Source organism: Budorcas taxicolor, chromosome 5 (genome assembly GCF_023091745.1).
Source record: "Budorcas taxicolor isolate Tak-1 chromosome 5, Takin1.1, whole genome shotgun sequence".
Lineage (NCBI taxonomy): Eukaryota > Metazoa > Chordata > Mammalia > Artiodactyla > Bovidae > Budorcas > Budorcas taxicolor.
This window is the reverse complement of record NC_068914.1, coordinates 16,804,478-16,948,656: the sequence shown is the minus strand read 5'-3', so window position 1 is coordinate 16,948,656 and position 144,179 is coordinate 16,804,478. Positions and strand designations below refer to the sequence as shown.

The 144,179-nt window shown below is 37.0% G+C and overlaps 1 protein-coding gene and 1 non-coding gene across 3 annotated transcripts; one reads left to right on the top strand and one right to left on the bottom strand.

Moving 5' to 3' along the window:
- Positions 1 to 30,987: 30,987 nt before the first annotated feature.
- MCU (mitochondrial calcium uniporter) lies at positions 30,988 to 136,695 on the top strand. Of its 2 annotated transcripts, none has more exons than XM_052639573.1 (8): positions 30,988 to 31,027; positions 91,015 to 91,084; positions 110,316 to 110,486; positions 111,568 to 111,672; positions 121,240 to 121,400; positions 123,057 to 123,260; positions 133,197 to 133,313; positions 134,707 to 136,695. In XM_052639573.1, the coding sequence occupies exons 1-8, from the start codon at positions 31,019 to 31,021 to the stop codon at positions 134,725 to 134,727; spliced, it is 858 nt and encodes a 285-aa protein (XP_052495533.1). In that variant the 5' UTR covers positions 30,988 to 31,018; the 3' UTR covers positions 134,728 to 136,695. The 2 variants fall into 2 exon arrangements, with proteins under 2 accessions (XP_052495533.1, XP_052495532.1); XM_052639572.1 differs by having other exon boundaries at positions 134,703 to 136,695.
- LOC128049079 (U6 spliceosomal RNA) lies at positions 115,196 to 115,302 on the bottom strand. The gene has a single exon (XR_008199451.1). It is a non-coding gene; the product is annotated as a U6 spliceosomal RNA (small nuclear RNA).
- Positions 136,696 to 144,179: the final 7,484 nt, after the last annotated feature.

The following is a 144,179-nucleotide window of genomic DNA, read 5'->3' as shown; positions in this document are numbered from 1 at the left end:
TGATGTTCCTACTTAGTGACAGACCAAGTGCAGACTTGATCAGTGGACTGATTTCATTTTGCCAACTCCTTCCTTAAATCTAGAAGGGTTGGTGAGGAGGAGAAGATACTAGAATTTTTGGCTGACTGGTCACAACTTTGAAACAGAAAGTGAAATGAAACTGCAAAGCTGGTGGTGGTTCAAAAATCACAGGCCCCCTCTTTTTCTTAAAAACATCTCATTCATACCAGATTTCTTTGAGCTACAGGGCAGATTTCTTTCTGCAAGGCCTGTTCCTGAGTTTTATTGGAAGAGTGTTAGAAGAATGTTCAGATAGACCTCTGGGTCAACAGATAGTCCCCAGATCACTAGTTGAGATTTCACTTTATCTTTTAGCCACTGGGCATTTGGTTTATCAGTTTTCTTTCCTTAAAGTGACTTGCCCCTCTTTTGGATTTGCGTAATAAGATCTACGTGCTTCCCTGGTGGCTCAACGGAAAAGAATCCACCTGTCAAGCAGGAGATACAGCCTCAGTTCCTGGATGGGGAAGATCATTCCCTGGAGAAGGAAATGGCAACCCACTCTAGTACTCTTGTCTAGGTAATCCTGTGGACAGAGGAGCCTGGTGGGCTGTAGTCCATGGGGTCTCAAAATAGTTGGATACCACACAGCGACTAAACAACAAGATCTGCAAATAACTATTTCATATTAATATTATAAAATCTTTTATGTGGTTAGTCTACATGAGTTAAAAATATATAAAATTGAAGAGCTTATGGACAACTTTGAACAGTTTAATTCAGCTTTTTAAGCAAGCAAGTTTATATCTAAAGACTCAAATTCCTTTTACCTAGTTTTTCTTCCCATAGAACAAATGTTATTTAGTATTTTATACATAAACAATTACCATAGTATGTTACTTTTTGTCACAAGAATTTAGCAAACACAGATATTTTGTAAAATAGTATCCTCACAGTGAGAGTCTTTTTTCTTATTTTAAAGGTGGTTTTTTTTAACTGTACCATATACCATAATATTTTACATGCCCAGAATTTCTCACCATAGTCTCAGTATTTTCCTGTGAAAGTCTGTAGTCACCCTTGCCTGATTAGCTATTAAATTTTTTTTAAGCTGTGGTACAATGTACATAATTCCCAGGTGACCCCGTGGTAAAGAATCTGCCTTCCAATGCAGGAGCTGCATGACTCGGGTTCCATCCCTCATTCCTCATAGAGGAGATTCTCTGGAAGAAGAAATGGCAACCCTCTCTAGTATTTTTGCCTGGAAAATTCCAGGGACAGAGGAGCCTGGCAGGCTGCAGTCCTTGAGGGCTGCAAAGAGTTGAACATGACTAAGCACACACACACGCACAATACACATATAAAATCTACCATTTTAATAATATTTAAGTGTACAATTCAGTGACATTAAATACATTGACATTGTCGTGAACTATCACCACTATCTATCTACAAAACTCTTTCATCATCCCATGCTGATAGCTATTTTTAATGTTTTTAGTGGAAGGGCATCCCACCTAGTTCTACCTGTATTTTGTTTCCTTGCATCTGTTTTTTCTTTGCATCTGATATTAGTGTGCAGTTGTATTTCTATCTTCTCAGTTATTTTCTCAGCAAATATTTATCGAGCACCTTCTGTGTGCTGGTAGGGCATGGAACCTAGTGGTGTAACCGTTGGCTATAATAGTCAAATACAGGACTGATGCCAACTACACACTAGCATAGGTATAGTTTTTCAAAAATTAGAAGCCTGCATAAAATGCTTGAATATGGCCAGACTTTAAAGGAAAAAATACTTGAGCAGAAGCTCCAAGTTACATCACATATCTGGAGAATCCAATTTTATGTGGTTGTTTAAAAAAAAACAAAACTTTTATACAGTAGATTTTTAGTTAAATTTAAGTATCAGAGGCATAAATGTCCTGTTATCTGTATAGATATTACTTCCCTTTTAAATTGGATAAATCGTTCTCTAGAGAGCTGTATCATTTTGAATTATATTTATTGAAGCTCTGTCCTATAAGTCTAAAGTCCATTATTTTTAGGTCTCCTATTTATTCTAGGATATGTAATAAGATTCAGTGTTTGAAGTATCTGAAATTGCCTCCAGACAGAGATTATACTAGTAACATTGGAGATTTTTATGCTATATTTATAATTCAAGAGCCATCTGAAATTAATACCAGTTTGTTATAATTGCTACCATGTAAGGTAAGCCAGGATACAGGAGAAAGAATTTATTTTGTTCTTTTAATAGCAACTCTGAGATATCAAGACTTGTCAGTGTATAGGGGCTTGGGCGGGGCCTGATTTTTTTTATCATTTATTTAGAAGTTTGGTAAACACCTCGTGGTAGGTTATGAAGCATGAAATTACACTATTTGAAATTTGGAACTATAAAGGGAATTCTGAACCCAACAATGAAAGTGTTTAGGGCTTTTCAGCCTACATCTGGAGATGTGATGTGACCAAAATTAGGTAAAAATATAAACTAAAAGGAGAAGGCAGTGGCACCCCACTCCAGTACTCTTGCCTGGAAAATCCCATGGATGGAGGAGCCTGGTGGGCTGTGGTTCATGGGGTTGCTACAAATTGGGCACGACTGAGCGACTTTACTTTCACTTTTCACTTTCCTGTATTGGGGAAGGAAATGGCAACCCACTCCAGTGTTCTTGCCTGGAGAATCCCAGGGATGGAGGAGCCTGGTGGGGTGCAGTCCATGGGGTCGCACAGAGTTGGACACGACTGAAGCGACTTAGCAGCAGCATAAACTAAAAAAAAAAAAGGAAAGTTGGGGAGCAGATAGGACAAAGTGTTACGGGGTAATAGTTTGAGCTTATTTTTGTTTGAACTCAGATTGCCTCCTATATGCTGTATTTAGTCTATGTACATGACCCAGGTTTTGCTTCCTCATCTGGCATTGCACTCTGCTATGGAGGTAGATTTCCCAAGCTGTTATTGTGGTCTTAAATCTATGGTTGATTGCTTTGATATATTTTAGAGATTGCACAGTGCCTCGACAAATAGTTAAGAATATTCCTTGAACCAGCAATTTTTAAAAAGAAGGAAAGAAAAAACAAAAGAAAAAAAAAAGTGAGGAGTATTACGTTAAGAAATATTACAAGTTTTGCTTTGGTTTTCATTTTCTTCTTTTTTAGAAATCTTTTAAGAAGAGTGTACTGCTTGTTAATGTAGAGTAACAAGGACTGTTCTTGTTACAGATAATTTTGTTGCTTAAGAACTTTCTGTGCCACTGCAAAGACTTTAAAACTATCTCAGTATATACCTGCTATTGTTATTATGAAAACTATTATGGAAACACATCAAAACAGTCTATTATAGGTCTATTCAATAGAAATATGATGCAGCATGTATGTAATTTAAAACTTTTTAGTAGCCACATTAGAAAAGGTAAAAAGAAGCAGGTGAAAAAGCTGAGTTATTGGGGGTACTCAGTCAGTGTTCTTGCCTGGAGAATCCTAGGGACTGGGAAGCCTGGTGGGCTGCCGTCTATGGGGTCGCACAGAGTCAGACACGACTGAAGTGACTTAGCAGCAGCAGCAGCAGCAGCAGTTGTCCTCAAAATCTTACCACACAGCTCAATAATCATGTGACTAATAGCGGTTGTAACACAGCGTAGGTCTGTTATCTTATTCTCTTTAACCCATCAGATTTGTTACCAAGGAATGATAGCAAATATTAACCTTTTCCTATCCAGTGACCTGTCCAAAGGGTGGATGACAAGGAGATATAAGGAGTCTGGGTAGTTCATTCCCTGAGGAAGTAGGTTCATTGCTTTAGGTAGATTTTAAAAGAAAGATATACTTACTAGTCCATGTTTGTTACAGTCTCAAGAAATAATTGTAATTTGAAACCTGGTTTTTCTTTGATAATAAATGATATCACATCAAAGAAATAGGTTAACTACCATCTGGAGATACAACATATTGGAGCCATTTAGTGTCCTTAGAGTTTGGCAAATAGTATCCTCAATTGTAATAAAAAGAACTGGCCTTTGATAAAGAATTTGTAGTATGTATGCATACTACATATGTATGCAATGGAATGTTACTCAACCATACAAAAGAATGAAATTTTGCCATTTGGAACATCATGGATGGACCTGGGGGATATTATGCTTAGAAAAATAAGAGAAAAACAAATACTATATGTTTTCACTTACATGTGGTATCTAAAAACTTAGCAAAACAAAACAGACTCATAGATACAAAGACCAAACTAGTGGTTACCAGAGGAAAGAGGTATAGGGGAGGGGTAAAATAGGTGCTTCCCTCATAGCTCAGTTGTAAAGAATCTGCCTGGAATGCAGGAGAAAAGGGAAAGTGAAGTCGCTCAGTCGATGTCCGACTCTTCGTGACCACATGGACTGTAGCCTACCAGGCTCCTCCATCCATGGGATTTTCCAGGCAAGAGTACTGGAGTGGGTTGCCATTTCCTTCTCCAGGGGATCTTTCCAACCCAGGGATTGAACCTGGGTCTCCCACATTTCAGGCAGATGTTTTACCATCTGAGCCACCAGGGAAGCAATGCAGGAAACCCTGGTTCAATTCCTGGGTCGGGAAGATCCCCTGGAGAAGGGATAGGCTACCCACTCCAGTATTCTGGCCTGGAGAATTCCATGGACTGTATAGTCCATGGGGTCGTGAAGACTCGGATATGACTGAGTGACTTTCACTTTCAAAATAGGTGAAGGGGAGTAAGAGGTTGAAAACTGCTAAGAATAAAATGAGTAAATTACAAGGATGTAATGTACAGAACAAGGAATATGGCCAATATTTTATAATAACTTTGGGGAATATTATCTATAAAAATATCAAATTACTATATTCTACACATGAAACTAACATGAAAGTGTGAGTCAACTATGCTTCAATTTTTTTTTAAAAAAGCAACTGGCCTCTCTACACTATTAAATACCTTTAAAATGAGAATAGAGACATGGGTAGAGATTTTAAATAGGTAATTTGTTTTTGTTTTTTTCAGCATAACTAGAAGTTTTTCCTGTGATATTAAATCTGGGGGTATGGATTCACTAGAGTTTTAGGGTATTTATAGAATCCTAAGAAGAGGATTTTATTGCTAAAATTGACCAAATAAGTAACTACAACACATTAGATTAATTACATTCATTTTTCCTATCTTTAAAAAAATAAACCCAACCTGGTATAAGGCCTTCTCTTTGTAGATCTCCTTTCTATTTCTTGGTAGTAGGTAGGAATTATGAATTAGATTCCTAAAGGAAAATGGGTTAAGGGTAGAATGGCCATATAATTCATTGTCTAAACTCAGCACCTTTAACCTGAAAGTAGGTGGTGTTAATACTTATGTCACTACAGCAGGTTTAAACCAGGGCTGTCCCAGGCAGATTGGGACAGATAGTCACCGGAGTTAAAGGGCAGTGTTATAGCTTTGCCACTGGCTCTTTAGGCAGCCCTAGTAGGCTGTGGAAAGTGAATTCATGGACATTTTCACTGTTGATGTCCTGATCTGTTGGTGGAGTCTCCATCCCAGGATTTAGATAATTTTTAATTCAGAGAACACTGAAATTGAGAAGATGCATGAGAAGGAAAAGATAAAGAATTTTAGTTTAATAGACTGGCAATATCTCCTGTCCCTGCAAGAAAGTTTTGCAAGCATGAAACCATTGTGACAGAAAAAATTTCTTTTAATTACGCAAGTTATTGCCTTTAAATTCTATAAATTAACTTCATAAAGTAAGTACAAAAAATGGGTACTTTCTAAGCAAATTTTGTTATAAGACATTGATTATATATTTGATTTTTATTCTTCAGTGCCCTTATTTAGGCTTTTGCTAACGATTGTTGAGGAAGACGTCAGTATTTATGTGGATGGCCATCTAACTGCATGATCTGGTGGCCTTTTATGTATAAAAGATATATGGTAAATGATGTCATAAATCTCAGATATACAGCTCTCTGGAGGAGATCTTGATTTTTTTTATCAGAAGTTTAAAGATTATGTATAATAAAATTGGGTTTTTGAAGTGTATATTTATTTGAATTTTACACACATGTAGATTTGTATAACCACCTCAGTAATCAGAATACCAGTTTCATCACCTCTAAAATTCTCTTGTGCTTTCTGTTGTACTCAAACCCTCCTCTCATCCCTGATCCCTGGCAACCTTTGATCTGTCTTCTGTTCCTATACTTTTGCCTTTTGCAGATTTTCATATAAATGGAATCAAATAGTTTGTAATGTTTGGAAAGTAGCTTCTTTTACTCAGCATAATGCCTTTGAGATTCATCCATATTGTTCCAGTGGTTCCAGTGACATGTTCCATGTTGTTCCAATGATTTGTTCCTTTTTTTTTTTTTTTTTTTTTTTACTGCTGAATAGTATTCCATTGTTTAATGTACCACAGTTTGTCTTCTGTTTTTGTGTACCATACTCTTTTTCTTCATACTTTTTGGTATTGTCCCACACATTCCTGAGGCTCTGACCTCCTTTGAGAAAATTGTTATTCATCCCTTGGTGTCATTCATTCAGCAAGAAGTTTTTGAACATTGTTATCTATTCTCCTATTGATAGTCATGCAGCTATCCCATTTTTTTCCCTAATAAGAGTATAGCTGTGAACATTGTCGTGCAGGTCTCCTTGGGTACATGTGCTGGGCTTTCTCTGTGGTTTGCCTGTGATTAGGATTATTGGGATATAGGGTTTACATGTTTTTCTTTACAGATGCTCCCCAAAGTGATCACACCAATTTATTTTTCTGCCAGCAGTGTATATAAGAGTTTACATCGGTTTCATATCCTTTTCAACACTTGTTGTTGACAGGTTTTTTATTTAATTTTTAACCTATATGATGGATATGAAATGGAATATCAAAGTCTTTTAAATCATCTTCCTGATTATGAGTGAAGTTGAGTACTTTAAAGTATTTGTTAGCTATTCATGGTTCTCCTACTGTGAATTGCCCATTTATGCCTATAATCCATTTTCTATTTAAAACCAGCTCTCAGGATCAATTTTAAATGTTTTCTATGTAATTGCACTGTTTTAAATGTCATTACATCAGAAAAACCCTTTTTTAATGGCCTCCAATATGAAATCAGTGGTCCTTAGTTGGTCTTTTCAGATCTTCTGCTTCAGAAATCATTGCTTGAAGCTTCATGTTGGTGAACATGTGGAGATGCAGGGGAAATGGTCTACCTGGAGAAGCCCTCCTTCTCATATACCTTGCCCTGTACTTCTCTTCCATCTAATTGTTCCTGAATTTCTCACTCTCTCTCCAGGAGGATGGTGTCAGGTCAGAATTAAGTTGACTTCTTGGACACCTTGCTGGTGTTCAAGAATTGCTTATTGATGGCGCTGGAAAACTCTCCGTGTTCGAATTGAGTACAGGAACCCAAATTGTTATGTGTTAGGAAAGGGAAGATGGCACAGGAGAACAATCCCAGATAAGATCTGGAGCAGTGATTATCTGTGAACCGTCAGAGTCAGCCAGCCAGCACCTCAGAAACCCAAACACAGTTTTCATGAAAGAGAAAAATTAAAGTGAATAGACTACACCTTGAAATTTTTAAAATTTAAATTTGACTTTAAATTGCTTTTAAATACATTTCATATAAATTATGGCCACAGAAGCACAGATCTTCTGTCACATGCAAATCTTCAATAACAACCTCTGTGTCAAAACTACTGTATCTTGGACTTTCCTGGTGATGTGGTGGATAAGAATCTGCCTTTCAGTGCAGGGTACATGGGTTCTATCCCTGGGCCGGGAAGATCCTGCATGCCGTGGGACACAGCTGCTGAGCCCACGCTCTAGAGCCCGTGAGCCACAACTCCTGAAGCCTGTGTGCTGCAGCTGTCGAAGCCCATGTGTGTAAAGCCTGTGCTCCGCAACAAGAGGGGCCATCACGAAGAGAAGCCCGCACACTGCAGCAAGAGTGGCCCCTGCTTGCCATGACTAGAGAAAACCCCATGTTCAGCAACGAAATCCCATTGCAACCTAAAATAAATAATAAAAATAAATTATTAAAAATAACCCACTGTGTATCAACTTGAAATCTAAAGAAAAACAATTATTGCTCATTTTCTGCCTTCTGAAAATTTGCATACTACTTTGTTATATTTTATGGACTGTGTTCTTTGTATAAATTCAAATAGGTAATATATTTCAGCAGCTGAAACATATTTAGTGTGTTAAAACCAAATCAGCATTAACTTCATCTGTAGACCTCAAGTCTAGATGAGCAGCTGTTTTAAACACGTAGTATACCTAAGCAATATTGCCATACATTGTTAGCAAAATATTGTACCAGTGACAGACTGGTTCCAGATAGGAAAAGGAGTACGTCAAGGCTGTATATTGTCACCCTGCTTATTTAACTTATATGCAGAGTACATCATGAGACGCGCTGAGCTGGATGAAGCACAAGCTGCGATCAAGATTGCCGGGAGAAATATCAATAACATTAGATATGCAGATAACACCACCCTTAAGGCAGAAAGCAAAGAATAACTCAAGAGCCTCGTGATGAAACTGAAAGAGGAGAGTGAAAAGGTTGTCTTAAAGCTCAACAATCAGAAAACTAAGATCATGGCACCCGGTCCCATCACTTCATGACAAATAGATGGGAAAACAGTGGAAACAGTGACAGAGTTTATTTTTTTGGGCTCCAAAATCACTGCAGATGGTGATTGCAGCCATGAAATTAAGACACTTACTCCTTGAAAGAAAAGTTATGACCAACCTAGACAACATATTAAAAAGCAGATAATTTTGCCAGCAGAGGTCTGTCTAGTCAAGGCTGTGGTTTCTCCAGTGGTCGTGTATGAATGTGAGAGTTGGACTGTGAAGAAAGCTGAGCACCGAAGAATTGATGCTTTTGAACTGTGGTGTTGGAGAAGACTCTTGAGAGTCTCTTGGACTGCAAGGAGATCCAACCAGTCCATTCTTAAAGAAGTCAGTCCTGGGTGCTCATTGGAAGAACTGATGCTGAAGCTGAAGCTCCAATATTTTGGGCACCTGATGTGAAGAGGTGACTCATTTGAAACAACTCTGATGCTGGGAAAGACTGAGGGCAGGAGGAGAAGGGATCAACAGAGGATGAGATGGTTGGATGGCATCACCGACTCAATGGACATGGGTTTGGGTGGACTCCGGGAGTTGGTGATGGACAGGGAGGCCTGGCATGCTGCAGTCCATGGGGTCGCACGACTGAGTGACTGAACTGAACTTACAGCATGTTTGTACACTGTTTACCAAAGTGAAAGTGAAGTCACTCAGTCGTGTCTGACTCTTTGCGACCCCGTGGACTGTAGCCCACCAGGCTCCTCAGTCCATGGGATTTTCCAGGCAAGAATACTGGAGTGGGTTGCCATTTCCTTCTCCAGGGGATCTTCCCGACCCAGGGATCAAACCCAGGTCTTCTGCATTGTAGACAGACACTTTACCGTCTGAGCTACCAGGGAAGAACTGAACTGACAGCATGTTTGTACACTATATACCAAATGAGGATTTAATTTTGGAATATAGTTTTCGAATTACTCTTATGTATATGGCTTCTAAGCTGTCTTTTAAAGCCATTTGAAGTAGTTGCTTTTCTTTTTTAAAAAATTATATTTATTTTTAAAAATTGCTTGATGATGCTGTACAATATTGGTTTGATTTCTGTCGTACATCAACATGAATTAACCAGAGGTGTACGTATGTCCCCTCCCTCTTGAATGTCCCTGTTTTACTTCTTAGTGGCATGTTTTACGTTGAGCTTAGAGATGTTGTGCTTTAATAATAATTAATGCACATTAAATAAAAAGATAATTCCTTTTAAAATGTGGTAAAGTACATTAGCAATAGCAGTTTAGTATTATGCCTGATGTTTGATAGCCATGTTCATCTGCCTGCTCATGATACAAGGAGACTTGTCCTTTGACAGATTATTTTGCCAGATGCCCAGTGTTTCCTTCCCAAATAGAGAAGCTTGAGTCACATGAGTCTGGCCTTGATCTTAATAGAGATCAGTTTATATATATTGATAGTTTGTAGAGGTGCCAAGTAGCAACCAAAGATTTCAGGAAGTTAATTCCTTGAAATGTTTTATGGGACAAACTTTTTTGCTTCTTCTGCTCTGTTTTCCATAATTCTCAGGTAGTAAAGAAGCCTGGGAGAAAGAACAGGGAGATTTGTTGTTGTTTTCAGCGTGGAGGTTTGTCCTGCCCCAAGGAAGGCAGTATATTCTAGGGAAAGTAACAGTGAATCTAACAGTGACTCTAGCCTATTTACTGCTCCACTTCTGGCTTTATCTTTTATTTCAAGTGTTTAGGTGATTGCCCAGAAATGTCTTATGGGACATTTTTTAAATAGAGGCAATATCGCATGCTCTGAGTAACCCTGAGAGATGTGAGGATAGGCAGACTTGAAACTCTACTTTTACTGCCCTTGTGGGATATAGCATGGGCTATGTGAAATGCTACTAAACAAGCCAAAAGAATATAGCAAGTATTGGCAAACAGATTGTATTGCTGATGAAACTGATTGTCCCAACTGTCAAAACTTCACGCTTCCAGAAGTTCCCATTATGATTACCTTTTGATTGAGCTGTTTGTGTGTAGTACTTTAGCAAGCACTACAATAAAATTCCAAAGAATTAAAAGATGATGTAATTTATAAGGCTTGCATTTATAGAATGCTTCTAGTCTTGAAAAGCACTTTCACAACTTTTCCTTTATTGTACATCGAAATAACTAAAACGGATTTTTATATCTACTTGTGTGACATAGTGGTGGCAGAAATAATTATTTCCATATGTATATCAGTTTATGATAGAAAAAATCTTTTCCATAGATTATTTTGGAGGAAACTCACAGAGGTTAAATGATAAACTGAGGACATAACACTATTCAGTGACAGATTCAGATTTGAATACAGAGCTTTCTGGTGTCTGTCCTATCAGAATGTCTCTTGATGGAGAAAATAAACCACAGGAAATGTTGGATGTGTTTTTTGTTAGAGTGTTTTTTGTTAGAGTGTCGAGAAGATACAAACATAAAGATGAGGAAACATTCTTTTCTTCCTTTAGTACTATATCAGCAAATGTGTAGCTAGCATTCTGGTGGTGTTACTAACCTCGAGTAGCAACAAAATGACAGCAAAACTTGTAAGCACATTTGGGAGATAGAGAGACATGAAAGAAGGATAAGATCTGATGGCAGCCTTAGGTCTTTGTTTTGTTTTTTTCCAACTGTATGGATCACAGTGAACATCATTCATTGCAGATTTGAAGTCCTGTTAAATCCTCTAGTCTGTAGACCTCTGGTTTATTTCCCTTGTAGCTCAATTATGGCTGCTGTGAGACTATACGCTTGGAATTTATGGGAAGTGAATACGCTTGGAATTTATGGGAAGTGAAGCTTTAAATATCCCAAACATTGCAATATGGGTGGAAGGAGCTCTTTTCTTAAGGGAGCAGTATCAAGTATCTATTTTGAAGTTAAATCAACAGGCCGTTTTTATGGCACGCTGTTTTCAAGTTCAGAGAAACTGCAGCTTTGCCACTGTGTGAAAATCTGGTGATCTGTGTGTGTCACATGGATATAAAACACAGCTTTCCTGTTGAGAGGCTCTAATCTTAAGCAGGGCTTCCCTGGTGGCTCAGTGGTAAGAAGTCTGCCCGCCAATGTAGGAGATGCGAGTTTGATCCCTGTGTTGGGAAGATCCCCTGGAGAAGGAAATGGCAACTCACTTCCGTATTCCTGCCTGGAGAATTTTATGGACAGAGAAATGTTGTGGGCTACAGTCCCTGGGTTCACAAAAGAGGTGGACATGACTTAGTGACTAAACAAGAATAACAGATCTTAAGCAAGAAAATTTAGTGTTCCCTGAGATGAATTTTCCTTCTTTTTTTTTTAAGTTCAAACCTGATGGATTGTAAGATTATTTTTTTTTGGAGACTGTATACCTCAGTCTTGGACTCCTTAAATTTGTTTTGTTTAGAGATAACAAATATCTCTAATTAGAGATATTTAGAGAGATATATCTTTAATTAGAGATATTTATCTAATTAATAGATAAATATAGATATCTAATTAGAGATATCTCTGTTGGAGAAGACTCTTGAGAGTCCCTTGCACTGCAAGGAGATCCAACCAGTCCATTCTGAAGGAGATCAACCCTGGGATTTCTTTGGAAGGAATGATGCTAAAGCAGAAACTGCAGTACTTTGGCTACCTCATGGGAAGAGTTGACTCATTGGAAAAGACTCTGATGCTGGGAGTGATTGGGGGCAGGAGGAGAAGGGGACGACCGAGGATGAGATGGCTGGATGGCATCACTGACTCAATGGACGTGAGTCTGAGTGAACTCTGGGACATGGTGATGGACAGGGAGGCCTGGTGTGCTGCGATTCATGGGGTCACAAAGAGTCAGACACGGCTGAGTGACTGAACTGAACTGAACTGAACTAATGAGATAATTTTCCTCTCAAAATTTAAAATGATCCATGAGCATAATTATCCTCCATAAAATAAGTAATACCCAGAACATGAATGTTTGGTACAAAAATGTTAAATAAATTGTTAATTCTTGCAACAATACTGTTTAACACTCATTGTATATTTATTAAGTGCTAAGCACCAAGAACTTTTTGTACTTCCTAATTCTTTAGATGAAAGTTATAAATAAATATGAAATGGCTTTTCGTATTTCAAATATGAATATGGAAATGCTTTCGTATTATCAAAATTCAGCATTCTTGGAAATGGCTTATGAACTATATGATATTCATTTTAACAGGGATAGAATCTGAGGCTCAGAGAAATGTGATATTGCACATGGTTGTTTTTATTTATTGGTTGCAGTTTATTGAGTACTTACTCAGTGCCTGCTACTGTATTAAACACTTTACTTGCATCATTTTGTGTAATCTTCGAAACCACACTGTAAGGGAAGTACTATTTCAAACACTTTTTCCGTACAAGGAAATTGAGGTTTAGAGTGTTTAAGTAACTTGCCCTTAGATTACATAACTAGTAGTAGTAAGTACTGGAGAAGGCAGTGGCACCCCCTCCAGTACTCTTGCCTGGAAAATCCCATGGACGGAGGAGCCTGGTGGGCTGCCATCTACGGGGTCGCACAGAGTCGGACACGACTGAAGTGACTTAGCAGCAGCAGCAGTAATAAGTCCTAGAGTAGGAAGTAGCCACTAGTGTATAGACACCTTTGAAATATAACAAGGCGCCCCCTTGTGGAGAAAGTTAGATAACTGAGACTTCGTCCTGGTTGCCACATCACTCTGATCAGTAGCTTGGGGCTGGGTTAGGTGCCACTTCTTACAGAAAGTGGAGCTCCTGGGTGGATGGCTTGGTGAGCTGAACGTGGGCAGAAGTTCATTCCCATTTTGCTTTTTTGACAAAGAGAAAAAGGTGCCTTTATTCTATGCGTAAACTTATCACCCTACACAATGGTCTCTAAGCCAGGTATTCAGTCTATGTCTGACTTCAGAGCCTGTAGTCTACTTAGTAGCATTTTTTGTTGTTTTAGTTGCTAACTCATGTCTGACTCTGTAACCCCCTGGACTGTAGCCCACCAGGCTTCTCTATCCATTGGATTCCCCAGGCAAGAATACTGGAGTGGGTTGCCATTTCCTGCTCCAGGGGAATCTTCCCGACCCAGGGATCAAACTTGGTGTCTCCTACCTCACAGGTGGAGCCACCGGGGAAGCCCACTGCTAATTAATTGCAAAGTTACTTTCAGCCCCCCTTTTTTTTTCCTGACCACAAACACTTTACTCTTTCTGTTGTGTACCGTGCAGGTTGGCTGACTTACAAATGACACTGGAGTTTCCATACTATGCTATGCCTATTGCCCAGTTTCACTGGCATTGTTTGTTGGTGATAGGAAAGACTTGAGGGGGTTTAGCGGGGAAGAGCTAAAGAGTTATAACTCATATGTCTCATAAATGTTTTTGGTTAAACGTAGCTCAAGACTTGGGTTAAATTCCTGACTTCATCACCTAGTTAGCTGTATGATTTTGATCATGTTAGGGAAAGAATGTAGTATAATGGTTAAGAGCATAGACTTTGGGCTAACTCCCTGGAATCAGATTCTAGATGTTACTTACTGTGTGAACTTGGGAAATTTAGTTTATGTCTTTAGGCCATGCCTGTAATTTTAGAGGTGGAGTGGGAAACAGTAGTTCCTATCCCATTCAGTTGCGAGAATTACTATATGAGTTAAATATATAAAGTTCTTAGACAGCAACCTAGACAGCATATTAAAAAGCAGAGACATTACTTTGCCAACAAAGGTCCGTCTAGTCAAAGCTGTGGTTTTTCCAGTAGTCATGTATGGATGTGAGAGTTGGACTGTAAAGAAAAGTGAGCCCCAAAGAATTGATGTTTTTGAACTGTGGTGTTGGAGAAGAGTCTTGAGAGTCCCTTGGACTGCAGGGAGATCCAACCAGTCAATCCTAAAGGAAATCAGTCCTGGGTGTTCATTGGAAGGACTGATGCTGAAGCTGAAGCTCCAATACTTTGGCCACCTCATGCAAAGCACTGACTCATTTGAAAAGACCCTGATGCTGGGAAAGATTGAAGGTGGAAGGAGAAGGGGATGACAGAGGATGAGATGGTTGGATGGCATCACCAACTCAATGGACATGAGTTTGAGTAAACTCCGGGAGTTGGTGATGGACAGGGAGGCCTGGCGTGATGCCGTCCATGGGGTCGCAAAGAGTTGGACACAACTGAGCAACTGAACTGAATTGAGCTGAACTGTACTTAGAACAGTGTCTGGCACATAAGTATAAGTATTATTTAAGTGCTAGCTTATGTTTTTTTGTTGTTATTAGTATTACATCATTATGAGTTTGTGTAAGTCAAAGCAGTTTGATTTGCTGAAACATCAGTGATCATCTAAATATGGTCTCTTGGGAAACTTCCCTGGCAGTCCAGTGGTTAGGACTCTGTGCTTCCACTGAGTCAATCCCAGGTTCAATCTCTGGTCAGGGAAATAAGATCCCACATGCTGTTCAGTGAAGCCAAAAAAAAAAAGAAGAAGAAAAATATCCTCAAATAAATATGGTCTCTTGGGACTTTTTCCTGCCAGACAGGAGTTTTCAAAGATTGTGTCAAAGTACTTGCTTTAGGGTTACTACCCCAATTCCTAAAACAAGCTTGCACAGTCATACAGCATACTCTGTTTTTTTTTTTTTTTTCTGAAAAAATGATGCCTGTACTACAGTGGTAGACATCTGTTTGGATTGTTACCATTTAGAATTACATTTTAAGTAGATTGCTCTAGGTTATAGCCATCAACAATTAGTCATATATAAAACATTTTTTTTGGATCATTAGGCAATTTGGGAGCGTCTCTAAAGAAACTTTGTAATTCAGTGGAAGTTCTTAGAGATTATAATAGCATTATCATTGCCTGTTGTATTCATTGTCAGTATACTTGTTTTTAATGGGACTTCTTCTGTATTCAAAGAATAGCTCAGTCATAGAGACTCCCTTGTTGACATTGCTTTGGCTCATCTAGCATATTACCTGCATAGCTTTTGCCATATGTTTTGTTCCCTGACCTTCCCTGTCTGCCTTTTCTCCTCTCTCTACTCTCCGTCCTTATTTCAGCATGTGTCCTGAGAAGTTTCGATCAGTTTTAACCTAAGAATCCATAAATTTAAGCTTAAGATTTGTACTTATACTATATTAAAGCACAGAGTATATGAAAAAGCTAATGAGCATTTCAAAAAGCAATAAATGATAGAAATTGCCAATAAACAGTTTTATCAGTCAGAATCTCCCAAGGAAGACAGAAACCATCTCACATATTCTCAAGTGTTTACAACAGAAGGAATTTTATATGGGAAAATTGTAACACAGGTAATGGAGGAGCAGAGAACCAAATAAGAGATGGTGAAATAAGAGATTCGCAACAGGAAGTCACTACTACCACTCTTTGCAGCTGAAGAAACACAGGGAGGTGCAACATTATTGCACAGTTATAAACATTGTTTTGAGGTGGGGGGGGAGTGTTTCATTTGGTTAGTTAAAAGCAAGTACAATGTGATTCAGTTCGGTTTCTTCTTTCTTCTTCCCCTGCCTCTTAAAAGCACAGAAAGCCCCGTAAAAATTGCTATTTTTGAAAGGAAGCTTCTCACGTTTTCTTGGAGGTGCCAGCCTGCACGTCAATGCTAAAGGATAAAAGTATTTTTAAAAAGCCATAAAAATCGGAATAACATCACCTAGTTTTACATTTTTCTTAGTCTCTAAAAAGAGAAGAACTTAAGGTGTAGCCAAAGTGGTCTAAGGAGTAATACCAGTTAAATATAAGCCAGTGTTTTTCCCTACGGAAGAATTCTGACCTCCCTCTCCACGAGAATGTTCTTTGAATGAACCTTTGTCCTATATCATGCCCAAAGAGGAGCCTGACAGGCTACAGTCCATGGGATTGCAAAGAGTCGGACACGACTGAGCAATTTTCACTTTTTTTTAATGCTGTATCTTGCCCAAAGATATAGGCTAGTATTTGAATCTCAAAGAGATGGTATATAAAATCTCTGCCACTCAGAGAAAGTGAATTATAGTTATTAAAGTAATATTCTTCTTTTCTGCAAGCATGAATAGGTAGCTTTCTGCTTCTGGAAATGATTATCTAACTCCAACTTGCCCGTGGGTGGATTAGCCTCATTGATGAGTGTTGGTCAAGAAACAAGCTAATGACTTTGCTGAATTTACCAGTATTTGGATTTTTCTAAAAGAAGAAATCACAAAACCATAAGGTTAAACTGATTATCAAGGCTCTGTTTATTTCCTTGACTTTGAGAACGTCAGTCATTTTTAAAAACTCTTCCCTTTCTTTAATATCACTTAAAATTTCGGTTGAAAGAATTTAAAGGCAGATTTAAGAAGTAATGTCAAAGAGGACAGTGATAAAACATTTAGAAATAGAAGTTTGAAAACTGCAATATTATTTAATAGGATGAGCTTCAAACTTAAAAGGCTAAAATTCTATTTGTAATTCTGCCTCTATTCATGTGTATCATTTGGGTTATATTCCTTAACCTTTCCATGTCTGTCCCTCCAGTCTCCATGTAGGATTGTAGTATTTCTATTTGTTGAAGAAACTTGGCGTGAGGTTTGAATGAGTTCTGTAAAGTTTGCTTTAGCGTAAAAGCCTCTCAGCCCCAAAATACAGTAATACTCTTTGTTATGGTCTGAATGTTTGTGTCCTCCAAAAATTTGTTTGTTTGAGCTCTAATCTTCAGTGTGGCTGTGTTTGGAGTCAGGGTCTGTGGGGAGGCGATTAAGATGAAGTCGTAAGTGTCAGGCCTCAATCCACCAGAGTTGCCACCGTTATAAGAAGTGGGAAGAGCACTGCATAGCACAAGGATGGCTGTCTACAGGAAGAACATTCCCACCCAAAACCAACCCCATCAGACCTTTATCTGGGATGTTTAGCCTCTGGAACTGTTGAAAAATAAGTCTTTTGTTTAAGTTACTCCATCTGTGGTATTTTTGTTATGGCAGCCCGTGTAGATTAAGATACCCCTGACACTGTGATATCTTTAAATCCTACAAAACTTTTAAATCTTAATTCAAGAAATGACTCCCTAAAAAATCTGGTTTTAATACTTGAGTCACACTTGAAGGGTATTAATGCAGCATTGTAAATCAACTATAGTTCAATAAAATATATTTTAAAAAAGAGAAAGGAGTACTTACTTGGCACCAGGCATTGTTTTGGGTGCATTTTGAAAAATGTATTTAATAATTTTATCCTCCCAAGAACTGTAGGTGGTACTTATTTTGTCCTTATTTTACAGATAAGGAAACTAAGACTTGCAGAAGGTTGTATAATTAGTGATGGGAATGAGATTCAAACATAGTCCTTCTAAAGCTTTTAAATCATTCTCTAATTCCCAAAAAGTTAGTGAAGTGACTTACGACTGTAGAGCTATTGAATAATTAGAGAAGTGAAGATCAATATTGCTAACATTTTGCAGTCCATTTTTAATCCTGTGTAAATGCTAACCACTGGCTTCCCTGGTAGCTCAGACAGTAAAGAATCCGCCTGCAATGTGGGAGACTTGGGTTGATCCCTGGGTTGGGAAGATCCCCTGGAGAAGGGCATGGCAATCCATTCCAGTATTCTTGCCTGGAGAATTCCATGGACAGAGGAGCCTGACAGGCTACAGTCTATGGGGTCACAAAAAGTCTGACACGACTGAGTGACTTTCACTTTTCAAAGGCCAACCATTAGTAATGAGAAACATCAAATACTGAACGAAATGAGTTTCATATGGAACCAACCTTAAGCCACAAAACGAGCCTGATATTTAGAATCTCTCTTTTTGTCTCTCACAGAATGGAAGTAACAGCTGATAAGAAAGATGAACAGTACTGACATATGATTTACTGACCTATCCATTCCAGAAAACAAATTCTAAGGTACAAAGAAAATGAAGTTATCTTATGGCCAGTTACTTTTTCTCACTGTCAAATGATGGTACTTTTTGGTATTTTATGATAGCCACTGCCATACCTTTGTGGGTACCTGTTACTTTGAAAACTCTTTGTCAGGTGTGAAGGTTGACTTTTCCCAAATTCCATTTTTGATTAGTAGGATAAACTTATATATAAAGGTGTTAATCTAAAAAGTTTGCTTCCCCCCCCCCCCCCCCCCTTATTGACTTTGGATTTGAATTCTCAGCTCCTTACCTTTGAGCTGTATAGCTAATCTTGGGCAAGGTACTTGATCCTTCTGAGCTCCCACTCCATCCCATTGGGAGTAATAGAATTACCTTCAAAGGGTCATTGTAAAGATTTATAATGCTTGTGAAACACTTAATTATCACAAAGACAGGCACATATAATGGCCTAAAAAATGTTAGCTGATATCATTGTGAACTATGGTTCACAATGCCGCCATGCCTCTGATATGGGGAAAATAACATCAATTTTAGAGGATTATAAAATGGTACTTTTACCTTCTGAATATTTCTAAAACCTTGATTCAAGAAATGAGCTTCTAGTACTAATTTATTTTTTCATATACTCAGGAGACCTAAATTTAAAACCCTGTGGATAAATAAAATACAGTTGACCCTTGAATATGCAGGGGTTAGGGGTACTGATCCTCTATGCAGTGAAAAATCCCCTTATAATCTAGTAGTCAGCCCTCCGTGTGTAGTTCCTCTGTATCCACAGTTCTGAATCCTTGGATAGTGTTGTACTGTAGTCTTTACTGTTAAAAAAACCATGTGTAAGTGCAGTTCAACCTCACATTGTTCTAATTAAGCATCAGTTGTAGTTCTTAATGGTTATTGGGATTGATAAAAATATGTTTCTAATTATAGTATATATGATTTTAAAAATATTGATGTATCTGATATGATACAATAATGTAGATTTAAAAAGCTGCATGCATGAAGTTCCATGGGAAGACTGTGTCATAGTGAGTACTTATCCTATTAATAAAAGGAGACAAGTCAGAAGAAATAAACAAGTATTAATAGATCTCTGTGCCTGAAATGACTAATGAGGAATGAAAGCAGTTCGTGTTGCCAATTAAGATTCTGAATTGAAAAAAAAAGTTTTAATTATAGTAGTAGGATTTTTGAAATTAAATAATGAACACGTACAGTTCTAAAATACTGTTGAGCATCTCTATAGACATGAATTGTGCTAGGTTACTGTGAATACAATTTTAAGTAAGATAGAGTTCCTACCCTCAACCACACACAGACAACAATAGAAAAAACCCCCTAAGTATGTTATTTTTTTATTGCTGCAGTAACAAATTTCCATAAACTTAGTGGCTTAAAAGTGCATAAATTTATTAGCTTCAGTTCTATAGGTCAGAAATCTGATGGATCTTACTGGGTTAAAATAAAGGTGTCAATAATGCTGTGTTCCTTTTAAGCCATCCACATTCCCTTGGCTCATAATCCTTTTCCTCCATCTTCAAAGCCAGCAGCAATAGGGGTCCAGTTCTTTTCACACCGATGTCTCTGAGGCTCCATAGCTGGGAACAGTTTTCTGATTTTAAGGACTCATGTGTTTGGATTGGGCCTACCTGAATAATCCTGGATGGTTATTTTAAATCCTTAACTAAGAAGTCCTTCAGTTCAGTTCAGTCCAGTTGCTCAGTCATGTCCGACTCTTTGCGACCCCATGAATCACGGCACGCCAGGCCTCCCTGTCCATCACCAACACCTGGAGTTCACTCAGACTCATGTCCTTTGAGTCGGTAATGCCATCCAGCCATCTCATCCTCTGTTGTCCCCTTCTCCCCCTGCCCCCAATCCCTCCCAGCATCAGGGTCTTTTCCAATGAGTCAACTCTTCGCATGAGGTGGCCAAAGTACTGGAGTTTCCGTTTTAGCATCATTCCTTCCAAAGAAATCCCAGGGTTGATCTCCTTCAGAATGGACTGGTTGGATCTCCTTGCAGTCCAAGGGACTCTCAAGAGTCTTCTCCAACACCACACTTCAAAAGCATCAATTCTTCGGTGCTCAGCTTTCTTCACAGTCCAACTCTCACATCCATACATGACCACTGGAGAAACCATAGCCTTAGGATACTTTTGTTCAGGTATCTTCATATGTAGTTCAGTTAAGCTTTTGGCTTATATGACTGTGTCATACCATCTGGGCTTCCCTGGTGGCTCAAAGGTTAAAGCATCTGCGTGCAATGCGGGAGACCTGGGTTTGATCCCTGGGTCGGGAAGATCCCCTGAAGAAGGAAATGGCAACCCACTCCAGTATTCTTGCCTGGAGAATCCCATGGATGGAGGGGCCTGGTGGGCTACAGTCCATGGGGTCGCAAAGAGTTGGACACGACTGAGCGACTTCACTTTCACTTTCATACCATCTGAGATAGAAGAAAACAGAAAGGCTTGAGAGATCTAAGATAATAATTGCAGGAGAGCCAGGTTCAATCCTGGGTTGGGAAGATCCCCTGGAGAAGGAAATGGCCACCCACTACAGTATTCTTGCCTGGAAAATCCCATGGACAGAGGAGTCTGGTGGGCTACAGACCATGGGGTTGCAAAGAGTCAGACACGACTGAGCAACTAAGCCCACAAGCACCCCTTCATAAACAAGTACAAAGTAAAAGAAACACCATGTAGAGAACCTAAATTCTTAATTTCCTTCTCTGAAATTAGCCATTTACCAAGAGTAAGTAAGCAAAATAGTTGAGGTTGAATTGTTAGATTTTTCTGTTCTTAAGAGCAATCTTGTTTCCCCTTGGCACCTACCTCACATATACATAATGTTGACTTCCCATATACTTGGCCTTTCCCTGCCCTGTGGCTTTCTCTTCCACTGAATGATTTAAGGAGTCAGGGCATTGTAGAAATCTGTTCCAGTTTACTTTCTCTTTTCTTTGTTATGTTGTGGTCATTGAGCCAGTTTCTGGCTTGCCAGGTAGTCCATTATTCACTTTAATGGACAGTGTATAGTCGTGACCATGGAAGGAGCTGGTTACTTCAAGATATCAAAAAACTTCAGGGGAGACAGTTGCTGATTAAGAGTGGAGTTACATGTAGATGTAGTATTTTTTTTCCTTGTCATAATGTAGCAACTTAATGTTTTAGATAGCTAGGAATTCTAGTTATTTTGGAAACTGAGTCTGTTCTTGGTCTGGTAGCTGAAAGGTAGCCTAACATGTGCTATAGCACATGTGTTCAAATATTTTCTGTTCACCAACTGGAATAATAGTTCTTACATGCACTGCTTTAAGCTGTAAACTGTTTAAGCAGTAAATTATATCTTTCCATGAAGGAAGTATGCAGTAGGGAATCATTGTGATTAGAATGTAAATAATTTGCCTTCCGTTAAATAGATTTTGAGTTATAGTTTTAATATTTTTAATTGAAAAAATGGGGCACAGTCTATCTAGAGTAACTAAGAAGCATAATTGCTATAAAGTTCAAAGTTGATTTATATTACTTTTTGGCTACATGGAGAGAATGATGTTTATCAGGGTAGTCTGAGTTTTTGTATAGCATATGTTCATCGTAAATATTTACTTTGACCAGTAGTCACACTATAGATTCATTGATGACCACAAAGTTGTAGGATGGGATAAAAATTGAGTTATATAGATGTGATTTTGTCTTTAGGAACAATTAGATATTAGGGCACAGAGAACAAAGGTGTTAATGAAAATACTGTGCTTTGCCCAAATAAAATCAGTCTATAAAAATTTCTGTTGTTGACAGCATACTATAGTTAATGAGTTAAATTGTCTCATAGTTTAGAAAGGTGTTAGTTAGAAGTTTTGTCTGTAAAATGTTGCAAAATCTAGAGTTTCATTAGAGCTACTTACAAAAGATGAGTAAGAGGAAAGGGAAAGGAGAAATTTATTAGCTTTTTGTTCTGCTTTATGCCTGCTTCTTCTGGAAGGTTATTTCCTGGAACATGTCTTATGTTTCAAAGATTATTATTTTAATAACCTATTGCAGGTATCAGAGGCAAATATCTTCATCAAAAATAAGTCATCTTTTTTCTCACCAGTGAGTTATAGAAGCTCTTAAACTTCCCAGCATAGAAACAGTCCAGACTGACGTCTTTCATTTCTTGAAGTTTATGTCAACTAGAATAAAATTAGGAGAGGGTTTGAAATTAAAAGTACCTTTTTTTGTAGCTCTTTTCCCTTTAAAAAAATTGATGTTTAATAGGAAAAGTCCAACAAGACTAGGCTTTCTACATTTCATCCAGATTAAATGTAGTCTCAGCTGTTAGTTCAGTTCAGTCATTCAGTTGTGCCCAACTCTTTGCAACCCCATGGACTGCAGCACGCCAGGCCTCCCTGCCCATCACCAACTCCCGGAGTTTATTCAAACTCATGTCCATTGAGTCAGTGATGCCATCCAACCATCTCATCCTCTGTCGTCCCCTTTTCCTGCCTTCAATCTTTCTCAGCATCAGGGTCTTTTCAAATGAGTCAGTTCTTCACGTCAGGTGGCCAACGTATTGGAGCTTCAGCTTTAGCATCAGTCCTTAAAATGAATGTTCAGGACTGATTTCCTTTAGGATTGACTGGATGGATCTCCTTACTGTCCAAGGGACTCTCAAGAATCTTCTCCAATACCACAGTTCAAAATAATCAATTCTTCGGCGCTCAGCTTTCTTTATAGTCCAATTCTCACATCTATATGTGACTACTGGAAAACCATAGCGTTGATTAGATGGACCTTTGTTGGCAAAGTAATGTCTCTGCTTTTTATTATGCTGTCTAGGTTGGTCATAACTTTTCTTCTAAGGAGCAAGTGTCTTTTAATTTCATGGCTGCAGTTACCATCTGCAGTGATTTTGGACATTACTAAGTAATGGTAAAATCAAGGCTTGCCCCAGTCTCTGAAGTTGAAATATGAGCTTTCTTTCTTTCTTTTTTTGATGACCTCTCTGTATTGCTGGGTCCAAAATATGCAAGAAGCAGGAAATCTGCCTTAATCGTTATGTGTAGGTATTTTAAGTCATAAGCTAGCAGTCCGTAGCTTAGAGCTGCTTGGACTTCTGAAACCCTTGAGTACTTTTCAATCTTACCCTTAAATAATTTTAAAAATAATTTTCTTTTCAAATGTGTTTTTAGAAAATTTCAGAGTCTTACAGCTAGGGTATTAAAACTGAATGTTTAAGATCATAGTCCATTTCCAAGTACTTCCAGTTCTCTCTGTAAAATCGGTAAGACACTACTTCATGGCCATTCATCCTGTATTTCTGATACTTATTAATCAATTATGATTGAAACGGAGTTGTCTTACATTCTGTGGTTCTTCAAATGAACTTCTATGAATTAACAATTCTTTATTTCTTATGATTTAAATATGCTTGTCAAACACTTTTCTAAAAACCATCAGATGTTAGACTGGTACTCAAGAGATCGTTGCTTTGTGGAGAACTCTTCTAAAGCAGCTGGCCTTGATGCTGTCTTCTCCGTTCCTTCTTAAATCAATTTTATTGAGATAAAATTTACCACGTGATGAATTAAGCCTAAGTGTACAATTACTGAGTTTTGACAAGCATATAAATCTATGTAGTCACCATCACAATCACACAGAATATTTTCATTGCTCCCAGAGTACCCTTGTGCCTCTTTGCAGTTAAGCTCTTTTCTCCTTCTGGCCACAGACTGTCATTAATCTGTTTCTGACATTACAGATTTGTTTTAAATTCTGTATTAAAAAGTACAGTTTTAAATTCTGATATTTTATGTTTTTAAAAACTATTTGTGTGGATTACTTTGGTCTAGGATTTCAGGGGTTTCGAAATTAAAATAGTTTTCCTTCTGCTATGTATAGTTGTCCTGTCAGCTCTGAGGTTTCCTAAGAAATTTACAGATAATAAAACTGAGACACAGATCCAGAGACCCAGAGATAGTATAGGACAGTGTGGATTCCTGCTTATTGAAAAAAGGAGCTCAGTTGAAAATTTTATGAAGGGAATGAAAATATCTACTTTGATTTGACTGTATCTGTGCATTTTTGTGGGCTTCCCTGGTGACTCAGAGGTTAAAGGGTCTGCCTGGAATGCGGGAGACCTGGGTTCAATCCCTGGGTTGGGAAGATCCCCTGGAGAAGGCAATGGCACCCCACTCCAGTGTTCTTGCCTGGAGAATCCCATGGAGGGAGGAGCCTGGTGGGCTGCAGTCCATGGGGTCGCAAATCTAGCACATTAAGTTGATGAATTTGTGAAGAATGAAAATAAGGGTTTAGGATTTGTTTGAGTGCGGAGTCTCCCCCACACACACTTTTTAAGTGACTAAGTTAATCACAAGGTTTCTGAAGTTCAGCTTTCTTATCTGAAAAATGAAAATTTAAATTGGGAGTTGTCATAGGAATTAAGAGAATTTATGAATGAACAGAAATCTGTCTAATTTGGGGAGCGATTGCACTGGTGGTTTTGCCTTATCTCACTAGGTTCTTAACTTTTAATTGAAGCACACACTAGATGATCAGGTCAACTTTTAAATAAACCTCTTAAGGAAACACAGAAAATGTTAAGACTCTTCAAATGACATGTACTATCTATTAGAGTGAAAATTTTTAAAGGGGAAAAAGAAGATTGAAATAAACAGTAATCAATCTTTGATCCTGAGAAGAAAACTGACTTATAAAAATAAAAAAAATGACTTATAATTTGTTTTTTAAAATTGCATTTATTTCTGCACAAAATAAAAGACTCTTTCATACAGAATCTCTCGATCCTTTTAAATAAAGTCATTTTGGTACTTGTAAAAATTTGCCCCTCTTGTCCAGGTTGCAGGATAGACGTGACCTCTTAAAAAATTTGGTTTATTGCCAGTAATAGTAGGTTCTGAAGAATTTCCCTACTAAGGATTTTGATAATTCATTTCTTGATTTAAACACCTTTTAGTAAATCTAGGATTTAATATTAATTTTAGAACTAGGCAATGGTAACCCACTCCAGTATTCTTGCCTGGAGGATCCTATGGGTGGAGGAGCCTGATAGGCTGCAGACCATAGGGTCGCTAAGAGTCAGACACGACTGAGCGACTTCACTTCACTTTAGAACTAGGCAAATCAACCTTGAACTCTATGCATTATAGGAACTAAGTTATCAAGATGATAACTAATTTTATTTTAGTCATTTTTAATCATTTTAATAATTAATTTTAGGTCCATTTTTATTTAGCATGTGAAAAAAAGTCTTAGTATTGATGAAATGTACTATCTGTATTTATTTATTTGAGTGTTTTTAACAGCTTATTGAGTTATAATAAAAAAAATACAGTCCACTCATTTAGAGTGTATAATTATTTTTTAGTATACCCATAGAGTTGTACAGCCATCACCCTAGTCATCACCACAATCATCAAACCCCATACCCATTTCCCCCTCAATCCGTCCAGTTCTAGGTAACCAATAGTATACTTCCTGAATGGATTTACCTACTCTGGACATTTCTCTAATAGAATCATATACTCTGTAACCTTAAGGGGGAAGGTTAGGTTATTGATTTGAGAGTTTGCATCAGAGCATCACTTTAGCTACATTCTATACGTTTGTTATGTTGTATCTTCATTTTCATTCATCTCAAAGTATCTTCTCATTTCCCTTGTGATTTCTTCTTTGTTCCATTGATTATTTAGAAGTTTATTTAATTTCCATAAATTTGTGAATCCCCAGATTTCCTTCTGTTTCTTATTCCAAATTTTATTTTTTATGGTCAGAAAACACACTTTTTTTTTTTTAACCAAAGGATAATTGCTTTACAATGTTATGTTAGTTTCTGCTGTACAACAACATGAATCAGCTATAAATGTACATATATCCCCACCCCCACCCCAGTCTCACCCCTTTAGGTCGTCACCAAGCTGAACTCTGTCTTATATAGCAGCTTCCCACTAGCTATCTGTTTTACACATGATAGTGTATAATGTCAATGCTACTTTCTCAATTTGCCTCACCCTGTCCTTCCCCTGCTGTGTCCATAAGTCCAGAGAATATATTTTCTGTGGTTTCAATCCTTCTAAATTAATTGATTCTAGTTTTATGGCCTAGTTTGTGATGCCTTATGTTCCTTTTCTTCTGTTTACTCTTTACTGCTTTCTTTTGCATTATGTGAATATTTTCTAGTGTAACCTTTCAATTCCTCTGATGATGATTTTCACTATTTTTTTTTGAATTATTTTCTTACTGGGTGCTCTAGGGCTTACCATAGGTAACTTGCCAAAAGTAGTTAAGTAGTTAAGATTTACACTAAATTTCAGTGAAACATCAAAGTATTCTCAAATTTAGCTATATTTCCTCCTCCTCTTCTGTGCTATTATTATTTGTATTATAGCTATATATGTTAAAAACCTAGTAGTGTGGTAATGATTACTTTATGTAATTTTATGCAGAGAGAAAAATGGAAGCAAGTATATTTTTTATAGAATCTTATATTGAATCTTCTTAATTACCACTTGCTGTCTTCCTTTTTTTAAATTCAAGTAATTTTTGTTATCATTTCCTTACTCCAGTGCAACTTTGCTCCTACTTACTTATTTTATGCTGTTATTGTTGAATATATTACTTTCCTAAACGTTAAAGGCTCCTTCCTAAATATTACTTTCCTAAATGTTAAAATACAACTATGTACATATTATATAACTGCTTTTTAAATAGTTAAGTGAAGAAGTTTGCATTTGTGCTATATAGCCACATAATTACCTTTACTGAAGTCCTTTGATTCTTTAATGTGGATTTGAATTTCTTTTGGGGTCTTATACTTTCAACCTGGATAGTTTCCTTTTTTATTTCTTGTAAGGCAGGTCTGCCAGCAGTGAATTCTTTCAATTTTTGTTTATCTGGGAATGTATTTATCTGTCTTCATTTTGAAAGATGATTTTACTGAATATAAGATTCTTTTTTATTTGGCTGTGCTGCATGGCAAGTGGGATCTTAGTTCCCTGACCAAGAAATTAACCTGTGCCCCCAGAGTGAAAGCTCAATGTCTCAACCATTGAACTACCAGGGAAGTCCTCTGACTGTCAGATTCTTGGTTCACATATTTATTTGGTTTCAGCACTTTGAATATGTCATTCCACTTTCTTTTAGCCTTCATTATTTCTGATGAAAAATCTGCTGTTAACCTTTTTGGGATTTCCTTGTGAGTGAGAAGTTGTTTTTCTCTTGCTGTTTTCAAGATATTTACTGTTGATATGTCTTATATATGTATGATGTCTCTTAGTGCTTTCCTGCATGGAGTATGTTGAGCTTCTTGGAAATGTAGATTGTTATAGCCCAGTTTGGGGAGTTTTTAGCCATTATTTCTTTGATTATATTTTCTGTTCCTTTCTCTACTTCTGTGAAAAAAGTTTTCTTCTTTCTTCTCATGTTGCTGTTTCTTATGGTTTTCCATTTTCTCTGAGACTGTTGATATGTAGTCATTATTTTTTCTCCATGTTCTTCAGATTGTACAATCTCTATCCATCTATATCCAAGTTTCTGATATTTCTGCTAATTTATATTGTATTTACTGTTGAGTCCCTGGGATGAGTTTTTCTGCTTGGTTATCGTACTTCTCAACTCCTAAATTTCCACTATTTAAAATAATTTTTATATCTTATTGCTACTGTATATTTGACAGGATATTCTCCTTGTTTACTTAAAAAAAATTAATGATTTTTGGCCAAGCCTGGTCTTCATTGCTTCATGGCTTTTCTCTAGTTGTGGCACACGGGAGCTACTCTTTGTTGCAGTGTGTTTCTCTTTGTTGTGGAGCATGGGCTCTTGGGTGCTTGGGCTCAGTAGTTGCGGCTCCCAGGCTCCCAAGCGTAGGCTCAGTCCTTACAGTGCATGGGCTTAGTTGCTCCTCTGTGCCATGTGGGATCTTTCCAGATCAGGAGTCGAACCCACGTCTCCTGCTCTGGCAGGTGGATTTTTACCACTGAGCCACCAGGGAAGCCCAGCTTCCTTTACAGTTTAAAGCATTTTTTCCTTTAACTCTGTAGACATATTTATAATAGTTGTTTCAAAGTCTTTACCTGTTAAGTCCAACATCTGAACATCATTCAAAGGCAGTTTCTGTTGCTTGCTCTTTTTTCCTGGGTAGGGAGCATACTTTTCTGTTTCTTTGTATGTCTTATATAATTTTTTGCCAAAAACTGGACATTTTTGAAATTAATTTTTTTGGAGTATAGTTGATTTACAGTGTTGTGTTTCTGCTGAATAGCAAAGTGAATCAATTTTACATATACATATATTCACTCTTTTTTAGATTTCTCCATATAGATCATTACAGAGTACTGAGTAGAGTTCCCTGTGCTCAAGTCCTTGTCAGTTGTCTATTTCATATGTAGTAAAAATTGGACATTTTAGATAACATATTGTAGCAACTGAGGATATAAGTCTGCCCCTAGTTCTGACACATTCATTCAGTTGGCTGTTGTTATTTGCTTGTTTATTTGTGGCTTGATTAGACCACTGTAGTGAAGTCTTGTTTCCCTGTGGGCTTCTGTGGTGGCTCAGCAGTAAAGAATCCTTCTGCAGTGCAGGAGACCCAGGTTCAGTCCCTCGGTTGGAGCATACCCTGGAGAAGGAAATAGCAACCCACTGCAGTGTTCTTGCCTAGGAAATCCCATGGACAGGAAGAGGAGCTTGGTGGGCTGCAATCCATGGGGTCACAAAAGAGTTGGACATGACTTGGAGACTAAACAACAACAAAAACAATTTTCCCTGTAGTGTATAGCTATTGATATTGTTCCTCAGAAGTCAGTCTTTGACATGCACAGAATCATCCTAGGATGATGGTGGTTTTAGCAAGGCTCTTTTGGGCTCTTTCTCTCTCTGTTCTATCAAGCTGTCTCCCTCTATAGGTATCATGTGTTAGCTTCTCCTATTTGCTCTGTTGTTATCAGTAATGCCTGTAGCATAAATTCTTCCATAGGCCAATATGATTAAATTTGGGCCTCACTGCAGGGGTAATTTTGCAGCAGTGTTTGAGGTTGCTTTCTAAACCCAGGACTCTTTTTAGCTGCTTTCCCCCCTGGTTCTCTTGTAAAATTCTAGCTGTTCTGTCGGTTAGCTTGTTACTCTCAAAGATTTACCAGTGCCTTAATTGCTTACTACCAAAATCTCTATTATCTTCTGTAGTTCCCTCACTATTAACTTTCCCACACTGTGTTCCAAATAAAGTCATTTCTCTTGGGGAGCGCTTTGGAGCTTTCAGTCTTCTGTGTCCTGCCTTTACCCCAGGCTAAACCTCTGCCACTGCCCTGGAGCAGAGAGTGAAGATAGTGGTCCCTCTTCTTGTAATGATACTATTACTTGGTCTTCTGGGCTTCTTCTATTGTGGAAACTTTAAATCTGTGAGCAAGCTGGAGCAAGGCTTGCCTGCTGTGGTAGAACTTCGTCCTATGAGTGGGAGTTGGGACTGGCTGGAAGAAGTGAAGCCCAGAGCTCTCAGCTGCTCTTTCTTCTTACAGAGCATCTGCATCACAGAAGTGGAAGTAGGGGAAATGCAGGTGGATTGCCCCACCTGTTAGACAGCATAATCCTCAATTGGGATTTGGGAATAGAGGAACCCCTACATTCTTGATTGCTCTCATCTGGAATAGACTTTCTGTCATGCTGAACACTATTGAGACTGTGGCTTGATAGTATCTAAAGTTTCTTACAACTTATTGACAAATTAAGAAAACAGTACCTATTCGTAGTCTGTATAATGTTAATCCAGTAATTTCTTTATCTAATACTTATACAAAACTGTAATAATATCAGGATACTGTAAAATGGCAAGAGTTGCAATAATTTTTTAAAATAGGGTTTTTATATGTTATATATGTTACAGGCTAGTATAGAACATGCAGCAAACATTGAGCAGATATATTGTTCATTGTTTTTCATTATGCCGATACAGCTGAAAATACTGAAAATATGTAACCATTTGTCCTTGGGCCTTATTGGATGTGGAATGCAGTGAAGTATTTTTCGAATCCAGTGTCTGTGATTGGTTCATAATAGCATTAAACCAGAAGGTTGCCTTATTGCGGTTACATGTTATCAAGTAGAAAAAGCCTTTAGGCATGAACTAGCAGAAGGTGAAACATGTAGTTTCATTAGTTCCAGAGACTTGATTACAGTGTATGATAGTTGCACACCTCACTGCTGAGTCACAAATCCTTGCTACTCTTAAACCTGTTACTCTTAAATTTGGAGGAAGATTGTTTTGGATTATATAGATGGGTTTGCTATAACCACAAGGGTCCTTATAATAAGGGAGCAGGAAGTGAAAGTTAGTGGCAAATGTGATGTGAGAAAGAGGTCATGAGCCAAGGAATGGAGGAGGGGTCTAGAAGTGGAACAGTGTAAGGAAGGATTCTTATCTCAGAGCCTCTATAAGACCAAAACCTTGAGTTTATTTAGCCCAGTGAGACTGATTTTAAATTTCTGACCTCCAGAACGGTAGGAGAATAAGGATGTGTTGTTTAAAAATACTAATTTTATGGTGATTTTTTTACAGAGACAATAGGAAACGAATAAAACAAGGAAGAAGCGACTTAACCGCAACAGTATGGTGAAGGTAGTCTAATGCTAAGAAAATATTTGTAGTCCCTGAGTTATTTGATTTTTGTTTCAGGAACAAGTTGACTGACTTTTTTTAAGTTTTAGGCATCTTCATAGAACTATATCCTAGCAGTTAGACGGCACTGAGATTATCTAATGCGACCTTTCTTCTTTTCTAAAAGTGAAATGAGAAGTAGATCAGAGCAGAAAAGTTTAAATTCATATAAATAATCCCATAGCTTCTTCTTATACATTACCACATCAGTGCTTTCCTTTTGTTCTGTGTTACTAATATGATTGCTTGCATTATCTCCTCAAAAACAAGACTTAAAATTAACTGTTAAAGTCTAATAATTTCTACCATCACAGGCTTATCTAAGGCTCTTCCGTTTTTAAGCAAATACAGGCTTCTTTCAGAAGTAAATGGATTTTAAAAGCACAACAAAAGGAATGTTCCCTTTAAATGATTAGCTAGTAAGTTTCACAAATACAATATTTTTTAAACTGATCAATGTTTAATGCAGTTTTTTTAAATTTCCTGCTTAATTCTCAAATTATGTCTTTGAGAAGTCTTATGATAACTGCCATGTATTAAATAACTATCACATGAAAGATATTCAACATTGATATGAGAAAAAAATTATAAAAAGACTTATGCTTTTTTCTTATTTATAGGTAAATCCTCACTGAGACTACCTAATATAAGAAATAGGGAAAGGAGGGTTTTTTTATTTTTAAGCTGTTCAGAGCATAAGTCATAATTTGTACATAACTCAAATTTGAAAATTTGCTGATCTAGTCCAATACCTTTATTTTACTCAGAAGAAACTAGTTCAGTGGTGTTAGTAACTTGTCCAAAAATCACACACTTAGCCACTGGCAAAGAGAGCATTGTAATATAGGTCATCTCATGCACCAATTGTTATTGTATACCTGGCAACACTTAATTATAAAGTATTCATTGAGATGAACCAAATTTTCCAAAATTATCAGTGGCACAGACTTCCCTGATGGTCCAGTGGCAAAAACTCTGTGTCCCCAATGCAGGGGGCCAGGGTTTAATCCCTGGTCAGGGAACTAGATCCCACACACTGTAACTAAAGATCTTACACGTCACCATGAAGATCCTGTATGCTGCAGCTAAGACCTGGTGCAGCCAAACAAATAAATATTTTTAGAAAGATTATCAGTAGTAAAGGTGGGAGATTTAAAACCTGTCATAGGTAACTCCTGAATTCTTGAATACACAGCCACAGATCTGGGCTGTGGTCCATATGAGAACGTCAGACTAGATCATTAAGATGCTTCTGTGATTTTGTGACTAGGGAGCTGTTCCTGTAAGTAATGATAGTAATATATACACACATTCCTGGGTGTCTCACAGACTTAGATTAGGAAAATGTATTTATGAAGAAGAGAGTATATTTTTAAAATAAGCAACTAAAAGAAATCATATTGCCTAATTGCTACAGGGCAGTGCTTCTCAATAGAAGGTACTTTTGTCCCATCTTTCCCCACCCCAGGAGATATTTGGCAACGTTTGGTGACATTTTCAGTTGTCAAATACTGGTTGGGGGTCAACAGTTATACTAGCATCAGTGAGTAGAGGCCAAAGATGCTTCTATTAGTAAACATACTACAATGCACAGGACAGCCCCTACAACAAAGAATTATCTAGCCCAAATGTCAGTAGTGCTGAAGTTAAGAAATCCTCCTGTAGGGCATTATAACCAACACCAAGGATACTTTTAGAGCTAAAGAGAACAACATGATCATGTTCATGAAAACTTCATTTTTGGAAGTACAAAATGCCCTGTAGCCTATCTTATATCAACCAGGACTACTTAAAATCAAGTATTGGTGAAATAGATACTAACTTTAAGATATACTTTTTTCCAATAATATGTCTAAGAACGAAAGAATGGAAATATGGTTCTGTTCAGGTTTTCTTAAAACAAATGTGGTTTCCTATTTCAGTTGCAGAAGCTATTACCTAAGAAAATCAACTTTGATTTCTCGTACTGTTTCTCTTTAACTTTTGGTATCAATCTTTATGTTACATAATTGAATTTGAAAGAATAACCTTGCTGGTTGTGGTTCAAAATCATATCAACATGATGACTGAAATAGGAAAATCTATCTACCTGTTCTGTAGGAAAGCTTGTTGAATGAAAAAAGCATTGTATTTTAGCACTAGAGTCACTCTTTCTTATAATTTGTTGGTGGGGTTTTGTTTCACTTCTTATCGTAGAAAAATTACAGAACTACACAAGGTGAGGAAAACAATATAATTAACCCATGAACCTCAGTGCACCCATTATTCAGCTTCAGCATATGAACATCTTGCCAGTCTTGTTATATCTTTCCCTCCCTCTACTTGCTTCTTTCTCATAATTATTTTAAATCAAATCACAAGCATCATATCATTCCACCTATAAATACTTCGTTAGTTCTGTTTTTAAATGAAGTCAGAGAAGGTATTATCTTGTGGGTAGGCCATGGGGGATGTGGGATTATAGCAAGTCTTTGGAATGGAGGCTTGTTATAAATAAGTGGATAATCCAAAGCCTTCTAGATAGTAGAAGCTCTATTAAATATATGTTGAATTGAAAAATCTATTGTAATATGAAGTCATATTGTAATTTTAACATGCCACAAAGACAATTTACTCATCTTTTAAAATAGTTTTTATGCCACTTTTTAATTTTAGCACTGGCTTTAGTCACAGCCTGGGTCCCATTGCTGCCCCTCTCTTTCCTACTGGCATTTTACCAATCCATATCTTTTCTTTCGGCCCTTTTTTAAGTATATACTCATGACACTAAACTCTTGGAAATCAGTTACTGCTTTTGTTCCTCTCTTTAATATTTGGACTTTTAAAATTTCTTAAAGCTAGTGAAATGTGTTTTAAGCAAGAGAGTAACATGAAAAGATAAGCATTTTTGAAAGATAATTTTGGTTGTGTTGTGGAGGGTAGATAGGAGGCAGGGAGAATTTGATTGGTGCATTTCATCCTTGGAAATAAAGAGACAGATGGATTTAACAGCTATTTAAGAGTTGGAACCCACAGTCTTTGGTGACTGAAGGAAGGAAGGTGGGAGGAAGGAGTCAAAAATGATGGCCAAGTTTTTAATTTCAACAACTTATGATAGTACCATTTTCTGAGAGAAGCACAAGGGAGAGAGCAGAGTCATGGGGAAAATATTCTTCTGTGTGATTTCCTAATTTGATGAGTGGGGCGGGGGAAGAATCTTCTCTTGATTCTTGTTCCAGTGAAACAAGAAATGTTTTACTTGAGCAGTACTGTGATTTCATTCATAGTTTTAAACTAGTTTATGAGAAGAAAATCCACTGGTCTGCTTGCACTCCCATTTCTTCATGATATAAAAGCTTTGTATAGTCATTATCTAGACCAGCATTTGTTATCTGACAGTCACATACCAGACGTGGTAGACGAGAGAAATAACAATCAAAGTTGTGCACATGATATAAGGGAATCCTTCAGCCCCAACTCATCCTTTACTGTGGTCTGTTATAACTTAGAGGCCACTAGGTGTTTGATTAAATTTGGTGATAGAGCCCAAGTCCTTAGGAAAAGTGACCCCAGATTACCCTTGTTACATGTACCCCTAAGGTTACTTTCTTAGAAACAATACTGCTCCATTGTAGAATTTTCTTAGGTGATCAGTGCAAAGATAGCCTTCCTAAGTGGTCAATGCGAAGAAATGAGGAAAACAATAGAATGGGAAAGACTAGAGATCTCTTCAAGAAAATTAGAGATACCAGGGAACATTTCAGGCAAAGATGGGCATAATAAAGGACAGAAACAGTATGGACCTAACAGAAGCAGAAGATTAAGAAGAGGTGGAAAGAATACACAGAAGAACTATATAAAAAAGATCTTCATGACCCAGATAACCGTGATGGTGTGATCACTCACCTAGAGCCAGACATCCTGGAGTGTGAAGTCAAGTGGGCCTTAGGAAGCATCACTACAAACAAAGCTAGTGGAGGTGATGGAATTCCAGCTGAGCTATTTCCAATCCTAAAAGATGATGCTATGAACTTGCTGTACTCAGTATGCCATCAAATTTGGAAAACTCAGCAGTGGCCACAGGACTGGAAAAGGTCAGTTTTCATTCTAGTCCCAAAGAAAGGCAATGCCAAAAAATGTCCAACCTACTGCACAATTATAGTCATTTTATGTGCCAGCAAAGTAATGCTCAAAGTTTTCCAAGCTAGGCTTCAACAGTACGTGAACCGAGAACTTTTGGATGTTCAAGCTGGTTTTAGAAAAGGCAGAGGAACCAGAGATCAAATTGCCAACATCTGTTGGATCCTAGAAAAAGCAAGAGAATTCCAGAAAAACCTTTAACTGTGTGGATCACAACAAACTGTGGAAAGTTCTTAAAGAGATGAAATACCAGACCACCTTACCTGCCTTCTGAGAAATCTGTATGCAGGTCAGGAAGCAACAGTTAGAACTGGACATGGAACAACAAACTAGTTCCAAATAGGGAAAGGAGTACATCAAGGCTGTGTATTGTCACCCTGCTTATTTAATTTATATGCAGAGTACATCATGCAGAATGCTGGATTGGATGAAGAACAAGGTGGGACCAAGATTGCCAGGAAAAATATCAGCTACCTTAGATATGCAGATGATGCCACCCTTATGGCAGAAAGTGAAGAGGACCTAAAGAGCCTCTTGATGAGGGTAAAAGAAAAGAGTGAAAAAGTTGGCTTAAAACTCAATATTCAAAAAATGAAGTTCATGGGATCCAGACCCATCATAGATGAGGAAAAAATGGGAACAGTGACAGTTTGCTTATTGGAAAGTCTTGAACTCCAAAATCACTGCAGAAGGTGACTGCAGCCATGAAATTAAACGACACATGCTCCTTGGGAGAAAATCTATGACAAACCTAGACAGCATGTTAAAAAGCAGAGACATCATTTGCTGACACAGGTCCATATAATCAAGCTATGGTTTTTCCAGATGTGAGAGCTGGACTATAAAGAAGGCTGAGTGCCAAAGAATTGATGCTTTTGAACTGTGGTGTTGGAGAACACTCTTGGAAGTCCCGTGGACAGCAAGGAGATCAAACCAGTCAATTCTAAAGGAAATCAATCCGAATATTCATTGAAAGGACTGATGCTGAAGCTGAAGCTCCAGTACTGGCACCTGATGGAAAGAGCCAAGTCATTGGAAAAGACGCTGATGCTGGGAAAGATTAAGGGTGGGAGGAAAAGAGGGTGACAGAGGATGCGATGGTTGGATGGCATCATCAACTCAATGGACATGAGTTTGAGCAAACTCTGGGATATAGTGAAGGATAGGGAAGCCTGGCATGCTACAGTCCATGGGGTTGCAAAGGGTTGGACACGACTTAGTGAGTGAATAGCAAATAGGCCGCAAAAAGGGAAAACTCCTTTTAACTCTCATCAGATTTTGGGAGTCACTTCCATGAGGGAAACAGGTGAATGTTACCAGGACTCCAGACTCCTTTCTGTAGTCCTTGGATCATGATTCTCTGTACTGTGTCCTGGAACCCTTCTTCACCACAGAATATACCCTAACCACACATTCACTGGGAGAAACTCAAAAATTGGCAATATGAAAGAATGCCATATCCCTTCTCAGTTCACCCAAAAAATGCCACTGTGAAGTGGTTGTAGAAGTGTAGCAGTGCTTGAAATAGTTTCCCTTTGTAGAGCGCCTGGTCCCTTGTCACCTTCACACCATAAAATAATAGTGCTCAGTTGTGTCCGACTCTTAGCAACACCGTGGACTGTAGCCCACCAGGCTCCTCTGTCCATGGTGTTATCCTGGCAAGAATACTGCAGTGGATTGCCATTTCCTCCTCAAAACCACCACTCTTGTGTCTTCTGCATTGGCTGGCAGATTCTTTTATCACTGAGCCACCTGGGAAGCCAAATAAATGCCATTGTGTTAGTAGTAGTAGTCATATCATACTTCCTCCTTTATTCATGTACTCCCAGATGTTCCTTTTTTTAAAAAAAACTTCTATTTATAAAAGTCTTAACTGAATTTCTACCTCTTCTGAGGAACCCAGTTTTACTTTTGTTTTCTTATTTAACTTTGCAAGGATGTGTGTCTAGTTTCCCTTATTAGTTTTTAAGTCCCTTATATGTAGGACTCATGCTTTATTCGTATCTTGACTGGTAGTTAGCAAGACCAGGAACACCAGAGATGATTATTCTGTTGTAGCTGTCTAACCATGAGCCAGCATCCTTTGGTAGCACATATGGGACTAGTCCTTGAACTTTAAAGAGAAAAGGATAAATAATCAAAAATCCAGTGAACTTAGAAATGTTTGTGACTGGGGGTGTCTCTCGTGGACCTTCCTTCCACTAAGGCAAACCTGAGTAGTTTGTAGCTTATAGTTCTACAGAAAAGTGTGAAGGGAATTCCCAGACATAAAAAAAGAAACAGTAATTCAATTGGTTTGGGTTTTTTTGCTGAATGCACTTTAAGCATAATCAATATCCACCCTAAGTACTTCATTGACTAGTTTAAATGAAACCAATGCATTGCATGTATTCCACCTTGGCTAGAGGATGTCAGTGTGTAAATTGTTTTCAAGTTGGATTTTATTACCTGACAGAGGTACCCCATCTGGGTGCATCTTATGTGGAACTTTCAGATATTTTGAAGAATCAAGTTATGGTCTTTAATTCCCTCCCCTTCCCTCACCCCTACCCTCATGTCCAGGACAAGTGTGATTTGCTATTTATTTTAGAATATTATTTAAGACACAAGGTATGATAAAACCAAAACCAAAACCTAGTGGCTCCTTGGATTGTGCTTTGGACTCAGATATGAAATTGCCACATGCCACTTGTTTGGGTCAGTCTTTGGCATCTGAGAGGTTTTTCTACGTACTTTATGAACACTCTCTTCCTAGGAGAGTTTGGTCAGTTGGAACAGTGTCGGGATTTCCAGCTTATTTTCTGCTGAGGGAAAAATATGTCAAATTAAACACTGCAGGATAAATAGAGGCTTTGGGGGCGGGACAGCTGTTGTATCCAAAGTGTTACTCTGCTTCCTCAAAGTAAAGGAGAGAGCAGAGATCATAGCAAGAAAACACAAGAGTGGAGTGAGGTGGAGAACAAAATATAAGTACCTAAAATCAGATGCATATGGGAAAGACCTTCTTCATGATGAACTGGAAAAAAAAATTTTTTTTAAGTAATATTGCTTCTTTCTTTTCTTTCCTAAAAAAATACTTTGCCTTTTTGGTTTCAAAAGCAGGTTAAATAGAAGTTTATTATAAAGTCTAGAACCATAGGCATTGTTGAAATTTACCAGCCCCCAAGAGTCAATAGCTAATTACTCTACATTTTTGGCCGTTCCACATAATTAACCCTGCTGCTTGATCTAAGGGAAGCGGGGGAAGACCAGGCACTGTTGGATGTTGTTAGCTCCTTGCTTAACCGTTCATGTTGTGTTGCAAGACTCAAGAACCCATCTACTTGGATCTGTGAGGGGGTTTACATTTTATAAGGCATTTTTTTCTACTCCCTCTTAAGAACCAATGAAAAGAGCATGCCTAATTCAGGCGTAGGGTGGGGGTGGCGAGTTGGGAGGAAAGGGGATTGCTTGCTTTGAATATGACTAAAAAGAAAGTACATAGGCTTTTGTTCACTTGTTTTTTCAGATCTTATCAAATTAATACTGTCAAATTTGAAAAAATGTGGCTCTGTTTTCTTAATAGATCTCTTAGAAGCAGGTGTCTTATGCAGATAATAATTGTGGTTTTTAAAAGCTAATGTGTAATTTATTTACTTAAAATCAGGCTGTCTTGTAGCATAATTTTCCTAGCAATTTATTGAAGGTAAGTGCACTTTTTAACTGGCTAATTTTAGGAGAGGTTAAAGAATAGATTTAAATAAGCTGGCTGCCTACTCGCAAGTCCGAGAAGGGCAGAAAGTCCTACAAAGCAGTTGTTGAGGGGATTTGATCTCTGGATGTCTTTGTCTGTCCGGAAAAGCCCTCTGCACACCCAACAGCTCCCATAAATGTTAATGTGGTGCTGTGCAGGGAACAAGTGCTGGGGAAAGCCTGTGTCTGAGTAGGCGTGGGTGTATATGAGAGGCTGCTGGGCAATCTGTCTCTGGCTGAAGTAGACTGCAGAGAGGCTTTGCCTTTCCTGAGCACTGGTGTGGGGAATTCCTGCTACCCAGTGGATTTGGGGAAATTCTAAACCCTGATATATTTTCAGCTCTAAAGTGATAATGGCCTTGTCGGAGTGAGGAGCAAAAAGCACATAGGGAATGATTTTAAAACATGAATCAGCCAGTTCCTGGTGTATGTCTTTTACTTGCTTGGAAGAGCTCTTCAAGCTGACAGTCTTGCTATTGTCAAGGGAGTTGGGATTCCACACAGTTCAGGGATTGCCCTTCTTTCCTTTCCCCTGGGCTCCTCCTGCCTGTGGATATTTAGCACGCAGATGCAGCTTATTGATCCAGCAGGAGAATCTCCCCAGTTTCCACGTGTGTCACACAGTCCTGGAAGCAAATGGCACAGTGGCTGCTCCACACAAACCTGGCCGTGCTGCCGCCAGCGGGTTTCCCGTAACCTTGGTGTCTCTGCAGCAAGGTTAGTGGCTGTGTGTTTACTGAAGCTATAGCTTTCTTTTTCTCTTTCTCGGCTTCCACCCATCTCCCTGCCTCCTGCCACCCCCTGCCACTTAGGTTCATAAACTTGCATATGGTTTGCAAGGACTAGATATGTATTTTACAAATACATTTTAGAGTGTTTTTTCAAACAGTGCATTACAGAAATACATCCCAGTGTCCAAAAACATTCTCTGATTGTCACAATTAGTAGAAGGTTAAGGAAACAGAATATAAAATAGATTATATTCTAAGAAGTTACGCTTGTTGAGTAGGCATTTGTCTGACAAATTGAAATGAGCTTCCTCTGTGTATTGGCATATATTCCAGAATTGCAATGATTTTCATGTTTTAATGTTTATGTGATATTCTGTTGGCTCATTTCGTGGAAATAAGTTCTCATTTTATCTCTGACCCTTGTCTTATTTCAAGTAAGATCCTACAAAGGCAGCACTTTTTACCTTAGTTTAATTTGTTTAAAAAAATTTTTTTGCATAGCCACTTATTTTAATTTTAGTGTTAGTTGTCTAATAGTAGAAGTGATTGAAGGAATCTTTTTGGAAAGGAGATTTTTTTTTGGATAGAAATTAAAAGATTGTTGGGCTTCCCAGTGACTCAGACAGTAAAGAATCCACCTGCAATGTGGGAGACCTGGGCTCAGTCCCTGAGTTGGGAAGATCCCCTGGAGAAGAAAATGGCAACCCACTTCAGTATTCTTGCCTGGAGAATCCCCATGGATAGAAGAGCCTGGTGGGCTGCAGTCCATGGGGTCGCAAAGAATCAGACACAACTGAGCATCTAATCACACACAAAGCACAAAGGATTGTTGCTCAGCAACTCTTAATTAATAGATGTTTATTGAATATATACTATGGGAACATATTGAGCACTTTATAGATTCTAAGGAAGAATAATATGTCCTTGGCTGCAAGGTGTTTCTTACCAACTCAAGGCAATGAAAGTTGCCTATGGAACAGTAAGTGAACAAGACTGTTTTAAATAAGATATTAAGCTATGCAGTAGAAGTTCAAGAATAGAATGGTACCTAATGAACTGATTGGCCATAGAAATACTTTCATTAGACATGAGATTAGTGTTCAGAGATGTGCCTAAATAGTTAATATAGTTAGTAGTTAATATAGTTCAGGATAGCTGTTGGTGGAATTCTGGCTAGGTTTACACACACACATATATAAACCTATTTTGTGTTGTGTTTGAACACTCCAGCATTGAGTGAGCAGTCATTCTTTTTGCTACCTTAAAACAAGTCACATATAGTAGAAAGAGAGGAGTTTTTAGAATCACATGCACCTGATTTCAAATCCTAGCTGTGCTGCTTCTTAGCTGTATAACTTACCTACACCTCTGTTTTCTCATTGGAAGAATTAGGATAATGGTTACTGATTCACAGATTTGTTGGGATTAAATTATTTTGAAATACATAAACATTGTTTCTCCAGTTTTCTTGCTAAATTCAGTCCTCCTGGAAACATGCAAACATTGGTAGAAAATGTGAGTTTGAGGTTTTAGGCACTTGTCCCTGTCCAAACCATTGAATCAGTGATCTCCTACCCTCTACTGTACATTCTGAACTTCAAATAGCAAAATAACTAAGGAAATTTACATAGAGAGAGGGAAAGATTTTTCAAAGACCACATTTTAATCTCAAACTTAAAAGGATAATCTTTCCATCAGCTTAATAATGTAATATAAAATGATTTTAATATTAAGCCAAACAAAGCATAATTTGAAAGACAAACCTGCTGCCCCTGGCACCTTGTAAAATAATATATCTTGCTGGATCCAGCTGAAGTCCCACCTCCAAGAAGCCTTCTTTGATCACTCCTGCCTACAATAATCTTGATGTACGGAAAATTCAACTTCTCTTGGTTATTTAAATTGCATTGAGTTTCCTCTCATTTGGCACCTAAGCATTGTTATAAATCAGTCTGTTTTATGATTGTATCGAGCCTTGGTAGTTAGAGTGTTACCTCTTAGACATCACAGACCTTTTCTTATTGTTTATTTTCTTCACAGTATGTCTGTACATAATAAGTACTGACCTGATAGCTTTTACTGAAGGAAAATGGTAACAGTTGTCAGGAAACAAGGACATAGTCTCTCCTCTATTCTAGTCTGTGGAAGGAATTCTGGCCTGTTCATTTAGTAGATATTGAAGCCATTACCTAAACAAGTAGTTGTTGACTCTGAGTATATGACTCCAGCTGGTTAAACAACTCAGTGATAATGTAGTATCAAAATGATGGGCTTATAGTGAAAACACAAAGGTAGTAGGCTGTATAAGTAGTTGCACATACAAACTACTGATGAGTAAATTTCATCTGCTGCTGCTGCTGCTAAGTCGCTTCAGTTGTGTCTGACTCTGGCGACCCCATAGATGGCAGCCCACCAGGCTCCCCCGTCCAATCTATTTAGAAATATTACACCATACCATATTGCTAAAGGATAGGTAGAGAAATGTGTTTTAAAAAAATCATTTAAAAAATTTTTCATTGTCACCTAGTTGTACATCATGAGTAATTGACTCAGCAGAGTGTTGGCCTGCTAGTTTATAACATCCTCTGTTTTAAAAGCTGCAACAGTGGACCAGGTGCTTTGTTGGAATAAACCTCACCTATTAAGTAAGGATGACTCAACAGAGTAAGCATTGGGTATGTCTGAATTTCTTCCTCTGACTACAGTCTAGAATGGGATTTGATGTCTTGGAGCCAGTTTTGCTGTTTTCCTGAATCTTTTCTGTCCTTTATCTATCTCTCTTAAGTGGGAAAATAAGACCGTGCTTAGAGTCCTTGAGTGCTGTAACTGATTCATTTGTGCCTGTCTAGAATGATGACTGTGTCTACTCCTTGAGGCATATAGTGAGTGAGTTGGGGTATTAAATCAGTAAAAATTAGAAGTCAGGCTTGTAACTTCTCACATCTTTCTTTGGGTCCTCCCATTGACTATCTCTGTGTTCACTAATGGTCAGATACACTTTCGGGACCTTGAAACCTACCACCGTCAAGTGAGCAGAATTGATACACGGAGTAACTTGACCATTTCCCAAAATGAGATTGAATGGCTGGAAATTTTGGAAACAGGGTTCTTAAGAGTATAATCTTAGCACAATAGGTAGTAAGATGTTTTAGATTTAAGTGATACTATGTAATTCACATTCTATTGTTGGTAGTATGAGTACCAGTTAATATGTAGCAAAGTCAAATGGCTGGAATTTGAGTTATTGCTGGTACAGTTTGTTATAATATGACCTTTCTCAAATGTCTATAACTTCTGTGGTGTTTGAACTGCATTCATTTTAGCTTGATGTCAAGTAAGTGTTGCAGCTATAAGAATTTATAGTGCTAGTTTTATATTAGAGTCTAATCATCTTACTGAGCATCTGTCTCTGATTTTGTTTTATGGGGAAATTCCATTCCATAAAGTTCTTCCCCTCATCCCTTCATTCAGATAAAAGATTGGTGCAGTTCATCTCCAGGGCTTCCAGCTTTCCCTGTCTCTTCCCATTAACCCCTGTTGAGTCCTGTTCTTTCAAATTCTCCATCAAATATGCATCTAAGAAAAAGATAGACCATCAATACATTAATCTTTATGACCCTCCTGAGCTTTGGAAATTATATTCATGTTTCAAATCATGGCACTAAAGCAATTACCCTCTTTTAAGAGCATTTCAGACTTCATTAAGCCATCTAAGTCACACAAGTATGGAGTACTTGAAAAGAAATTTGAAGACCAGCTAGCATCCCTGATCAGAGATCCTCAAAAGGATGTTGGTTCCTCTTCTCACTACATGACCCACCAGCCACTTCTGATATAATTACTGGCTTTGGTTCTGGTTTGAACTGTAGCACCATTCAGGAGACTTTTAAGGAACATGTTCTGTAGCATGCATTGTCATAGGCCACTTAAACTGTAGACATGTACATCAGAATTCTGAATTCTGTAGATCTTTCTTACTCTTTATAGCATTGCAGTTCAGCATTTTGGTCTGGTTCTAGTGTATGTCTTCCACGTTGCAAAATTCAGCGAAGGAGAAAGAGGAAAAGACGTTCCCTGAGTTTGTATCAATAGAATGAGATGGGCAATAATTTTTAGGCTAATTTTAGACTTTCCTATTTTCATTTCTTTCTATCCACCCTCTTCACCCAGTGGGAGTAAGAAATACAGGAAGTTGTATGTGTTATATACTTCCCAGCACCCTGAAACAAACATATAAAGATTGTTAACTGAATGAGATCTGAGGTGACTTGTATGTACTCTTCTTAGAAATTGTGATATTGAAAAGAAGCTCTGCAAGATGATTCTGATATGTTTTATTTTTGAATCCTGTTATTTTATAAGTGGATGGAGATGAAGTGTGGAGTTGAAATATCTCCTGTTAATATTGAATCTCTTTTTGCTTAATAAAATAATAACCCTGGTTGTTCCTGGGATTCCCTGGTCCTTATTAAATAAGTTTGTATCTAAGGAAGCCTGTGGCTATACAATAAAAGCTATTGTGCTCAGAAAGCTTTGATTGCAGAAGTACTTTTGTGAATAATGGTACTTCAGTTGAAATGTAATCTCTTGGGATCTCATATCCAGTATATAATTTAAATCATAATAGTGCTTTCATTTTGATTATAGAGAAATAAGAAACAAAGAAATATATTGTTATTTGACAAAGATACATCAGATATTTTGGAAGCATTTCAAAATCGTGAGAGCCTTCCTGATTGGTATGTCCTTAGTAGATATTCTTCAGAATGATTCATTCTCTCCAGAAGGAATCGAGTTCATATGATATACTACGGTATATCATCTGTCTTTGTATATGTATGTATGTCTTTGTAGATGGGAGGAGGAGGTTGAAATAATATTTTAAGAGAAATAATCTTTTTGTTGTTGAGGGGTAAGGAGTGATAGGGTGGCACTTTTTTGTTTTTGTTGCCCTGCTTATTCCCAACAATTTAAAATTAGTGATGGGTCTTAGGTCTTAAATTTCTTTATGTTATTAAATAACTGTAATGTTTTAAAGTCAGATTTCAGTCTGTAAAGCTTAGCTTCTGGCTAGCTATATCTGAAAGCGGTGCAAAAAGAGAATTTCCCTTTAATGTCATATATGGACTGCAAACTGTAACCATTGGTATTTATTATTTTTACTCCCTTTTGTTTTATTATTCTCCTCACCATATCATCTATATGCCTAGTCTAGGAGAAAAGGTATCAAAAGTTTCTTATGCTAATCCTTAGATGGATTCTCTTTAGAGGATGTCTTTCTATTTAAAACAATGCTAAAAACTATACCTTTTCTTTCTGTCTCTCTCTTTGTTTGAAGTTTCTGCCTAATTATATTGCCTATTAAGATAGGGGGAAAATTACTTTTGTTTTTATCCAGAAGCCTTTCAGCCAGTTTGCTTTCCTATAGTTATTGACGTGCCGTGAATCACCAAGTACGACTTACCTGAATAATTACTGTTCGAGTGCAGATGATCTCTGCACGTTTATGTAAGAATATGAGATTATATTAATTTATTTAAAAATTTCCCCTTCTGAACATGTTCTCTTCTATGTGGGAATTTTTTTCTGTGCTGAAAAGCGACAATCATTTTTAAATGACTTTATCCAGAAGAGATTGCTACCTCAGTTCCCTTTATCAAAAGGAACCATATTATGTAGTAAAGAATGAAGCCTTTGAAGTCAAGTTTGAATCCTGGTTCTGCCACTTCTTAGCTGTGTGACCTTGGATAAAGTCATTTAGTGTTTCCATGTAAATATGGGAATAATGATAGTACCACCTCAGGAGTTTCTTTTGAAGATTAAATGACATCAATACATGTAAGATATAATGTGTATCTGCTGCTTTTAAGGCTTACTGCAATTATATGGCTAGGATCAACAGATTTTGAAACCACTCAAAAAGAAAATAACCAGCAAAAGGAACACCTATAAGAAAATATTTTATAGAAGCTCAGTAGTCTTGGGCCACACGTTATATAGGTAAACAGTCCTACATCCTTTTGTAGCCATGAGGGTTTACCTTATTAAAGAGAGATATACTGTTTTTGTGTTATCTATTGCTTTAAAAAAAAGTCACCTTAAAATTTAGTGACCTAAGACAACAACAGTTATTGTATTATTATCGCTCATGGTTTGGTGAGTTGATTGGGTGTAGCAAGATGATAACTTGCTTGAGGTGTCTCATGTGGCCATAGTCAAATGATGATGGGGTCTTCTTCACACATGTCTGGCTGAGGCTGGCTGTTAGGTTGTACCTCAACTGGGGCTGTAATATGGAATATTTACATATGGCCTCTCTCTTTATATGACCTAGAATTCCTCAGCACATGGTGGCTGGCTTTTGAGAGTGAATATCTCAAAGGGCCAGGTGGAAGCTCTGTTGCCTTTTATGACTTAGTTTCAGAAGTCATATATTATTACTTCTTCCATACTCACTGGTCCACCCAGATTGGAAGAATCACAGACCCTCCTCTTGATGAAAAGAATGATGGCTTCATCATTTTGTGAGACAAACCTGCAGGATAGGGTATATTGTGGTCATCTTTAGTAAACACAATTTGCCAGTCTGCCCTCTGTCTGTAAGAATTCATATCCCGCATGCAAAATACATTCAACTCCTCTATCAAGATCTCGATTCACATTCTATTATAGCAGCAATTCCAAGCCTGGGATCTTATCAAGTCCAGGTGTGAATGAAGTGCCTCAGGTACAATTACCTATATTCATCTCCTTGAGAACCATTCCTTCTTGATTTGAAGACCTGTGACTAAAGAGAAAAGTTGTCTGCCCCACATAGTGAGTGGGCCAAAAAGTTCATTCAGGTTTTTCCATTGAATTTTATGGAAAAACTTGAACGAACTTTTTGGCCCACCCAATACATTGCAACATATAATGGCAGGACAAGTATAGGATAACCATGATAGATCCTCCCATTGGAAAAGAGGGAAAAACAAGCCATACATAGCAGTTACTGATTTGTAGCAGTTCTGGAGTCTGGCCAAACATGTATTGCCAATTCCTTGATTAGGCTCAATTTTTCTGTCTGTGGGATTGTTTGCTATAAATTCTTGGCCCTGCCCTCTGGGCTCTTGATTCTGCTGAGTCATCCTTGCTTTTGCATAAAAATTAGTCTCTCTTTCTTTTTTGTTTGCTGTTGAGTTGCCTTATAGAAGTTTGGGAGGTCCAAAGCCTTCCTCCATTTCGTTTGTAACCTTTTCTATCCAAGTTGATAGAGTTTCTCCAAGCCAGCGTTTGTGGGCTTCTCATTAAATCAGTTTATAAATTCAGTTCATTAGTCAAACTCTCACCAAAAATTTCTTCAAGATAAACCCTTTTCAACCTTGAGCTCCCTATGAGACGAGACCCTTAAGATTCTTAGAAACCCTGTTGTTTAAAGGATAGTATCCAAGAGGTATGCCCTTATTGATAGCCTTTCTGTTTCTGTTTGAAAGGATCTGTAAGGCACTGAAGTGGGACTTTGGTTCCTGACCAGAGATTGAGGTCGGGTTGCAGTGGTGAGAGAACCGAATCCTAACCACTACACCAGTGGTCAGTGACAAGGCCCAGGCTCTTCAGCTTTGCAGAGAAGAATTCCCACAAAGATAGAAAGTAATCAAGTAAAGTGTTTATTGGGAGAAGAAAGAGTACAGTACGTGTGGATAGACACATGGGCAGACTCAGAGAGAGAGTCACACCCTCAGAGTGATTTGAATCACTTTTATGGGGCATTTTTTCTGGGTTTCCTTTGGCTAATCATTTTGATTTGCCTTGTTCTGAGTCCCTATTTGGTATACCTCAGTGTTCTCCCATGTGTGCGTGCGCATCTCTTAGTCAAGATGGATTCTAGTGAAGAGACTTATGGGTAGTTGATATCACTTATTATTAGGTGGCGCCCCCTACCTTTTTGATTCCAGGGAGCCTTTCTGTGCATGTGTAGTTGGGGATGTCTTTTTGCCTCCAAGAATGAGAAACACGTGGTCTTTCATCTCTTAGCTAGGCAGGGCCCAGCCTCCTCCATCATCCTCCTTTAATGGAGTTTCTACTATTACCATCTGCCTGCAATGCAGGGAGACCTGGGTTCAATCCCTGGTTGGGAAGATTCCCTGGAGGAGAGCATGGCAACCCACTCCAGTATTCTTGGCTGGAGAATCCCCATGGACAGAGGGGCCTGGTGGGCTACAGCCCATGGGGGTCGCAAAGAGTCGGGTATGACAGAGTGACTAAGCTCAGCACAACACTGCTATTACAGAGTTTCTGTCCGTAGGGGAGAAACTGTTCAGCCTAGGGCCCATCTGTCTCCTGCCTTTGCATCACTTTGAGTCTTGCCAATGTCTTAATGAAGGATCTTAAAGGTTCATTCTCAATTTTGTGTTTGACTAGAATCTGTTTTTTAATTTGAGAATAGTTTGCCTTCTGTAGTTTTGAAATGAGAAAAAGTTTTATTTTCAAACCCAGCAAATCCCGGGTTGTTTGTATTTCTGCTAAATTTTGGGGGGAGATAAAAATATAAATTAAAAAAATAGTTTCTCTTTTCCACTTGTATTTTACTATAGATAGCTGCAAGAAGGTCGGTAGCATTTTAGAACTCTGCCCTAAAATCTTCTTAGGTCGGAAATTGAGTTCATTAGGTATATTGCCTTTTCCCTACATTATTGCAGGTGGCAATAGTGTCAAAATTTCCACTATTACATATATTTCCTCTAGCTTCTGATAAAATTTTCCTCATTTTCCTTTAGGCTTTCATCAGCAGTCTCCTTGAAGCCAGTCTGCCACCCTGTTTCAGAGTTAATGCCACATGTTTTAGATTTTTGATGTAATAGCACCTCACCTCCAGGAATATTGACTTTAGACTGCCAAATAGAAGTTGTTTCATAATCCCTAAGTAAAATGATCAAATTTAGGAAAAATCTTCACTAAAACTGCTTAAAAATTGAAAATGATAAGTAGGGGAATTGAGCTGTGGGGCAGATGAAATAAAATCAACCATAAGTTGACAATTGTTGAATCTGCGTAGTGAATACATGGGGATTCATTATAGAATATAGTTGCATATATTTAAATTTTTCCATAATTAAACCTTAAAGTAAAAATATTTTGGGAGTTCTTCAGAGGTAGGTTAAAACTTAAGAAGATTTTATACTTAAAAAGATAGGTTTTAGTTTCATGGAAAACTCACTTATATGAAATACTCAGTTTTCTGATAGTGCCAAGCAAATGAGACATTATTATTTGGTACTTTTGGTCACCTACAATTGTGCACTGAAATTTTTGTTCTCAATTCTTTTCTTTTTTAAAAATTTTATGATTACATTGTTTATCCACAAAGGCTACCTCATGATCTACTAACTGGATCTTGCCTGGCTTTATAACCAAAAATGTTACTGTGCTAGGTGATTTTCAAGCTTTTTTCCTGAAGTACCCCTCACTACAGAGAGTGAGAAATACACCCCCTCAGGATCCTAGGAGTATCTTTGGCAAATACGAAATTTCTTTGAAATCCCATTTCCAAATTCCCATTTGAAGCTTACATACATTTTTTTATGCTATTGTGTACTAAATAGGGCTTCTCATTTACGCTAGTGGTAAAGAATCCGCCTGCCAATGCAGGCATAACAGACGCAGGTTCGATCCCTGGGTCAGGAAGATCCCCTGGAGGAGGGCATGGCAACCTACTCTAGTATTATTGCCTGAAGAATCCCACGAACAGAGGAGACTAGCAAGCTGCAGTCCATAGGGTCGCACGGAGTTGGACATGACTAAAGCCACTTAGCACACTTAGCACTTACGTACTAGAAGTATGTATATCTTTATATATATAAGGTTCTTTGGTATCCCGAAGTAGAGCACTCCTATGAAACTTTGTAAGTAGAAATGGCATTAAATGAAGAAGCATTACCTTAGGACAGCTTATGCTAATGGATGCATAAAATAAATGAGATAAAGTGCAGATGCTCACAGACACAATTCAAAGCTCTGGTGGCTTTATGCTGAGATGCTAAGTGTGGTTCCCAGGAAGGAGTTTAATGGTACTACTTTCGTCGCTCAGGTTCTACACTGCCCCTAACATGGCAAAACAAACACTGAACACTATTTTCATTTTTTGCCTTTTTTCATAAAAAGAAAAATCATCAGGTTTCTTTTAGTTAGTGAAAGCAGGTACTAATGTAGGTTTTTCATAAAAGTGAAGTGAATAAAGTGAACTTGCAAAAAGTAGGGGAATGTAACAATGTTTTCTGTCATAACTCCAAGAAAAATAAGCTCCAGGTAGTTGTGCCAAATTTTCCTGTAAAACTAAGTAATACCTGGGCACACTGTTACTCATTCACCCCTCAGTCTGATCACAGATTCTGATGACTGGTTTTAAAAATATTGTAGTAAACGAAACTAACTTTGGAGCCTTCAGGAATCTGTTCTCCAGAGAACACTCATATCTTTGAATACAAATTTTAGGTGTTGGATTATTTTTAAAACTGTTTCAGTAAAGGGAGAAACCAAAGTTTAGCATGTTATCCTTAACCTGGGAGGTAGGAGTAGGTAGGGACCATATCTATAGGGCTTCCCTGGTGGCCAGATGGTGAAAAATTCACCTGCAGTGCAGAAGACCCAGGTTTCGTACCTGAGTTGTAAAGATCCCCTGGAGAATGGAATGGCTACCCACTCCCAGTATTCTTGCCTGGAGAATTCCATGAACAGAGGAGCCTGGCGGGCTACAGTCCATGGGGTCGCAAAGAGTCGGACACAACTGAGTGACTAACCCTTTCATTTTCACTTTGAAAGCTATCCTTCACAAAATTTATAGTACTTTTAGTGTTATGATACAGTACCATCTGTTAAACGAGATAACTGTTAATGTGTGATAGAAATTTAAAATGCTTTAAAAATATAGGTGATGAGGGGTTCAAATTAATTAAATAATTTTCTAGATTATTAACTCAGTGCTTTTAGTTTTTGTTGAAAGTATTTTTAAAAGATCTATGTTGTTGATTTTATAGGTATATAATGTGTTAAGATGACTCTTCTTGAATGATTTAATGCCAGGTAACTTCAGTGACATTTTGATGTAAATTTATTTTTCATCTTCTAGGATTATGTTATAGAAGCTGTAGGATCAAAACGATTTCATGGAATTTTATAGTTAGGACCTTAAAACTCATCTCATCCAGTCCTCATGTCACAGATGGAGAAACTGAAGTTCAGAGAGAGGTGAGGGACTTGAGAGAGGTCATGATCTTAGCTCTGGAGCTGCCATCAGAACTCTGGCCTTCTGACTTGCCCCCACAGGCTCAACTTCCTTTTGAGAGGCTTGGGACTGACTCTGATCCACTGATTTCTTAGAAGATTATCTTTGGTAATTCTTTGCCAGTTTGTTTTCTTAAAAATGGCTACTTTACTCTAAAAGAAAATAGAAAACATACCTTGTTCCCTGAGCGCTCTAGGTAGTTAGTTCAAAACGTTAGTTAAGCATGTTTTCCACATTCATACAAGGTTTCCTTTAAGAATACATATGTGGCCTTTGAGGAAATGTTCCGCTCAAAAATGGAAACTTCCACAGTTGAGAGGTCAGCCCATTCTATCCTGAGGGCCATAAAGCATTTACTGATACAAGCAGTTCTAGAGTCAGGCTCCTAGTGTATCCTGAAGACTTTCCTTGCCTCCTTTGAGACAACCATCTATCCTTGCATCAGTAACTTCAGCATTTTCAGTGAGTCTAGCAAGCATACAGGATAAACAAGACAAAGGCATTTTGTTAACCCCATTTCCATTTAAAAATATTTTTGTGTTTAATTGGAATACAAATCAAGCTTGAGTCTTCTTTAAAAGAAAGGTTTTATGAGTGACTCAAAGCTAATAGCTCTGGTCAGGGCTTCTGAATGATGTCTTAAAAGTCCTTTAGTGAAACTGTCAGGTACGTGTAAATGAGTCCTACACATTTGTAGTTTCATCAGAAACTGAGTGAAAAAGGAAAATTATGGTAACGGCAAATACTTATTAATAACTACGCTACGCTGGTGGCTAGTCAGTGCTCTAAGAGTCTGCCCTGCTCCACTGTATTCAGTCTGTATATATCTTCAAAATATTCAGCCTTTGTTTTTAAAAGCAAATAGAACATTGATTTCTTTGCATAATCTTTAAAGCTTTACCTTCTGTTTGTGTTTTATGCCTTTATTTGAACATTAAAATAATATTTATTTATATGTTTCTTCTAATTCTATAAATACCTATTAAAAGTGAGCTGGTAAATCTGTACAATCCTTTACAAAAACATCATCACTCAAACTTACTTTGAAATATTTATACCTCTCGTGTAATTGCATTGAGTACTTTTTCAGTACAGCTTAATCAACATGGTTTCATCCCTGTACATCCTTCAGTTGATGTACCAAAAGGATTATGTCTTATTTCACTTGTATTATTCATGACTCACTGTTTCTGTATTCTTTTATAATAATATCCTCCCCCCATTCTTCTTTGTGAGTTTTATTGTCAGAGAAGATAGACTCAAAATAGAATACTTTTCAGGAGCAAAATTAGGTGGGTTTTTCCATCTGGATAAACTGTTTTGTGTTATTGTGGAGGAGACTATAGATCATAAAGTAGATGGTTTGTTATTTTTTTCCCCTCTTGTATGTTTGTTTTAGAAACCATTTCTTCACAGAATCAGCAGCAGTTCTGATTTTTCCTGTGTTTTTTATCCATTTGGCTCTCATTTTCCCCTTCTGCTTGCCTGTTGTAATACTCAATGAGCCTAAGGAAACTGCAGAACTTTCATTTAATAATGCAGTAGTGGAAAGAATGAGCAAGTACTTACCACAGAGAAACAAAAATCCAAACCCACGAATCAGGATTGTTCAGTTTGTTCCTGAGTAGCATCCTCTACTATTCATTTATCTCTGCTTACTGGAAACTGTAAAGGGGGCTTGTGTTTGAAGACATTTTTTTGGAGAATCTTAATATATATTCAATTCCTATCCTCCTAAATTTTTATAATAAATAACTTCAAACTTATTTTGTATACTTAGTATGTTATTATGAAAATTTTGAACTTTTACAAAAGTTGGCAGAATAGCTTTATGAATCCCATGTGTACATTACCTAATGTCATCAGTTATAAGCCATATGGCCACTATTTCATCTTTACTGTCACTTGTTCCCTTCCACACACATATGAATATTAGATTGTTTTATGCAAATCATCTATCATATTATTTTTTCAAAAATACTTTAATATAGTTCTCTGAGATGTAAGTATAGCCACGATACCATCATCACATCTAAAAATAGCAACATATTTCCTTAATATCATCAGCGTGAAAATGGAAGTGTTAGTCACTCATTTGTGTCTGACTCTTTGTGACCCCATGGACTGTACCCTGCCAGACTCCTCTGTCCATGGGATTTTCCAGGCAAGAATACTGGAGTGGGTTGCCATTCCTTTTTCCAGGGGATCTTCCTAACCCAGGGATCAAACCAGGGTCTCCCACATTGGAGGTAGATTCTTTACTGTCTGAGCCACCAGGGAAGCCCTGAATCAAGTAACTAGTAATTATTCGAATTGTCCTAATTGTCCCATACATGTTTTATTATAGTTGGTTCATTCGCAGCAGAATCCAAACCAGGACCATACATTATATTCTCTTTTAATCTGTAGGGTCCGATTCTCTTACCTTTTTGTTTTAAGGAGTACAAATGAATATTTATTTAGAATGTGAAAAAAGCTCTTACTACTTATACATTTCAAAAGCCAACAAACACATATTCCAGGATAGTAACAAAAATTCTTATTAACTACCTGAAACGCTTCTTTGGTACTTTTGGCACTGTGGTACTTTATTCTTGCAGCTTTTTGTCTTCATACTCTTTGATCATTTCTTCATATAATAAAAGTTTTTTAAGGTAATTTTCTGTAAAAGGCAATAGTTAATTCAGGCTTTTCTCTAGTATGGTTAATTAAAATTTGTTTTTTATTGTTGAAAGTTTGGGTGCCAAAAAAGAACAAATTGACAAACAGATGCACTCTTGTTTATAATAAAGAGTACAGTTAATTCTGTTTTGTGCTGTTTTCAACAAAAATGATAAAAAGGTGTGGTGGATTATAATTGTATGCATGTGTTATCAAATATATTTCTGACAAATGAGTTTCATTTTGGCTAGGTGTGAATGAGCACTGAATCTTTCACTAAAATTTTTCCCCTTTGTTAGTTATTTGTTGAGATGAATCAGATCATTTGTGCTATAGAAATTCCCTATAAAATTTACTAATCCTTGTGACATCTTTTAATATCTTTGAACATACTTTCCTCTCTCCTGTATTCCTACATATTGTTAATTAAGTGTAGAAGTTTAAGCAGATTCTAGTTCAATTTTTTTGGCAAGAATACATTGCAAGTGATTCTGTATACTTCCTGTTGCATTACATCAGAGGGTACAATGTTTATTTATCTTTCCTTTTGTTAAGATATAGTACCACAACTCCCAGTTTTCATTTCAATATTTTTAAGCAGTCTAAAAGCTTGATGTTGAAACCTTGCTTTAAATAAATCAATTTGGAACTTTTAAACATCGCAAAACAAATTGTTTTTCTTTTGTAACTTTAGTATGTAATGTTTTCTTTAAAAAAAGGATTCTGCTCAATTCTAATTCCCAGAATAGACTTCCTTAAATGAGAACCATAGGGTAAAAAAGCTACTTAATTAAACGAAGAGTCTCTTAAGTTTTGTTTTGCATTTTCATTCCACATATATTTATATATCTAATAGATACTGAGACCCTGTAATGTGCCAGGCACTATAAAGGTGGCATGCTTCCTGCTTCCATGGAGTTTACAGACTAATAAAGGAACGGATAGTAATTAAATAATCTCACAATTTAATATAAATTATAATTTTTCAGTGCTTAGAATAGAGATATGAAGAACTCTAAGAGAATTTATTAAGGGGATTTGATCTAGTCTGGTTTTCAAGGAGGTGGTGGCTGAAGGAGAGCTGCAGAAATGATCAGCTGAAGGAATACATTGGGATCTTTCTTTAAACAGAATAAACTGGGGTCTTTCTGTAAATGGACTGAATGAGAAAAGACCCTTTGCCCAAAGAGGAGAATGTGGAATTTAAGTAAGTGCAAAAGCAGTGTATGCTGACTTACAGAAAATGAGGAGGTCTGGTATGAAATCAAGCCAGAGATATAGGTCAGCAATACGTCATTAAAGGCTTTGCAGACAGCTGTGTGGAGGTCTTGAGATCCTTAATTCATTCATATTTACAGATATTATTTGAATGAGCATGTTTATTATGTATTAGGTACATTTGTCTTATTGCCAGGAACGTATAGTTGAACCAGTCATGAAGCTTGTGCTCCAGCAGTGGTGTAGGCAGAAGGGAACGGGACAGAAACAAATCAATAAGATCATATAGTGAGAAGCACCAAGAATAAAATAAATCCAACTCTTGTGTTCATGGGGACTATTGAGCTACTTTAAACTGAACAGAAAGAGAGGACCCATCTGAGTAGGGTATTTTAATGAAACCTGAATGACAAAAAGGAACCAATCCATGAAAATCTGTGGAAGGAACATTCTAGGCAGAGAAAAGAAATTGTGTAAGGCCATAAGAGCAGAACATGTTTGGCGAGTTCAGGCAACTGTAAGAAATCACTGGGCTGGGATCTATGGAATAAAGATAACAGAGGTACAAAATAAGATCAAAGAGGCATATAGCTCCTATATAGCTGTAAAACCATATTACCAAACTAGTAAAATTCAAGTGGCCTTAGTTTTATGTGATAATGTTTTGCTAACATTAAATTAAATGGCTAACACAACCTGTGCCAGGGAGTTTCAGGGAGAATGGATATCTGTATATGTAGAGCTGAATCCCTTTGCTGTTCACCAGAAACTATCACAACATTATTGATTGGCTATGTCCCAATGCAAAATAAAAAGTTTAAAAAAATTAAATGACCAACATAAAAGATGATTATGGTACTCATTTTCACTGCTTGGATCCTTTTGAGTCTGTCATACATACACTATTATGTGTGCTGTGATGTCTCAATTCTCTTACCATTTTTTCCTTCTTTTCAAAATTTTACAGGAGCTTTGTATAATCTATTATGGTCTCACTTACCTGCATAGAACTTTTCACTAATACAGTGTAAAACACAAATGTGGAAGTGAATTTCATAGCATCATTCTAGTTTATCTAGTCTGTATAGCACAGCTCTAGCGAGTGACATTTCTTTAGTAATTCATGTGGTTTCTTAAGTCCTTGAGAGACAGTAGTTATGGTACTGCTTTTCAAACATGGAAGCAGCATTTTCATACATTATTTGGATACCTAGGTAAGTTTAAAAACCTGACTTTAGCCATAAATAAATATTACAAGGTGATTCATCTTGGAGTCAGCATGGGGTAGAGGGGAGACTCTGACAAAATTTAATAATTCCTCGTTCACAACACAGTCAGCTGAAGTAAAACCTAAAAGACAATCTTGAGGAAGGTATTACCTAATGTTAATATGTTAATAACTTTTCATTAGGCCAAATGTGCTTTTACTGAAAAAAAAAATTAATATATACAACTAAGGTGCTTCTCCTTGGAGCCAGTAACTGTTAATGTAGCAGAAGTCAAGAAAACTAATAAAATTTACTCAAATTAAATTAGTTTTTTTTTTCTTTTTTTGCTCATTTTTATTAGAAAGGGAGGCTAGTCATCATGAAACGGTCAAAGCCCAAATTTTAACTAAATTCTAAATTGTTTATTGGAACAGTGAATCTAATGCTGTGATTTTTCTGCCTCCTTTTCCTTCTCCATATTTATACTATCTTTCTCCTCCCCATCTTTACCCCCCATCCACCCCCACACCACACACAAACTTTCCTTAGAGAATTGACCTGGTACTGGATTTTTAACGTAAGTATTGACTGGCTGTCCTAAGGGATGGCCAACAGAAGATAGGATGCAGAGTCTTCTCCCTTTTCTCACCCAGGAACATATATTAGTCTTGAAATAACATATAAATACTATTCTGTTAATGTATATTTATACATTATTGGTAAGATAAACTAATAAAATAGGAGAAAAAAAGCAGTCAATCACTGATTTCTGTCCAGATTCTGTTTACTTATTTAAACATCTAATTACTTTTCCAAATAGAAACAGTCACTTGGATACAAACTAGTCAATGAGCAACATGAAACAGGAAATTTTGTAATACTTTTTAGACATTTATTTTATTTTACTTAATGATAAATGATTTCTGTAAGAAATGCTTAGGAAGAGAACAACATTTAAAGAATAGAAACATTTTACAACAACATATTATTATCACTAATGGATATTAGGTTTCTTTTGTCATTATATTTAGCAGTTGGCCAACCTTTTTTTCCACCTGTTATCTCTGAAACTCCGCCAGATTGTCTTCTTTGATTCCTATGCAGAGCTCATTACCAGCCAAGTAAGCAAGGAATTAAGTGTTAGCCCTGAAATCAGATAAGTCTACTGTAGAAATTTTTTGTGAGATAGAAAGTCATGGACATCTGAAATAATAACTTCAAAAGGCTTATAGAATACCAAGAAAATATTTTACAGTTTGACATAAGAGGAAAGTTTCCCGGGAAATTTGTTAAATTTTCAGGTATATTCTTCATGTTCATAGGATAGATAACTGTTAGATAAAGGAAATAATAAGAATCTAATAACACACGTTTTTAAGGTAATTTTTTAGAAGGACGTATCCTTCTAGTACTTTGAGGAAGAGTTGGGATCCATTTATTTTGTGGAAAACGTTGAAAATTATAGAAAGTTTTGGCTTTATCCTTTGAGCAAAGAGAAGTGAATGAAAGTGTGTTGAAGAAGTGATGATACTAATATCATCCAATCTTTATTTATGGGGGAGTGACTAGTACACTCTGATGAATATATTAGAAGGATAGGTTCCATTGCAGGAGTAGTTAACAATAGCAAAAAGTAATTTTAGTGTTTTTGAGTGTCAGTGCTTTTATACATTAGGCCTTTGCTACTTACATCTGGAAATTTATAGATGCAGAAATTAAGGTTTTAGGTAGTTAAAAACAAAAACAAAACTTCTTCAAAATCACGAAGCTAGTAAATTGGGGAGCTGAGATTCAAATTCATTTCTGACTTCAGGGCCTGTGTACTTAACCTCTGAATTATATACCAGTGTTGGTTTAAAACACACACACACACACACACACACACACACACACACACAACTAAAAAGGGGTGAAAATGGTGGTGTTAGATTTAATGATACATGGAATAGACTGGGAGTAGGAAGTGCAGATTCTAAGATGACTGTGAGGTTTTAAGCCTGAAAGAATAACCAGAAGATTGGAGTTAATTAATCAAAATAGGAAACACTGGAGTGGAACAAGTTTGGGAACATATAGTTTAAGAAATTGTAGGTATATTTGACAGAGATATCTAGCAGTTGGAAATTTGGACCTGAAAACCAATACAGAAAGGACTCAAATTATTATTTTCATTGTGATAATAACTTGGAAGTTCTAAAAACAAAGGTTGAGCTCCTCATGCGTAATGAAGTGTGACAAGACAAAGGCAAAGAACAGGCCTTAATGAGTATTTGGGGGACAACTGAAAGAGCAATAGTCAATGAAGGAGATAGAAATAATCGAAGGCACAGCAGGGCAAGAAGTAAATTCAGGAATTCTTAAAATTCAAAGAAAAGAATTTCAAGAGGGACAAGGTAGTCAGCAGTGTCAAGTGTTTCCAAAAGGTATTAATATATGAGAACTGAGAAAAAGGCAATGGGAAATTTGACAGTGAAAAAACTAGTTTGGGTAGAAAGTATTAATAGAATCAGTGAAGGTAAGCGTTTGTGAGGTGGGTGAATGGATGTAGTTCAGAGGAAGACATGTTTCAGTTTTGGGGAAAGAGCCAAAACTGAAGCAGTAAAGAGATTAACCTCGAAAAGGAATACAGATGCTTCTTCTCTGGATATAGAATAAAAGAAAAACTAACACAACATTATAATTCAACTGTACAATAGATAGTTGGGGTGGGGGGAGGAAAGAGAGTGGGAAGGAGATAGAGAGAAAGGAAGGAAGGAACAAGGAAGGAAAAATAAATAGAGAAGCTTTTCTGTACTTCCCTGGTGGCTCAGACAGTAAAGTGTCTGTCTACAATGTGGGAGACCCGGGTTCAGTCCCTGGTTTGGAAAGATCCCCTGGAGAAGGAAATGGCAATCCACTCCAGTACTATTGCCTGGAAAATCCCATGGACAGAGGAGCCTGGTAGGCTACAGTCCATGGGGTCATAAAGAGTTGGACATGACTGAGCGACTTCACTTTCACTTTCTGTGGTAACAAGAGAAATCTTGAAATGAATTTCATAAGATCTTGACCTTGGTAAAGTCACTGAGAGGTATAGGAAGCAATCCTGAAAAGCTCTGTAGGGAAGAAGTCTGAGTATCTACTCGAAATATGTGAAAATATTTATTTACTGAGCAAACTTCATCTGAAGTTGGATAATGTGAATTTGTATCAGTGTCAGTTAAGACAGCTGTATTACCTTTTTAAATAGTCCTCGCCTCCTCTTATGATAGGAGTTGGTGAAGTGGATTTATCAGCAGCAGGGGTTGACAGAATGGCTCTAGGAGGTCAAGGAACCTGAGACACTAGAGAAGATAATTAAGACAAGGCTAATCCTAAGAAGGGAAAAGAGCAAGGAGGGTAGGCCTGAATATGCCAAGGGAGAATACTGAAAAAGACTGTAACTTCTTTTGGTCACACTCACTCATTAAGAGATCTCAAAGCTGTTCAGCACATGCTTTTAGTAACGGATTTAGTGTACACTCTGTTGGTCTCCTTTGTGAAGTCACACTTTGAATGACCCAAGAGAGTTTAAACTCAAATCTTTTACTGCCAGCTTACTTAAATGAAAATGTGTAATTTATAATGCTGCCTTTCAGTTTTGTGGTGGTGGTGGTGGTTTCTAGAAAAAGATTGTTGATGTTAAAGGAAGCTCCCACTGTAGCATCGATGAGCCAAAATAACATTTGTTAATATCTTGTTGATGTGTTCATGTATGTTTTTTGTTGAACTGGATTGGCATTGTTATGAGATAAACATTTTCTTGTGCCTCTGTAGTTATGTAGGAGATGGTGAAGGACAGGGAAGCCTGGCGTTCTGCAATCCATGGGGTTGCAAAGAGTTGGACACGACTGAGCAACTGACCAACAACAAAAAACTATTCACTAGAGTCCATCCCCGAAGTTCCTTTTCCCCTTCACAACCTGTATTAACCCTTTGGGTAATAACCAATAGATTTGATCTTCTGTAAATCTGTTAAATAAGATTTATACCATAAGATCAGTGGGACTTATTCAGATTATTTTTACAATTGGATTTTCTTTTCCTGACTAGGCAGCCACCCAATTCTGGATTGCTTTTCTTTCAACTAATGCATTTTAGAGCAGGAGGAAAGTTATCTTTCAAATTCAGTTTAGTTCGATAGAAAAGGCATACTGTTAATAAAAATGCATAAATTGTCTTTGAGCTTATTGTTTAATGATTTCCTTTTATCTGTATTCAGAGACTGAGTAATGAGACTGTTTAAATATTTGAAAAATAAATTCCACATTAACCAACTTGTCTTGGAAGACAAATGACAATTTCTCAAGATAGCATGATTTTTTGGGGGGAAAGAATGTTACCAACAGACCTAAATTGCTTTTTCAGTCTAATTTTGGTACCTATAGAATTCTGAAAGATGTCTTTGCCATCATTATAGATATAACCTGAAACATTCTTCTGTGTCTTCCTACATTTCAGGACAAAATCAAATTTCACTCAGCCAAGCCAGTGTTCCTTATCATTTATGTTCTAGATACACTTGAAGGCAATGTGTGTATATATATATATGGAAATTATATTATCTCTTCACTTTAGATATGAATAGTGTTTTTTTTAGTGTGGAAAGTATAATGTTTTTAATTTGTAATCTCAGGATTTCTTATACTTCATTATCAATGTGAGGTGGGGGCAGTGGGCAGAGCAAGAGACAAAAGAAAAAAAAAGGAACCTCTGATCCAGTGAGCAGAGAGAACAGAATTCTATAAAGAGATTTAAAGGTCTATACAGGTTGTGAAGGGGGAAAGGAATTTCAGGGATAGACTCTAATGAATAGTTTTCTTGTTGTTGGTCAGTCACTCAGTCGTGTCTGACTCTTTGCAACCCCATGGACTGCAGCATGCCAGGCTTCCCCATCTTTCACCATCTTCTAGAGCTTGCTCAAACTCATGTCCACTGAGTCAGTGATGCCATCCAACCATATTGTCCTCTGTCGTCCCTTTCTCCTCCCACCTTCAATCTTTCCCAGCATCAGGGCCTTTTCCAACGAGTTGGCTCTTCTCATCAGGTGGCCAAAGTGTAGGAGCTTCAGCATCAGTCCTTCCAATGAATATCCAGAATTGATTTCCCTAAGGATTGACCGCTTTGATCTCTTGGCAGTCCAAGGGACTCTTAAGAGTCTTCTCCAACACCACAGTTCAAAAAAATCGATTCTTCATGCTCAGCCTTCTTTATTGCTCAACTCTCACATCCATACTTGACCACTGGAAAAACCATAGCTTTGACTAGATGGACTTTTGTTGGCAAAGTAATGTCTCTGCTTTTTAATACGCTGTCTAGGTTTGTTATAGTTTTTCTTCTAAGGAGCAAGCATCTTTTAGTTTTGTGCCTTTAGTCACCATCTGCAGTGATTTTGGAGCCCAAGAAAATAAAGTCTGTCACTGTTTCCATTGTTTCCCCATCTATTTCCCATGAAGGGATGGGACCAGATGCCATGATCTTCATTTTTTGAATGTTGAGTTTTATGCCAGCTTTTTCACTCTCCTCTTTCACCTTCATCAAGAGGCTCTGTAGTTTCTCTTCACTTTCTTCCATAAAGGTGGTGTCATCTGCATATCTGAGGTTATTGATATTTCTCCCAGCAGTCTTGATTCCAGCTTGTCTTTCATCCAGCCTGGCATTTCTCATGATATACTCTGCATATAAGTTAAATAAGCAGGATAACAGTATACACCCTTGATGTACTCCTGTCCCAATTTTGAACCAGGCTGTTATTCCATGTCTGATTCTAATTACTGCTTCTTGACCTACATACAGGTTTCTCACGAGGCAGGTCAGGTGGTCTGGTATTCTTGTCTCTTTAAGAATTTTCCATAGTTTGTTGTGATCCACACAGTCAAAGGCTTTAGCATAGTCGATGAAGCAGAAGTAGTTGTTTTTCTGGAATTTTCTTGCTTTTTCTGTGATCCATTGGATGTTGGCAGTTTAATGTTAGCATTCATTATTGAGGATATGCTCTAAAATAGCATTTGAGGTGAAGGACTGTTTTCTGACAATACCTAACATAAACATATTGTTGCAATATGAAGGAAATTTTTGCAAAGCAATATAAAGAGGAAGTAACCTTTCTTCCCATTACTGCTTTAAATAAGGTTTTATCAAATACTTAGGTTTTATGTTGTCTGTTTATTAGTGTCCTGTTGGAAATTGGTGCAGCGGGACATCCAGCCTTTGAATAAACATAAGACCTACACCTCTACAATGTAGTCATCTCTGTGGCTTGAAGATTAAAAATGTGTTTTAACACATCTTATTCCTGGATCACTTTCATCAGTGTCATTTCTAAGCTGTACTAAACATTAAATAGTGCTGCCAGCACTTGGAACACAGCCTAGTTGTTAGTCCAGTCACCCAGCCCAGTGTTCTGGATTTTCATATATTGAGGATGACTCATGTCATCCAAACAGATGCCCACAAGGAAACCAAAATGAGACAAGCTTTTAGTAAGATGAATAGAACCCATTGGAACACAAATTCAAATGATATAGCCAGCCATAGACCTCTAGTGAGAGCTACTGACCAGCCAATTTGGAAATTAACACTTAGACACAGAAGATCTTTTTATGAGCAATGGCATCAGCCAGCAATGTGCTGTAAGACCCAGAGCTGTGAACCGCTCTGAAGACTGCAGAAACTGAAACCTTTAATTATAGAAGCTGATAAAAAATCAGGCAAATTTGGGAAAGAATATAAGAGGGTTTTGTTAATGTAAATACCTTATCTTTTGATATCTGCACTATGGATAGCATATTTTTGTGATTTTTTTTCTGATTGTAAAATAATATGTGATTACTGTAAATAATTTGGAAACTATACAGACATAACCACCTAACATCTGTTTGGCACATGTCCTTCTAACTCAGTTTCATACTGCGCAATGTGTTTTATAACTAACAGCATATTTTAATGCCTAGTCCTAACAAATTTTAAGCATTAAAAATCACTTTAACCTCCTAAAATTGGAGGAGATATTTGAACCAGAGTGGCAGATGATTGAAAAGTAGAAGCATTTACGTACATATATGTCAACAAATGAGAGCTGAATCAAATAAGAATACAATAAGGGATCAGTGATGGTCAGGTGAAACTGCTGATACTAATCCTAAACCTAGTTGTAAGCATCCTATGGAAGTCTTTTATAGTACAGACAGCATTCTGCAACTACTTTTAATCCAAGTGATACAACTGATTTGGCACAGTTGCTTGAACAGATCTCCAAACAAATGTTGTTCCTGGCACAGGCTTCTTCTAAGCAGTTCTTTCACACTGCTGATGTTGGATTTTTATCTTCCATTCCCCTATGCATTAAAACCTATCAAGCCCATAATTTATTGCTTTAGAAGATTAGCTCATCTTAAAGTATAATGCGTGAGGAGGAGACTTCAGTTAGGGTAGCAGAGTGAAGAAAGTTTTACCCTTCCCTTCTCCTTTGAAACTCACTAAAAATAAGAAGACAGGAAAATAGAAAAGAAGGAAAATGAGGCATAAGGCTAAGCCCCAAAATACAGACAGTGAAACAATTAGCTAAATACTGTAAAATCTAGACCACGTGCAGGATGATGCTGAACCCCTCCTGGCAGTTCCAGCCAATATATGATTTCTCTAAAAGTAAGCATTATAATACTTTAAAGGTCTAACCAGTGACCCTATTTTGGAGTTGTGACATGTTGTTGTTCATAGCCTCAAAGAAATTACTGACATGACTGGTTACCGAAAATACAGTAACAATTTTTATAAAACCTCACCAACACAAGTGTTAAGAGATAATAGGACAAAAAAGGAGATGAAGTATCCATGGATGAACTTCGGGAAATAAGTCTAAGAGAAAAGGAAAAGCATTAGAATTATGAAAATTGTATTAGAAATTTTCAATCAGTTCAGTCACTCTGTCGTGTCCGACTCTTTGCGACCTCATGAATCGCAGCACGCCAGGCCTCCTTGTCCATCACAAACTCCCGGAGTTCACTCAAACTCAACGTCCATCGAGTCCATGATGCCATTCAGCCATCTCATCCTCTGTCGTCCCCTTCTCCTCCTGCCCCCAATCCCTCCCAGCATCAGAGTCTTTTCCAATGAGTCAACTCTTGGTTGGCAAAGTAATGTCTCCGCTTTTCAATATGCTGTCTAGGTTGGTCATAACTTTTCTTCTATGGAGTAAGCGTCTTTTAATTTCATGGCTGCAGTCACCATCTGCAGTGATTTTGGAGCCCTCCCAAAATAAAGTCTGACACTGTTTCCACTGTTTCCCCATCTATTTGCCATGAAGTGAAGGGACCAGATGCCATGATCTTCGTTTTCTGAATGTTGAGCTTTAAGCCAACTTTTTCACTCTCCTCTTTCACTTTCATTAAAAGCCTTTTTAGTTCCTCTTCACTTTCTGCCATAAGGGTGATATCATCTGCATATCTGAGGTTATTGATATTTCTCCCAGCAATCTTGATTCCAGCTTGTGCTTCTTCCAGCCCAGTGTTTCTCATGATGTACTCTGCATATAAGTTAAATAAGCAGGGTGACAATGTACAGCCTTGATGTACTCCTTTTCCTATTTGGAACCAGTCTGTTGTTCCATGTCTAGTTCTAACTGTTGCCTCCTAACCAGCATACAGGTTTCTCAAGAGGCAGGTCAGATGGTCTGGTATTTCCATCTCTTTCAGAATTTTCCATAGTTTATTGTGATCCACATAGTCAAAGGCTTTGGCATAGTCAATAAAGCAGAAATAGATGTTTTTCTGGAACTCTCTTGCTTTATCGATGATCCAGCGGATGTTGGCAATTTGATCTCTGGTTCCTCTGCCTTTTCTAAAACCAGCTTGAACATCCTGAAGTTCATGGTTCACATATTGGTGAAGCCTGGCTTGGAGAATTTTGAGCATTACTTTACTAGCATGTGCGATGAGTGCAATTGTTCTGTAGTTTGAGCATTCTTTGGCATTGCCTTTCTTTGGGATTGGAATGAAAACTGACCTTTTCCAGTCCTGTGGCCACTGCTGAGTTTTCCAAATTTGCTGGCATATTGAGTGCAGCACTTTCACAGCATCATCTTTCAGGATTTGAAATAGCTCAACTGGAATTCCATCACCTCCACTAGCTTTGTTCGTAGTGATGCTTTCTAAGGCCCACTTGACTTCACATTCCAGGATGTCTGGCTCTAGGTGAGTGATCATACCATCGTGATTTTCTTGGTCATGAAGCTCTTTTTTGTACAGCTCTTTTGTGTATTCTTGCCACCTCTTCTTAATATCTTCTGCTTCTGTTAGGTCCCTACCATTTCTGTCCTTTATCGAGCCCATCTTTGCATGAAACGTTCCCTTGGTATCTCTAATTTTCTTGAAGAGATCTCTAGTCTTCCCCATTCTGTTGTTTTCCTCTATTTCTTTGCATTGATTGCTGAGGAAGGCTTTCTTATCTCTCCTTGCTATTCTTTGGAACTCTGCATTCAGATGCTTATATCTTTCCTTTCCTCCTTTGCTTTTCGCTTCACTTCTTTTCACAGCTATTTGTAAGGCCTTCCCAGACAGCTGTTTTGCTTTTTGGCATTTCTTTTCCATGGCTATGGTCTTGAACCCTGTCTCCTGTATAATGTCACGAACCTCAGGCCATAGTTCATCAGGCACTTCATCTATCAGATCTAGTCCCTGAAATCTATTTCTCACTTCCACTGTATAATCATAAGGGATTTTATTTAGGTCATACCTGAATGGTCTAGTGGTTTTCCCTACTTTTTCAATTTAAGTCTGAATTTGTTAATAAGGAGTTCATGATCTGAGCCACAGTCAGCTGCTGGTCTTGTTTTTGCTGACTGTATAGAGCTTCTCCATCTTTGGCTGCCAAGAATATAATCAGTCTGATTTTGGTGTTGACCATCTGGTGATGTCCATGTTCATAATCCAAGACGTGGCTGAAAGGCTTGAAGAAATTTAATAACATTAAATATGAAAATATAAGATACAAAAATTATAGGTGATACAGGAAAATAAAGGAGATCTAATATCTATATGGGATCAACACATTTTTTCTGTAAAGGGACAGACAGTAAATATTTTAATCCTTTGTGGTCGGTCAGGACAGTTTCTGTTACAGCCATTCAGCCCTGTTTCTTACAGTGCCAAAGAATATGCTGCCTATGGCTTTGTTCCAGTGAAAAGATATATTCAAAAACAAGTGGTGGGCTGTATCTTGCCTGTTCTGTTTGTCAACCTCTAAATAAAAACAACAAATAATTAAAAAAATATTTAGAGGTATAATAGAAAAAAATTCTTCCTGAAATGATTAAAACCTTGAATGAAAATGACTACCCTTTGGCCTGGAAATAAATAATATAGATGAACTGATATCAAGTCATGTCTTGGTCAAATTATTGAACTTGAAGAATAAAGACAGAAATCTGTAGACATCTAGATAGTGAGGTGAGGGACAGAACTTGGACTTGCTTTAGCTTTTTCCTCAATAGGAAGCAATGTCAGAAAACAACAGGGGAATGTCTACCATGTCCTGAGGTTTACCTCATACCAGCCACATACTTTAAGCAGGAGTACAACACATAAATGTACTTGAGCATGGAAAAGCTCAACAAACATATACCCATGAGAGCTTTTAAAATCAAATTATATCATAATAAAATACACCTAATTAAAAGGTGAATCAGTGTAAAGAATTCAGGAATAAACCATGAAAAAATTGGTGTAATAATGATAAATTAAATTAATTTCATTACAGAACTTATATACCTCAGTAGAAGTTATACTGTTAGAATAGATTATAAATTTATAAAATTTAATATTATAATAATAACAATGGGGTGGGCAAGGGGCATAACAGGAAATATAAATGTGCTCCTTTCTTCATCTTTCATAGCATCAGCTCAGTTCAGTTGCTCAGTCATGTCTGACTCTTTGTGACCCCATGGACTGCAGCACGCCAGGCCTCCCTGTCCATCACCAACTCCCGGAGTTTACTCAAACTCATGTCCATTGAGTTGGTGATGCCATCCAACGGTCTCAGCCTCTGTGGTCCCCTTCTCCTTCTGCCTTCAATCTTTCACAGCATCAGGGTCTTTTCAGATGAGTCAGTTCTTCACATCAGGTGGCTAAAGTATTGGGGTTTCAGTTTCAGCATCAGTCCTTCTAATGAATATTCAAGACTGATTTTCATAGCATGGAATCAATAAATACTCCTTAAAGTTGAACATAGCTAAAAAATTGCTCTGGGCTCTTAATATTTTTCATAATTTTTTTTAATTCTAGAGGGATCTTTTAGGAATGTCATCAGTGTAGCACTTACGAGTAATTCTTCAGCTTTACGTGAGATCCTTTTTCTTCAGATAATTCAATGAAAACTTTCAAGTATTTAAGAATAATATATAAGAGTGTGTTGGAAGGGGCAAAAAATAAGAATTTATTTGGTTGTATAATAGTTTCTAATAGTCATTTAAATAAAAGGAAATTTTCTGTCACTTCCTGCACTTTAATAACTAAAAAGTATTTCAGTTGGTATGTGGTTCCAAGTAGCTAATACAGGCTGTAATTATCGTAAACTAAGGCATGACCTGGTGAAATTATTGAGCTTCATTATAAAATGTCTTCGGAGAAACCAGGCAAATAAGCAAATCCATGAGGAGCTGGTGGCATAATGTCATAATTTAAATAGTTGAATTTAATAATTTGATTAATAGAAGTGTTATATAGCAATATTTTTGCCAATCTTTTTTTCCTACTTCTTTTCATTGCTGTGAATTTATAATTTACTTATTGGAATTGGTTTTTATCATACTGCTCCCTTGGCATACACTCTAAAATCAGTTTAATTCAGAAGGATTCAGAATATAGTTTGTGGATAGTTCTCTCCTTACAAGTTCTGTTAAATCTGATGCCGTGTATATACAGATTTCAAATAAAGTAATTATGTAAGTAAGCTTTTACTTTTGAGGGTAGACTCTCCTCAGATATGTTTGTTTCTTACCCTTCTACCTAGCACTATTTGCATAATACAGCAATAGAACCCTTTCATCCTAGCTGGTTCTGTCTCATCACATATCCTTTCTCTGTGGAGTGCCAGTATTATTTGGTTATTGACTATATCACCTTCTTAAAAATAGCCTGAGATACGCTGGCTTGCTAATACTTTATAAGGAAACCTAATATTATTTTGGGTAAGCATTTGAATCTGTTCTTTAGGTATTGTTTACAGTGGCTACTGGCCTCAGTATTAGAATTATTATTGTCTTTAACATCAAAGTTACTAAGTGGTTATTATAAATTAGTATTAAGAGCACATGATACTTTGTTTTTCAAGGGCTTACAGTTTATTTGGGGAAAGTAATATAAATGCCAGTAAAAGCTGTAAGGATATTACTCTGTATTAGTAAAGTGATAGGGGGAGAGTAGTGGAGACCTCAGGAGACTTGAGTGACCCAGAGGGCTCTGAAATTTTATCCCAAAGGAAATTAACATTTCTTGAGTGCCTGCATGTACTAAGTACTTTAAAAATTCAATCAGGTGAATTGAATTCTAATTAACTCTAATCACTAAAATGTGGATAATATTTTGACTTGTCTTACTCCTTTAGAATTTTGTAAAATGGAAAATAGCTGTGTGAAAGTAGACAAAATCAGGAGTGTTCAACTTCCCTTTTGGAAAGGAATTAGATGATAGGACAGTAATAGAGTGGAAAATATAAAAGACTTTAACAGCTTATAATTGAGTAACTGTTCTGGCTATATTACAAGACTGAAAAAATGTGATTTTGAAAATAAAGTTCCACTCAGTAATCTAGGTCACTGTCCTCTTCTGTGACTTTTCAGATTTTCTGAAAGTCTGAAAATTTGATTTTTTTTTCAAATGTAGAATGATTTCATGGGACAGGTGGACTAAGTGTAAGTAAACCATGCTTGTCTTATTGTGGTAATAATAACACCGTGTTACGCTAACTTTTCAAAGTTGAAAGTGTTAGTCACTCAGTTGTGTCTGGCTCCTTGTGAGTCGGACTCCATGGTGCTTACTCTGTGAAAATAAATCAGAATGTAGTGTTCTGAGAAGCCACTTAAGTTTTCCTTTGGCCTTTTTGACTTCGGTGATAATTTCTACTTTTAGCACCTTAAACTCCTTTTTGTTGTTCAGTCGCTAAGTCGTGTTTGACTCTGCAACCCCACTGCAGTAGTACACCAGGCTCCCATGTGCTTCATTATCTCCCAGAGTTTGCTCAAACTCATGTCCATTGAGTCAGTGAAATCATCCAACCATCTCAACCTCTGTCACCCGCCTCTCCTCCTGTCCTCAGTGTTTCCCAGCATCAGGGTCTTTTCCAATGAGTCAGCTCTTTGCATCAGGTGGTCAAAATATTGGCGCTTCAGCGTCAACCTCAGTCCTTCCAGTGAATATTCAGGATTGGCTGCTTTGATCTCCTTGCTGTCCAAGGGACTCTGAAGAGTCTTCTCCAACACCACAGTTCAAAAGTATCAGTTCTTTGCCACTTACCCTTCTTTATGGTCCAACTCTCACATCCATACATGACTACTGGAAAAACCATAACTTTGACTAGACAGACCTTTGTCCAGCAGAGTAATGTCTCTGCTTTTTAATATGCTATCTAGGTTGGTCATAGCTTTTCTTCTGAGAAGTAAGTGTTTTTTAATTTTATGGCTGCAGTCACTATCTTCAGTGATTTTGGAGCCCAAGAAAAAGTCTGTCACTGTTTCCATTGTTTCCCCATATATTTCCCATGAAGTGATGGGACTGGATGCTATGATCTTAGTGTTTTGAATGTTGAGTTTTAAGCCATCTTTTTCACTCTTCTCTTTCACACTTATCAAGAGACTCTTAGTTCTTCTTCACTTTCTGCCGTTAGAGTGGTATCATCTGCATATCTGAGGTTATTGATATTTCTCCTGGCAAGCCTGACATTTCTCATGATGCACTCTGCATATGAGTTAAATAAGCAGGGTGACCGTATACAGCTTTGAAGTACCCCTTTCCCAATTTTGAACCAGTCTTTTGTTCCATGTCTTGTTCTAACTGTTGCTTCTTCTTGTCCTGCTGAACTCCTTTAACACATCCTAATTATAGAATAGACTAGCTTCTATTTATTGCAATTGTTACTGAAGACCAATTATTGAATTATTTAGTAGTGTTGAATCAGAAGAGGAAGAATGTAATATTGTGGCCATTCTCAAAGAGCTTGTGTTGTTAAAGTATGTAAAGACAGCATTGACTCAGAGCAGTGTTTTAATGATGCTATTCAATGACATTAAACATACTGACTGACTGGCATTGAGTGTTCTTACACACTGGAAATAAAAGTAACTCAATTCTAAATGCTCTTTTTCCTTCTTTTATAAGAACATTAATTCAGTATATAAACAGCTGCCAGTTTTGACTGTTATATCTCTAAAATACTTTTCTGCTGGGCAGGATAGGAAAAGATATTTCTTTGGATGACATTTGAAAATTTGGTGGGGGGACCTTATGGAGATTGGTATCTGGATCCTATACGGCATTTCTAAAAATCAACAGCAGAGAGGGATTTAGGTCAATTTTTATTATTTTGACAAATTGGAGTGAGTCAAGATAGGCCCTGAAACTTGCATAGTTCAGCTGAAAAGCTGCTTTGAGGAAATCGTTTTCAGTGTAAGTCTGACGTTTTGGTGAGAAGGGAGAATGGTAATTGAGAAAGAAAGGAGGGGAGAAAAGCTTTTCTGTGAGGCATAGAAACACTTCTGTCTCTGTATATTTGAAACCTCTGATATCTGTTTGCATATTTATTTAACTAAAGATAGGGCTTTGGGGATTGACATTTCATTTCCTATAGAAGTGCTAAAGGAGCTATTAGTGAGACCCGCCCATTGGAGTGTAGTGGGGACAGGAGTAAACCGGAATCACTGCCAGTCTGTCACTATTAGGCCTTTGGATATTGTTTTTTGATTAACAAAAGAGCCCACCATGACTGTGGCAGCTCCTGTTTGAATTTTATAGTAAAGGAATTTATTACCTTCCCTCTCTTCTGCTTAGATTGGGTTTGGGATATTGAAGATTATCAGCACATTAAGTAAAATATCAAGATAAATATAAAAGGCAGTCAGAAAGGAAAGCTTTTTCATTCAGGGAGCTTAGAATATTCTAAGCATTATATTTAGTACTTGCAGTTCCCTAGTCTGTAGTAGCCTATCAACCATAGCACTTCTGGATTTTTAGTAAATGCTTTCCTTTTTTGTAGAAAAATTTCAAATCTACAGAAAAGTTGAAAGAATAGTACTAGTGTACATTCAAATTTACTGTATATAGATTCACTGATGATTAACATTTTGCCAAAGTATGCTTTTTTCCCCCACGGAACCTTTTGAGATATCATTGACACTTTATCCATAAAAAGTGCAGCATATGTCTTCTAAGAATAAGAACATTTTTCTATATAACCATAATATATTTATTACTCAAGAAATTTAACATTGATCCAGTGCTAATAACTAATACACAGTACATTGAAACATATCATAGTTAGATGGTATTGCTGACTCAAGAAAAAAATTTTTTCTACCCACTTCAAAGATAAATACATTTTTCCCTCTTGAAGATAAGTTTGAAGGGAAAGTGTGCCATTTATTCTGTGAAGTTGAGTGGTATATATCTGTTATAGTGCAGGAAGTAATAATGTGCTTGAGGTAGGCAGCTTTCATCAGTGAAAATCTGTTGAATGACATGGTCTATTTACCTTATTGGTGCTTCAAAGAATATTTCATCTGTGCATGTGTGTAATATGTATTTACATACCTCATGTTTTTGTTCTAATGCTTGCTAACATTTGTAGAGAATTTTATCAGTAAGAAATAAGATGTTGTGTGCCATGTAGCATAAGAACTATTAGATTAGATTCTTAATAATTTTTCTCATCCTCCTCTTAGACAAGCTGTGCTCATGAACTGCCCAGCTTCATTGTTGGAAGGAAATAAATAGTTTTGGTATTTTAGTGTTACTTTTGACTTCATGTTTATATTAGCTGGAGGGCAAACATTTAGGTGGTTTTCACAATTACCCATGCTTTGCTTTGAAATATAACAAGGGATTGTTTGATATTTCACTGGCAAGTGGTCAAGTAGATACCTCTTTTTGGACTTCTTATTCATCCATTTGACTAGGGTTTTTTAAATGGGATAATAATATGAAGTTTCACAGTGTTTCAGTCAATAGTTATTCCCTACCTCATCCTGTTTGTGTTCTGTTTTTTATTTTGTTTTCTTTTTTCTTCCCCAAATGGTGACACTGATGCTAGATTCCACACAGTCATCTGCTTTCAACTCAATATTGAGACCAAGACTTCAACTTTGTACATCAAATTCTGTTCCTTGATTCAGTGCCCATTCTGCCAACTGAAATTGATTTTTGCTTTATCTTTAAAGTGTTGTCCCATTTTTAACTTTCTAACTTCCTTGTGATTATTGCTTCTGTCTAGGAGAAGCGATAGGTTTCTATATTGCAAGAAACAGACTAGAACGCTAACAATGATCTGTGATACAAGTCAAAGAGCGAAGGTTTATAAGGGCTTAAAATACTTTTTAAATCAAAACATTTGGTCCCCAAAGCCTAGAATGCAGTGAAATACAAGATAGATATTTCCTAATGAAATGTTCCTTTCATTGAAAATATAGTGAAGTAATTGGCTAGTTTTAAACTTTATCTGATGTCTAAGAGTTACCAGTTGTATGTGATAAGCTTTTTGAAAAATGTATATTCATTCTAGAAAACTGGTTTAACTATCAATTAGTCATGTAGCTCCAGAGAGTACAACAACCCAGTCCAGTCTTTGAGTCCAGCCTTAATAAGATTAATATGCATGCCTGGGTTCTTTTTTTTTTTTTTATAAAAAATTATAATTTTAGTTCATTTATTTTTAGTTAAAGGATAATTGCTTTACAATATTGTGTTGGTTTCTGCCATACATCAACATGACTCAGCCATAGGTATACATATGTCCCCTCCCTCGTGAACCTCCCTCCCACATCCCACCCATCCCAGCCCTTTAGGTTGTTACAGAGCTCTGGTTTGAGTTCCCTGAGTCCTGGGGTAAATTCTCATTGACTGTCTACTTTACGTATGGGAGTATATATGTTTCCATGTTATTCTCTCCATTTATCTCACCCTGTCCTTCCTCCCCTCCCCTCGTGTCCGTAAGTCTGTTCTCTATGTCTGCATCTCCATCGCTACTCTGTAAGTAGGTTCATCGGTACCATCTTTCTAGATTCCATGTGTATGTGTTACTGTATGATATTTGTTTTTCTCTTTTTGACTGACTTCACTCTATAATAGGCTCTAGGTTCATCCACCTCATTAGCACTGACTCAAATGTGTTCCTTTTTATGGCTGAGTAATATTCCATTGTATATATGTATTACAGCTTCTTTATCCATTCATCTCTCGATGATCATCTAGGTTGCTTCCGTGTCCAGGCTATTATAAATAGTGCTGCAGTGACCTTAGGGTATGTGTCTTTTTCAGTTTTGGTTTCCTCAGGGTGTATGCCTTGTAGTGGGATTGCTGGGTCAAATGGTAGTTTAATTCCTAGTTTTTTAAGGAATCTCCACACTATCTTCCAAAGTGGCTGTCAGTTCAGTTGCTCAGTCGTGTCTGACTCTTTGTGACCCCATGGACTGCAGCACCCCAGGCTTGGCTCAATTTACATTTTCACCAACAGTGTAAGAGGGTTCCCTTTACTGCACACACTCTTCAGCATTTATTGTTTGTAGATTTTTTTTAATGATAGCCATTCTGACTGGTGTAAGGTGATATCTCACAGTAGATTTGATTTGTATTTCTCTGATAATGAACAGTGTTGAGTATCATTTTATGTGTTTATTAGCCATCTGTATGTCTTCTTTGGAGAAATGCCTGTTTAGGTCTTTGCTCACGTTTTCATTGGATTGTTTGTTTTTCTGATATTGAGTTGTATGAACTGCTTGTATATTTTGAAAATTAATCATTTGTAGATTGTTTCATTTGCTATTATTTTCTACCATTCTGAGGGTTGTTTTTTCACCTTGTTTATAGTTTCCTTTCATACCCGGGGTCTGAACATGAAGTCTGTCTTTTTATCAAGAGGAAACAAGCATGGTTTTCTGCTTGACTTTAACTCCACAGAGTTTATGGAAGCAGTTTCTTCTGTTTGGAAAGTTCCTCAGAACAGTTTCTTGAATCAGCATATTCTTTGCAGGAGTAGAAGCATTTTCTTTGCTTCTTTCCAGTCAAACAAGAAACAAAGTTAAGCCCTTTAATTGTCACCAAAAATTGTCAGCTTTAACTCAGTGATATTAAAAGCCTCTGATAACACCATATCCAACAACTGTAGACACTTCGCCATTTTCAAATGCACATTGAACGGTTTCCAAAATTGACTGCAAACTAGACCATAAAACAAGTTTTGGAAGACTCAACACTGTTTAATTATCTCTTCTCCCTAAATTGATCTATATACCCAATGTAAACCTGAGGAAAACTCTGTGTGGGAATTAAACGGATTTTTAAATGTACCAGGAAATGCAAAAGGCTAAAAATAAGATGACCATGAAGAAAAAAACTGAAAGATTTACAATACCAGATGCTAAGACTTAATACAGCTATAGTAATTAAGATAGTGTAGAATGGTACAAGGACAAATAAATAGACAAATGGAACAAAGTGGAAAATACAGAGATACACCTACACATCTGATTTATGACAAATCCTCCCTCTCAATTCAGTTGAGAGAGGATGGTGTTTTCACTACACGCTGGGTCAATTTGATGCCATATATAAAAAATAAGTTTAATCTTGGCTTTACCTCACAGCAGATATAAAAAGCTTCTACTTAAAATATAGATGTAAATATAAAAGTAAAATAATAAAGCTTACTAAAGAACACATAGAGTGTCTTTATGATCTTGGAATAGGAAAAAATTCCTGTAAAGGATATAGAAAGTACTAATTATAAAGGAAACAATCACTAATTGGATTAACATTAAAAATTTTTGTTCATCAATATACCAGTAAGAGAGAAGCAGCAAGCTACAGAGTGAGAAAAGATATTAACAATACATGTATCTGGCAAAGGGTTCATACCCCAACTATATTAAGAAATTTAATAATCAATAAGAAAAGAAAGCTGTCTGACGAGAAAACTAAAGAAGAAAGGAAACTTTGAATGGATACTCATAAGAGGCTATCAAAATGTTCACTAAACATAGGGAAAGGATCTCTACCTCATTAATCATCAAGGAATAAAACTATTAGGAGGTAACATACACATCTACCAGAATGGCCGTAATTTAACAAAACTGACAATACCAGGTATTCACAAGAACGCGGAGCATCTGGAACTCTTAAATGCTGGTTGGTATATAAGTTGTTACCTGCTACTTTGCAAAACTGGGTATATCTGTTAAAACTGAACATACACATACCCTGTGACTGAGCAGTTCTCCTCCTAGCTATATACCCAGACAGAGGATGTGCATACGTAAGTGTACCAAAAGATATAAGGAACTTTCATCCCAGCATAATTACCCAAGTCTGAAAATAGCCCACATGTCCCTTTTGGAATATTCCTACAATGGATTCATGTAATGGATACATAGATACACAGGGATGAAAAAGAACTACCTACTGCTATACTCAACAACATGGGTAAATCTAATATGTATAATGTTGAGCAACAAAAGCCAAATTCAAATTAATACATTCTGTGTGGTTCCGTTAATATAAAGTCCAGGCCTTTTTTGGTATGTATATATTTGTTTCTTTTAAACTTATATGTAGAGTACTGTAATTTGCTTACCCTTATATAATTTTTAAATCTTCAGATTTACCAGTTTATAGATCTATTATGGAAGTGTTAGTGGCTCAGTCGTATCTGACTCTTTGCAACCCCATGGACTGTAGCCCACCAGACTCCTCTGTCCAAGGAATTCTCCAGGCAAGCGTACTGGAGTGAGTAGCCATTCCCTTCTCCAAGGGATCTTCCTGACCTAGGGATCAAACTTGGGTCTCCTCCTTTGCAGGCAGATTCTTTACTGTCTTAGCCACCAGGGAATTCTAAATAAACTATTATTTGAATTATTGTACTTAATTGTCCATAATATGCATGCTGTTCTAAGTTATAATCTTTTAAAATCAAGCTGGCTCTGCCAAAAAAAAAAGCAAAACAAATTTGTATTATTTTACCCCCTCAGATTGACTCTACTCAGTTATATTTTAAGATGATGAAGAGCCTCATCTCTTATCAAAGAGTAATGTAAGAAACAATCTTGTGAAATGCTTTATTTAATCTAATATCCAGAATTTGGGGGGATCCCTGTATCCACTGTTATTACTCAGAGCCTCCTACATAAATCGTTGCATCAGAAATTTCTTTTAGAACTTTGTGCTAGAAAATATTTTGCCTTTTCTGACAAATTGTTATGATTTCTCTCTACCGTTATTGAGAATTATCACTGATTGTGCTGTCTTTTGTCTTGGGGGCGAAGAAGCCATAATAGTTTTTTATTGTTGCCCTAAGAAGTTACAACAAACCTCGTGGCTTAAAACAACATAAATTTATTATATAGTTAAGTAGGTTAGAAGTCCAGTACAAGTCTCAATGGGCTAAAACCAAGGTGTCAGCAAGTCTGCATTTCCTTATGGAGGCTCCAAGGGAGAACCTGTTTCCTTGCCTTTTGCAGCTTCAGAAGCTGCCTGCTTGCCATGACCCTCTTTTCTCTAGTGACATTGGGGAGAGTCCTTCTTGGTCTTTGTCAAACTGGTGTCTCTCTGGTTCTCTATAGCCACATCTTCTTCTAGGATAATCTCCTATTCTAAACTCAGTTTATTGGCAACCTTAATCCCATCGGGAACCTTAATTTCCCTTTGCCAGTAATATGCCCACAAAATCCAGAGATTGGGACATAGACATTGTACATGAGGAGGTTGTTATTCTGGTTACCACAGAGACTTCAAGCTAAATATGGAACTTAATTTAGCATCTGTTTGATGAGCCACGTAAAAACTTCTTTTAATCTCAATTTTTGTTCTCTAATATTTTTATTTTTCTTGGTCTTAGTTTTTTAATTTCAACTTCAGATTTAAAAACAAATTTGCCACCATTTTATGGAGTGATTGTGTTGTTGTTGCCTCAAATTCTTTGTAGAACGGATAAAGAATAAATAAAGTATTTTGAAAACTTAGACCTTGTACATGCCTAGAAGATGGAGAGGATGCTAGTGGGCAGTGGTAAGGGCCTATCTTGTATATAGGTAAGGATCTGCCAGTCTCTCAGTCTCAGTCTTAACTGTGTAAAGTTGTGATCAGAACTGTTAATTAAGATAGCACTATTTACAATAGCCAAGACAGGGAAACAACTTAAATGTCCATCAACAGATGATTGGATAAAGAAGATGTATATATGTATATACACACAATGGAATATTACTCAGGCATTAAACGGAGTGAAATAATGCCGTTTGCAGCAACACGGATAGACCTAGAGATTATCATACTAAGCAAAATAAGTGAGAAAGAGAAAGACAAATACCAAATGATATCACTTATATATGGAATCTAAAATATGACATATAGGAACATATCTGAGAAACAAAACAGATTCACAGACATAGAGAACAGACTTGTGGTTGCAAGGGGGAGGGGTTTGGGAGAGGGAAAGATTGGGAGTTTGAGATTAGGAGACGCGAACTATTATGTGTAGGATGGGTAAATAACAAAGTCCTACTGTAGAGCAGAGGCAACTGTATTCAATATCCTGTAATAAACCATAATGGAAAAAGAATACGAAAACATTATATATATATATGACTGAGTCACTTTGTTATACAGCAGAAATTAAACAGAACATTGTAAATCAACTATACTTCAATTAAAAAAAATGTTTTTAAAGTATTGTTAGCTAAGAGATTGGCCCCCATGTGATCCCTAAACATATGGAGAGATCAGCTGAAGTCAGAGTGGGCTGAGGACTATTCTGGGTTCAGTGTTTTCAGTTTGAATTATATATGAAAACCATCTTAACTTTCATATTAAAATACCTTCAATGACTACTATTCTTTTGTATTAATTTTAAGAAATGTATTTATTATTTGAAGCTACACTCTGGAACAGCTTCGTAAGAATATTTTTAAAAATCAAGAAAACTAAAATAAATCTCCTTCACTAAAGATAATAAAAGGAGGAAAGTTTATCCAAATCTGTGTATCTACATGAGGCCAGAGTGCTAAGAACAAATAAGACTTATGAGTGTTTTGAAATTTCCAATTAGTTGAAGCTGAATTTATTGTTCTTGTTGGATAAAGTCTGGAAGGAATGAAGGGAAAATACTAGTCAGCTAGTCCGTGATTCTTTTGCTCATATTCCAGATTGAGATTGACTATTAAGCAGGACAGCTACATTGGGAATGCAGGCAGCATGTTTATTTTGTTTTCAATTTGGTACAATAACTTAGTATAAATGAAAAAGGAATTCTTAAACAAAATAGCTGTTTTCCTCTTACTTTTTCATTTTATGTTTTGGTCTTCTCATGGTATAAGTATATTATACTTACGTAACACATGGGAGGGTTGAGAGTGATTTTTATAGCAGCTGTTATGTCCCTCTCAGCTGTTATGTCCCTCTCATTGCAGAGGAATAAAAAGGGTCTGTAGTTATTTATATTTGTGAGTGGTTTCTTTTTTATTATTAGCTGAAACTAGAATGAAAATGAAAATCACAGGCAGCTTCTGGTTTGAAATCATTTACTTCATTAATATAAGAAAGACATGACACAACTTCTCACTACTACTTCTTTTCCCCCATTTATTTTATCCTAAGCTAAGGAAAGAATAAAGCAAATCTGTTAACTAAAAGGCAAAGTATAGAATCAATATGGGAGTATAAGTTACTGAAATTTTGTATATAATGATATTTATCCCCTTTCTATCCTAGCTTTTCTCTTGCATTTTAAAAGTTTCAGAAAAATAAAACTGCTATACTTTACTTTTAAAAAGAGAGATGATAACAACAAGGTATTTGGGGGTCAGTACATATTACATTTATGTTAAATATTTTTCTTTCTCCACTTTTATTTGGAAAAATTTCAAACCTACAGAAAACTTGTAGAGATTACAATATTCAATCTTAAACCCTTTACCTAGATTCATCAATTATTATTTTGCCACATTTGCTTTATCTTTCTCTTTACACACACATGTACACACACTCACTATTATTTATTATTTTCTGATTTATTTGACAGTGTCAGGCATCATAATCCTTCACCTCTTAATGTTTCAACCATGTTTTTCCTAAGAATGATATTATTCTCCTGCTCTGGTTCAAAATACAGAATCTGATTTAACTTTTTCATGACTCCTGTCTATTACCTGTGTTTTATCGGCATTTAAGAACAAAGGAAGCAGTGAGAGGAATTATTAATAGTAGCCACCCACTTCCCAAGTTATTCACCACTGTGCATCTTTCAGAAACCAAGTGTGAAAATGAAAAATAGAGATTGATTTTCAAACCTAAACAAAGTAATTGATGGACCACACTCCTGTAGCATTAAAGTAAGCCAGATTTCTTAAGATAGTACATACAGTTGAGTCATTTCCCCAAATACCTATTAGTATTTATTTTCATATATTCATAGACTTTTAGAGTTGAACAAGAGCCCTGCAGTATATGTTGTATAACTCATTCATTTTACAGATAAGAAGAGCTGAAGTTTAAGGTCATATACTAGAGATTAGAATCTGACTTTTCAAGCTCTGAATGCAATATCCTTTCTTTTATGTCATGTTGCCGCCCTTGATGCTTATGCTGGGGTCTTGATAAATAAGAAAGGTAAAATGTCCTAACTAATGTATCGCTTGAATCTCGTCTGAATGAATTGCAGCAGTGCTTCTCTTGCCATCTTGTTATAATGCAAATTATGATTCAGTAAGTCTGAGATGGGGCTTGAGAATGTACATTTCTAACATATTCCTCTGATGCTGATGCTGCAGATTCATGAACTACATGTTGAGTGGCAGTTGTCTAGAACCAGCTCAGAAATCTCATAGCCCCTGGGCATCAGCAAAGTACAAAAAACTAAAAAATACTTCTGTTATATAGAGCATAAAGAATAATATAACTAACACCTTTTTCCTTATCATCAAGCCAAAATAAAATACTTATTTAAAAAAGTTTTTGTTTTCCTAACTTCTGTGCCACGTTAGAGAAGGGAGTTTTATCCCAATACATTAATTTATAGATGTATCTAACTGTTTCCCTAACATTGGTTTATACTGAGACTCTACAGACTTTAATGGTATTTTAGAAGGAAATATTAATTCAGAGGATGAAAAGAACCATAGCCAAATAGAACTGTGAATCAAAAAACACAACCAGTGAAGTTCTATTTTTACTCTCAATACAAAGATCTTTTAAACCATTTATGTTTATTCATTTAACAAATACTTATTGAGAGTTCACACTCCCATGTAGTTTACATGCTAATTTCATTCCTTTATATCTAAGTCTGTATGCTGCTTTGAATTGTCTAAATGATTATCAAGAGGTACAAATGCTAGATTTTATGGGACAGTGAGTTTTCTAAGGGTTTTGCATTTGGATTTTTTGTTGTTGTTTATAAAATACTTAGTGGCCATCTCAATACAACATGGAATACATTTGTACTTACAGCAGCTAAAAATAAAATAGACATTTCATATATATGAAGAAACTGGCACTCTGAGTATCTCCCAAAATTCTTATGGAAATAATAATTACTTATTACTTGGATTAGTTTAGCAGTAATATAACAAGGCAAAGTCATAAAAAATGTGAAGGAAACTGAAATATAATGAAGAAAACAACTCAATTAGATAAATATTTATTAAGCTTCTGCTTTCTCCTCATGTAGAGGGGTAGAGTACCAACATATAAAGAAAGAAAGGCAGTCTTCAGGGTGATCATTACTTTGAAAGGGAGGCAGGCATCTAAACAGATAATTAGAATACAGTGTGACAAATGAAAACAGGTATGGACAAAATCTAGGAACAGTGCAGGAAAGTTGTAGAGGAAATGGAATCAGAGAATGTAATATATTTTTAAAATGATTAAAGAAACAAGAATTCAGAATTTCTGTAAAAGAAAATGGATAGATAACATGATAATGTAGAATCCAGGTGAAAGGTATGAAAGTGTTCACTATAAAACTCAACGTTGCTCTTTGAAGATTCATAATAAAATATTAGATAAAATAATAATTGTAAAAACAGTATGATATAGTGGAGCCACGGTTTTTACTTTTCTTATGAGTGTAGGTTCTTAATAAATAGAAGGAAAGGAACCAAATAGAAAAGAACTTCCCAATTCTCTGTGGGAAAGGCAGATTGTCACTTAAGAAAAGCAGAAATGCCTGCATATCATTAACGTGTCTGTCTTGAGATCCAAGAGAGTAAAGCTGCATCCATTAAGGAAAATGTAGCAACCATTAGGGTGTAAGCACATTCTGAGTGTAGGTGTAGAATTGCCTTAGATACTAAGGGTTTTGACTACACAGTGAAATTTTAGCAGATATTAGATTCTAGTTCTTACACAGTATAAACTATAGGTTGTAGTTTTGAGGTGATACCAAAATCTTAACTAGAAACATTGTTTATCAATTAATTTAATTCATACTCAATTAACAATAAGTAGTGATATACTAGAAATTCTGGTAATATTTTCAAGTTTAGAACCTAGATATATATTTCAAAAGCTAATTTAAGATAATTTAATGAGTGTTTTTTAATTGAATTTCTTTAAAACTGTTTTTTTTTTTTTTTTTTGCTTGCACTGTGAGGCATGTGGGATATTAGTTCCCTAACCAGGAATCAAACCCATGCCCCTTGCATTGGAAATGTGGTCTTAACCATTGGACCACCAGGGAAGACTGAACATTTCTTGATACCATTAAAAAATGTGGTGTGTGTTAGTCACTCAGTCATGTCCAACTCTTTGTGACCACATGGACTGTAGCCTGCCCGGCTCCTCTGTCCATGGAGTTCTCCAGGCAAGAATACTGGAGTGGGTTGATATTTGTATTTACTTGGATTTAAAAGTGACCTTTATGTCAGTTCATATTATGTTGAATGATATGATATATAATTAATTATGTTTAAGGTTTGAATGCTCTGATTATTTTAGTCTGTTGTTAGATCAGCAGTGAAGATTTTGTGACTAAGTGCGTTTATATACATGTATGCTTTTATACCACAGGGTCGCTGAGGGTTGGACACGACTGAGCGACTTCCCTTTCACTTTTCACTTTCATGCACTGGAGAAGGAAATGGCAACCCACTCCAGTGTTCTTGCCTGGAGAATCCCAGGGACGGGGGAGCCTGGTGGGCTGCCATCTATGGGGCCGCACAGAGTCTGACACGACTGAAGGGACTTAGCAGCAGTAGCAGCATGCTATTACATGGGCTTCCAAGGTGGCGCTAGTATAAAGAACCTGCCTGCAGTGCAGGAGACCTAGGCGATACAAGTTCGATCCCTGGGTCAGAAAGATCTCCTGGAGGAGGGCATGGCAACCCACTTCAGTTTTCTTGTCTGGAGAACCCCATGAACTGAGGACCCCAGCAGGCTACAGTCCATAGGATCACAAAGAGTTGGACATGACTGAGGCAACTTAGCACACGTGCACACTTGTTATTCTATAAGTGTATCTTTATATACATTCGATCCCCAAAGCACTGTGAGTTGTTGAACAAGTATTACTTTTTAAATACCTTATTGATAATTTGGAAGCTAGATTTGATTTCCTAATTAGAAAACTGATGTTGAAAGATACAACGAAAGCCTTTCATATTGCCTTGTTTTATAGATGTGAAATTCTCTTGAAGGTCAAAGGTATATAAATTGAATCATGACTTTCAATATGAAGAACAATATATTCTAATGGGGAAAATATTGTCAACGTTATAATAAAATGTAGGAACTATTTAAAATAACATTCAAGGACAAAATAATTTTCTAATATTAAACTATATTATGTAATTTAGCTTACAGAATATAATTACCACTTTCACTTAAACTGTATCAGAAACTTTGTTTCCTTGGTGAGTTATTGAGAGAAGAATAAAATATGCCCTGTAACCCTTTAAATGTTTTTAATAGTGCTTTCTGAAGAGGTTCTCTTTAAACCTTCAGATTTCTAGCTTTAACATCACAAGGTGTTATATTGTATGGTATGCGTCTCCTAGAAAAGGAGATGGCAACCCACTCCAGTATTGTTGCTTAGGAAATCCCATTGACAGAGGAGCCTGGCAGGCTACAGTCCGTGGTGTTGCAGAAGAGTCAGACATGACTTAGAGGTTGAACAACAACAATCTCTTTGTTTAGTGATAGTTCTGACTTTTGAAAGGTGTTAAATTAATTAAATTCTTGTAAATAAGGCATTTAAAGAGATTGATTCGTTTTGAGATTTTTTTTTTTTTGATGGGGGAGGGGGTTGTCCTTTGTTCTTTTGGCCACACCACATGGTATGTGCAATCTTAGTTCCCAAACAAGGGATTGAACCCAGCCTCTCCTCGCGCCCCCACCCCCCACCCCCACCACTCGCGCGCGCGCACACACACACACTAGAAGCATAGAATCTTAACTGTTAGGCCTCCAGGGAGGTCCCTGTTCAGAATTTATATTTCTGAATGTCTTAAAATTTTCATAGAAGGTTAGTCATTCAAACATGGTCATATTTATACTTTTATTTATCCTTAAGTGAAATCAGCCTTGTGAAATAGTTTTATTGTCATTGCTGTTTTTCTTTTAACAACTGGGGAAACTGAGACTTTGGGGTCGAATCAAGATTTCAGCTGGCCCCAACTCTTTAACTGCAGCATTTCCTCCCATATCAGATCTTGAGGATTTGAGGTCTTATTTTAGTATATATATTAAAATAGTGAGAAATTATTGGTGATGCAATGCTTCAACAGTTTTATTATATCAAGGATATGGATAAAAACTGATGCCAAATCGTAGACACTGTATAGGTGTGCCTTGCTTGCTGTTGTTGTTTAGTCCCTAAGTCGTGTCTGACTTTTTGTGACCCCTGGACTATGGCCCACCAGGCTCCTCTGTCCGTGGGATTTCCCAGGCAAGAATATTGGAGTGAGTTGCCATTTCCTTCTCCAAGGGATCTTCCCAACTCAGGGGTGTCTTGCTTTAGAACAACTAAAATACTTTTACACTGTTAATCCTAGTATACGTGTAAGCACTGGATTTTAAAGGTATGGAAAAGTTGTTGAAACCTGGGTACTCTGGTCTTAAAGAAAAGAGACGTTTTTTAAGAAGAGAGACTTTTGAAGCATGTATTGAAAGAGTTCATTCTTTTAAGCTTCCCTGTTACAAGGGGAAATGTAAAAGGGGAATATCATTGGACATATCTAAACTAATGATAATAGTGAGGCTATTTATAAGTTGGTTTTAGCCATGGATAAGTGTATATATATATATGTATATGTGTGTATATATATAGTATATATATATATTTAGTATTTGACACAGGTAACAAATATTTACTTCCTAATAAAATTAGGTCCCAAGATTTTTGTAAACAAAGGGAACTGGGTTAATATGGAAGTACCTTTTTCCTCTTTCTTTTTTTCTCTCTTTCTCTCTTTATTTTTTCTGTTTCCCAGCTTCTGCTTTAATGTCCAACTGACTGAATATTTATCGGTTATTGACAGGATATTTAGATTTGACAGTCTTCCCAAGTTGCTGGCAGGAATATGTTGCTAAGTTTGCTCTTCTGAACAATGAATGGTACATGTAGGAGAATCGCATAAATCATAGAACTAAAGGATTCGAAAGTTAGTTTTGACTTAAATTTAGTAATTTGTTCTAGGGCCATGAGATATATTTTTATAATTCAAAAGTTTGATTTTTAAAATTATCTTAAATCTTATGACTTGGGAAAATAAAGTTATAGTATTTTGTAGTCAGACTCTAACTTAATAATGCTAGCATTTTTCTTTTCCTGGGGTTAGGATTTAAGGGTGATGGTTATAATACCAGGGCAGATGTTATGCCTTCGTTTAGTTTCACTAGAAGCCCCAATTTTTCCTAAAGGTTCTCAAAATACTTATCAAAGGTACAGACTATTTCATGCCAAAGATATAAACTTGTGTTTTCTTTTCAAGGGACCATGTTGGCACCACATCACTGTGTTTATTTGGCATTGATTGCCTAGAGGTTTACTTTTTCTCTGATGATTTCTGCTCATTCTGAATATTTACTTTCTTAACCTTAATCTTGTTCTCTGCCTATGAAATTTAAATATGTGAATAATGCATGCTATTTACCTGAATGTTTTTCTTTTTTTAACTTTTTGACATATTTTTAAAACATTCAGCACAAATCAAGTATTTATTAAACTCTTCCTATTTTCTTGTGATTTATTAAGAATATACAGTTTAAACAGCAACATATATTCAATCTAGGAGACACATGGAATACAGTTTAGAATACCAATGCCTCTTTGGTCTTGAATACTTACATTCCTTTTATTTATTTTTTTTGTCTTTGTTTTGCTTTTGTTTGTTGTTCTTATTGTTGCCATATTTCAAAGAAAAAAGGCAAGAACAAAATATGTTTTGTCCCAGTGTCCTTATTAGACTATAGGCTATCAAAAGGTTTAAAGGAAAAAAAGGACTTATGTGTGTGTGTGAACACTTAAGAAGTAATGCTGTGTAATTGTCAATGTCATTATAGAAGTGACTGGGAAGGACTTTGGGAAAGTGACCTCTCTCAGAACAGTGGAGGTAGGCTTCTACAGCAAAGGTCAGCAAACATTTTCTTAAAGGGCCATATGACAAGTATTTGGGGCTTTGTGGGTCATATGGTCTCTGTTGCAACTACCCAACTCTGCTGCAACTGCACAGCCACTCAGTTCTTCTGTTGTTGTGTCAAAGTGGGTCAGTGAGCTCTAGATAGTAAGTAAATAAATGAGTTTGGTTGTGTTCTAGTAAAACTTCATTTACAAAAGCAGGTGGATAAACAGCCATGCTTTTATTTAGTTCTCTGCCTCACAAACACATTATTTATTATTGTTGATAATCTTTAAAATAGAGGACTTCCTGTTTTAAAATGGCCTAGAAGATGTATACTGAAATATTTTCAGGTAAAGGAGTATGATGTTTGGAATTTCCTTAAAGACACTCTGTGGAAAAAACTGGGTGGATATAGATGAACCAGGTTTGACAAAATTTTGGTAAATACAGAAGCAGGTGATGGGTGAATGGAAGAAATTCACCATACTATGTTTTCTACTTCTGTGTAAGTTTGAAAAAGTTCATATTAAAAAGTTACCTCTTGAATAAATGATAGCCCAATAAAGGGCAGCAGTTTCTCCCTCTCTTGGGGGAAGGAGAATACGAAACTCCATCTTCAGTACAACCAGCGAGATCTCTGCAATCCCAAAGCACAATATATGAAGAACGACTGCAGATCTGCTGCTGCTGCTGCTGCTGCTAAGTTGCTTCAGTCGTGTCTGACTCTCTGCGACCCCATAGACGGCAGCCCACCAGGCTCCCCCATCCCTGGGGTTCTCCAGGCAAGAACACTGGAGCGGGTTGCCATTTCCTTCTCCAATGCATGGAAGTGAAAAGTGAAAGTGAAGTCGCTCAGTCATGTCTGACTCTTAGCAACCCTGTGGACTGTAGCCCACCAGGCTCCTCCGTCCATGGGATTTTCCAGGCAAGAGTACTGGAGTAGGGTACCATTGCCTTCTCTGACTTCAGATCTAGGGAAGGTCAAATAAATGTGTGAGAAGACTTCAAGAGAAGATGCCTGTAGGATGGTTGCAGATCTCCAACAAAGCTGAAAGAGCTTGATTCTCCAAAATAATGGCTGCCCTCAGACTTCTCCAAAGTAGCAGTGAACACTCACACTTTACCAATGAAGTCCTCAAAGAAAGATTAATTTAGGAATCTTGTGCCAGTCCAAATAATCATTCAGTATAAAGGCAAAGACAAACATTTTTTAACATGCCAACATTTAGAGTTTAGCTCTCATGAGTCCTGCCTCTAGAAGATGAAGTTCAGCCAACCAAGAAATGAAAGGGAAAATAACATCTAAAGTACTGGTAGTATACATAGAGTCCACTGATGTATAAAATTAAGACTAAAACAAATGTGAAGATTAGATTTTGCACAGCAGAGTATGAATATTTAAAACTTTGACAATGTAGTAATGATATAACTAACAAAAGCTGGAAGGGTGCAGGACAGAAATGATGTAAAGTAGTGAAACTCCAGTTTTTTAACAAGCTGTCCAAATACGTCATTTAAAATAAACAAATCCAAGATGAATTGAGAGAGTAAGATTGACATATATACACTACCATGTGTAAAATAGATAGCTATTGGAAACCTGCTGTATAGCACAGGGAACTCAGCTTGGTACTTTGTGATGTCCTGGAGGTGTGAAATAGTGGGGTGGGAGGGAGGTTCAAGACAGAGGGGATACATATATACATACAGCTGATTCACTTCATTGTACTACAGAAACTAACACAACAGTGTAAAGCAGTTACACTCCAGTAAAAAAAAAAAAAAAAGTCAATAAAAGAAAAACGTGGAGTTGGGGGGAGTTATCTGGAGAAACAGTATGCTAAGTAGAGATCTAGCTATTACAAAGGTCCTAGAACAAAAGTATAGCTGGTGCATACAAAGTATAGTTGGTACAATAGTCATTCAGTATAAAGGCAAAGACAAACACTTTTTAACATGCCAACATGTAGGGAATTCAGCTCTCATGAGTCCTACCCTATAAGATGAAGTTCAGCCAATCAAGAAATGAAAGGGAAAATGACAGTTTTCATTAGAGGTGAGTTGGATTGCTACTTCTTAACTGACTAAAATTAATTCCTAATGAATCAAAGATTTAAACCTGAGAAAATAGAGGCCATGGAAGAATTTTATAATATTCTCAAAGTAGGGAAACCTGGTAAGATACATGACACAGGCCCCTTAAACCACACAGAAAAGATTGAAAAGTTTGACTCTTAAAACATGAAAATTGTGTTCTTACAAAAACACCATTAACAAAGTAAAAATAAAAACAAGGAAATTTTTATAACCAAGGGGTTTTTGGTTGACCAAGAGGTAATTTTCTTAATACTTAAAGACTTTCTACAAAATAATATTTGAGACCAAGATTGAGATTCAAAAACTGGGAAAAGATGTAAATACTTTGTGCATAGGAAAACAAATTCAACTAACTCTTAGATTAAAATATGTATAAATTATCACTCAATACAAAAAAATGTAAATTACAGTTGTGGTGAAATACTGTTCACCTGCAATATTGGCAACATAACAAAGTTTGATAATAGTCCATTGTTTAGGAGGGCATAGAGACCACATACTCATTTAGTGAATTAGAGTATATTTGATAGGTATGTGAATTCATATAACCCCCTTGAAAAACAATTTGATAATAGCTTTCAAAAGTTGAAGAGCATGTATCTTTAACCTAGCACTCTCTCTTGAAGTATTTTGTTCTCAGATGTCTGTGCCCACATGTAAGGATATTCATTCAAGTATCATGCTCATGTTTAGTTGCTTCGGTTGTGTCTGACTCCATGGGATTCTCCAGGCAAGAATACTAGAGTGGGTTGCCATGCCTCCTCCAGGGGATCTTCTGACCCAGGGATTGACCCGGGTCTCCTGCATTGCAGTCAGGTTCTTTCCCATCTGAGTCACCAGGGAGAATCAAGTATCACGTGTCTATTGACAGACAACATTATTATTATTATAATGTATTGAAGGGACAAATGACTAATGGGACTATAGCATGCTACCATTTGCATTTTTAAAAATCTCCACAAATGCTTAGACATATATGCACACACTTACGTATATATATAATAGTGTCTGATAGACTCTCCGGATTTAACAAAATTAATTCCTAATGAATCAAAGATTTAAACCTGAGAAAATAGAGGCCATGGACGAGTTCTCTGGAGAGGAGAACTGAGCAGCTGGACCACAAAGATGGGAGGAAGACCAATATTTTGTGTAAAATAATTAATTTTTTACTTAATAGACTTTTGAATTTTATATCATAGGCTTGCTTTTTCTGGTCTAACTAAATAAGTTAACCAACATTTTAAATAAAAGCATCTTGTTAAACCATAGCTAAGCATCATAAGAATTGATACTTTCGAATTGTGGTGCTGGAGAAGACTCTTGAGTCCCTTGGACAGCAAGGAGATCAAATCTGTCAATGCTAAAGGAAATCAATCCTGAATATTCATTGGAAGGACTGATGCTGAAGCCGAAGCTCCAATATCTTGGCCCCCTGATGCAAAGAGCCGACTCATTGGAAAAGACCCTGATGCTAGGAGAGAGTGAGGGCAGGAGGAGAGAAGAGCTGCAGCAGAGGATGAAATGGATCACCGACTCAATGGACATGAACTTGAGCAAACTCCAGGAGAGAGTGAAGGACAGGGAAGCCTGGCGTGCTGCAGTCCATGGGGTCACAAAGTTGGATACAACTTAGATACTGCACAACAACAAAGCATCCTAAAGCTACAGTTGAGCCAGTTGAGACCTACAGAGGACGAGATCCAGGCCCTCTGTATTTTTTGTAAAAGATGGTTAGCAGTATTGAGGCCTGGGTTCTAATCCTGATTCTGATATGTGGCTCTTTGTAAGTCCCTTTCCCTCTCTGAGTCTCAGTTTTCTCATTTGTAGAATGAGTTTGGACTCATCTTCTTTTTCAAAACATCTTTATGGAGCTAAGGATTCTTTGGTCCCCATTAAAAGTGTTGAAGCAAAGGATTAGGATTGTAGGATTTCCCAGCACACCTGTATTTAACCAGTGCCTTCTTGGATCTCTGAGTATAATTGAGTTTAACTAAATATTTTGAGACCAAAAAAAATCTGAAAGTGGCAGTCTACACTAAAGTTGTTATGTATATTAACTTAAAGATTCTCAATGACGGCATCAAAACATTAATGTGTAATGATCAGCCGTAAAGTCTCAAGTGATTTAAGTGGTTTTTTTCATTTTTAGAAAACAGTCTTGCATTCTGCATGCTTTCTTAAGCTGGTAAGAGGTAGGAATTTATGATACTAACTTGAAAGATGTCTGTTATACACCATAGTCTTGTTAGGTATGCATTGACTTAGAGTCCTAAATTATTTTTGTTTGGATTCTTGGAGTGGAATATAATATCTGGCTCTGAGGCTAATATGTTGGGTTTTAGTCCGTTAATGTGTTCTTTTCTTCCTCCTTTAATACTTTTTGAGGCTAGGAAATTAAAAGGTACAAGGGAATAAATTAAGCATTTAGCAAGTCAGAAACGTATTCAATAATCTTTCTGAAACTTAGTTTAATTGTGAGAGCCTAAATTCTAAACCTAAATCTACAGTGACACTACTCTTTGAGGAAGTAGTAAAGGTGGATATTAGTGTGAGTTCCCTCTAATATTCAGAAGATGATAACGATTAAAGATTCCAGAAGTGAAGTTGCCTGACCAAATTAAAATGAAGAAAGGAGAGTAAACAGAAAGACTAGATGTCTACCCAATAACAGTAGAGTAGTGATATAGCTGTTTAATAACTGTCTTAGACCTAGTAAAAGACATAAAGGAAATCCAGGTCTAAAAACTAGTAAGAGGAATAAGAAACAAAGTTTTGTTTAGACTTGACAGTGCTTAAAACCAGTACTAAGTGTTTAAAAAACTAGATGAAAAAAAACAGTTTGTATGGGGGTGTGTGTGTGTATAAATGTGTTTGTATGAAATCTGGAAATAGACCAAAATGTATCACTAACATCTTAAGATGAAAAGAGTTTGAGAGACTTTTCCTTTATCTGGATTTTTAAACTCTTCCACTAAAGGATACATATTATTTAAATGATTTTAAAGCTAGTATTTATTATATTCATACCCATATGCATATAACATCTGTTGTGTGCCCTGACAATGGATGTGTCTTTTTGTGTTTTCTAGGTACACCAGAGGCTCTCTTCTTGGCCTAATTTGGGAGCTGTTTATTGCAGTACCGTTGTGCCCTCTGATGGTGAGTTATGGCACATTTTTTTAATGTCCAGTGCTTTTTTTTAATTTTCCTTTCTCACTGTTTCCCACTCTCAGATCGACATACAAATTTATTTTTCTTAAAAAATAGGCCAGAATCAAAACAATTGGAGAGTTTCAATAAAGAGAGAATTTCTCCAGTATAAACATATTGTTCATAGTGATGAATCCTCTCAGCTTTTGCTGAAGCATTTCACTTAGAAACTTCTTGTTTTAATAACATTGTCTAAAATTGTTAAATATTTGGTGTCAGTATCAATAAATATATATTCATTAAGTTATATATATTCAGTGATAACTAAGTCACATTCCAGCAGGACTCTTGTACCAGTTTTATTATGATATTCAGTGGCAAATAATTTGAACTAGTGATTTTATATTGAAATTTTTATTATTAATTATATCATGTAATACAGTTATCATTATCCTGTGTGCCAATCTGTATGTGCTACGTGCTGTGCTTAGTTGCGCAGTCATGTCTGACTTTGCAGTCCCTGGACTGTAGCCCACCAGGCTCCTCTATCCATGGGGATTCTCCAGGCAAGAACACTGGGGTCAGTTTCCATGTCTTTCAATGATTTAACAATAGGAAAGTTGTACTGGTGTGTCTGGCTGAATGTTATCCCAGGATATAAATGCTAGTATGTTGCCTCTATGTTGTATGAGGGATTGAAGACAATATTTTTACAAAGGTAAAATGATACATACTTTTGGAAAAAAGAGTTGCTCCCAAAATCCCTCCGAATACTATTGTCCTTCTTAAGAAAATCAACTTGTATTACTTATCAAGAAACAGAAGCAGAAAATTATTTGATTTAATGAAATTTGTTGTCCTTTCTACTCTCAATTTATGTACCTTTCTTATTTAGTACTTCTAAATTAATCTTACTTTAGGCTGGTATAGCATATAAGAAAACTCTGTTTAACGCACAGCTACTTCAGCAGAATTTAGCCACCAGTAGTAAGCATCTCTCCCATCATTCATTCTTCACTACTGTCATGGCTACTGGGTCATGTTCTATTAATATATCAAATGAGGGCTTGATCCTCTTTTTTTAAAAAAAAAGTGCAAAATCCAAAATACTACATTATATACCTGGTGGACTATAGTCCAGAGGGTCTCAAAGAGTCGGACAAGACTGAGCACACACACACAAACAATATTATATATATATATATATAAAATATATACTGCCTCTCAGTAATTGCCTATTAATTTTGTTGTTTGACAAAATGTTCTAGTTATGACTATGCTAGCTGTTGTAAAATATAGAGTATCTTAAATGTTTAACCTCCCTACCAAAGCAGTCTAGAAGGTTCTCAATTTTTCTTGTGTCATAAATACTTTTGAGGATCTGGTAAAAGCTTTACATTCTCTCTCTAGAAGAAAATTTTACATACACATAGGCAATGTTACATATAATTTCTTAGTGATACAGGCTCTCTCAACCCTGGTCTCATGAACCTCAGCTCAAGAACTGCTTTGGCCACACTGTGCACACGCGCACGCACATCCCTATACCCAGGCCCACGGTCCCTTTGATGAGAGGCATTATGCTTAGAGGTTGTGTTTAGCTTTGTAATAAAGATTTGCATCCCAATTTTCACTTTTAAGCCATGGTTTAATCTTAGACAAAATAATTGCCTTCTTAACACCTCCTGCCTTATATGTGAAATGGAGATAGTAATAATTACTACCTCCAAGAGAAAAATGTACTTATCCAACAAAAACTCTTATTGTATAAAGAGTGGTGTGTGTGGTAGTGTTAAAACCTTAATCAAAGCAATGTGATTTAGGGCTTCTCATTTTAATTTCTCTATGCCCCAGATCCTCCTTTGTAAAATGACTGTATTTTATGTACCATAAAATTCATGTATCATCATGCAAGCATAATAACAATCCAGCTTTAGACTATTTCCTTACCCCAAAATGTTCTCCTGTTCCTGTTTTGCAACCAGTCCCTGCTCCGACCCTAAGGTTTAGGCAAACACTAATCTGAGGCAAACACTAATTTGCTTTGTCTCTCCTCCTCCTTTGTAAAATTTCATAAAAATGAAATTTTTATGACTGCATGGTTTATAGCCTATTTAAAGGCTTTCAAAACTTTCAGGGGTTCCCCTTCATAGTAATGAAAAAACTCCAGTACTTTGGCCACCTCATGCAAAGAGTTGACTCATTGGAAAAGACTCTGATGCTGGGAGGGATTGGGGGCAGGAGAAGAAGGGGACGACTGAGGATGAGATGGCTGGATGGCATCACTGACTCGATGGACGCGAGTCTGAGTGAACTCTGGGAGTTGGTGATGGACAGGGAGGCCTGGCGTGCTGTGATTCATGGGGTCGCAAAGAGTCGGACACGACTGAGCGACTGAACTGAATTGAACTGAACTGAACTGAAGGATGAGAACAATTCTGCTATAGACAGGTTGACTATATAATTTATCACCCAACCCAGGATACTTTTGAGAATACATCGAGGACAACCAGAGTTGTCCTGACAGTTTTAAATGCAGTAAGCCAGGACATGTCTTCACTGTAGGTAAGTTGAATAAGAGCAAGAAAAATAGTCTTCCCTAGCTGCCTTCATTTCTCTATCCAGAAATGTAATGCTACTTAATTAGCCTTGTATTGAGAGCTGTGATAGAAAGAAATGTTGTTTTGTAGTTAATAAAAAATATAAAATTTCCTTACAAAAATTGTTTGAGGGCAATTAATTTTAGCAATGAACAGTTATCAAAATTCTTGGTTAATAATAAACAATCATCTGTTTAATCCAAATATAGATAATATATATAAATTCTTAACCTAAGTAACTAGATATATGCCCTAGTTTTTTTGTTTTTTGTCCCATTACTTTTGAAAAAGCTTTATTTATATGTATTTTATGTACCATAAAATTCATGTAACATCATGCAAGCATAATAACAATCCAGCTTTAGACTATTTCCTTACCCCAAAATGTTCTCCTGTTCCTGTTTTGCAACCAGTCCCTGCTCCGACCCTAAGGTTTAGGCAAACACTAATCTGAGGCAAACGCTAATCTGCTTTGTCTCTCTGTAGTTAAACCTTTTTTTAAATGTCATATAAATGGACTCATTCAATATGTAGTCTTTTACATCTAACCTCTTTTACATATCCTAATGCTTTTGCAGTTTACCCATATTGTAGCATGGTTTGAAGTTCTTTGTTTTTATTGTTGAGTAGAATTCTAATATATGGAAATAAACGAAATGCACATTTAGTTTTTCATTCACCAAATGAAAAACATTTGGATTGTTTTCCATTTTGGACTATTACGAGTAATACTGCTATCAACATTTGCTTATGTCTTTATATCTCTTGAGTAGATATTAGGAGTGGGATGTCTGGGTCATATGGTAAGTATATGCTTAATTTCTCTATTGAAGTATAGTTGATTTATACTGTTCCATGTGTACAGCAAAGTGATTCAGTTATACATACATATGTATATTATTTTCAGATTTTGCTATTATTTGTTATTATAGATATTGAATATAGTTCCCTGTGCTATTCAATAGGTCCTAGGTTTTTTATGTGTTTTATATATGGTAGTTTGTATCTCTTAATTGCAAATTCCCAATTTATCCTTCCCCCTCTTTCCCCTTGGGTGCAAGTGTGTTTTCTATGTCTGTGAGTTCATTTCTATTGTGTAAATAAGTTCATTTGCATTTTTTAGACTCCACATATAAATGGTATCATACAGTATTTGTCTTGGTCTGACTTAGTTCACTTAGTACAATAATCTCTAGACCCATCCATGTTACTACAAATGGCATTGTTTAAACTTTTTATGGCTGAGTAACATTCCATTATGTGTGTATGTGTATATATACATATACACCACGTCTTTATCGACTCATCTGTTGATGAATATTTAGGTTGCTTCCACGTCTTGGCTACTGTGAACAGTGCTGCAGTGAACGTTGGGGTGCATGTATCTTTTCAAATTAGAGTTTTCATTTTTCCCTTATATACGCTCAGGAGTAGGATTGCTGGAACTTATGGAAACTCTATTTTACTTTTTTAAGGAACCACCTTAATGTTCTCCATCACCGATGCACCAATTTACATTTGCACTAACAGTATAGGAGTATAGGAGGTTCTCTTCTCTACACCCACTCCAGCATTTATTATTTGTAGCGTGAGGTGGTACCTCATTGTAGTTTTCATTTGCATTTCTCTAATAATTAGTGATGTTGAACATCTTTCTATGTGCGTCTTGGCCATCTGTATGTCTTCTTTGGAGAAATGCCTATTTAGGTCTTCTGCCCATCTTTTTTTATTGCGTGGGGGTTTTTTTTGTATTGAGGTATGCAAGCTGTTTGCATATTATGGAAATTGAGCCCATTTTGGCCAGTTTGTTTGCAGATATTTTCTCCCATTTTGTACATTGTCTTTTTTGTTTTGTTCATGATTTCCTTTGCTGTGCAAAATTTTAAGTTTAATTAGGTCCCATTTGTTTATTTTTGTTTTTAGTACTCCAGGAGGTGGATCCAAAAAAATATTGCTGTGATTTATGTCAAAGAGTATTCTGCCTAAATTTTCCTCCAGGAGTTTTATAGTATCTGATCTTATATTTGGGTCTTTCATCCATTTTGAGTTTAATTTTGTATATCATGTTAGAGAATGTTCTAATTTTACTCTTTTACATGTAGTTGCCCAGTTTTCCCAGCACCACTTATTGAAGAGACTGTCTTTTCTCCATTGTATTCTTGCCTCCTTTGTCATAGATAAATTGACCGTTAAGTATGTGGGTTTATTTCTGTGCCTGCTATCCTGTTCCCTTGATCTATATGTCTCTTTTTGTGCCAGTACTATACTGTTTTGATGACTGTGACTTTGTAGTATAGTCTGAATTCAGGGAGCTTGAGTCTTCTGGCTCCATTCTTCTTTCTCAAGATTGTTTTTGGCTATTCAGAGTTTTTGTATTTCCCTACAAATGAAAAACTTTTTTCTTCCAGTTCTGTGAAAAATGTCACTGGTAATTTGACAGGGATTGCATTGAATTTGTACGTTGCCTTGGGTAATATGGTCATTTTAACAATGTTGATTCTTCCAGTCTAAGAACACAGCTTATCTGTACAACTGCTTGTGTGGTCTTCAGTTTCTTTCATCATGTACTTAACTTTTTAAGAAACTGCAAAATTGTTTTCCAAAGTGGCTGTCCCACTTTGCATTCCTACCAGCAGTATTTAAGTTTTCCAGTCTCCCTGTATCCTCCCCAACACTTGGTATAGTCACACTTCTTGATAATAGACATTCTAGTGGATTTGTAGTATTATTTCATGGAGGTTTTAATTTGCATTTCACTGACAATCAAGATATTCGGCATCTTTTAATGTACTCATTAACCATTAAAATATATTCTTCAATGAAGTGCCAAACTTTTTGCCTGTTTAAAATAATTGACTGTCTTAGTATTGATTTGTATGCATTCTTTATATATTCCAGAAATTTTCACATTACTTTTAAAATAATTTTGTGGGAAAGGGTGGATTTTTTAAAATCATGTTTAATTATTAATGGCTATTCATATACAGTTGGAAATTCTATATTTATTGTCATCATTTATATTGAGGGCATAAACATACCCCACCACTGTCTTTCCTTCTAGCTTTTAAAAACCTAACAACAAAAAGGAAACACAAGTAATAAAATCACAAAAAATGATAGAAACAGAAAACCTCAGTGTTTTAATGTGAGCATATTCCTCACCAACCTAGATGTGAGGTTGGGAAAGCTGAAACACCTTATTTTGCCATTTTAAAAATATATCCTACAGTTTGAACTTTTTTTTGGTAAGTAGGAGTTTCAGTTTGAAGTACCAAAATATGGTTGAACTTGTTGCATCACAAAAGTCTTTTTGAAGGCTTTTATAAAATTGACTTTCACATTGCTAAGAAAAACAACCATATGAACTTGGAAAGATGTTTAAACTTTCTGTGCTGACAGTATTTAAACTGGGTTAGTATGGAGCAGAGTAAATTTATATCACAATTCAGATGATGTCATCCATTCTAGGATTGCTATCATTTATATCAATATTTTGAAGTAAGTTTTGAGGAAATAGGAGACTGTGTTATTTCCCTCCAGAATGTGATGTGGTTAAACTACTGATATTGTTTTAAGGAGTTAGTTTCCAATTGTGTCTGTTAATATACATGTTGATACAAAGAAAAATCCCTTATATGTGATCTCTTATGGAAATTAGAAAAGCAGTTAATGCTAATGGCTATCACCATCTTTGAAACAGTGTTAAATTTCTTTTCCAAAATACCTACCAGGATTTTTTTTTTTTTTTTCTCTAAGAAAGATCTTGGTACTCTGTGAACAGATGGCACATCTTCCAGACTTAGCAACATGCATGCTTTTATGACCTCAGAGAAGAAAGGAGCTTGATCCATTGCAATAATGCATTGGTTTTTTTCATTGGCATTGAAGACTTCCACCGTCCCTAAAAGAGGCCTTGCCTGCTACCACAGAAGTAGTCAGTATTTTGAGAACAGGATTTTGTGAGAAAAAGAATAAAAATATAAATTCTCCTTTGCTAGATTAAACTTTGGATAGGAGTTTTGCTTTTTAAGAGAAGAGAAAGTTTATTACAAGGGAGTGGTTTTAGTTATGTCTTGATTAACTTGGGGGATATTTGGGCCTTTATGAGTGAGCATAATCTTCCAGTTCAAGACCTTACAGTCATTATTTTGTACTTGGTAGAAAACTCATGAACCCTTTTAACCAAGCTGTAGCTCTGAAATAGAAAGAAGTAGACAACCTTGTGATTTTTTCAGCTGCTGGAGAAAGTTTCTCTCTAGGCTAGTCATGAATGGAAAGGTTTATCAGTTTCTCTGTAAGAATTAGAAAAAACTTAGAGCTCTTGAAGATTACTTCCACTCAGAAACCTTAAAATTGGAACTTGGATTTCCAGTCGTTTCACTGTTGATACTGCATCAAAACAGAAAGTGATATAAATTCAATTCTAAGAGTCTTAGAAGAAATCTTAGGTTCCTTACACATGCTTAGCCAAGCATTATCTGGCGAAGTGAACTATGAGAGCTGTGTTACCACATACCTTTCCCAGAGTCGCTGAGTTTTTACAGCTTCTTTTCACCGAAACAGAAAGGCACAACCTTTTTAGATATCAAAGGTAATATTCAAGTTAGCATGTTCCAAAACCAAGCCATTAAGTGACTTTTTATTCAAGCCAAACAATACCAGTCTTATAATTGAAATGTCCTTTTATATAGAATTAAAGTTTATTTTCTGTTTTAATTTGTAAATTTTTATTTCTTAAAAAAATGACTTATTTATTTAAAATGAGGAAAAATGCTTCAATTTTTGTTAACATTTATTTTAAAAATATGGCAGTGTACTAGTCTTTCACTTGTAGTCTACCATAACAAAATACTGTAACTTAAACAACAAAAATTTATTTTCTCACAGTTTTGGAGGCTAGAATTCCCAGATCAGGGTGTCAGCATGGTTAAGTTCTGATCAGAACTCTGATCCTAGCTGGCAGATGGCCACCTTCTCACTGTGTTTCCACCTAGTGAAGGTATGGGGAAAGCTCTTACTCTTCATATATAGCTGTTGTGCTGTCAGATTAGCACAACCGATTATCAGATTAACTTTATCTTTTCCTTTAACCTTAATTACCTCTGAGTGACCCTATCTCCAGATAAGCACATTGGGGAATTAGAGTTTCAAAAGTACAAATTTGGGGAGATCACAATTCAGTCCATAACGGTTAATATGAAGGAAATAATTTTTCAATGCAACAAATGTGTTGTATCTAAAATTTTTATGTAAAAATTGTTTAAATTTTTTCAGGAAATAGGTCTAAGGGGGGAATCCATACCTTCTTCAGATTGTCAAGGAAGTCTGTTATACAGAAATACCTAGGAACAGGAATTGGTTTATATAATTTATGCTCTTTTTCTCCTTGTTGCCCTCAGTGGAACAAGTCATTTTTGTTCTCTTGGGGTTTAAAGTCTTGACTGGAAATTTTCTCATGGAAATTTGTATGACTTTAGACTTTAGTTTTTAAGACTGTAGATTTTAGAAAAAGCAAGAAAAACTACCAAGGAAAGCATTTTTCTATATCTTCATTGAATCTTCTCAGCCTCCTTGTGAGTTATTAGAATCTCTGTATTAAAGGTAAGGTGAATGAGATAAGGGTATATTCAGTAATGTGCCCATACATTCAAGGTGTCTCCTGTGGTAGAATTTGAGATTTGCAGGAACTGTTTTCAAATCTGAGATTCCAACATCTATAATTCTTCTGCTGCACTTTACTCTCTGTACTTTAGGATTATATTTCACTTTACACCATCCAGAAATTAAAGAGGGCCAAAAGTCAAGGATTAATGAAGTTACTTTCAAAGCAGCACCATGAAAAGAATTATTCTTAAAAAAGGAAAAAATGCTAGGGCACTAAATTAGGACAGGATTTTATTTTTACAAAACAACGTAAAATATTTAATTCTCAGAATGAATAGATGAAGGATGTGGATGACTTTTTATTTAGCCCAAATGCTTTTGACATTTATGAGAGTTTAATTATCTTCATAAACAGATTTTAAAAGAACCAGACTCAACAAAAGTTATATAGGTTGTTCTACTATTTGTAGACAAAAAAAGATGCACAACTTGAGAGTTGCAAATTAAGTTTTATTTGAGTCAAAATGAGGACTGCAGCCTGGGAGACAGCGCCTCAGATAACTCTGAGAAACTATTCCAAAGAGTTGAAGAGGGAGTTCATTGCAATCAGCGCTTACTTTACAAAAGATTTCTACTAGTCACGAGGAGCAGATATCGTCATTTAATGATTTAGTGCTTTTCTAGATACGAAGAGATGCAAGAATTGGGATGATGAAATCAGTTCCTGAAAATACCTAACTATCTAAAGCCCTGTTCCACCAGATTCTCTGGCTCACAGAGAGCCTCACTCCACCCTGAACTCCCTCAGTGGGTGTTGAAGGTCAACAGCTGCAGCCTCATAGGCTTCAACCGATGGTGAAAGCCCTTGTTGTTGTTCGTCACTATCAGTGCTCTTTGTTGTTATTGTTATTATTCTTCAATCATTGCTAAGTCATGTCTGACTCTTTTGCAACCCCATGGACTGCAGCATGCCAGGCCTCTTGGCAAGTGCCAATTTGTAGTGGACATATTTAACATAAGACCAATAATGTGTGTCAGGTGCTCAGCCATGTCTGACTCTTTGTGACCCCACGGACTGTGGCCCATCAGGCTTCTCTCTCCATGGGATTTTCCAGGCCAGAATACTGGAGAGGGTTGCCATTTCCTTCTCCAGGGGATTTTCCTGATCCAGGGTTCAAATCCAGGTCTCCCACATTGCAGGCAGATTCTTTACCTTCTGAGCCACCAGGGAAGCCCAAAACCAATAATACCATATATTTTTTAAAAAGTTTATAATTCTAACTGTTTTCACAAATTTTATCATTTAAGCCTAGTAATAACTTCACTTAACTGTTTTTTACATAGTTCTACAGAGAGAGAGAGGTTCAGTTGTACAAACACTAATTCACCTTAGGTTCACAGTGAAATATATAGTTGATTTCACTAAGTTAATTTATATTGCCACTTGGAAGGACCCAACAGCTGGATTTATCAAACTACTAAATTTATGATTCTAGACTTCCCAGGTGTTTCAGTGGTTGAGAGTCTGCCTGTCAGTGCAGGGAACACAGCTTCGATCCCTGGTCTGGGAAGATTCCACATGCCACGGGGCAGCTAAACCCCTGTGCTGCAACCCCTGTGCTGCCAGCCCTCTAGAGCCCAGGAAGCACAGCTTCTGAAGCCCTCACACTCTAGAGTCTGTGCCCCACAGCAAGAGAAGCCACCACAATGAGAAGCCCATGCACCACAAGAGAAGTAGTCCTCACTGGACACAACTAGAGAAACCCTGTGTACAGCACAGCCAAAAATAAATAATTTTTAAAAAAGAACTAATAAATGAATTCAGTAAAGTTTCAGGGTATAAAATTAATATCTAGAAATCTGTTGCAGGAATTCCCTAGCAGTCTAATGGTCAGGACCCTGCACTTCCACTGCAGTGGGGGTGGGGGGGTTGGGGTGGGTTTGATCCTTGGTGGGGAACTAAGATTCCAGAAGTCACATGGTGCAGCCAAAAAAAAAAGCAAACACTATTGTGTTTCTATAAACTAACAATGAACTATCAAGAAGAGAAATAAAGAAAATAATCTCATTTATAATTGTATCAAAAATAATAAAGTACCTAAAAGAAATCTAACCAAGGAGGTAAATACTTAGAAAACTATAAGACTTTAATAAATTCAGGATGACATGAACAAATGGAAAGATACACCATGCTCATGGATTGGAAGAATTAATCTTGTTAAAATGATCATACTCCCCAAGGTAATCTACAAATTCAGTGCAATCCCTATCAAAATACCAGTGGCATTTTTTTTTTTTTAACAGAACTAGAACAAATAATTCTAAACTTCATATGGAAACACAAAAGACCCCAAATAACCAAAAGAAAACATTGGCAGTACACTTTTGACATAGGTCTTACCAATATTTTTTGGATATGTATCCTCAGAGAAGGTAAACAAAAGCAAAATAAACAATGGGACCACTTCAAACTAAAAAGCTTTTGCACAACAAAGGAAACTATCAACAAAATGAAAAGGCACCCTATTGAGTAGGAGAAGATATTTGCAAATGATTTATCTGATAAGAGGTTAATATCCAAATTATTTAAAGAACTCATACAATTCAACATCAAATAAACAAACAACCTGATTAAAAATTGGGCAAAAGACCTAAATAGATGTTTCCCCAAAGAACACATACAGATAGCCAAGGGACACATGAAAAGATGCTCAACATCACTGATCATCAGAAAAATGCAAATCACACTACAATGAGATATCACTTATACTTGTCAGAATGGCTATTACCAAAAAGGAAATAACAGTGTTGCGGAGAATGTGAAGAAAAGGTGGGAATGTAAATTGGTATAGCAACTATGGAAACCAGTATGGAGATTCCTCAAAAAAATTAAAAATAGAACTACTATAATATGATTAAGCAGTCCTACTTCCAGGAATTTTTTTTTGAAGAAAATAGAAACACTAATTTGAGATGATACATGCACCCTTATGTTAATTGTAGCATTATTTACAATAGCCAAGATATCAGAGTAACCTACGTGTCCACAGATAGGTGAATGGATAAAGAGGTGGCATATATGTACAATAGCATATTCCATAAAAAAGAATGACATCTTGCCATTTGGGACAACATGGATGGACCTTAGGAATATCATCTAGCCTTTTTGTTCTTTATTGTTCTTAGCTATAGAAGAAGGGCAGGCTTTCCAACTAGCTCAGTGGTAAAGAATCCGCCTGCCAATGCAGGAGACGGGTTTGATCCCTGGGTCACGAAGATCCCCTGGTGAGGGAAATGGCACCATTTCCCATGGTAAAGGAAATGGGGCTGCAAAAAAGTTGGACACAACTTCATGACGAAGCAACAGCAGCTTAGAAGAATGGCCCTTATAGTCTGTATGATTTCTTTAACCCTTCCAACACTAAAATTATGTTATTGTATCTCATATTCTTAATGCAGAATAGCAGAGAAAAAGAGAAAGAAAAGAAACAGATGATGGCAAAGTCATAAGCCACTGGAATCATCTGTCTATATATAAAGTTCAGTTCTAAGTATCTCTGCAGAGAACACCCTAAATGTGCTTCCTTATTATACCTTTTCCTTTTTCATAATAGATCTTTAAGAGGTATACAGTTTTGTTGAAACCAGGCAAGACCGTGTGGGTCTCCCGTGTACAAATCCTTTCTGGGTCCCCATTTCTTGTTTATGGAAAATAGGCTTCATTCAGCCGTCTATGGTCCAAAGGGCCGATTCAGACAGTTGCTAATCAGGGAGCAGAGGGAATGCAGAAACGAGGGAAGAGCAATCAAAAAACAATAGGGCAGCCTCAGGGCAGTATATACATATCATATGAATTAAGTGTATATCCATTTAATATTTTTGAGCTCTTCTACAGGTACTGAGGCCCTCACCCAGGTGAAAGATGGTAACTTCAGACTGAGCACATGATTCCTGGGTCACCCAGTTACCTCACCATCAACCAGTCAGAAGAAAGTCACAAACCCTGCAGCCCTCACCCCAGACTTTGCCTATAAAAACTTCTCCCCCAGATTCCTTAAAAAACTAGGAATAAAACCACCATATGACCCAGTAATCCCACTCTTATGCATATACCCTGAGTAAGTCAAAATTGAAGACACATGTACCCCAGTGTTCATGGCAGCACTATTTACAATAGCTACAACATGGAAGCAACCTAGCTGTCCATTGACAGATGAATGGATAAAGAAGTTGTGGTACATATGCACAATGGAATATTACTCAGCCATAAAAAGGAATGCACTTGAGTCAATTCTAATGAGGTGGATGAACCTGGAGCCTATAATACAGAGTGAAGGTAAGTCAGAAAGAGAAAGATATACTAACACATATATATGGAATCTAGAAAGATGGTACCAAAGAATTTAATTGCAGGGCAGCAGTGGAGAAACAAACATAGAGAACAGATTTATGGACATGAGGAAAGGGGAGGAGAGGGTGAGATGTATGGAGAGAGTAACATGGAAACTTACATTACCATATGTAAAATAGATAGCCAATGAGAATTTGCTGTATGTCTCAGGGAACTCAAACAGGGGCTCTGTATCAACCTAGAGGGGTGGGAAGGGAGGGAGAAGGGAGGGAGGTTCAAGAGGGAGGGGACATATGTATACCTATGGCTGATTCATGTTGAGGTTTGACAGAAAACTACAAAATTCTATAAAGAAATTATCCTTCAATTAAAAAATAAATTAATAGTATTTAAAAACAAAAACAAAAAACAACTTCTCCCCCTAAACTGTTGGGGAGTTTGGGATTTTTGAGCTACCCATTTTCCTTGATTGGCCCTGCAATAAACTTTTCTCTGTACCAGACTTTGACATTTCAGTTTGTTTGACCTCTCTGTGCATCAGGCACACAAACTTGTGTTCAGTCACAGTGTTCATAAAATTATATATTTTAGAGGAGATTTTGCTAATTATTTTTAACACTGATTAATTTTCCTCCTACGAATTTTAACAACTGGTTAAATAACAAGCATTTTTACTATAGGACTTTTTCTGTAATTCTTTTTCTGTAATTCTCCCAAGCATTTTATTTAATATATTACTTCTTTAACCCAATGTCTGTTGTCCTTGCAGTTCTCTTTTTACTCTGGAAAATTCCTTGCCTTTTAATTTTTATTCCTACTTCAGTTGTCATATTCTCTCTCTCAGTATTTATATTGGATGCCCCATAATTTCTAGGTTTCTTTGAGGTACACTGCTCCAGAACATACTTTAGATTATTTCTTATTTATTGAAGTGGAAATCAGAGCAAAATATTTTTTTTAACCAACCAAAAAGCTACTTGTTTCAATTTGCATTTGAAAAGAATATTTAACTCTAGAGAACAGTAGCTGACAGCTGTCATTAGCTTGTAAATTCCCATTGTGACTTCACTACAACCAACAGCCATTTTGTATATTATTAAACTTGAGGAACTTTGGTAATTGTTATTCTCTGGTTGCAAAACAAGAAATCTAATATTTGCATTACAATCAGGTGCGTGGGAAAGAAGGCGACCTGGGGATTTATTTCAAAAGCGGTATTATATTAAAGATTTGTTAGTTCTGAAATGTGCTATCTATGCCAAGTTTTTCAAAGCTTTCATATTTAACTCCTTTTAAAAACTTCATAATCTTAAAGAAAAAAGTTAAACTGAGTGATAAAAACCTTAATTTTGTCTGTTTATTTTGTCTCAGTTATTTTGAAACAACAGTTACCCATGAAACTGATATATTAGTGAAATCTCCCATAGTTTATGTGTTTAAGATGCACAGATTCCTATCTTTTATTTTAATTCAACTCTGACTACTACTTGAAATCTGTGGTTGAATATTTTCACATGTAGAAAGAAGACTGGATGGTGGTGAGGGAGAACACCAGGTAGACAAGTTAATCACCTAATTTTATGACCCCCATCATCATTACTGCTTATAGAACAAATAAGGATATTTATGTTACTGTTGCAGGAAGGGGGACCCCTTCCAGGGCCTGAAACTGGGCTCTTCTCTAACACTCGGAAATGAATTGTCCGAGGAGACACATGCTGACAAAGCAAGAGATTTTATTGGGAAAGGGCACCCAGGTGGAGAGCAGTAGGGTAAGGTAACCCAGGAGAACAGCTCTGCCACAAAAGTCTCGGGTTTTAAGGTGATGGGATTAGTTTCTGGGTTGTCCTTAGCCAGTCATTCTGACTCAGAATCCTTCCTGGTCGTACACGCCTTGTTCAGCCAAGATGGATGCCAGAGAGAGGGATTCTGGGAGGTGGTCGGACAGGTTGTGTCTCCTTTCGACCTTTCCCGAACTCTTCTGGTTGGTGGAGTCTTATTAGTTCCCTGTTTCTTACCAGAACCTCCTGTCATAAAACAAATGGTTACTATGGTGCCTGGCCAGGGTGGGCATTTTCAATCAGTGTGCTTCCCCTAACATTACTGTCTCTGACTTTAAAGAAGCAATGGATGGCTGAGGATTCTTTTAAAAACAAGAAAGAAAATGACAAAAATTTCAAGTTATTTTAGATATTGAAAACTATAGATGGTACATACTATGTATTAACTTTATATTACTATTTGGCCTCATTTTCCTTAGAAAACTCAGACTGTCCTTTTGGAAAGAATAAATACGAGATTTATGACTCTGCTTTTTATTTTTTATGTAAAAATTCAAATCATCTATCCACAAAGCATTAACTGCTGTGGGAATTGCTATCCTGCTGTCAACAGCTAGAACACCAGATAGAAACACAAGAAAATACTGTTTTTAACACTGGACAATAAGCGAGACAGGACTTCGATCTGAGGAAAGAGAAGCAAGTGAAATTAACCTTACATTGCTTTAGCTCACAGCCTGAGGCTTTGGTTAAATTCTAAGCCACAAAGCCAGGCTATAACAACTTCCCAGGAGATAGCAATTACCAGAAGCTGTAAAGGAGAAGAAAGTGGCAACCCACTCCAGTATTCTTGCCTAGAGAATCCTGTGGACAGAGGAGCCTGGTGGGCTGCCGTCTATGGGGTCGCACAGAGTCGGACACGACTGAAGCGACTTAGCAGCAGCAGCAGCAGAAGCTGTAAAATGAGTAACTCTTAGTGCTCACTCAGGGCCAGAAATCATTTGACTTCTCTCCAGCTAGAGAGGAGAGGCATCACTGACTACATGAACATTCAGTGGAGACTCCCAGAAGAAGCATAACTTGGAAGGAGTGCCAAATTTGCTCTAGAATAAAGGATTCTCTAGATTTGTCTTAAAAGACTCGAGAGGATCAAGCTAATATGCAGTAACTATACCACAAAATCCAGCATTCAGCAATGTAAAAGTCACAATGTTTAATCTCCAGTCAAAAATTACTAGGCATATGAAGAAGCTGCAGGGTTGTGGGTGGCGGCAGGAATTAGTCGACAGAACCAGACCTAGGAATGATGGAATTAACAGACAGAGATTTTAAAATAGTTATTATGAATATGATTCTTATATTCATGGAAAGAAAAGAAAAAACATAAGCATAATACAAAGAAAAATAGAAAATAGAACAATAAACAAATGGAACTTCTAGAGATGAAAATATGTATGAAATGAAAACCAGTATGGATGGAACTCATAGCAGATTAAATACTACAGAGGAAAAGATCAGTGACATTGAAGTACATAGCAATTAAAACTATCCAAAATGAATCTGAAAAAACTGAAATATATGAAAAGAGCTTCAGGTCCCTGTGTGACAGTACCACAAATATGAGTGTAATTGGAATCCAGAAGGAGAGGTGTGGGAGACATGAAAAATATCTGAGTAATGAGTTTTTATAAATTTGATGGAAATGATGAGCCCACAGACCTAAGAAATTTAACAATTCCCAAACAGCACAAGCATAAAGAAAACCATAGAAAAGAACTTTATAATCAGATTGCTGAAAACCAATGATGAAGAGAAGATATTGAAAGCAGCCAGAGGGAAAAAGACATACTACATACAAAGGGACAAAGATAAGAATGTACACAAAGGTGTAACATACTGTACAAACTAGAAGTTCTTCAGAGTACTGGAAGGAAAAAAAAACCTAGATTTTTAAACAGCAGGATTGTCTTTCAAAAATGAAGATGAAATAAAGACTTTTTCAGACTTAACCAAAACTGAGAGAGTTTATTGCCGACATATCTGCCCAACAAGAAATGTTTAAGGAATCTCATGAGACAAAAGGAAAGTGATACCAAATGGAAATGTGGATTATACCAAAAAAAAAAAGAGGAACACAGAGGGTAAATATGTACATAAATATAAAATACATTTTTCTCATTTTGAAATTTTTAAAATATAATTCGTTGTCAAAGTAAAAATAGTTTGTGGTTTATAACATATAGAAATAAAATGTAGAACAGTAGCACAATACAGGGGAAATGGAAGCATATTGTTATAAGGTTCTTACACTATATCTAAAGTGGTATATAATACTTGAAGTGATAATTAAAAGTGTATATTGCAAACCCTTGAGGTAGGTTCTGCAAACCCAATAGGCCAAGCCCAGTGCACTCCTTAATTTTGTAAAAAAAGTTTGTTGAAACACAGCCATGCCTATTTGTTTACATAGTGCCTAGGGCTACTTTTGTACAACAATGCAGAGTCATAAGTTGCAACAGAGATTTTCTGACTGCCAAAAACCTAAAGTATTTAATAATCTACCCTTTATAGAAAAACATTGCCATTACTTTCTGTAGAGTAACCCCAAAACCATGAAGAGGTACAGTTAAGAAGCCAGTTCGTTGTTGGTATTGTTGTTTAGTTGCTAAGTTATGTCCAACTCTTTTGTAACCCCATGGACTGTAACCCACCAGGCTCCTCTGTCCAAGGGGTTTCCCAAGCAAGAATGCTGGAGTAGGTTGCCGTTTCCTTTTCCATGGTATCTTCCTGACCCAGGGATCTAACCTGGGTCTCCTCCATTTGCAGGCAGATTATTTACCACTGAGACACCAGGGAAGCCCATAGTAGAGTTTAAATGTAATCATAAGAAGACTCAGTTAATCTAAAAGAGGGCAAGAATAGATGGAAAGCAGAAGAAAGAGTTGAGTCAAGAAAAGTAGTGAGATGGCAGACTTATGCATAACCATATTTATAATTTATTAAATGCAAATTATATACATACTTTAAAAGACAGAGACTGTCAGATTGGATAAAATAGCAAGATTCAACCATATGTTGTCTGCAGGAAACCCACTTAAAACATAAAGACATGGTAGGTTAAAAGTAAAAGGATGAGAAAGGGTATACCACAAAAATATATGTCTGCTCAGAGACTTGTCAGTAAATAATCATAAAAAGCTTATTCATAGTAGTCAAAACCTGGAAACAATCCATATGTCAGTCATGGTAATGGATGAACAAAATTATAGTGTATCCATGTATAGTTAAATGCTACTCAGCAATAAAAACAAATCAACTACTAATGCATGTAACAACATGGATGAATCTCAGAATCATCCATGTACAAAAGAGTACATGCTGTATTATTCCAGCAGTATAAAAGTCTAAAAAACTAAACATAATCTATGGTGACAAAAATCTAATCAGTAGTTGCCCAGGGGTTAACTGGAATGGGGATCAAGAGATTTTGGGGGTCTAATGGAAATGTTCTTTACCCTGTTATATCAGAATTCATCAAATATTCATTTCAGATAAGAGTGTGTTTTGTTATTGATAAACTGTGTTTCAATAAGCGTTATTTAAGTCGTGAACAATGTAGTGTGAGGCGTCTGTGCTCATTATAGGTGCCATCATTTACTAGACCAGGTGAGGAAAAAAGATGTAAATGACTACAATGATGAAAGTTTAATGCATTTAGAATCTCGAGAACATTGTTCTAAGTATATTTCTTCTCAGCTCTTCAGTTTTAAGGAGTATGAATCCTTACAAACTTTTCATAGAATGTATCTTTTAATTTTTTTTAAAAAAGCTAATAAACATCGCTCATCTAAAAGCAGTATGTTGTTATAAATGGTTTATTTATTCCTCACAACAACTGTATCAGTTAGATATTAAATCCATTTGATATATGAAAAGGTGAGGCTCACAGAAGTTATATAATATGTCCAAAGTTAAAGTCAGGATTCCATGCCAGGTTTGACTCCATACCCTGTTTTCCTTTTACAGGCTAATGCTAAATTACCATCTTTAAATGCTTGGTTGCTTGTGTAAAAAATTCTTGTTCAAAATTTATTTGAAAATTCATTTGAAAATGATTTGAAAGAGTAATTCTGACACTTGTTTTAGAGACTAAGGTTCTAGAAATTAAAAATTAAGGAATAAGATAAGAAAATAAGGAATTCTGTGCCAAACTGTTGTGGAAAATCCTGTCAGTTGTATAGCTTATGATAATGTTTCCCTGAATAACTTTTTGTTAGTAAGTCCCAAAATGTTGAGCTTTGACTTCTTGCTAACCTCAGGAAAATGTTCAAGAGAACTTAAAAGAAATTGTTTTTTATTGTATCATAGTATGTCCACATTGTGTAAGAGATGCTTACTTATCAAGCACCTTGGATATAATATATGTACTATAAATATGAATTGCTGTCCTTGAGTAAGTCTTACTTAGTGGTATAGTTCCACATGTTATTCCCCATGAATCCTTGAAAGCTCTGGCTCCCAAGAGCCATCTCCTACAGGATATAGAATTTGGCCCAGCAGTCTCTGGCTATTTAATAAAATTTTAGTAAATGGAATCAGGGTTTGTATTCACCAATACCAAGAACTTTACCTGAAATTTCTGGGAAAGCCTCTTCTTGACCCACTTGAAAGATAATCCTCTGCATATTTTATTTTTTCTGAAAAGTGATTTGTGTGATATATTATCTTCCATAAGCCAATTCCCAGAATAATGTTCAATTAAAGCTAAAGGGCATATTCTTGAACCTTTGGAAACATTTTAAACCACACTAAAAATAATAAACCCCCATTTAAGAAGATTAGTAATACCACTTAACTTATAATGGAATCTGATTATCATATGATTATGGGTCTTTTTCATTCAGATGTGACAGTGGTGTATCAGAATGGGTTGCCTGTGATATCTGTGAGGCTACCATCCCGGCGTGAACGCTGTCAGTTCACACTCAAACCCATCTCAGACTCTGTTGGTGTGTTTTTACGACAACTACAAGAAGAGGATCGGGGAATTGACAGAGTTGCAATCTATTCACCAGGTATAGTCACCTTCATTATTCATTTCCACCCACCCCTTGTCCCCCACTAAACTGCTTCTACACACACACATACACAGGCACTGCAAATGAATCCCATGCTTTTTACTTTGGGACATAATTTTTTGCTTAGCAAATGTCAGGAGAGACAGTGATTTCTCTCCCAGTTTTTAGAATATGATTGTTCAGTTTTAGCAAGGGTATATATTAATACACAGGGATCTCATTCAAAAGCACCTCACATATAATGCCATGGGCAAAGATGAGCCATCAATCACATTTTATACTTTTGAGACCTTTTGTCATTACCTTAGGCATAGAATAAACTTATCTAGTAGTTGAGCCATCATCTCTGAAGATATGAAATATTAGGATTTCTTTTTAGATCTTTTTATGTCTTTCACATAAACATTTATAAAATAAAGACATGTGATTTGAAAGTAATAGAAAATAAGGCACTAAAATTCCCACTTGACATGACATCCATTTCATTTATTTATTTTTTAAGTGCCTTACATTTTTACCACTTTTACTTTGAAAAATTTTAAATGTACAGAAAACATAAAAGCCTAGTACAGTAAGTCCCTGTAGTTTAAATATGCTTAATTCTCAATTCATAATTAATAGACGAACTTGGTGTACTTTGCTCACCCTAGCATCTGCCCCCTACTGAATTATTGGCAACTAATCAGTAACTATACTGCAAAGTTCCATATACTAGAAGATGTTGGGTTTTTAACAACGAATTTCCATCATAGGCAAATAGACATCCATGCAGCTCTCCCAGTGACCCTAGGTTTCCAGACGACACCTGTGCATCTATGTAATTATTTCATTTGTTCATAAAGTTCTGCCAGAAAAAGTACGTTGTCAAATCTTCATAGAGTTGAGGCCATGAAAACAAGAAGCCTCAGGTAATATAAGCTTTATTTTGCATAGAGTTTGGGGATAAGGCAAAAAGCTAACTGAAATTTAAAAGACATAATTTTAAAATCTATTTTGAGGATTGCTTTCTTTCCTGACCACTCTTGAATAATTATGGACATATGACAAATTAAATTTTTCACATTTAAATTTTTCACAGATGGCGTTCGAGTTGCTGCCTCAACAGGAATAGACCTCCTCCTCCTTGACGACTTTAAGCTGGTCATTAATGACTTAACGTATCATGTACGACCACCAAAGAGAGGTAAAAAGTAACCTTGATAAGGCCAGGGAAACATGAGAAGGGCTTTTGGAAAGAACTTTGTTTTTCCCTGGATAAACTTGAGAAACAGACAGTATTCAAAGAATGCTCAAAGTTTTACATATAGGTAGCACTTGGCTAGGATACAAACTAAAACATAGAAACCAGAAGTGTTCTACATAACTTAAACTCCTTCCCTCCATTCAAGCTAAAAGTAACATTATTTTAATGTTATTTGGGGAACCTTTTGTAAACAAATTATGGAACTCCCTGTCCTCTTAAATGTATGTAACAGGAATTAACCCCCCTTTTTTTTGATGGCTAGGGGTTAGTAGTCTGAAAGTCAATTATTGTACAATAGTAGTTCTTGGGGACTTATGACATGTATACACTTTTGTGTGAAAAAAGTTAGGATATTTGCCTTAGGTGCAGATTCAGAACACACCAAGAAACTCACTAATCAAATGTTTTCAAGAACTACTGTTAAAAACCAAAGTTAATGCAAAAAATTCTTGATAAAACATCAAAAATTTAAATAAAGACAATCAGCATTACTGATTTTTCTTTTCACCCTTCTCTCCAGTGTGACCCTGCACAGTACTGATGGAAATAACCCTCTGGAATAGCACTCTGAAGTGTGTCTTTTGGGTCATTTTTCTCTCTTTGCCTTGATAGTCAGTCGCTTGCTGCTGCTGTTAATTCCCCTCCTACTACCACCACTGCATCCATCAGCTTCCTAAGACACTTGTTTTTTTCTCTTCTGCTTTTTGTTTTGTTTTTTTGCTGCACAGAATTCTAGTTCCCTGATGAGGAATCAAACCTGTGCCCGCTACAGTGGAATCACAGATTCCTAACTACTGGTCCGCTAGGGAAGTCCCTTCCATTCTTCTTTTGTGAATTGTCCCTAATGTAGAAACAGTAAAACCCTAAGTATTGAATGCCTTCCTCAAAATCTGGTTTGCCTCTACCTTTAAATTTTTTCTCTTTTCCTTTTAAGTGATGCCACTTTTCCTCCACTGTGTTCCTTTCTGCTTCCCTGAACTGTGTATGTCCTCATTCTTTGCCATGGTAGTGTTTGCTCACCTTTCCTCTGAGATGCCTTTTTCCTTTTTTCCCATTTCCTCATGTCAAAATCATCAATGTCAGCTCTTCCATGAAGGCTTTCATGATCCTATTCTTTCTCTGACTCCCAGCCAACCAGAAGTGATCGCTGTCTTCTCTGAATCCTTCTTAATCCTTTTTCAAGTGCTCAGAGGGAAGGTCCTGTGATTTTTATATACCTGTTGACTTAGGTAATCATTCTATATTGAGTGAATTAAGTGAGTTAAAGTATCCTTTAAATAGTAAGACATTACTAAGTCAGATTTTATTAAGTTGGAATAACTAACCATGTAAACCAAGAATTGTTAGCTATATATATTAGCTATGCTAATATGTTTTTCTTCTTCATTCTTGAACCAGAAAAGTTCTTTAAAATAGCAGAAGTACAGGCCTTATTTTACTTAGTTTTGTTGTTGTTGTTTTTTAAATTTACTCTCTTTTTTCCATAGGTCTATTGATATATAATTGACATATAATATTATGTACATTTAAGATATACAGTATGATAATTTGATACACTTAGATGTTGAGAAATGATTATCACAGTAAGATTAGTTAATACCTCCATCATTTCACAGTTACCATTTCTTTTTGATGAGAATACTTGAGCTCTACTTTCTTAGCCACTTTCAAGTGTACATTACAGTTTTAACTATAGTCATTATGCTGGACATTAGATCCCCAGAACTTATTCATCTTATAATTATAAAATTAATACCCTTTTGCCAACATGGAACTACCACATGATTCAGCAATCCCACTTTGGGGTATATATCCAAAGGAAATAGAATCTCACTAAAATATTAAAAGTTGACTAATGTAGTCTTATGTAAGGTATAGCAATCAGGAAAGTAATGATCCCAGCTTCCATCTATTATGTTTTCAAAAACTAGAGGTATTTTAATCAATGAATATTTCCAACCATCTTGTCTTAATACTGTGTTTTTTAAATAGAAATGAATATGTTTTAGTTTCTTTAATAAGACTATTCTCAAGTTGAATAAGGAAAATAAAGGTAGAAACCGAAAAGAGGAGAAATTATGTTTGATTCTTTGGTAATCAACTTGGTAGCCATATATAACTCTTTGATTTATCTATACCTCAGAACTGTAGAATATCTGTCCACCTTCGCTAGAAGACAGACGTGAAATTCACATGGGTCAGAAGTCTCTAATTCATGGGATAATTGTAAATTGAAATGTGAAATTTGGTAAGCTCATTAGCAGCATTATTATAGAACTTAAAAAGATAATTTTAATATTTAATATTTAAATCTAGACATCAAAGCTCTTTCAGCTCTGCTTTATTAGCCATTTTTCACAGAAGCTTAAATAATACTCCTTTAAGTTTATAAGTACTTTTCCCCTTAACTTTTAAAACATAGTAAAACTTAGTATTTTTTTCTTTTGAAAAAATGTAGGTTTTAGGGCTTCCCATGTGGCTCAGTGGTAAAGAATCTGCCTGCCGATGCAGGAGACGCAGGTTTGATCGCTGGGTCAGAAAGATACCCTGGAGGAGGGCATGGCAACCCACCCCAGTATTTGTGCCTGGCGAATCCCATGGACAGAGGAACCTGGTGTATTACAGTCCATAGGGTCACGAAGAGTCAGACATGACTCAGTGACTCAGCCCACACACACAAGGTAGTGTTCCCATTATATCATCCTGCTCTCTCTGTCTGAGCAAGACAATGCGGGCATCCAAGTTACCATTCTTTTCCAGTTGCATTCAGTAAGAAACCAGTTGAATTTCTGTATTGAGAGGGAGGCTGCTCATCCAGAAGAGTAAGCCTATGGGTCTCAACATTGTAACTGTTTTTAGTGAAAGCACAGTTGGTAAAGAATCCGCCTGCAATGCAGGAGATCCCGGTTCAATTCCTAGGTCCAGAAGATCTGCTGGAGAAGGGATAGGCTACCCGCTCTGGTATTTGGGGGCTTCCCTTGTGGCTCAGCTGGTAAAGAATCCGCTTGCAATGTGGGAGACCTGGGTTTGATCCCTGGTAGGGTAGGGCTACCCACTCCAGTATTCTGGCCTGGAGAATTCCATGGACTGTATAGCCCATGGGGTCGAAAAGAATCAAACATGACTGAGCAACTTTCACTCACAAATGGAGAAAATAAATTGAAAGCACTAGGTTTGGGGTGTTAGATAATGAGAACACTAGGATTTTGTATATACATTGAGCAGAGGGAACAAATATAATTTATCTAATAAAAGTTAAAATAGTTAATGAAGGAAAACTTTCCCAGAATAGTTTTTCAGATTTCTTTTTAATTAATTTTTAATTGAAGGATAATTGCTTTACAGAATTTTGTTGTTTTCTGTCAAACATCAGCATGAATCAGCCATAGGTATACATATGTCCCCTCTCTCTTGAACCTCCCTCCCATCTCCCTCCCCATCCCACCCCTCTAGGTTGACACAGAAAAATATGAAACGCTTCATGAATTTGTGTGCCATCCTTGCACAAAGGCGATGCTAATCTTCTCTGTATCGTTCCAGTTTTACTATATGTGCTGCCAAAGTGAGCACCAGAATAGTTTTTAAAGTCTTGACACAGTTTTTTCTACTCATTCCTTACCCTCCTTTAATTTTCACTTTTCCTCCTATTTTTCTTTCCCCTGTGTTTGGGTAGCACTTTAGAACTAAATGCTCTATGAACTTTGCACACCAGTAAACTTTAACTTCACACACTTCACCAGGCACTGAGGATAGAGAACTTATTCATGTAGGATCTAATATAGCTATTAGATCACAAGTACTACATAGTACATAGATACCTAAGTACTAACAACTCTTGTACCTAACACCAGAATTGGAGGGAAGAGACAGGAAAAAGCTGAAATGGAACAAAGGGACAGGTCATAGTAGCAAGGCTAGTTGCAAGTTCCATTGCGTTCTCTTGGTTACCATAGCTATGTATGGCTGGATTCCCCTCCGACCTCTGCAGGATGAGAGAAGTAGTTATTTTAGCAATTAGATGGTTTTAAATTTGATCTTGGGGTTTCCCTAGTAGCTCAGACAATAAAGCATCCACCTGCAGTGCAGGAGACCTGGATTCAACCCCTGGGTTGAGAAGATCCCCTGGAAAAGGAAATGGCAACCCACTCTAGTATTCTTGCCTGGAGAATTCTATGGAGTTAGGAACCTGGAGGGCTACAGTCCATGGGGGTTGCAAAGAGTCTGAAAGTTTTTGTAATAAGAAGAATCATTTTGATTGGCACCACTGAGCCATTTGTCCCATTTATCCATCCAGAGGATACTGGAGACCTTGCTTCTGTCCTAATAATGTGAATAATTGAGAGAAACAGTTGAACAGGCAAACCAAATACCAGTGACTCAAATAGCCAGTCTTTTCCAAACCATTATACTAGCGGAAAAGACTGTTTAACCCCTATTATTTTTGCACATCTCTCTATCTTTGTGTACATTAATTATCCTGGCATTGATGGCATGTGCAGAACATTTTTAGTGAAGCATACTCAGATCATCCAGAAGTGTTTCTGTTAAGCCATTAGCAGATTTATCTTCTCTTCCTATAATTTCATCTCCAAATATATGGGCAGATTTTTCAGGGTTGAGGGGTTTGAGGATGTTGTTTTCCTCTACCATGACAATACCATGCAAGCATATGCTCCCTGTCAGGGAAATTTTAACAAAATAAAGCTAAGTCCCTGAGTTTGCCAGGGCTTTCCTGATATCTGGTCAGAAAGATAACAGCTCTTTGTTCAGCCAGGTCTAGAACTGGAAATCTGTAAGATTGATCTCCTATGAATTATCATTTTATAATCTTTTCATTGCCATTTGAAGGTATGTTGGAGCACATAAAATCTTATTTGTTTTGAATAGGTGATACATTCACAATGTTCAAATCCCAAAGTCTAAGAATATGTAGGAAAAAATTTCTCATTGCTCTTTCACCAGCCACCCCTTTCTCCTCTTACCAGCAAGCATTGTTCTTAGTTTTTTATGTTTCCTGTCAGAAATAGTCAGTTCATTCATAAGCAAGTATGAATGCATAATCTTTTCCCCTTTTTATGCAACTAATAGCATATCATACGTATTGCATATGTCAGTCAGGATTCAAGTGGGGAAACACAGCTCTGAATAATGTGGAATAAAAGATTTATTATAGGCACGAGACTTTGTACAGTTGTAGATGAAAGTAAAGAAGTAAAAGTCTGTAAAGGGGAGCTTGGAAGATCAGAGAAAAGGTACTAATTTTGAAGTGGTGGCAAATGTGGACAAATGAAAGCTTGCCAGGGAACCTTCTTAGCAAAGAAGGGCTGGTGGAGAAATCCCTGAGACCGTGTTATCAAATAGAACTTCTGTGATGATGAAAATGTTCCATTTCTGCACTGTTCAATATGGTAGCCATCAGTCCTGTGTGCCTCAGTTCAGTTCAGTTCAGTCGCTCAGTCGTGTCCGATTCTTTGCGACCCCATGAATTGCAGCACGCCAGGCCTCCCTGTCCATCATCAACTCCCGGAGTTCACTCAAACTCACGTCCATCGAGTCAGTGATGCCATCCAACCATCTCATCCTCTGTCGTCCCCTTCTCCTCCTGCCCTCAATCTTTCCCAGCATCAGGGTCTTTTCCAATGAGTCAGCTCTTTGCATCAGGTGGCCAAAGTATTGGAGTTTCAGCTTCAGCATCAGTCCTTCCAGTGAACACCCAGGACTGATTTCCTTTAGGATGGACTGGTTGGATCTCCTTGCAGTCCAAGGGACTCTCAAGAGTCTTCTCCAACACCACAGTTCAAAAGCATCAATTCTTCGGCGCTCAGCCTTCTTCACAGTCCAACTCTCACATCCATACATGACCACTGAAAAAACCATAGCCTTGACTAGAGGGACCTTTGTTGGCAAAGTAATGTCTTTGCTTTTTAATATGCTGTCTAGGTTGGTCATAACTTTTCTTCCAAGGAGCAAACATCTTTTAATTTCATGGCTATAATGACCATCTGCAGTGATTTTGGAGCCCAGAAAAATAGTCAGCCACTGTTTCCACTGTTTCCCCATCTATTTCCCATGAAGTGATGGGACTGGATGCCATGATCTTCGTTTGCTGAATGTTGAGCTTTAAGCCAACTTTTTCACTCTGCTCTTTCACTTTCATCATGAGGCTCTTTAGTAGTTCTTCGCTTTCTGCCAAAAGGGTGGTGTCATCTGCATATCTGAGGCTATTGGTACCTAATACAAAAATGTTTGTGAATCTTATCTCTCTAGAACTCAAATTGCTGCTGCTGTTGTTGTTTAGTCTCTAAGCTGTGTCCAGCTCTTTTGCAACCCCATGGACTGTAGCCCACCAGGTTCCTCTCTCCATGGGGTTTCTTCAGAGATCTTTCTGAACCAGGGATTGAACCCACGTCTCCTGCATTGGCAGACGGGTTCTTTACCACTGATCTACCAGGGAAGCCCGCTGAAGAACTCAAATTCCTCACTTCTAAATATCTATTATATTTATGAGAATAAATATGGAGTAATATGTGTGAGAGAATTTTGTTGACCATAGATAATTTATACCTACCTAAACAATTATCTTTTTGAAGGAGGACTGAGCTTGCAGGAAAATATTAATATTGATATAGTAAAAGCCTTATAACTCAGTTCCAGGCCTGGGGATCAGGAGGTGTGGACTTTGCCACTTTACTGTGGCATTCCAGAGTGCAGTTTTCTCTTTTTGAAACTTTGAAAAGTGTAGAATCATGTGTGAATGTGAGCTGCAACTTTAGTGCAAAACAGACCCTGTTGACACAGATGACTTCTCGAGCTCAAGGTGTTCTTGCTTTAATCTTTTCCCATTGATGCAGCACACATTGATTGGAGTATGCAAGATACTGTGCTAGGTGCTATAGCCCATATTACTGTATCAGCTCTTCTTTAATCCAATTTGCTACTCTTTTTTGAATTTTTTATTGATTGAATTTCTGTGATAACTCTGGTGAAGGACAACCTTGAAGAAAATTTGAAATACATGCATGACTAATTCTTTTTTTTTTAACTTTTAGACAATTTTTATTATCACAAAAGAAACTGCATGCCCAATAGCAGTCAACTCCCATTTTCACCTCTCAACAGCTGCTTATTGTTGTTGGTCTTATTGTTTAGTCTCTCAGTTGTGTCTGACTCTTTGCGACCCCATGAACTGCAGCACGCCAGGCTTCTCTCCCTCTTTCACTATCTCCCTGAGTTTGCTCAAACTCATGTCCATTGAGACAGTGATGCCATCCAACCGTCTCATCCTCTGTTGCCCCCTTTTCCTCTTGCCCTCAATTTTTTCCAGCATCAAGATCATTTCCAATGAGTTGGCTCTTCAAATCAGGTGGCAAAGTCTTGGAGCTTCAGCATCGGTCCTTCCAGCAAATAGATTGATTGGTTTGATTTCCTTGCTGTCCAAGGGACTTTCAGGAGTCTTCACCCACACCACAGTTTGAAAGCATCAATTCTTACGGGCATTTCATATAAATGGAATCATACAATATGTAGCCGTTTGTGTCTGGTTTCTTTCATTGCATATGATTTTTTAAGTTTCATCCATGTCATGGTATGACATGTTAAAATTAATTTTAATAACTTTTAAACTAGTCTCATGTATCCAAACTATGATTATTTCATTTTATGTATCATCAATATGACTTTATTAGTGAGATATTTTATATTCTTTAACTTATATGAAGACTTTTTTTGTGGTGTAGATTTTCTTTAGAGTACATCTCAGTTAAGTATAGTCATCTTTTAAGTGTTCAACAGACACATGTAGTTAGAGGCTTCTATATTGGATGGCACAAATTAGATAGGACTCCTGGTTTTAGTTCAGAGCTCTTTTCACTGCATTGTACTTAAAATGTACACATTTTTCTGAAGATATGGAAGCAATATTTAGAGAAATTATACTGGAATCTAAAATGAGTTTCACCTAAACTGCTCCATTTATACCTAATTTTCTTTTCTTAATTAATTATTTTTTAAAATTTATTTATTTTAATTGGAGGCTAATTACTTTACAATATTGTAGTGGGTTTTGCCATACATTGACGTGAATCAGCCATGGGTTTACATGTGTTCCCCATCCTGAACCCCCTTCCCACGTCCCTCCCCATCCCATCCCTCTGGGTAATCCCAGTGCACCAGCCCTGAGCACCCTGTCTCCTGCATCGAACCTGGACTGGCGATCTGTTTCACATACGATAAGATACATGTTTCAGTGCTATTCTTTCAGATCATCCCACCCTCGCCTTCTCCCACAGAGTCCAAAAGACTGTTTTATACATCTGTGTCTCTTTCGCTGTCTCACATATAAGGTTATCGTTACCATCTTTCTAAATTCCATATATAACGCATGACTAATTCTGACCATGGCTTATTTTGATTTAGAAGAAGGCCGACCTTCTGCTCCAGTTAACAGAATGTCACATTTAAGGCTAATAAGATTCTAAAACAAAAGCTTCACTTGGGTGCTTTTTAATTTTTTTTTTTAACTTGGGTGCTTTTTAAAAAATTCTTTGACAGCTAAGATTAGCTGGCTTTTTATTAAATTTTCAAAACAATTTTTAGGGTTCTGGAAACGCATGCTATTCACAGAAGAGGATAGTGAATCAAAGAATTATTTAATCATTTACCTTTTCAGTCATTCTCATGACTTCATGCTCTTTCAAGCTTGATATTGAGACTCATACAGCTATTCCATGTCTTTGCCCAACAGGAATAAATAAAAATTGATATGTTAGGGGGAAGGTATATAGAGGCTAAGATTATTAGGATGATGATATTTTTATTTATACCTTTGTATTTGCAAATTTGAAATACTGTATGTTTTTTCCTCAAGTGTTAGTTACTAAAGGGAAAATATGACCAATTAAAATGGCAAGACCACAGATAAATTATAGATCAAAATTTTAATAAGCATGATAATAATCAGATTAATTCTAAACTTCTCTACTAGTTTTTCACATATTATTTTAAACTTTTTGTCTTCATCTAATGAAGATTATTATTACTTGTAGCATTTACACTTCCAACAGTATAATGGTGGATGTTGGCTTCAAAATTTTCAAGTTGCCCAAATTGGGAACTTACTTTCTAGGATTTATAGACTCTTCCTTTTTAAAAAGGAGCTATTCCTTTCCTTCAGTTTAGCACTGCAGGTAGATTCCCTATAGTGGATGAATCTGCCTTGTTCTTATCACTAACAGCCCTCGGAATAGCAACTCTTTATTTAAGGCAGCAGTCCCCAGCCTTTTTGGAACCAGGGACCGATTTCATGGAAGACATTTTTTCCACAACCAGGGCAGTGGGAGGTTGGGGAGGACAGTTCAGGATGATTCAAGCCCGTTTAATTTATTGTGCACTTTATTTCTAATCTAATGCTGCTGCTGATCTGACAGGAGGTACTGGTCTATGACCCCAGAGATTGGGGGCCCTTGAATTAAGGCTTACATTTTTAAAAACATAATCTTTTTCTTTCAGACCTCTTAAGCCATGAAAATGCAGCAACACTGAATGATGTAAAGACACTGGTCCAGCAGCTCTACACAACACTGTGCATCGAGCAGCACCAGCTAAACAAGGAGAGGGAGCTCATTGAAAGATTAGAAGATCTCAAAGAACAGCTGGCGCCCCTGGAAAAGGTGCAAATTCAAATTTCACACTTTTCTCTTCACTAGTATTTTTTCCAGAGCATATACGTTTGCTTTTTTCCCCCTTCCAAGTTGTATGTGATTGAATTATGTTAATCTGATGAGTTGGGGAACTGAATCATAAAAATCTTCCAGTTAAAGCTATGAAAGAACTGTAAAAGAAATAGTTTGGGCCTTGATAATGGACCTAGAGCTTTGAGGCCTGAATAAATTCTCATTAACCAAACATACTACCTTTATGACAAAGATTGAAATAATTGCTGATCAAGAAGTATTCTAAGTGAGGTGAATAATCATTTTAGCCAACTTAAGAATTAATATTATATGGAATATCATGCAACTGTTAAAAAACAATTCTGTAGATATAATATGCTATAGAAAACTCATATTTAAAGTAAATTATAAAATAATGTACACATCAGTGCATTTTGTTATTGTTTCGTCACTAAGTCGTCCAACTCTTTCGTGATCCCAAGGACTAGAGCCCACCAGGCTGTCTGTCCATGGGATTTCCCAGACAAGAATGCTGGAGTGGGTTGCCATTTCCTTCTCCAGGGAATCTTCCCAACCCAGGGATCGACCCTGCATCTCCTGTACTGGCAGATAGATTCTTTACCACTGAGCCACCAGGGAAGCCCATGGTAGTGCCCACTGTGATTCCATTTTTAATTGAAATATATGTTACACCTATAGCCACACATACACACAGACACACGCACACACACAAAGAAGAAAATAGAAGGGACGTATTCCCAAATGCTAATAGAATAATAGGATTATGAATAACTTTTCTTCTTTATACTTTGCTGAATGTTTTACACTGAAGATATGTCATCCTTATTTTTTAATAATAAGACAAGTATTTCCACTTTAAGAAACTAGACTATATTAGAGATTAAGGAGGAGAATACATACTCTTAACATTGTGCTTTTTTCTTATTTCCTTAAAAGTAATGAACATATATCTCAAGGTTGTTCTCATTAAATTTAAGACCTTTAGAAATGTTTGAGGAACTGTTGTAAAGGGAGATGAAATTTAAACTTTGTATTTTCAAAATGTAAAGCATTTTTTAATGTGTTAGCTATAACAAAATAGTTATCATCCTTTTACTGAATATTTAGTTTGTGCTGGGAATTGTCCTATGTATTTTACCTGTATTCTCTTATTTAACAGAACAACTCATTAATGAAGTTATGGTAATTCTCAGATCAGGGCCTGAATTTAGCTGTTCTGAATCCAGAGTCCATTTTCTGACTCACTGTGCTGTTTTGCCCCAGTAGACCTCTTGAGTAAAAAATTAATGATGGATTAAATCTTGAATGCTACAGTTAGAGAACATTAGCCTATTTTTGTTTCCCTCTTTCAAAGAAAATAATCTTGTGGTTGGATAAAGACCTATTGAAACTAACTTATTTCACCATATTTTCAGCTACCAGTGTACTAAAAATGTTATTCCTATAAAATATTATTCAGTAAAAACTGCAGATACTGTTTAAGAAGAAAAGTATATTTCCTAGAATTCAGACTAACTTGTATCTTGATTGCAAGCCTTGTTCTTAAGTGAACATAGAACAGTTTAAATAAGAGTTTAAAACTGGTTCTATGTCAAAATGCTTCTGAGTTGACTGATCATGTGCAACCTGTAGGTACGAATTGAAATCAGCAGAAAAGCTGAGAAGAGGACCACTTTGGTGCTATGGGGTGGACTTGCCTACATGGCCACACAGTTTGGCATTTTGGCCCGGCTTACCTGGTGGGAATATTCTTGGGACATCATGGAGCCCGTCACCTACTTCATCACTTATGGAAGCGCCATGGCGATGTATGCATATTTTGTAATGACACGCCAGGTAAGAATTCCTCTTCAAGTAGCTTTTCGTGACATAGCGAACTTTTGGTTGTCAAAGTAGTTCTCTTTTCTCTCATATTCTTTATAAGGCCAGTTCCCTTTAAGTAAATCACTTACCTTTATGCAGTCACTCACATACACACACAGACATGCACATGGTCATGCGTGCCGATTACGTATCAGGCACTAGTCCAGGCGCTAGAAATAGAGAAATAGAAGACGTGGCTTTGGTCCCCATGGAGCAGACTATTAAGAGAACCATGTAAACTGCTAAATTCATAATGATATTATGGTAAGAGAGAGAGTAAGAAGGCAAAGGAGAAGAGAGGTCAGCTGTAGGATAACTTGTTCAGCTCAGTTGGCTTGGCTTTTTATGTACTGTGTAATTAATGTAGCAGTCAGATGGGGTAGTTTTTGTTTTTATTGAATATTTGGAATGGAGAATTGGTGAAAACTAATCAAATAAACAAAACTCTGAGTTGCTTCTAAATATATCAGTAGTATAGGTATTTGTTATTGTTATTTTAATGTCAAGGAAGAGAAGTGAAAGGTATCTAATCACTATTCTGTTCTTTAACAATCAAGGGTCATGTATTAAATATCAGTATCTAGAACTAATTGTTACTGTCAGTGCTGTTTTTTTAGTAGCTTGGAAATCCATGGGAAGTATGAGGGATTTATTATTGCTTTATGTGATACAACCACAGATCCAGGCTCCCTTGAATAAAAATCATTTGAAATAGTTGAGACAGATGAGAAACTTTTTCTGCTTTCTTAAGTGTCAAAAGAATTCTGAGAGTTGCTTCTTATGTTTTTACATGGCCTCTGTTGAATGAACACAGGTGTTTTGTTTCTGTTGTCATTAGACCAATGGTCATAGGTCTATCTTTGTGCGGGAAAATGAAAGCTCCAGGGTGTTATTTAACCTTTCTGGGCCTCCCAGATTTGTCTAGTGGGCAGAAGAAAGTACATTGCTCATGTCCTGCTATTGTTTGCCCAGCATCTCTAGCACTCAATCCCATGTCTAGCTCGAATATGAGCTCTGTTCACTCTATATGAACAGAGCTGGCAACCAGATCAGTCTTATCTAATCACACCTCTGGGCATGGCTTGCATATGTCTATATGTCCATGTCTTTCCCTCTTTGTCTGCCCTGTCCCTCTCCCTCATATATCTCGTTGTTGTTGTTTAGTTTCCAAGTTGTGTCTGACTGTGATCCCCTGAACCGTAGCCCACCAGGCTCCTCTGTCCATGGGATTTCCCAGGCAAGAAAACTGGAGTGGGTTGCCATTTCCTTTTCCAGAGGATCTTCCCAACCCGAGGATTGAACCCACGTCTCCTGCATTGGCAGGTGGATTTTTTACCACTGAGACACCTCCTTAACGGGTTCTTTTTATCAGTTGAAATCTAGACTCTTTAGCCAATGTTCGTAACTGGTTGCTGTCCTTTCCAAATGTCTCTCAACTCATCTATGTATGTACTAGGTATTTTAAGCACATTAAATTACAGTTGTCCCTTGAACATCAGGGTTTAGGGGCATCAACCCTCTGTGAAGTAAAAAAAAAAATCCACATATAACTTACAGTTGTCCCTCCGAATCCATGGTTCCTCTGTATCCATAGTTTCTCTGTATCCATGGTTCCCCATCTGGGGATCCACCTGAGTGTGGATCGTGTAGTGCTATGGTATTTACCATTGAAAAAAAATCTACATATAAGTGGTTCAAACCCATGTTGTTCAAGGGTCAACTGTGTAGTCTTTGAATGTGTTAGTCGCTCAGTCATGTTGGACTCTTTGTGACACTCCAAGGACTGTGGCCCTCTAGACTATCCTGTCTAGACTATCAAGATTGCCAGGAGAAATATCAATAGCCTCAGATGTGCAGATGACACCACCCTTATGGCAGAAAGCAAAGAACTGAAGAGCCTCTTGATGAAAGTGAAAGACGAGAGTGAAAAAGTTGGCTTAAAGCTCAACGTTCAGAAAACGAAGATCATGGCATCTGGTCCCATCACTTCATGGCAAATAGATGGGGAAATAGTGGAAACAGTGGCTGACTTTATTTTGGGGGCTCCAAAATCACTGTAGATGGTGACTGCAGCCATGAAATTAAAAGATACTTACTCCTTGGAAGGAAAGTTATGACCAACCTAGACAGCATAGTAAAAACCAGAGACATTACTTTGCCAACAAAGGTTCATCTAGTTAAGGCTATGGTTTTTCCAGTGGTCATGTATGAATGTGAGACCTGGACTATAAAGAAAGCTGAGCGCCAAAGAATTGATGCTTTTGAAGTGTGGTGTTGGAGAAGACTCCTGAGAGTCCCTTGGACTGCCAGGAGATCCAACCAGTCTATCCTAAAGGAGATCAGTCCTGAGTGTTCATTGGAGGGACTGATGTTGAAGCTGAAACTCCAATACTTTGGCCACCTGATGCAAAGAGCTAACTCATTGGAAAAGACCCTGATGCTAGGAAAGATTGAGGGCAGGAGGAGAAGGGGACGACAGAGGATGAGATAGTTGGATGGCATCACCGACTCGATGGACATGAGTTTGGGTAAACTCTGGGCGTTGGTTATGGACAGGGAGGCCTGGCATCCTGCGGTCCATGGGGTCACAAAGAGTCGGACATGACTGAGCAACTGAACTGGACTGAGACTGTCCTACTGTATGGCCTTTATTTCCCCCCAACGCCCTGAGTTTTCCACCACTTCCTTCCTTCATATCATTCTATTAACTGGAAAGGTTTTCCTTGTTGATCTCTACCTGATACATCAAGATTTAATTATGAAAGTGTGAAAGTGTTAGTCGCTCAGTCGAGTCTGTCTGTTTATTACCCTGTGGACTGTAGTCCTTCAGGTTTCTCTCTCTGTCCAGGGGATTCTCCAGGCAAGAACACTGAAGTACATTGCCATGCCCTTCTCCAAGGGATTTTCCTGACCCAGGGATCAAACCTGGGTCTCACGCATTGCAGGCAGATTTCTTTTACCATCTGAGGTTTACTTACATGCTTCTCTTTCATTAACCTTTGACTACTTCCCTGCAGCCCATTTTGATCTCTTCCTGTTCTGAATTCCTTTGGCATACTGTGCCTCTCATTTCATTCATCTTATGCCATCTTGTATTATAATTATTCCTGTTCAGTGTCTTGTCCCCTCTACTAGACTGTGATAGTTTTTGAAGCAAGGTGTTCAATTTTTATTTCCATACCATGCCTAATACAGTGCCTATCTGTCCTACTGTTTAAATGCTAAACTGCTGTGATTCCTCAACATTTTTGCTGCCCCCAAGTGACTGGTTGCAAAATAGCAGTAGTAAACAATTTAGTCTTGTGAATAGGAAAACATTGGCCAAATTGAATGTAAAATATTCTTCCTCATATCAATATCCATAATTAACACCCATGAAGCAAAAGCCTATTCAGTAGCATTTAAACTGTTGAATAAGCATTTATTAGCAACCTAAATTGGAGAAGGCTACTCCAGTACTCTTGCCTGGAAAATCCCATGGACGGAGGAGCCTGGTAGGCTGCAGTCCATGGGGTTGCTAAGAGTCAGACATGACTGAGCAACTTGACTTTCACTTTTCACTTTCATGCATTGGAGAAGGAAATGGCAACCCACTCCAGTGTTCTTGCCTGGAGAATCCCAGGGAAGGGGGAGCCTGGTGGGCTGCCGTCTATGGGGTTGCACAGAGTCAGACATGACTGAAGCGACTTAGCAGCAGCAGCAGCAACCTAAATAGATTACAAAGTGTATTAAGTTCCAAAGAATTTTTATAAGATGACAAGTTCCTTGAGATCATAAAATCAAGTAGAATATTGATTTTTACTAATATTTCAGTGAGACCTGAGAACCACTTTCTATCATATGTAAAAGGAGCCTGACAATAAGAAAATGCCATTTGAAAAAGTTACTTCAGCAGACATGTGAACCACTATTCAATACCCTAGCCCAAGTATTTTCAACAAAGGGGATGTCACCTTCAAGGAGGCAAAAATTGGTTCTTGAGGAGTAAAACATGTTGGAAATTACAACAGATAAATGGATATACAGTATATCTGTGGTATTAAAACCTCTTTGGGGAAAAGAGGCAGCTAAGGGGAAAATATCTAAAAAGGCAACTTAAGGTAATGATGAAAAAAGATTAAGAAACACTGACCTAGCCTTTAATACCCTTTGTCATCTCAGTTCCAACATTCATGCTTTATGTTCTGTTATACTCCAGCAAACTGCTTCAGTGACCATTCAGGACCTACTTATAATGAAAATTAGTTAGGCTCCTGATGTCTCTCTTAACTTGTTTCTGTAACCTTCCTCATGTGTTGCTTCCTTTTCTGTCCCAGTTAGACCATATTGTCATTCTGTTCAATCACTGCTCCATTGTCTTTCCATTATATGTACTTTGTAAACTCCTAATCTTGGATAATTCTAGCCATTTACCCTATATCCAGGCTACTGAACACTGCTAGAGAAAAATCATGTAATAGTATGGGATGGGCAACTTCTTGTGTTTCTAATTAGATTTTCTTCCCCCATAAAAAATTATTAGTTACTTAAAGACTTCACATCAAGCTCCTCATCCCACCTTTAACTTTGCCTTCTACTTCTCCTAGAAAATTGACCTTAACAGATAGAAGCTTTCTAATTCCTAAACGCTGTGAATTTAATAGTATCCTTACTGACTTTCATACTATTTCCTTAAATTCAAATAAGAGGTAGCATTTTCCTAATCAGGGCTAGCTCTTCTACTTTCTCTTAATCTTATTACCTCCTTCCAAAATCTTACCCCAGTATATATTTTTTGTGTGTTCTCTATGTTGCCAAACTCTCCCTCTCTGACTCTCTTTCCTTTATAATAAAGCTCTCCATGTCTTTCTTCTCAGTTATTATCAAATCACCAAGTTTCTAGAATAGAGTCTAGCATGCAGTTGCTTAGTAAATGCTTGTTGCCCAAGAGAGGATACATAGACTAGATCTGAATAAATTGAATTAGTGTATACATTTATATTCTTACCAAAGATAAGTAAGTAGCGTCACAGCAACTTAGATGAAAGTAGTGGGCTTTCTCTCAAGTTTTTAATCCAGCATTTGTCCCTTCAGTTCAGTTCAGTTCAGTTCAGTTCAGTCGCTCAGTCGTGTCTGACTCTTTGCAACCCCATGAATTGCAGCACGCCAGGCCTCCCTGTCCATCACCAACTCCCTTAGGTCAATATTATTTGATCCAGATCATGATTCTGTCTTTTTAAAAAGCTTCCTCAAACCCCTCAACTACTGTTCAGTCATTATCTGTCATCCTCAGTATTTAAATATTTACTTCTTTTTCCAGTTGTGGCATACTAGGTAATCAGAACAATGCTCTCATTAGGAAATGTTAAAATAGTTAAACAAAACATAAAACACATCTGCCTGTAGTTTCTAGAGAACACACAGGATAACAAAAATTACCAGGCAAGGACCAGAAGAAGAGAAGTCTGAGTAAGGTGAGTCTGGTGTTTAGGTGTCCTTTTTCCCCTGGGGATTTATACTGATTAAAGGCTGAGAGGCCAAGAAGCTGAGCCATACTTGAGAACCTAGAAGAACCAAAGCCATAGACATTCATGTCCAGGGATTGCTAAAATAAGTTGAAACATGTTTGCTTTGGTTTGGAATTTTTAAGGCCGCTATTGTAGAATAGAAGAACCTGTTCTTTGAATCATCCCAGTGTTGTAAATTTATTGAAGTAGTCCTGGAATACTGGAAATCCCATAGTGCTAATCTCACAGGTTCCAGGCAGAAGAAAATATTACTCTCCCTGGGAGGAGATAACATTATCCTAAGCCTAAATACAGAGTTAAACATACAATAAAAAATAAACAGATACACAAGAAAATACCTACAAAAACACCAGATGTTTGAAACACAGATAGGAGATCTAGTAATTGCATTTATCAGTCAAAGCCTTAAAAATGATTATACTTACTATATTAGGGGAGATAAAAGGTAAGGTTGAGAATATTAACAGATAACTTGATTTAAAAAAAAAAAATGAAAATTCTAGAGAACAAATTTAATGGATTGATTTAACTGCAGAGTAGACATAAGTGGGATATAGTGACCTGGAAATAAATCAGAAGAAATAAATAAGGAAAGGCATAAAGAAGTAAAATACAGGAGAAGGTAAGAAGTACAAAGGATAAAGTGAAAAGGCCTGATACATTTTTAATTTTCTTAGTGTCTCAGAAGGAGAGGAGAAAAAGAATGGGAACAAACAATATTTAAAGAGCTGATGACTGAGAGTTTGCCAAAATAATGAAAGACATTAATTTATAGATTTAAAAATTCTGTCAAATACCAACCAATATAAAGGAAGAGAAGCCCACATCTAGACACATCAGAAGGAAAATTGCAAAAGACAAAGAAGAAATCTTAAGAGAAGCAAAACGAGAAAAAGAAAGCACTGCCTTCAAAGGAGTCACTGTTAGGTAGCGTGTCAACCACAGAAATGAAGGTAATCTCAACCACCAGCAGGTAATAGAATGGTGCCTACAATGTGTTGAAAGAAAATAACTGTCAACTTAGGATTCTATACTCAGCAAAAATATCCTTCCAAAATAAAGGGTAAAGATGTTTCCAGACAAAGGAATAGAGAACGTGTCACCTGTAGATCTGTACAAAGGAAATACTAGAGGTTGTTGTTCTTTGGGCAGAGGAAGGTTATCACAGATGGAAAGTCAAAAAGAGCAGGAAGGAATGAAAAGCCTTGAAAATGGTAAATCTGTGAGTGAATCTAAATGAATATTAAACGGACTTCCCTGGTGGTCCAGTGGTTGAGAATCCACCTGCCAATGCAGAGAACACAGGTTTGATCTCTGGTCCAGGAAGATTCCACGTGCCACAAGGCAACCAAGCCCGTGCAGCACAACTACTGAAGCCCGCACACCCCAGAGCCTGTGCAGCAAGGGAAGCCAGCACATGAGAAGTCCATGCACCGCAACTAGAGAAAGCCCGCGTGCTGCAGCAAAGACACGGCACAGCCAGAAAATAATACTAAATGAATAGTGAATGTGTAAAACAATCTAATAAACTCTTATGGAATTTAAAATACAGAAAAAACTAAAACATACAAAAACAGCATCTGTATCTGGAGGCGTAAGTGAACTTGAAGCATTCTAATGTCCTTTTGTTGCCTAGAAAAAGGGTAAAAGTACCACTTCCATTCCACTTTTATTTTTGGTCCTAACCAGTGCAGAAGGCAAGAAAAAGATACAGTGGATGAAAATATTGCAAAGAAAAACAACTGACATGATTCATAGATTTTGCACATAGAAAAATTTTAAAAACATATATAGATAATTGGTTAGAAGTCATAAGTGAGTTCCATTAAGGTTACTGGATACAAGGTCAATGCACATAAATGAGTTACATATCTATATGCCAACCACAAATGGTTAGAAAATGAAACTTTTTAAAAGATGCAACTTAAAATGACTTTTAAAAATAAATCATGCAAAAGATATACAAGATATCTATGTAGAAAAGCATAAAATAAAAGGAGATTTAATAAATGTAATGATACCATATGTTCATGGACCAGAAAAGTAAATACTGTAAAAATGTTGGTTCTATCCACATTGATCTGTTAGATTCATTGAAACCCCACTTAGAATCCCAATAAGTTTGGGACTGGGGGAAGAGATTTGATTAAGCTACTTCTAAAATGTATGTGGAAATAAAAAGACTAAGAAAAGTCAATAAACTCTTGAAGAAAAACTACATAAAAGGGTTTACGGTATCAGATATGAAGACTACACCTTTAGTAGTCTACAGTACCGAGGACACTACGGTACTACAGTGATTGAGACGGGTGGACGAATGGTCCAGTGGAATAGAAGAGGAAAGTAGGAACAGTCCTAGTGTAAGTGAACACTTGATGGTAAAAAATGGCACTGCAGAGAAAAGGGCTTTTGATAAATGGTGCTAGGACAATTGACTGTCCCTATAAAAAAAAGAAATGGCCTCATCCTTATACTCTAAACAAAAATTAATTCCAGATGGATTGTTGATCCAAATGTGAAAGGTGACACAATGAAGCTCCTGGAAAATAATAATATAGAAGAATATCTTCATTACTGTGGAATAGAAAATAACTTTTTACACAATAAAAAGTGCTAGCCATAAAAAATAGGAATAATAAATTAGACTGTATTAACAATTAAGAACATCTTTTTACTGAAGAGCACCATTAGGAGGGAGAATGAGCTGGGAAGAGATGTTTGCAGTATGTATATCCAACAAAGGATCCATATATATTAACAAATCCTACAAGCCAATAAGAAAAAGACAGACAATCCAGATATGCACAGGCACTTCTAAAAGAGGGTATGCAAATGGCCAGTAATATAAAAGAGGATATGAAAAAGCCTCAGCCTCACGAGTGATCATGAAAATGCTGTATATCATCAAGAGAAGTAAAAACGTGTGTCTACATAAAAATTTGTACCCAAATGTTCATAGCAAGATTATTCATAATAGCCAAAAAGTGGGAAAACCTGAATATCTATCAATTGACAAGTAGGTAAATAAAATGTAGCATATTCATTCAATGGAATCTTATTTGGCAATAAAAAGAAATAATGTACTGATACATGAAAAAATAGATGAGCCTTGAAAGAAGCCAGACACAAAAGGCTATATGTTGTAAGATTCCACTTATGAAATATCCAGAATAGGCAAATCTATGGAGACAGAAAGTAAACAGGTAATTAACCTAGAACTGAAAGTATGGAGGGAGATCAGAAGTGATATTAAAAGGTATGGGGTTTCTTTGGGGGATGATGAAAATATTCTAAAATTTATTGTAGTAATGATTGTACAATTCTGTGACTGTGCTAAAAAGCGCTATTATACCTTAAATAGGTAAATTGTATGGTATCTCAAGTAAAGTTGTTTTTAAAATGTAAGGTAGGGCTCCCCTGGTGACTTATGAATCTGCCTGCCAGTACAGGAGACACAAGTTCAATCCCTGGCTCAGGAAGATCCCACATGCTGTGAAGCAAGTAAGCCACCCCTGAGCCGCAACTGCGAGCCCCCAGGTGCCTAGAGTCCGTGATTCACAGCAGGAGAAGCCTCCGCGGTGAGAAGTCTGCACACCGCAGCTGGAGAGCAGCCCCTGCTCTCTGCAATTGGAAAAATCCTATGCAGCAACAAAGACCCAGCACAGCCAAAGATGAATAGATAAAATTTTATAAAGTGAAATATGAGGTAGTCATGTAAATAATATAATTTAGGAGTTTGGGATTGACACATACACACTACTATATATAAAACAGATAAGCAACAGGGACCTACTGTGTAGCACATGGGATGATACTCAGTGTTTTGTAATAACCTGTATCTGAATCACCGTGCAATACACCTGAAACTGGTACACACAGAAGGTGAGTATCACAAACATGATACTGCATGAAGGTAGTCACACACATTGCATACTATCTGACTTCATTTTTATTAATAGAGAATTTTAAAAACCAGGTGAAACTGATCTGTAGAGCTCAGGATGATGCATTTTAAGTGAGAAAGCTATAAAGAGAGCAAGAAAACAGACACCATAAAAGTCACGATGGTCATTATTTTGCAGGGGAAGAAAGGGTGAGTGAGTGGACAGGGGCAGGAAGGAGGCTTCTGAGTTATTGGCAATATTCTATTTTCTTTACCTGGTGATGATTAGCATTTACTATGTGAAGATGATTCTTTAGGAAGTACATTTTTGTTTTGTGTACTCTTCTGTGAGTGTTTTCACACAAAAAAGTTTTAAGAAATAAATATTTAACATAGCACATGTCAGTAGTATATCTTTATATGCAATCATGTGTACTGAATCTAATCAATAGTAAGGGCTTATTTTGTGACGATAGTGTGCTAAGGACTAATAATTTAATTTTTCTTTTATTTTTGTAGGAATATGTTTATCCAGAAGCCAGAGACAGACAATACTTATTATTCTTCCATAAAGGAGCCAAAAAGTCACGTTTTGACCTAGAGAAATACAATGAACTCAAGGATGCAATTGCTCAGGTAAGTTTTCCAAAAATGAAAGTAAACCCCAGCCCCATCGTGTACAGTGGCGGCATCATCGTCTATAATCACACTACTTAAACAGGTAAACTCTGAAAGAATGATCCAATCTTCTTCTTCCTATGCAAATTATTCCTCAACCAGTAGAAATGACTGTTTTAACACATACACCTCTCCAGGAACTTCTGTATAACACAAGCAGGTATTATATAACACAAGAAAAAATAATGTATCCCATCTATCCTGTTAACACTAGCATATTGAAATTTTTAGACCTATTTTTAGTTTTTTAGTTTTTGTTTATCTTTACCTTTCTGTCTGCTTTTATCTTTCTCTCTTTTTTTAATCTTTCTACAATTGAGCCCCAAGATCTCTCACCTAAAATGTGTGGTAGCAATGGGGCAAAAATAAAATCCAGGTAAAAGAGAGACTACTAGGAATCTTTGCCAGGTGCAAGTCAGAGCTTATTGAGCTACTAGACGCTTTTTTAATAGATTGATGTTTTATTTCTTATAACAGTTACCGCTTACACATTTCTGATTATGCCTCCCCCTCACTCTGATATCTTTGATTTTGGTTAAGAAATACTCATTCCTTTTCTTTGCAGTCTTTCATTACTTTAGAGGTTTTTTAAAACCTCAGGAAACCATTCCCTTCTCTTCAAAGTTTAATTATCTTCTCCGGACCTTCTCCACCTTCTCTCTTTCTTTGTGGTGATGGGGTTGTGCTCTGAATAGGTTTAATTTGTCTTCCTGCCTCGGCCTAAGTGAATTCTTACCTTCTGTTGCTGTGTGTGGTAATTGTCAACTGGAGGGAATGTAGCAGAGTGGTCTCTGGAGCTATTACAAAAATAGGTGCTTCAGCCCCGTCCCCACACTGAGGGTGAGGCCCAAGCATGTGTGCTTTGAAAGTGCTGCAGTTGACTTCACATCCCTATTTTTAAAATTACTGATAAATGAAAACCTTAAACAGCAACTAGACACATAACTAAAGTCTTGAGCAGCATAATTTAAATTCTGGCTCCAAAAATACATAAATTCTGGCTCCATACAAAAGTTTGTGCAAGGGCTTCTCTGAAGAAATGCCATCAAGATACATCCGATGCTCTCGCATTCTTGACCCCTGAGTCCTGCCCCGTTGATTGCACAGCCTTTGCTGGAGGCTCTGTTGACAGCTGAAACTACCAGGACCAGCTTCTGTTTCCATACCCCTTTACTGTCCTGCGCCTTTAACACCCTTCGCCACTGAGGCACTCGTACTTTCAGAGTGATTCAGATGATTTCTCTGACTCATAATGATGAAGGAAAGACAATTTCCTTTTCTCAGGAGGCAGTAATATCATTGAAAGCTTGCCTAGCCAGTTTTTCTCACCTTTTGTTTCTATTTTAGGCAGAAATGGACCTTAAGAGACTGAGAGACCCATTACAAGTACATCTGCCCCTCCGACAAATTGGTGAAAAAGATTGATCTGCAAAGAGCCTCTGAGTCCTGGCAGAAAGAACACCTGTTTAAAACTATGGCCTTTTTAATTAAAGCATTGCAGGGGGAAGCTGGGAGCCATGTTGGGGTAGAGGGTTTTTACCTTTAATTAAAAAACAAAAACAAAAAGATCTTAGGGAAAAAAAGGAGTGTTAAAATCTGAGGATCATGCTTTTTGGAATATAAGCTCAAAGGGCTTAGTGAAATACTGTCTTAATCAAGCATCTCAGTTTCTGGATGAAAACGATGCACTATATAGTTGGGAGATTAGATTCACAAAGAAAAATTGATGCTGGGGGTGTTTGTCTCTTGCATCTTCTTTGCAGGGTCAGCAAAACAGTAACACACCAGCACCCCACTCAACTCTAATTTTCTTATTTTAATTTAACCTTTCTTAATTTTGACATAGGAGTAAATAAATCCACCAGAAAAGCAAAACCTCAAGATATGTGGGTGACAAACAGAGTCTGAGCCCATGTCATTAGCTTTTATTTTAGACTGGACCCAGTCTCTGCAAAGTTACCAGGAATCTCTCCCATTTGTGCACATTTCTGACCACCCACACCTGTTGATATGCTAATTTTATCCATATGATAATTGGAACCAACTTATGACTGTTTGATAATTGACACTTTGGATTATCCCTTCATACCTTCTTAAATGTCTATATATTTCAGTGCTCTGAATCACTATCTAGAAATCATTGGCAACACTGCATGAGGTTTCTTTTGTTTTGTTTTGTTTTTTACTAATTAATCTTTAAGAGGAAGACAAATTTCCCTCCTTTATTTAACTATCCCATTGATATTCCTCTCTCCCTCCACAGCTCAAGCCAGAGGGGGAATGTTTAGCTATATTACTGAATCAGGAAGATGTAAGGTTTACAAATTGGCTAAAAATCATGGCTCTGTAGCCATTTCAGAACCCGAATAGTTTCATTGCTGTTAATCTGCTTGTATGACAGCATTCCAGGCCACACAGATGGCCTTGCCTTGTCTGGAGGCTTTGTTAGTCTTGAAGGATACACACTTCCATGCTGTTTGTGAACCCTCCCACCTCCACCACTTAAGTAGTTGTAAATCAAGTGAGTGGATCTCAAAGGGTGCAATTTATCTTTATATAGTAATACATTTCTATGGTTTCTTTCAGCCTACCCTCTTCACCCTATTTTTTCTTATCTTAAATTGAGAGAAAGAGGAAATAATCTTATACTCTATCAAAATATTTTCTATCGTATTTCCAGATGACATCTGCACTTGGAGAGTCAAAGGAGTCTGTGTCTAATATCCTGTTTTTACTAATAACGACTTGTGGGGGCAGGATGAAAGGATGGCGGGGCTTGCCACACAGCTAGTTGATTCACTTTGTTCTGTCACATGATCCGGCCCTCCTCCTGTGGCAAGGGTTTTCTTTCTCTTTTCCTTCCTTCTTTGGGATCATTGTGTATGAAGAGAAACACTTTTGTGACAAACCCAGACTCCAGGTGCCTTGCAGAGGTTGAAGGCCAGCCAGGATTGCTGCTGCTGCTGCTCCTGCCACCACCCCTCCCTTCCACTGGCATGACGGAATGAAAGGATGCATGTCTCCACTTCCCATCCCTCCTCCCACTTCCTTCCTCATCCGCCCCCAAGTTGTTCAACCCCCTTCCCTCATTTATTTCTGTTAAGCTCTGTGAATTATTTTTAAACCATTTATCCTGTTTGTACTGCAGGGTTTTTAAGAAGAAACAGCACAGTGCAATGAGCAAATCCTTTCAGGTTGTGTGGGAGGCTAGGGAGGGGAGAACGTGAAGAAAAGTCCTTTAAACAAATAGCAAAATATTGAACATGTGTAAAATCCTGTATCATTTATGAAATATGTATAAAAAGCAATGTACCTTCTGGAACAATAAATACTTATTCAATTTTTGAACTATAGCATCTCATTCTTTAAAGCAAAGCAACCAAAATCAGAAATTAAAACAAGCTTATTTTCTTCTGATTCAAAGTGGGAAGGTTTTAGCCTCTAAAATTAATGTTTATAAAAATACAATTTGGAAATTGTTTTGTACCCAGAGCCTGTATTTTTAAAAGGCATTTCACAAAGTCTTCCTAAAGTTAAGATGGTTGGCATTTTCCTAGTTTTTCAGAGCCACCTGAAATTCAGTTATCAACAACCCAGAGAGCACTGACAGAAGACACTGAGACTAATATCCTTATCTCCTGGCTAACAGGAGCTATGTCCATTGTATCAGAACACCAGTGTGGTCTCCTGGACTCCAGAAACTTGTTCAAGAATGAACTAAGATCAAATTCTGATTATTTTAAGAGTTTGTATCAAATTTACAATGTTTACCAAATGGGAAGATACCACATGCTGCCTAGTCCATTGAAGGCGTATTGAAAAGCACATGTTAAATCTCTGCATTAAGTGTAGTGTGAGATATACTAAGAGCCTCCACAGCTAGGCTCCTGCCTCCAGTCAGCTCACAGCCACTGACACAGACGTTCCTAAGATACATAAGGCTTAAGAAGATAAGATTGAAAATGTTAAGCTGTTGTTTGCATTCAACAAATAACAACTACACTCATGCCCCTATGGTCAACTAACTAATCTAAGACAAAGTAGGCAAGAATATACAATGGAGAAAATATAGTCTCTTCAGTAAGTGGTGCTGGAAAAACTGGACAGCTACATGTAAAAGAATGAAATTAGAACACTTGCTAACACCACACAGAAAAATAAACTTGAAATGGATCACAGACCTAAATGTAAGGACAGCTAGCATAAGACTCTTAGGGGAAACCAGACTACTCTCTGACATAAATTGCAGCAATGTATCTTTTGATCCACTTCCTAGAGTAATAAAAACAAATGGGATCTCACTAAACTTAACTTTTGTACAACAAAGGAAACCATTAACAAGACAAAAAGCCATTTGCAAACTAAGCAACTGACAAGGGATTAATCTCCCAAATATATAAATGGATCATGCAGCTCAATATCAAAATAAGAAACAACCGTGTCAAAAAATAGGCAAAAGATTTACATAAACATTCTCCAAAGAAGATAGGCAATGGCCAAAAAGATTAAAAGATGCTCAACATCACTAATTATTAGAGAAATGCAAATCAGAACTACAATGAGGAATCACCTCCCACCAGTCAGAATGGCCATCAAAAAACCTATAAACAATAAGTGTTGTAAAGGGTGTGGAGAAAAGGAAATCTTCCTACACTGTTGGAAATGTAAACTGATACAACCGTTATGGAGAACAGTATGGAGGTTCCTTTAAAAGCTAAATATGAACCACCATATGATCAAACAATCCTATTCTTGGGCGTTTATCTGGAGAAAACTGTAATTCGAAAAGATACATGCACCCCAGTGTTCACTGCAGCACTACTTAAAATAGCCAAGACATAGAAGCAGTGTAAATGCCCATCAGTAGAGGAATAGATAAAGAAGATGATGGGTCATATATACAGTGGAATATTAGCCATAAAAAGAAAGAAAGAATGCTATTTGCAGCAATATGGATGGATGTAGAGATTATCATATTAAATGAAGTAAGAAAGAAAAATATCACATGATATTATATGTCAAATTTGATTTTTAAAAAGTGATAAAAATGAACTTATTTATAAAACAGAAATAGACTCACAGATCTTGAAATCAAACTTATGGTTGCCAAAGGGGATGTGTTGGGGGAGGTGATAAATTAGGAATTTAGGATTAACATATGTACACTATAATATATAAAACAGGTAACTATTAATAGTAGGGACCTACTGTATAGCACAGTATTCTGTGATAACTTACATGAGAGAATCTGGAAAAGAATATATATATGTGTGTGTGGCTGATTCACTTCGCTGTACACCTGAAACTGGCACCATTGTAAGTCAACTATACTCCAATAAAAATAAATTTTTAAAAGACAAATAATAACTACATATTCCACAATATCCTGTTATGCTTTGTAGAATAACAGAGTATTAAATTCATTCGTGAGTGTAGGTAATGCAGTTTTGCAAAGGGATCATAAACTTAGAGCTGAAAAAAGTATTAATAAAATGATTCTCAGAATATGGTACCTGGAACAGCAACTTACATCTCCAGAACTGCAAGTTCTCTGCTTCCTACTGAATCAAACAAGGAGTTAGACAACAGCAATCTGTGTTTAAAAAGTGCTCATAGTGACTGATGCAAACCGTTGACCTCATCAAACCATTGCTCTAAGGGAAGGAGCCTGAGACGTAAAGAGGGTAACTGTGTCACAACTCATCAGTGAATCCTGTGATCAGACAACCAGAACAAGTGAGAATTGGTGAGTACGGTGACAGTGGTAAATGGAAAGGGCAACGATCAAGTCGCATGTACATACTGTTGTATCTTGTGTGGGAAGGTGTAGTGGTAAGCACATTAGAAACAAATACAAATAAATTGAATTTTTTTACTCTATCTGGATTTCACAGAAAAGTGAAACTTCTTTGATTTCAGAAATCAAGTTCACCAAAATTATTAAGGACTGTAATTCATTTTTATCACTACCAATAACCTTTAATTCATTGCTTTCCCAAATAAGTCCAAACTCCTTATTTTCCAAAATGCACTGTGTGGTTATTTCCTTAGGATAAATACATAGGTTAACTTTAACATGTGCTACTGAATATAAAATGACCCACTTTATAAATTTTCATTTACATATGTTTTATAAATGCATCATCCACTGAAGAATCCACCCACCTTGAAACCGCCCTCAGCTGCTGTGGCGAATAGATGCCCAGTCACTCAGTCATATCTCATTCTGTGCAACCCCATGGACTATAACCCGCATCTCTTGATGGCTTTTCAGTCATTTTGCAACATTCTCTGCCCACATTTTTATATTAGGTTTCTCCAAGTTCCCATCTTGGACCCCATTTTCCATGGATGGTCTCATCCATTCTCCCCAATCCCAGTTTCAGTTACCTTTTATAAGCTGGTAGCTCTCAAATTGTTATTCTAGTTCAGATTTCTCCTGAAGAGCAGATGGGTTAACCCACCTCCTAACTGACCTATTTTCAGCATTCCTGCCTTAGCATTAAATTGGTTCAGTGTCACCAGGGTATTTTTAATTTCTCATAGCACATACGTTGTTAGAAAAATAAGAAAATACAAAGACTTAACATTAAATGTGGGAGAAGGGAAGCTAAAACACCACACGAAGTGGTCAGCCAAACACAGGATGTGAGACATTCTATAGGACAAAGGACTGGGTTTCTTCAACAAATAACATGGAGGGTTGGAGAGACTCATGAATTAAAAGAATTTAAGAAAAAGGAAAAAAAGAATTTAAGAGACACAACTACAAGCAACACAAGAGAAGACTCTACACATGGACATCACCAGATGGTAAACACTGAAATCAGATTGGTTATATTCTTTGCAGCCAAAGAGGGAGAAGCTCTATACAGTCAGCAAAAACAAGACTGGAAGCAAACTGCGGCTCAAATCTGCTGCTGCTGCTGCTGCTAAGTCGCTTCAGTCATGCCCGACTCTGTGCAACCCCATAGATGGAAGCCCACCAGGCTCCCCCATCCCTGGGATTCTCCAGGCAAGGATACTGGAGTGGGTTGCCATGTCCTTCTCCAATGTGTGAAAGTGAAGTCGCTCAGTCGTGTCCAACACTTAGCGACTCCATGGACTGCAGCCTACCAGGCTCCTCCATCCATGGGATTATCCAGGCAAGAGTACTGGAGTGGGGTGCCATTCATGAACTCCTTATTGCCAAATTCAGACTTAAATTGAAGAAAGTAGGGAAAACCACTAGACCATTCAGGTCTAAATCAGATCCCTTACCATTACACAGTGGAAGTGAGAAATAGATCTAAGGGACTAGATCTGATAGAGTGCCTAATGAATTATGGACAGAGGTTCATGACATTGTACAGGAGACAGGGATCAAGATGATCCCTAAGAAATGCAAAAAAGCAAAACGGCTGTCTGAAGAGGCCTTACAAATAGCTGTGAAAAGAGAAGCGAAAAGCAAAGGAGAAAAGGAAAGATACACCCATTTGAATACAGAGTTCCAAAGAATAGCAAAGAGAGATAAAAAAGTCTTCCTCAGTGATCAGTGCAAAGAAATAGAGGAAAACAACAGAATGGGAAAGACTAGAGATCTCTTCAAGAAAATCAGAGATACCAAGGGAACATTTCATGCAAAGATGGGCTCAATAAAGGACAGAAGTGGTATGGACCTAACAGAAGCAGAAGATATTAAGAAGAGGTGGCAAGAATACAAAGATCACAAATATTAAGAATACAAAGAATACAAATATTAAGAAGAGGTGCCAAGAACTGTACAAAAAAGATCTTCACAACCCAGATAATCACGATGGTGTGATCATTCACCTAGAGCGAGACATCCTAGAATGTGAAGTCAAGTGGGCCTTAGGAAACATCGCTATGAACAAAGCTAGTGGAGCTAATGGAATTCCATTGGGCTATTTCAAGTCCTAAAAGATGATGCTGTGAAAGTGCTGCACTCAATATGCCAAATTTGGAAAACACAGCAGTGGCCACAGGACTGGAAAAGGTCAATTTTCATTCCAATTCCAAAGAAAGCAATGCCAAAGAATGCTCAAGTTCAGTTCAGTTCAGTTGCTCAGTCGTGTCCGACTCTTTGCGACCCCATGAATCACAGCACGCCAGGCCTCCCTGTTCATCACCAACTCCCGGAGTTCACTCAGATTCACATCCATCGAGTCAGTGATGCCATCCAGCCATCTCATCCTCTGTCATCCCCTTCTCCTCTTGCCCCCAATCCCTCCCAGCATCAGAGTCTTTTCCAATGAGTCAACTCTGCGCATGAGGTGGCCAAAGTACTGGAGTTTCAGCTTTAGCATCATTCCTTCCAAAGAAATCCCAGGGCTGATCTTCAGAATGGATTGGTTGGATCTCCTTGCAGTCCAAGGGACTCTCAAGAGTCTTCTCCAACACCACAGTTCAAAAGCATCAATTCTTCGGTGCTCAGCTTTCTTCACAGTCCAACTCTCACATCCATACATGACTACTGGAAAAACCATAGCCTTGACTAGACGGACCTTAGTCGGCAAAGTAATGTCTCTGCTTTTGAATATGCTAGCTAGGTTGGTCATAACTTTTCTTCCAAGGAGTAAGCGTCTTTTAATTTCATGGCTGCAATCACCATCTGCAGTGATTTTAGAACCCCCAAAAATAAAGTCTGACACTGTTTCCACTGCTTCCCCATCTATTTCCCATGAAGTGATGGGACCAGATGCCATGATCTTTGTTTTCTGAATGTTGAGCTTTAAGCCAGCTTTAAACTACCACACAATTGCACTCATCTCACACGCTAGTAAAGTAATGCTCAAAATTCTCCAAGCCAGGCTTCAACAATACATGAACCATGAATTTCCAGATGTTCAAGCTGGTTTTAGAAAAGGCAGAGGAACCAGAGATTAAATTGCCAACATCTACTAGATCATTGAAAAAGCAGGAGAGTTCCAGAAAAACATCTATTTCTGCTTTATTGACTATGCCAAAGCCTTTGACTGTGTAGATCACAATAAACTTTGGAAAATTCTGAAAGAGATGGAAGCTGAAACTCCAATACTTTGGCCCCTGATACAAAGAACTGACTCATTGGAAAAGACCCTGATGCTGGGAAAGATTGAAGGTATGGAGGAGAAGGAGATGACATAGGATAAGATAGTTGAATGGCATCACCAACTCAATGGACATGAGTTTGAGTAAACTCCGGGAGTTGCTGCTGGACAGGGAGGCCTGGAGTGCTGCAGTCCATGGGGTCACAAAGAGTTGGACACGACTGAGTGACTGAACTGAACTGAACCACAGGCAATGTATGGCTCTTGTTTGAATCCTGACTCAAATCAGTAATACAAAGAAATTTGTGTTTTTGAAACAACTGGGGAAATTTAACTATGGAATGAACACTAGATGATATTAAGGAATTACTGCTAGTTCCCATAGTTGTAATAATAATATGGTTATGTAAAAGAGAAAGACCATTTGTTAGAAATGCATATTGCTGTATAAGTGCAATAAGACTGATGAATTGTTAACTATTATTGTAGCAGGGCTGTCCTTGTTGTTTTCTACTTTGTATATATTTGAAATTTTTCATCATAAAAAATTAAACTGATAGGGCAAGTCAACGAAAAAGGAAAAAATAGGAATAAGCAAAAAAAAAAAATCCTACTATCCAGGGAAGGCTTGTTTACAGAACCAAAGGGATATCTGGTAAAAGTCCTTGACTATGGCAATCAATCCTGGCTGCAAATCTGAGCTTATCTCATGCACACATCCTGTTTCTGTGCAGCCCATATGAAGTAGTCAAATGGGTTCTCAGGGGCAGGAGATTGCAGGGTTTTGTTTTTCTGTTAAGACTATTGCCTCTTAGCAGCACTACCCCACAATGAAACAATTTCTCAGTCTCAGAGTCATCCATTGCTGCCATGAGATTTCAAGTTAATAAGCTAATGGTCAAATTGCCTGTGTCCTGCTAGCATTAGGGATGAAGTAGCCAACTACAAGTTAAATCAATAGAAACCCCTTGCCAGACTGTAAATTCTGCTTGTGGGACCACTTTCACCTTAGTCACTGTCAAATACCTATGACCAGCATGTTAGCTGACCCCTATTAAGCACTAATGTTTAATTGAACTGAAACCCCAGAGGAAAGAGACCACAGTAATTTGAATGCTACTTAGTAAGAAACTCTGCTGAAAGATTATGGAGAGAAGTTTAGGGACTACTACCTAAAGATAATAATATTCCTTTGCCAGGCATTAGAAATTCAGGTATTAGAAAAAGAACATTGATGAGGAAAAATAAGAAATATTAGAAGCCCAAAGCATCAGGTCAAGGTAAGATTAGGAGAGTGAAAATTTGGTTTCACTTCGTTCCTTGTCTAATGTAGTATTTTAAAAAACAACAAACAAAACCCTTTTCTCTATGCTTCTTTGTATCCTTCGCCTTCACATTATCTTCAGTGATTACAAGGTCTCATTCTACACACTGTAGGATGTCAGGGGGCTGGCAAACTCCAAACCTGTGATTACTAAGGTTATATCTAGTGACATGTAATATACAGGACCCTACATTTTCCCTCTTTTGTCTAAAAATGAAACTCTAGTAAACTTTGTCGCTTACTTTTAAGTGTTAGCAATTAGATGAGTAGTTCCTAATTTGAAACTCCTAGTGAACTAAAATGGACAGGAATGGGCAAAATTATTCAGATGACCATTAAATCTACTACTGTGGACAAAAAGCCCTTGGAAGAGATGCAGTAGTCTTTGTTGTCAACAGAGTCCAAAATGCAGTACTTTGATGCCATCTCAAAAATGACAGAATAATCTCTGTTTCCAAGGCACCATTCAAC

Excerpts from the sequence above, each read along its gene's own strand:
- MCU (XM_052639572.1), top strand. Across the intron at positions 91,085-110,315 it reads TACCGTTGTGCCCTCTGATG|ATGTGACAGTGGTGTATCAG; the intron begins GTGAGTTATGGC and ends TTTTTCATTCAG. Across the intron at positions 111,673-121,239 it reads TGTACGACCACCAAAGAGAG|ACCTCTTAAGCCATGAAAAT; the intron begins GTAAAAAGTAAC and ends TTTTTCTTTCAG.